We start from the raw sequence: 144179 nt of genomic DNA, 5'->3' as shown, positions 1-144179 counted from the left end.
GTCAGTGATGATCTTAAACTGTACTCTGTGATAATGTATGTGATATTAATCATATTACTACGATGGGCTCTAGATATGACCTAAACTCAACTTAATGAAGCCTTAACCCCAACATTTTGGAGTTAGCCAGATACTATGTAATGAATAAACTATAAAGTATCTCCCCCCCCCCAACATTTTGGAGCCAGCCAGATACTTCGTAATGAATAAAGTATCTTCCTTTTGTTTTTCCTTTGATTCCATGCATTACTGGTTACTTCATTTTTTCTAAAATTATATAATTGAAGAAAATGATGCTGTAGAAGTGCTGGTTTTCAGAATGATACCTAGTAGGCTCCCTGTATTCAATATGATTTTCTGCTCTGTGGTTTAGAGCAAATTTTAATCCTGACTAACTTCATATATATATTGTTGGCTGAAATGGTACTGTCATTGCTCAGAGTTATTAATTGCTTGAATTTTAGTAGTCAACACTAATTGTGGTACTCAACATTATCATCCTTGTTGGACATCAAATGCAGGCACTCTCTTCTTATGTATTTATAGCAGCTAATGTCATCCTCCATGCATCTGAAGCAGTTCAATATAGGCATTTGGATGAATTACTTCCTCCTATAGTTCCATTATTGACATCACATCACCACAGCTTACGTGGTTTCACCCAGGTCAGTTTTTGTGAAGCTGGTGAATCTTCTGTTATACAACTTTAGGAGGGTGGGGGGTGGAGTTCTTATTTATGATGAGTCTTTTTTGTTCTTGCAGTTACTAGTATACCAAGTTCTTTGCAAACTGTTTCCTACTTTGGGTTCTAGAGCCTCTCAAACAATGCCTTTAGAGAAAAGATGCTTTGAGGATTTGAAATTATACCTGGCAAATAACTCTGATTGCAGGCGGTATGATATTTACTGATAGTTTTTGGACCTTATGTTTCTGAAAAGAATATAATTTGTTAGACCATGAACTTTGTGTGTTAGCATGCGTTTGTTAAGTAACTTATGACAAAACAAAAATCTTTCATACTACATTTTTTGTATGATAGCATTTCATTTGATCAATTAACACCTACCTATTTTTGTCAACAGTCCAACACCTGCTTAATTTTTGTGTTTTTGTCTTTTTAAATCACTATCCTTGGCATGACAACTTTATTCATTTGTTGTACTTTGAATGACATTGGTTTCATGGGTTGTGCTAAGGATGGTGATTCAGATGTTGGACCTTTGGCAAGGAAGTATCATTGTCAGGTGAACTAAGATTTGGAAAACTATTCCCTTGTGTGTAACGTGGAAAATTTGGCATCAATGGACTAGCTAAACTTGGTTGGTGTTGAATGTCCTAATCATGTCATCAAACAATCAGTGTTGAGAAGTTTATATGACTGGATGGCTGCCGTGGGTGGGCAGAATGCATTCGAGTTCTTTAATTTAAATTTTTAGATTTATGGAATTTGAGATCCTAAGCTTTTAGGAGTGGTTTGATCTGTTTGTTGTATATTGACCTATCTCCTCTTCTAAATAACATTTTTTTTTTTAATCCTATTAACAAAAACCTCGATAGACACATGACAGAACCTCATGCCTAATAAAAAGCCCACTCAACCTGAGGTTTCTGTTATCATTTTATATAATTAGATTTCCATCATGGGAAATTTGAGTTATTACTTTTTATGTTAAAATTTTAGGTATGGTCATGATTCTGGTTTATATTGGGGGAAATGTGCATAGATATATAATTGTTAAGCAATATTAATTCAAAATATTTATTAACGAAATTATTGTTGAGAACTAGGGGTAATGCAATTGGGTGGGTGACCACATCTCATAAAGCGGATGTCACCAGTTTGAATCCCTCCCCTTTGTCCTCCCTTGGGGTTAAGACTTGATTATTAAAAATAAAATAAAAAATTATTGTTGAGCCTGGTTGGTGTTTTTGGTGGTAGTGGTTAGAAGTTGGCTGTGATTTTCCAAATGGTAGTATTGCTTAATAAGCAACAATCTGATAAATCCGATAAATCCGGATGATGCATATTTTGGAATCTAACAATTGTTTTAAACGTTTGATTCAATGGAGATGCTGCTTCTAGAACTACTTAATTCCCATTCTGATGTAGTAGAGCAGTCAGATAAAGTGACTAGGAATCCTGGAGCAAAATTTTTATATTATTCATGGAAATTCATGTGATATCATACCAATAATCCAGAAAACTTAAGCTCATAGGAAATTCACTTAATAACTATTCTAAGCTCCAACTTTTATATGGGCCCAAACTCCCCCTCAATAATGATCCCCAACACATGGAAATTTTTAATTTTTAGAAGAGTGGTTGGGTGGAGACAAGTTTTGAATAGAAGACCATGTGGCACCTACTCTGATAACATGATATAAAATATCACTAATCCCAAAAGTTAAAGTTGATTGAAAATTATGAATTTAATCACCTGACCATTGTTCTAAAAGTATAAATGGTTCCATATCAACAACAGAGAAAGGAGCCTAGTAGAATGACCCAAATTTGTATTTCAATATGTATTAGCTTGTTTTGTGTAGTTCCATTTTGGTATGTGATGTGGATTTGATGCAGTCTATTGAGGGTCAGTGAGAATGATGTCTGAAAGTTTGTAAATGGAAGTATAGCCATTACATATCCAGCAGAACTGCAGTTCAATTGTATGTGCTATGAATGCAACCTCAATTCCAAAGTCTTCATTTTTCTTTTTGGGAGGTCTTCTTGTTTTTCAAAATTATATATTTTCCTCTTTCATAACCCCAAGGGTTAGCACAATCGACTGGGCACCATGTCTCATGAAACTGGGGTCACAGGTTCCAATCTCCCCTTCCTCCTCCCTGGGGCCAAAACTTACTTATAAAGAAAAATACTTTTCTTTTTTGTTTTAAGTGCTATAGAATATAATGTCAGTTTATAAAACATGGTGTACCTATGTCGATTGCAATTTTTAAAACACCAGGGTATTCATATATTTTGAAGAACTCTGAGCAAGGCCATCTTTACTGTCAGGCATTAAATACATGGCAAAAACCAAGTGCCTTGTCCATTTTTTGTAGTTCCCAAATTATGATTCTTTTGCATTTTTCAATGTAGACTTTGACTTTGGTGGGTTCTTCAGATAGATTTCTAGGTAGTCACAGCCTATAAGAGAGATTTTGGTATTTGCTTGTCCCAAAAATATAGTTGAATTACCTAATGATGTTATTGGTTATATATACCAGAGTTATATTGGCACACTTTACTTATAGTTATGTTTAAACTGATTGGCTTCTTTAGTTTACTCTTAAAAAAATGGGAAGAGAACTAGTTGTTCTTCTATATCTGATAAATTGACAGAAAAACTGATGTGTAAGCACGTCTAGCAAACAGTGTGAACATGTTTGTAATTGCTAGTAGGAAGAAAAGCATAACTTGAGCCAATAAAAGCATAGCTGATAGGCTCTTTTGATTTCATGCCTCTAGTTATACATATGCTTTGTAGAAAGCTATTGACATAGTAGCTTTGTTTGATCCTATTTCAGCTTACGAGCATCAATGGAAGGATATCTTGACGCCTATGATCCCAAAATCTCCGTCACTCCAGCAGGAATTTTCATCAATCGGGTTGAGGTACGGGATTTCTTTGTTTAAGTTTGCAATTCTATCCTTTTATAAAAGAAGCATAAATAGGAGGTATGGGGAGATTATAAACCCTTTTATGATCCTGTAGGCCAATACTGTTAAAGAAAAAAAAAAAACCCTGTCAACACTGTAGGCAAACATGAAGCAAAAAGAAGTATAGCAAATAGTCTCTATGGTCGTAGTAATAGGAGAACTTAGAACACAGTTGCATGAGTTTGAATTACCATGCAAGCAGTAATGGAATATTCTTTCCTCCTTGTAATTAGTAATGATGGTTCTGGAACTTAAAACTATATCAGGTAAAATATCTGAACCCCTAAGGAAGATATATGCACCAAAATATGTTTTAAAAAATCCAATAAAGAAGGCTTCCATCCTAGATTTTAACTTTTGACATGTTTTTCACTTATATGATTTGTTTCATGAGGACATGGTACCCAATGATACAAATGTACTTTTCTGTTCTATTAATTTAAATATCTAAGGTACTTTAAATTTGAAGGATATTTTACCTTCAAAAAAGCAATAGATCTTTTTTTTGTCATTATTATTTCTTTTAGAACTGTAAAACTGCTGAGAGGGGCAGTTTTATTTTTTTCCTTGAAGTACAAATCTGGGTATATACTTTATTTTCATATTGCTGAACTATATGAATTTTTTTTTTCAGGGGTTTTCTATAATCAGTTCATGTCATACAAATTTATTGTTCTTTCAGAAAATTCAAGTTATAAGTTTAACGTTCAGAAAGAAACATTTGGTTAACCTGGTACATGTAGGGACATGGCATCATTTGTACAAACACTTCCATTTCCATGTTAATTTTTCAAGATTGTATGATGATGTCCTCTGATACCTAATTCCTAATTTTCTGAAGCCAGTCAGTAAAAATTGATTGAAATGTGTCAATATTAGGCATCTATCAAACATTGCAAGTGAGTTCAGCATTTTTTTCTCTACATTCTGTCTTGATAAATTCACTAAATGGAATCCATTATTTTTACTAGTGCTGCTTCATGGCTATTGAGATATTCTCTACATTTTGTAAATAATAATTTCCAGGACCCTACTAAGTGGGACCAGCATTTGATAATATCCCTTTTAATACTTTGTCTCTAAATTCTTTTTTTTTTTTTCCCTCTCTTTTGGGTCTGTGTTGAAGGAACTCGAGTTCGAATGCGTCCCAATATCCCTTTTGGAGCAAGTACTCACCTTCCTAAATGTAAGAGCTTGATCACTTTTTACTGCCATCTTTTATGGGGTTTGTATCTCATTTACAGTGTTGCAGGATGTCAGGGAAGATCTTAGATGTTCAATGGCAAGGGATGTGGTGACTATCAAGAATGAGAGCTTAGATCCTCACCGCATGGATCTATCATCTAATGCCAAAGGAGAAAATTTGCTTATCCAGCAGCCTAAAGATACTTGTTTGGATTTTCAAAAGAAGGTTACTCTCTCCAAACATGAGAAGAATGAAACCAGTGTTAGTTCCTTCTTCGGCAACAAAGAAATTTATGAACAACTTGTCGGTATGTATAATTTCATGTAGTTAATTAGAGGGATGAAGAGGACGCAGATAGTTGTACTATTCTATTGTTTGTTAATACTCAATTCATTCAAGCAGAAGCACATCACCTATCCTACTTCGTTATGGACATCACCCTGCATTAGATAATATTACTATACCATTCTAGCTGTCCTGAACTAAACTGCTTAATATATTTTCCTCAATAAGATCTAGATAAAGATCTTAATCATCAAAGGTGGGCCTTGTTATTGCTTAATCTTCATTATCTTCTGGTGTGCTAACTCTTTGCTTCCCTTTGTGGAGAAGAATGAAGAATTCTGGTGAAACCCAGCATGAAATGGGTACGAGTATCCTGCCTAGATATACTCCCACACGAGATACTGTTTCCCATTCCTTGTCATCCACTGTTTGTTCTGTGTTAGTGGAAGCTTTGAGACCAAATTGTTTTTAAAAAAACGCAAAACAATAAAATAACAAGCAACACTTGACAGAAAATTCAACATGGTTCGATAAACTCTATGCCTATATCCACGGGCAACGCCAACAAAAATCCACTATCAATAACTTAAGCTCTCATTAACCTCACAAACATAAACTAACTCAAATCCCCAATACACCCACAGGTTCTCTCACACTAACAAACTCTCTATTTATAGGGACTACCATGTTTCCCTACTTGTCATTTTAGGACTATCACTTTTAATAGGATCACTGCACCTCTTTATTATTCTTTTAGCCTACGTGGAATTCCAAAACCAATAATGAAATCTCTAGACTTCTGTCATTGGCTGGACTTGATGAATTTCCACCTCCATTCCTTGAGGTGTCTTCACTGGTACTGGCGCTCTCTTTGAACCCCTTTTGTGGGTAGAGGAGCTTGCCGTGCTTCACCATGTCCTCAACAAGAAATTCAACAAATCTTTTTGGCAGTCTAGAAGTTTTAAGTGTTGCATAGCTGTATTGCTAATGAAAATTGTTATCTTTCTCTTCTAACGAAGTTCACAACTGCACTATGTGAAGCAGAAATGGAAAAGGATGATCAGCTTCTAGATCAGCTGTTGCAGTCTAGAAGTCTGGCTATGGAAAGAGTAAAAGCTAGTCAGCAAACTTTTATCCTAGTAGCATCACTACTTGATCGTATACCTAACCTTGCTGGATTGGCACGAACATGTGAGGTATGTTATGGTGCTCATAATACTAGGTTTTTTTCTCTACCCCCAGCACCCCCTTTTTCTCCTCTCTTGAGTTGTTTTAGAATATTTCCTAACAGTTTAAGCTTTTGGGATAATCGGTAATTTAATATATAATTAAAACAGGTGATAATGAGTCCAAAACTTGCGTTCATTCTCCCTTCCTTTTTCAATGTCAAAAACCCATATCCTGGGCCCCACTTATTAAGGGGGAGTTTGGGCCCACATGTGAGGGGGATTGTTAGAATATTGGTTAAACGATTAAATTCGCTATTTCCTAATAGCTTAAGCTTTTGGGACAGTTGGTAGTTTATCAACGTATACTTCTGCCATTTCATGTTTTGGCAGTATTATTATCTCACTCTTCTTTTTTATGCCAATTGTTGTTCTTTGCAGGTATTTAAGGCATCAGGATTGGCCATTGCAGATGCAAATATATTAAGTGATAAACAGTTCCAACTCATCAGGTTTGATGATAATCCAATACCCTACATTTGAAGCTCTTTATATTCTATACCTACATTGGATCTTAGTTGGATCTGGAATATAATCTCTACATCATGTTTGATAAATGGCAACTCTCTCATAGAGAATCTTTCTCATTTCTTTCCTATAAAACTTATTTGAAATTTAAGGGTTGAGTACCTTTGGAATTTGAATTCATGTCAACTAGCATGGGGTTTATCATAATGAAGTGATTTAAACTTAATAAGGTATAATAAAGCAGCAGGATAGCAGTTTCAGATGTGGGAGAATCACTTAAGATTGAAGATTCATGTGATTTGGTCTGTTCTGTTGAATATTTATGTTTTTTTTAGGGATAGATACCTCTTCTGTTGAATATTTAAGTTATAAATCAGATACTTGCATCACCTCTCAGTAGTCTCAGGTACAAGCTAACTCGCTAGATATAGTCTTATTCTAATCTGCTATATTGTTCAAAAACCCATACAAAATCCACACATTTGGTGTGTTCTCCCCTCTCACATCAAGGTTTCTATATATTATTTCATATTCATAGCTTTTGAAGTAAATATTCTTACAATTTTTTGGCCAGTCATTTAAGCCCATTGTTTTGTTTTCTAGTGTGACAGCAGAGAAGTGGGTTCCTATCATAGAAGTCCCTGTGAATAGTGTGAAAGTTTTCTTGGAGAAAAAGAAACGAGAAGGCTTCTCTATATTGGGGTTAGAGCAAACTGCAAATAGTATACCTCTTGACCAGTATGTCTTTCCCACAAAGACAGTAAGTTGTTCTGCGAACTCAGACCTTCCAGTTCATTTAATATTGAAAAAGTCAGTGGAACTTGATGAAATACATTACGTACATCTCTATTCGTCTTACATTCTTATTGTAATGGTAGTAAAAGTAGGTTCACCTAATCTGTGCTCATAAAAGAGGGTAAAAAAAAAGCTTACTTGGGTTCTGTTGGTCAAGAGGACAAGGGAGTAAACTTTGCAAATTTCTTCTCTTCCCCTTTTCAATTTTCCAGTTTCAATTTTACATTGGTGGAAGTGCTTCCATTTAATTTGTTATAAAATTGAAAATTTCATTCAATTCTCTGTATATTTATTGTTCTGGTCATTTCATCATTTTGTCAGGTCCTTGTCCTTGGGCGTGAAAAGGAGGGTATACCTGTGGATATAATACATATTTTAGATGCTTGCATTGAGATTCCACAATTGGGAGTTGTTAGATCTCTCAATGTTCATGTCAGTGGTGCCATTGCTCTCTGGGAGTATACTCGGCAGCAAAGGTCCCAATAGATCTTCGTTAAACACAATGCTGTCTTTCAATTATAGTTAGGGATTTTCTGGATGTAATGTCTCAGCAGCAAATGATTTTACAAACCACATGCTTCCTTGTCTTTGTATCTGATTCATATATTGATCCATTTGTGAATATTTTTTAATGGCGCTGTTGTCATTGTTGGCCTTTTTGACAATAATATGTGGATTAAACAATGATAGAATGATGGAGATCTAACAATTAGATTCCATTCTTTGGCTTTGTTTAATAAAATTCCTGTTTACTCATCAAAATATATAATGCCAAAACCAATTCAGGTGACTAATTGGTGTCACATTTGTTTTGATATGATGTATTGATGTTGCTTCATGATATTATCAATAACATGGTCCAAATTATTATTGTTGTTGTTGGCCTTTTTGACAAATAATATGTGGATCAAACAATGGTAGAATGATGGAAATGTAACAATTAGATTCCATTCTTTGGCTTTGTTTAATAAAATTCCTGTTTACTCATCAAAATATATAATGCCGAAACCAATTCAAATGACCAATTGGTGTCACATTTGTTTTGATATGATGTTGCTTCATGATACTATCAATAATATGGTCCAAATTATTGGATAAATTTTATTTTTTAAAGGACAGAATTTTCCTTCAAACCAGTTTGGATTAAAGTTTCTTCTACTCATTACATGGCAATTGGAAAGACTATACTTTTAGTCAAATGACTGACTTAAAAGTCATGTGATTTGTTTAAATGATTTAATGAATCATAAGATTTGATACATGTAAATGGTCTTATAACCATCAAATAAAAAGCCTGTTTAGAAAGACCATCTAATTCTCGGGAAAGGATCAATTTAAACATAATGTTTTGGAGAAGATTCCACCAACATAATATAGAGAACAACTTTGTCCGTGTCCTCAGGTTTTCTGCTACAATATCCATCACAATGTCAGATACCTATGAACGCATGTTTGTTTGTTTTCATCAGCATATGTGAGAGTATAATTGCGATGGTCAGTGAATCCCTTCTCTGCGTTGATTTCTAAAAGTTTATTGCACTTCTGTGGGCACTGAAATTTTTGTACCTAACTTTCTTTAGCATGGAATAGAACAAAATTCATAAGACAAGGAAAAAAAAAAGAAAAAGAAGTGGTTTTATTGTATATTATGGATCACATAATCTATAAACATAATGAAAAATTCGATTCTGACAATTTTTTTTTTTACTTCCATTCTATTAGTTGCATAATACACCCTGTAGATTCGTATTCATATAAATGATGCTTCACCTATTCTTTTGTAATGTTGAAGACAGTTTTGAAATAAATCCCTGCTTCTTTTGCCCCTGAAAGAAAGAATTCATTTGTCAGACCAAAAGATTATGAGATTTACACTACATGAAATTCACTACTTATCTCACCGCTAAATCTTTCATGACATCTTTAAGCGTATTGGTTTTTGATCCACGGTGTTTCTTCTTCTTTCTTTCTTTCCTAGCTTTGGAACTTATCAAAGATCTGAAGAAGTTTGGAAGCAGGATTTTCCAAATGCCAAGGCAAGCTGGTGCTCTATCTTGTTTTCGCTTTCTCTGAAAAGCGACAATCTAACAAATCAAAATTGAAAATAAATACTCAATTACATCCAATGTTAGCATCTTCCTAAACAAGAAAGCTTATAGAAAGTAGAAACAAATAGATATTGAAGGGTATCAAAATGGTTAAGTTGACATTCTTCCTTCTCTGTATGAAATATTACAAAATTCTACATGCAAAATTGGCCTAAGGGCCTTATAATATAATTGGCACCTCCTAGTATTTCTAATTGACATGTTCAAGATTCAAATTCCCCCTTGGTGTCAAATGATTTATAAATAATAATAAAAAATAATAAAATAAAAACCTTGCCTTTCTGTAATGATGCATCAACCAAATATTTGTAATTAAAGGAAAATGGTAAATGATGCAATCAAGGATTTAAATGCAGCCTGGACCAAAGATTAGGTATTGTAAGCAATAATTATGATGCCAAAAGGCTTGTCCTAGCTATCACAATATATAGTAAATGATTTAGGATTTGTGGTGGGGGTTGAAAACTTTAAATTAGTTTAACGGATAAATTGTAACAGTACGTTGTGTGCACAAATAAAATTGACAAAAGAAAACACACACAAAAAGAAGCTTTGATAAGAACGCTAGGCTAAGTATATAGAATAAATATAAGATACAAGGTTGTACTTGGGTTGAAGGTTGCTGGTTGTGGTTGCTGGATGAAGTTGGCTTTAATGGTAAGGGTGTGATTGTTGCTGATCGAGAAGACTCCCGTAGATGTTTAGAGTACTGAAGCAGCTGGGCTCTCCTATCATAACCTTTACCAGGTCCAGGAGCACCATGGTTGACTTGGGTTACCTCTCTTTTGGTGGTGTGATGAAGATAATGATGATGGTGGTGATGGTGATGATGATGATGATTTGTTGGCACCTTCTTCTTTCTTGGACGCTCCACATACACTGTTACTAACACTGCCTTTTCTTTGCTACATGTTGCCTGAAATTTAATACCATGTCAAACATATGCTATTAGAGAGAGAGACAGAGAGAGATGATTTACCATTTTTGTTGGAATGTTGGAGAGGGTGAGAGAGGGCTTAATGGATTGAACAAGTATATTATATATATGTTTTGAGTGTGTTTGTATATAATGTATGCATATATGGATGTTTTAAAAAAATAAAAAAGGTATATATATGTGTGTGTGGATGTATAGTTGCATGTATTATAATGCAGGCAGGATTGCAGGTGCTTGGCTACCCGTATTCCCCAGAAGAGGTTTAGACATATCTATAGGGAGGCTAACAAGTGTGCTGACTGCTTGGCTAGTATAGGCTCTTTGCTTGATAGTGACTTTGCTGTATTTTCTAGTCCGCCTGTGGACTTACTTAGTTTTTTGGAGGCTGATGCCACTGGTCTGTTTGTTCATAGGCTTTGTACTGAATCTCTGTTGGTTGTTTAGTGTTTAATGTTAATTCCTTTTTACCAAAAAAAAAAAAAAAAAATGCAGGCACAGGAAATATTATATCCGGATTGAAATACTAGGCCAAACAGAGAAGGTCAACATGACACCATTGATCCAATCGAAACCAAACACATTACTAAATGTAAAGGAGATTTCAAATAGGCAATTCCACACTGATGCAATCTACATTCTTTTTATTTTTATTTTTTGGGGTTAGACTCTCTCTAGTCAAGAGCCAAAGAATCAAGGACACTACGAAACAAAACCTAAGAGGCCACTTTGCAATATGCCTTTTCGCTTTACATGGCAATCACGAATTAACAGCCACTGTTATACCCAATTCGAACGACAAATTAATCTATATATTAAAGCATAGAGCTCGTGTGAGAAAATATGAGTTTCTGTCGAGTGACAAGTTTCTTAAAACTCTCTCATTTAAGTTTCTACTACATCAAAATTTGTATTTATGTAAAAATTTTAGTTCATTGAATATGACAATGAAGTAAATACATATTAATTATCTATAGGTGTGCACTAATTATATATAAAAATATAAATAAGTATTTTATATGTTTTATTAAAAAAAAATTATATAAGAAAGCAAAAATCTCATGTGGGAAATTATGCAATTCTACCGTGTGGCACTTTGTAGTAATTTTTTATATAACTTTTCACCTCACATTCTTTACATATTACTATTTTCACTTAATGTTTAATCTATTATTATCATACTTCAATAACATAAATGTGACATCATAAATTTTCTATGACATTTTCATAAGTCAACTACACATCAACATGATATTACAAAAAAATCAATAACATAAACGTGACATCATAAATTTTCTATGATATTTTCGTAGGTCAACTAAACATCAACATGATATGACAAAAAATTTATGATATGACAAAAAATTTATACTAACTCCAATGCATTGAAGAAACAAAAATTATGATTAAACAAACAATTAACTTATTAGTTACATCACATCATAACTAATTTCTAATTTATATGACATTTACTCTATAGTCTAAATTCTTCATCTCCTTAATTTGTATTACATCAATAATTTAACAAAAACCTCTTCATATTATTGTAACACTATTTCATGTTATTACTTTAAAATATTTTGAATATTCTATATAATCCTTTCACATAGCAACTTACAGCATTATTCGCGTATTGCACGGACCCATTGCTAGTTTTATTAAGAACAAAATTTAGCTACAAAATTGGTTGTATTCTAAAGCTACAACCTTACTCAATATCTTTTTATTGGAGGTGAATTTTGACAAATCCACCATTGGATTACATTTTTTTCTTATATTCTTCATACTTGTAAAATTTCTAGAAAATTAAAGATTAATAGTTGTATCATCAATAAATTGTTTAAATTGCAAGTTCTTGTAGTTTAAAATTCTGCATAAAATATAATCTTATAGATTATGTAGTAAATAATATCTGATTGGCACAAAATTTGACATGTGTATTAAGAACGTAAAGAACAAGCAATCTAATGGTTAGATTTTTGAAATATGTAATAATGTTAATAATATTGAGTAAAGTTGTAACATTAGATTACAACAAATTTTGTAACTAAAATTTGTCATTTTTTTAATGAGTAGTGTTTATTACACACCACTTCTTCTTCTTTTTTTATGAAATTTTACACACCACTTAACGCATATAATTGTACACGTATTATTTTTCTTCTCACACTAAGAAAATACCTTTTTTATAATTTTTTTTTTTTTTTTTTTTTTGCTCGAAGCTTTCCTGGGAAACAAATCATATTGAAATTATATTTTTCAAAAGAAAATCATTATGGAATAGATGGAGAAAAAAAAAATACTTTGAAACAGATCTAAAATCCAAAACTAATTAATGTTAGAATAATTATAAAATTATATTTTTCAAAAGAAACAGATCTAAAAATTAATGTTAGAATAATTATATACTTTGAAACAGATCTAAAATCCAAAACAAATTAATGTTAGAATAATTATAAAATTATACCATCAATATTAGGCTTTATTATATAATTAATTATACAAAATTACCAAAAATTAAGGATAAAATTTTCTCCAAACTAATTAGGAGGAAAGTTCTTCAAACCCACTACATGGCAACTCAAAAGACTATTCATGTGTACTTTTAGTCAAATGATCTACTTAATAGTTATCTAGCTTGTTTAAATTATTCCATAAATCATGTGATATAACACATGTGACTAATCTTCTGACGTATCACAAAATGAGTTGGAAGGATCTTCTAACCCAATTTATAGTAAAACTTTGTCCAAAATATAATATCAATATATGTATAGTTTTAACTATGAAACTACATGTTTAATTATAATTGTGGGGATCGTTCGATTGATGGGCCCATAGGATTCAGAATGGGTTCAGGATTGTTGGGCCAGTGGCCCATCGGAGGCCATATACCCGTCCGAGGACACCATAGTCCTCGGCAGAACGCGTCCGGGGACGATCGCGTCCGAGGACGATCAGGACGTGGTCTCGTTGCGATCAAATCTCAGAATTCAGTCATCTCAAAGGGTAGAGTAGCCGACTAAAGATGAAAGAGATAAGGCAAACAAATATCTGAAGCTACAGCTACCTCCGCATTAATGACCTCTCAACCAACTCTCTGGCCGCATTAATGTGGAGGTGATACCTGAACAGTGGGGAAGCAGCCTTACAGCTGCCCAAAGGAAGTTCCAGGAGGTGCCAGACGGGACAGAAAGAAATCCTCCGAACCCAACCTACACGTGTGCGGCGAGGATGGAGCGCAAAGGGAGATATTTAAACTAAAGGAAGAACATGAAAAAGGGGGATCGACAAAAAAAGAGAAAGAGGAAGGAAAAAACGGAGAGAACGAGAGAGAAGAAAGTAAGAAGGAAGAGAGAGAGATTTGTACTAGTCACTAAAGAAAGACGTTCGTTTTACCAACTCTAAAACCTTCAACGGGCTTGAGGGTAAATCTGGGAGGGAGATACCACAGTTAACCTAGTTCTTTACACCCACGCTCTACAAATCATATTGTCTGGGCCTTTTACATACGAACCCAATACTGTTTAGGTTCGTCACTAAATCGTGTCCTTACAATTGGCGCCGTCTGTGGGAAGAGCTTGTGTTAGCTTGTACAACCTCTGATATAACGTTTTCGATGGAAGGAGTGGAACTACCTCATCCCGCAGCGGGGCTGCAACAGGGTGATGTCAACTTGCACCAGGCGGAATCAAGGGGCTCTCAGCATGGTGGTCCCCAAAGGAGTCCCGAACGGAGGTTAATCCGGGAAGGGAGCATACATACCACTCATACCACGAGGAGCCACACACGCGGGAAGAGTCACGTTTCCCACGCGAGGCATGATGGGGATCTGCAACGTGAGATTGCAGATTTGAAGAGGGAGTTGCGCCATGCACGACGGGAACGTTCCCCACCTCGCTCTGAACTATCATCCGGGGAGTCGGATGGAACTAGCTACAGGCGGAGGTCGAGAACTCCACAGAGCGAGACTTTCTCCTATGAGGAGGAGCGTCGCCATAGGCGTAGGCGTAAAAGTCCAACTAGCAGGGGCTTGGGAAACGATGCCATGAACAAAGCCTTAAGTCAAATTTCCAGGTCACCCTTCACGAGAGGCATAGATGATGCTACCCATCCTCGACGGTTCAATCAACCTACGTTCTCTCTGTATGATGGCCATTCGGATCCGGTGGAACATGTAAGTTATTACAGCCAGAAGATGGCTATTCATTCCAGGGATGATGCGCTGATGTGCAAGATTTTTCCGTCGAGTTTGGGTCCAACAGCGATGAGGTGGTTCAATGGCTTAAGGGCCAACTCTGTTGGATCTTTCAAAGCACTGACCCAAGCTTTTGGTGCTCGTTTTATTACATGCAGCAGGACTCCTTTGCCGCTGGGGTCATTGTTGACCTTGTCTATGCGAGAGGGCGAGACTCTCAAGAGCTATTCGGATAGGTACTGGGAGATGTTTAACGAAATAGGAGGGAAGAATGACGCTGTGGCCATAACTACTTTCAAAGCCGGCCTCCCGGCTGATCACGACTTGAGGAAATCCTTGACAGGTAAACCTGTTACCAGTGTGCGCCAACTGATGGACAGAATAGAGAAGTACAAAAGGATAGAGGAGGATCAGCTTCAGGGGAAAGGAAAGGCCAAGATGATCCCTCAGGAGAGGAGGGATTTCAGGTCAGATCGTTATAATAACAACCGACCAAGGAGGGACTTTGTTGGCCAGTCGACCTCGGCAGACGCCCAGGTCGTTAATGCGGTATTTCGGGAGCCTGTTCAGCAGGTTTTGGAGAAGATAAAGGACGAGCCATTTTTCAAATGGCCTAACAGGATGGCGGGAGAGCCTACAAAATGCAACCCGAGTTTGTATTGCCATTACCATCAGGACCATGGACACACGACAGACAATTGCAGGAATTTATGGGACCATTTGAAGCAGTTGGTCCGGGAAGGAAAATTAAGGCAGCTCTTGCATCACTCCAGTGGAAGGGCGAGCCAATCAGGTTTCGAGGTGCGTGGGGATGCTTCGTCAAGGCTACCTCGGGGTACAATCAACGTCATCTTTGCGGCCCCAGGGAGGACTGGATCTTGCCCCACCAGAGTGTTGTCGGTGTCCCGATCCCCGGCCGAGGATCGTTCTCAAGCATGGAAGAGAGCCAAGAAGCGTGTCCCCTTGGTTTTGGGTTTTTCAGACGAAGATTTGGAGGGAACCATACAATCCCATGAGGATGCCTTGGTGGTAACGCTGAGGATTAGTGGGTACGATGTCCGAAGGGTGATGGTTGATTAGGGAAGCGCAGCAGATGTGATGTATCCGGATTTGTACAAGGGGCTAGGTTTGAAGCAGCAGGACTTGACAACCTATAACTCCCCTCTGATCAGTTTTGAGGGAAGGTTAGTCATTCCTATGGGGCTAATCAGGCTGCCCGTGCAGTCAGGCACGGAGGTGGTGGAGGTGGATTTTATTGTCGTAGATGTTTTTTCTTCGTATACGGCTATTCTGGGCAGACCCTGGCTTCACACACTCAAAGCGGTTTCATCCACCCTGCATCAGAAGGTGAAGTACCCGTCCAGAGACCAAGTGCTGGAGATAGTAGGGAACCAAGCAGCTGCTCGGCAATGCCAAGTAGCGGCTATACGGCATCGGCCTGAGGCAGAAACCTCGGCTACAGCCGATAATGAATCATAGCAATTAAAGATCCCAGCATCAGGTTTAGACGTACCAACCAATGGGGTAGAGTGTGAAGATCTGGAAAAGGTGATTGTCGCTGATGATCCAGAAAAATTCTTCCGGGTGGGGGCAAAGCTGCCTCTGCCAGAGAAAGCGAGTTTGCTGGAGTTCCTCCGGGCCAATGTGGACGTCTTTGCATGGGACCCGTACGAAGCCCCAGGAGTAGACCCAAGTTTCATTTGCCATCGGCTCAACGTGAACCCTGCCATTCCCCCTAGGAGACAAATCCCTCGACGACCATCAAAAGAGCATGCCGAGGCAGTTAGAAGTGAAGTCGCCAAGCTGAAACAGGCTGGGGCTATTAAAGAAGTCTTTTATCCCCAATGGCTGGCCAATACGGTGGTAGTAAAGAAGAAAACAGGGAAGTGGCGAGTGTGCGTTGACTTCACCGATCTTAATAAGGCCTGTCCCAAAGACCCATTTCCTATGCCCAAGATTGACCAGTTGGTGGATGCAACCGTGGGCCACCCTAGGATGAGTTTCTTGGATGCCTTTCAAGGATATCACCAAATACCGCTGGCCGTTGATGATCAGGAAAAAACCGCTTTCGTGACCCCGATTGGGAACTACCATTACAAGGTGATGCCCTTCGGTCTCAAAAACGCTGGGTCTACCTACCAACGCATGATGACGAAAATGTTTGAGCCACAGCTGGGCAGAAGTATTGAAATTTATATTGATGACATGGTGGTGAAAAGTAAGGTAGTGACTGAACATGTGGAGGACCTCACTAGCGTCTTCGGGATATTAAGAGAGCATAAGTTGCGCCTGAATGCTTCGAAGTGTTCCTTTGGTGTAGGTTCCGGGAAATTCTTGGGGTACATGGTGACCCATAGGGGAATTGAGGTGAATCCAGATCAGATTAGGGCCATTAACGATTTGCAAGCGCCTCGAAATCCAAAGGAAGTCCAGAGGTTAACGGGGATGACTGCTGCGTTGAACCGGTTCATCTCCAGGTCGGCTGAAAGGTGTCGTCCTTTTTTCCGCCTGTTACATAAGTGGCAGGGATTCGAATGGACCGAGGAGTGTGCTGAGGCGTTCCAGCAGTTAAAAGACTATTTATCCAAACCGCCGATTATGTCTAGCCCTGAAGTGGATGAGGTGTTGTATGCCTATCTGGCGGTAGCTCCTCACGCAGTCAGTTTCGTCTTGATGCGGGAAGACAGTGGCGTCCAGAGGCCAGTTTACTATGTAAGTAAATCCCTCCATGAAGCCGAGGTGAGATATCTGTCGTTAGAGAAGGCCATACTGGCAGTCGTCCATGCAACACGCAAACTTCCGCACTATTTTCAAGCTCATACGGTAGTTGTCTTGACCCAATTGCCTCTCAAATCCATACTTAGAAGTGCTGACTATACCGGCAGAATCGCCAAATGGGGAACGATTCTTGGTGCTTTTGACATCAAATATATGCCCCGTACCTCTGTGAAGGGTCAAGTTCTCGCCGATCTGGTAGCTGAATTTGCTGAGTGCCCTGAGGAAGTTAGTAGGAATCAAGATCACATGGATGAAAGATCGGTTGGCGTAATATCCGCGCCAGGAGGGCCGGTATGGAAGGTATACGTGGATGGGGCCGCAAACCAACGGGGAGCTGGACTGGGATTGGTTCTGATATCCCCCGAAGAAGTCATCATCGAGAAGTCGCTCAGACTAGGGTTCTCAGCTACTAACAATGAATCAGAGTACGAAGCTCTGATAATGGGAATGAGCATGGTCCATAAAATGGGTGGAAAGGCGGTGAAACTGTTCTCGGACTCGAAGCTGGTCGTTGGCCAGGTGACCGGAGAGTTAGAGGCCAGAGACCCAAGGATGCAAGGGTATTTAAGCCGGGTTAGGCATATGCGAACAGAATTCGAATCTTTTGACGTATTACATATTCCACGAGGTGAAAATACCCACGCAGACTCCTTAGCGACCCTTGCCACCTCCTCAGTATGAAATTTCCCTCGGGTAATTATCGTGGAAGACTTGTGTACTCCCACTTCACCAGAAAAGGAGGTTTGCCAAGTTCGCCAAGCTAGTTTGACGCCATGCTGGATTGACCCTATATTAAAATTTCTCGACAGTGACGTATTGCCCGAAGATAAGGTGGAAGCTGAGAAAATACGAAGGAGAGCACCTCGGTACTGGTTATCCGAGGATAAAAAGCTATATAGACGGTCCTTCTCTGGGCCATACTTGCTCTGCGTGCCTCCTGAGACAGCGGAATTAATCCTGGAAGAGTTGCATGAGGGTATTTGTGGAAGCCACACAGGAGGGAGATCCCTGTCATGCCGAGCACTAACGCAAGGTTATTGGTGGCCGAATATGCAGAAAGAAGCACAGGAGTACGTTAGGAAGTGCGATCAATGTCAAAGATATGCTCCGAATATCCACCAACCCGGAGGAGTCCTTAACCCTCTCTCAAGCCCTTGGCCTTTTGCACAATGGGGGCTGGACATTGTCGGCCCTTTTCCTAAAGCTATAGGAAACAAGAAATACCTGCTGGTCGGCACAGACTACTTTACTAAATGGGTTGAAGCTGAGCCCTTGGCGAACATCCGGGACGTAGATGTGAAGAGGTTTGTCTGGAAGAACATTGTGACGCGATTTGGAATCCCACGAGCTCTTGTTTCGGACAACGGACTCCAGTTCGATAGCAATGCCTTTAGGAAATACTGTTCAGAACTGGGAATAAGAAACAGATATTCCACTCCAGCTTATCCGCAAGGCAATGGGCAGGCTGAAGCTGTTAACAAAGTCATTGTCTATGGGCTTAAAAAGAGACTAGACGACGCGAAAGGAAGATGGGTGGAGGAACTACCACATGTGCTTTGGACGTATCGGACAACACCCCGGCGTTCGACGGGAGAAACTCCTTTCTCTATGACCTATGGGGCCGAGGCCGTTATTCCGCTGGAAACTGGATTCCCGACGTTAAAGACCAGTGCATTCTCTTCGAGTAATAACGATGCGATGTTGGAAAAAAGTTTGGACCTGATTGAAGAACGAAGGGAGAGCGCGATGGTTCGGCTAGCTTACTACCAGCACAAACTCAAGCAATGCTACGATAGCAATGTGAGGACGAGGCCGTTAGCCATAGGCGATCTGGTGCTGAGAAAGGTCCTGGGGGCCACTAAGAATCCAAGTTGGGGAAAACTGGGACCCAATTGGGAGGGACCGTATCGAATTACTTCTGTAGCTGGAATAGGGGCTTACTATCTAGAGGACTTAGATGAAAAACCTGTACTCCATCCTTGGAATGTAAACAATCTCAAAAGGTATTATTATTAGTAAAGAAGCTTTAATTCAAATATTCTCTTTTAACTTACGTCAAATATGCATCCTATGAATCTCGCATCCTGTCATATCATACTGAATTGTTAAACAGAAACTGGGTTATGCCAGGTCCTCGGATCGCAAACTTAGTGGAAATTAACATCCTATCATACTGAATTGTTAAACAGAAACTGGGTTATGCCGGGTCCTCGGATCGCAAACTTAGTGGAAATTAACATCCTATCATACTGAATTGTTAAACAGAAACTGGGTTATGCCGGGTCCTCGGATCGCAAACTTAGTGGAAATTAACATCCTATCATAATGAATTGTTAAACAGAAACTGGGTTATGCCGGGTCCTCGGATCGCAAACTTAGTGGAAATTAACATCCTATCATACTGAATTGTTAAACAGAAACTAAGTTATGCCGGGTCCTCGGATCGCAAACTTAGTGAAAATTAACATCCTATCATACTGAGTTGTTAAACAGAAACTAAGTTATGCCAGGTCCTCGGATCGCAAACTTAGTAGAAATTAACATCCTATCATACTGAGTTGTTAAACAGAAACTAAGTTATGCCAGGTCCTCGGATCGCAAACTTAGTGAAAATTAACATCCTATCATTCATACGGAGGTGTTAAACAGAAACTAAGTTATGCCAGGTCCTCGGATCGCAAACTTAGTGAAAATTAACATCCTATCATTCATACTGATTGTTAAACAGAAACTAAGTTATGCCAGGTCCTCGGATCGCAAACTTAGTGGAAATTAACATCCTATCATAAATTAACTGATCGCAAACTTAGTGGATTACACAGAAACTGGGTATGCCGGGTCCTGATCGCAACACTTCATACTGAATTGTTAAACAGAAACTGGGTTATGCCAGGTCCTCGGATCGCAAACTTAGTGGAAATTAACATCCTATCATACTGAATTGTTAAACAGAAACTGGGTTATGCCGGGTCCTCGGATCGCAAACTTAGTGGAAATTAACATCCTATCATACTGAAGTGTTAAACAGAAACTGGGTTATGCCGGGTCCTCGGATCGCAAACTTAGTGGAAATTAACATCCTATCATAATGAATTGTTAAACAGAAACTGGGTTATGCCGGGTCCTCGGATCGCAAACTCAGTGGAAATTAACATCCTATCATTCATACTGAATTGTTAAACAGAAACTAAGTTATGCCAGGTCCTCGGATCGCAAACTTAGTGAAAATTAACATCCTATCATTCATACTGAGTTGTTAAACAGAAACTAAGTTATGCCAGGTCCTCGAATCGCAAACTTAGTAGAAATTAACATCCTATCATACTGAGTTGTTAAACAGAAACTAAGTTATGCCAGGTCCTCGGATCGCAAACTTAGTGAAAATTAACATCCTATCATTCATACGGAGGTGTTAAACAGAAACTAAGTTATGCCAGGTCCTCGGATCGCAAACTTAGTGAAAATTAACATCCTATCATTCATACTGAGTTGTTAAACAGAAACTAAGTTATGCCAGGTCCTCGGATCGCAAACTTAGTGAAAATTAACATCCTATCATTCATACGGAGGTGTTAAACAGAAACTATGTTATATCAAATCTTTAGACCACTAATTCGGTAGAATCTTACCTGCTAAGTTGGGTATTGAATTATTAAACGACAAAAAGAGTGGTGATGAGTTTTCTAAATCATAAACTTGGTGAAAGTAATGCCCTATGAACATTCGTCAAGGAGTCAGAAAGAAAGAGTTTCGAATGCAAGATTGGCATACAATGAAAGAGGCGTCTCAAATGAACTCATCCAAAATTACGACGACAAAGTAAGTAAGTGTAAAGATAACTTAGAACCACCAGAATGATAAGAAAGTAAGCGAGAAAGTCCTCTATTAAATGTCTAAGTTAAAATTACAAAATAGTTTCTATCTTTTTACTTTTAATTGATAATGCCCCCAGTTGATTGAACTGTGGAGTCCAATTCTTGTTGAAAACCCTGGGAGACCGTATTTGGCTTCGAAGCAGTGGTGGATTTGTTTGGAGAAGCTCCTGGAGGGGAATTGCGAGGTAAAACTTCCTCGCTAGGGTTAATAGCCGGGGCTGGAGTATCAGCCTGGTGTGGTTGAGGAGCTGAGGAGCGTATCGCCTCGGGGTAATACACGTTCTCTGGCTTACGTAGTTCAGATGAGGCTTCAACCCCAGCACGGTTAAGAGCCTCGCTCCAGATTCTCGCACAAAAGATGCGGCAAACCTCCGGAACTTCGGCTCTTAACGCCTTCTCAGTTTCAGCTATCCCAATCTCGTAGCCCCTCTGCTCGGCTTCGTCCATTGCCTTCTCAGACTCGATTTTTTCATTCTCGGCTTGTTCTTTAAGCTTTTCGGCTTTCTCCCTTAATTTCTGAGTCTCCTCTAGATGCTTTTTAAGAACAAGAACTTGCTCCTGAGTCTTCTTTAACTCGGCTTTCGCCTCGCGCAGAAGCTTGGCTTGTTCCTCGGCCTGCTTCTGGTAGCCTTCTGAGGTCGATTCGGCACTCTTGCGAGCTTCTTCCTCGGCCTGTAGCTTTTTCCTTGCGACGGCTAGATCCTGTTCAGATTTGGACAAGGTTTGTACAGCCGTTACCCTTCTTTTCCTTTCACCATCTAGCTGGTTGGAACAAGCATTGAGCATCTCATCTAGCTTGAAGGTATTTTGGATGATCTGTAAAAAAATAAAAGGGGAGGGGGGGTGAGTTAGTGTTATAGTTGATGAAAAGTGCGCATTAGTAAGTAACAGTCACAGAATAAAACAGTAGAAAAGACAGCTTCTCACCATGCCCAAATATCGTTTATTGTCAAGGATGAGTTGATTCTTCCTCACATTCTTTAGCTCAGCCATATCCTTTGGGAGCAATAGGGCCTCCTTTATGGCCGAGGCCACATGACACCCAATGCCGCCGTTATAGTCCCTTACAGAGGCATCGTCTCGCAGGGGCTCCCCACCGAGCATAGGAACTAGCAACCACGCTTGCGAATCGGGATGTGGGGAATCGGATTTCTCTTGGCCCCGCGTAGAGGGGTGCCTGGTTTTTTGCTGCTTTGCAGCTCGCTGGACATCCTCCTCTTGAGTGGGACGGGATTTGCTCGCAGCTGCTACCCCCTTACCCTTCTGTTCTCTACGCTTCTCTTGCTCGGCAGTACTGGGCGGTGCTGATTGCGGAGAGGATCGAGGAGGGTGGCGAGGGACTGGAGGAGGAGACCTGGCTGGAAGAGGTAAAACCTGGGATGATACTGTTTGGGCAGGTGCAGACTTTCCCTGTTGACCTCCTATCAGCTCCATCAAGCTTTTCTGGGGTTTCCTTTGTACCCCCATCTCGTCAGAGCTTTCCTCGGGGCTTAAGGGCTGATCGAAAATCTCAAAATCGTCCGTGGATGCAGATACTGATACAACGGTTTCCTTGCTTTTTCCCCTTTTCCTTCTCCTATTGGTCTCCTTTTTCTTGAGGGAAGGTGAGGGTGAAGAAGGCCCCGCTGAGACGCTGGCCACAAAAAGGGGCTCTGTGAGAGTTGTGTGTTCGGGAAGTGGAACACCCTCTGGAACGATGAACCCTTCGTAGGCAACACTGATACGGCGAAGCCGAGGATCGCGTGCCCTAATCACGCACTTCGGCGCCTGAAAGCCAAAAGAAAGGGGGGTATATCCAAGAATTAAATGCGCTGCTCGTAGCTGACCATCAGCCTCGTTCACATATATTTCAGCTCTTAATAATCTGTCCAGGCTCGCTTTATTGACCAATCTGAGATTGGGCTTCGTGTAGCGTCTGTCTACAAAACCGTTGATTTTTAAAGTTAAAAGTTGTAAGACGCGAAAGTAATAAAGGTAATTAAAATGTGATCATGAGCTAAGTAGCATAGGTCTATAACTCCGCACCCACCTGGTGTTCCCTCCACTGTCGGGCAAGATAGACCATCATGCCATTCCCCAGATAAAATGAGGAAATCTTCTTTTAGGTGCTTATTTGAAGTAGGGAGGCACTGAATTAACCTTACTTCAAGAAATCTCGACTTGAGATAGTAGTCCTGGTCAGCTAGGCGGTGGAGGCTGTACACCCAATTCACGTCGTGATGGGATAAATTTAAACCCATTCTCTGATTCAGAGCGTCTGTACTTCCCAGAACCCTAAACATATTGGGAGCACATTGGGTGGGGGATAGCCTAAAGAAATTAAGGTAACTCCTAGTGATACTACTCATGGGGATGGTCATCCCTCCTTCAATAAAGGCGATCATGGGGATAACCACTTCCCCGGTTTGCCTGGCGTCAACCCACTCCCCTTGGGCTGCATACCTCATCCCTACCGTTGGTGGGATATTGTACTTCAAGCGGAAGTTTCTAATACCCTCCTCGGAGTCGACGAGACACCGAAATGGATTCCTCTGTTTCCCCATTTTTCTAAAGAGACTAAGTAGAGAAAAAACTTTTTGGTGTAGAAAAAACAATGGCAAAAGCTTCAAGGGAACTTACAGGTTCAAAGGAAGGACCTCGGACAACGTATGATTATTTGTAGTCGCCAGGAGAACAGTGAAGACTGGAAGAAGGCAGGTTCAATGTATAAACTCTGGAACCACGTAACCATTAAGGACAAGGTGCAGGTTAGATTTGGGAGCGCCTTTATAGTCATGTGAAGGTTGTGAGCGGTAAAATTCCCTCTCACAAAACAAGAGAAGCCCCCTACCGTTAGATTTGGATCTCACCGTCGAACGTGGGAGACAAGAGAGTTGTCAGAATTTAATGCTACCAAAACCGGGGTGCTGAAGCGTCAGGGGCATGCCCTAAAACGCGCACAGGTGCAGGCTTATGACGTCAAAATCCACCTCTTCTCCTGAAGAGTCGAAAAGTAGGATTTTGAGGGGCTATTGTGGGGATCATTCGATTAATAGGCCTTTAGGATTCAGAATGGGTTCAAGATTGTTGGGCCAGTGGCCCATCGGAGGCCATATACCCGTCCGAGGACACCATCGTCCTCGGCAGAACGCGTCCGAGGACGATCGCGTCCGAGGACGATCAAGACGTGGTCTCGTTGCGATCAAATTTCAGAATTTAGTCATCTCAAAGGATAGAGTATCCGACTAAAGATGAAAGAGATAAGGCAAACAAATATCTGAGGCTACAGCTACCTCCGCATTAATGACCTCTCAACCAACTCTCTGGCCGCATTAATGTGGAAGTGATACCTGAACAGTGGGGAAGCAGCCTTACAGCTGCCTAGAGGAAGTTCCAGGAGGTGCCAGATGGGACAGAAAGAAATCCTCCGAACCCAACCTACACGTGTGTGGCGAGGATGGAGCGCCAAGGGAGATATATAAACTAAAAGAAGAACATGAAAAAGGGGGGATCGGGAAAAAGAGAAAGGAGAAGAAAAAGAAACGGAGAGAACGAGAGAGAAGAAAGTAAGAAGGGAAAGGGAGAGAGTTTTACTAGTCACTAAAGAAAGACGTTCGTTATACCAACTCTAAAACCTTAAACGGGCTTGAGGGTAAATCTTGGAGGTAGATACCACAGTTAACTTAGTTCTTTACGCCCACGCTCTACAAATCATATTGTCTGGGCTTTTTACGTACGAACCCAATACTGTTTAGGTTCGTCACTAAAATCGTGTCCTTACATTTAATATATTAAAATAATATAAATAATACAATAAAATAATATATTTAATATAATAAACAACAACCATAACCATCATCAGCACATTAAAATACAACTTTTTTTTTTAACAACCCACATTAATTTTTTATTTTATTTTGAGTTTAAGCTACAGTAAGCTGCTAGTTAACTTGTTTTTGCTGTAGCCACACAATTTTGGAGAATGGGTTGCTAAATTGACTTTTTTTTTGTCAATTTAGTAACCTCCTTGCCCTTGGGATGCTCTAGAGAGAGAGAGAGGGGACCACATTTGAATTGTTCATACAGGCCTAAGGTCTTATATTGTTGACTTTAGCTGTTAGGCAATCGCGGCGAAATGCCCAAATTAAATTGTGTATTTATTTATTTATTTATTTTTTTTTGGTGATAGAAAATTAAATGGTGTATTATTCATGAATTTCTAATTGCAGTGACAAGGATATCAATAATAATAATACTAATAAATCAATGATAACTCGGTGGAGACAAAATAACATTAATGCACACAAAGGAGCAAATAGTATGATTTAATTTCCTATAAAGGAAAAAAGTAGATTGAGTTTGGATTAGTTTTTTTTTACCCTCTAGTTTTTTCACTTGTTAATTTATGTGAAATAGTGCAGTTTTTTAAGGGCTTGTTCGGTAAGAGTATTTAAATATAATTTTTTGTTTTGCAATCCATAAAATAGTAGGTCTCACACTTGAATTTATTATTTGGCTAATATTTTCTAAATACAATTTTTAAAAAATTGTATCATATTTTCCTAGTTTTAAACAGGATTTTGAAAATGGCTAAGGGGGTGTTTTCAGGATACAGAAAATATTTTTAATGATATAGTTGTAAATAAATTGAAAACAATAGACCCCACATATTTGTCCAAAATTTTTTGTCTTTTAAATTAAGGAGTTTATCTTTATCGTAAAAAGAATTCTCGCACTTCAAATTTGAGACTTATCATTAAAAAAAAAATACTATATACATGATGAACTCTATTCTCTTATCATTATCCACAAAGAAAAGTAATCTACAGATTCTTCATCTTACTTTTTTGTAAATATATATTTTTTAAAATCTTAAAAATAAAAATGGTCTCCAAAAAAATTATTTTTTATTATTAGTATTTAAAATATTGTTCTTAAAAGTGGGAGCCAAACATGTATAATATAAAAATTATTATTTGAAAACTAATTTCAAGTTCATTTTTTTGAAAATTGTTTTTATACTTTTTTTGAAAAAAAAAAAAATCCTGTTACCAATTAAGTATAATTGTATTTTTATTAATTTTAACAAATAAACAAATAATCTTTGAATAGAAAGCTAAGCTAAACGTGCAATAAACGCTTGAGGGAAAGAAAGGAATGTTTAAGGTTATTTAAAATACTAATTCCATTCATAATATCAATATTTATTGCTAAGAATCTTACTTAAGTTGTTTTTTTTATTTATTTTTTATTGCAACTTAAGTTCAAATTGATGGGATGAGATTAGGGAAGATTTAAAATTTGAATACTACCAAACAAAACAAAGTTCCTTTATTTTTATTTATTTTTTTTTAGTTTGCTAAAATTGTAATTTGAGCCAAAAGCATATCTTTTTTTTTTTTTTTTCCCTCTAGTCCTAAGTCCTAACACACTTGTCAATATAAAAAAAATTAGCACCAATTAGGCAATTACAATTAGCCCAAAATGAACATTTAAATAATTATGTAATTACCCATTTTGACTTAAAAAAAAAAAAAAAAAACCATTTTGACTTCAGATTTTTTTTTTTTTTTTGGTTGCATTTGAAGCAAGCAAAATCATTGTTTATTGCTTGCAATCATTCTTGAGCTATGTATTTTAAGGCTTCAACTTTCATGATCTTCAGATCTGCATATTAGAAAATAGGTACACTCTGAAGTGAGATCCGGTTTGTATTTTATAGCTGTTTTTAAGTTTTTTCTGGTAAACAGCGTAAATTACTAAATCGTGAAACGAACTTGGTCTCACCGGGCCCACCCACTAAAATTTCAAGTTCGGTACCTCTTAAAAAAAAAAGAAAAAGAAAAGAAAAAAAGAGTTTCTTCCACGAACAAGTGCGTTTATTTTTTTCTTTTTTCAACTTCCATCCAATAAGCTTTGAAAAGAAATGCGAATTTTCCGATTCTAATGGCAGATGCATGTTTTAGCATTGCCTAGAAAGAAAAGGGAAAACTGAAACCAAAATGCACACACTCTCACGCACCTCAATTCACACACACAGAATTAGTTACGCAAACACATAGAATAAAAGAGAGTCTGTTTCAGATCTGAAAGAAAATTCCGATCCTCGGTCAAAGCACAAAAAAAAAGACAAAAAAAAATCAATTTCTGTTTGTTTCCCGGGAAAATTTAGAACTATGGAGAAGTTCATAGAGAACTTGCCCCCCATGGATCTGATGCGCTCCGAGAAGATGACCCTTGTCCAGCTCATCATCCCCGCCGAGTCCTCTCACCGAGCCGTCTCTTACCTCGGCGAACTCGGCCTCCTCCAATTCCGTGATGTAAGTTTTTTTCTTTTTGACTCAGATCCGACTCGGTCTCTTCACGAATTTGTGTTTTTGCATTGGCATTTTTTCGTTTTGGTTGCCGAGGGAATGAGAAATGGCAATGAAAGTCTAATTTTTTTGAGGATTTGGGTTTGGTAGATTTAGCACAATCGGAACTTTCAATTGCTTTGGTTTCCTTCATTTTCTTAGTAATCGAACAGAGGATTTTTGAATTTGGAGTTGAATTGTGTATTTGTTTAGGCATGTGTAGTGATTGAACTTGGATTTGTTGTCAACAAGTGGATGTCAGTAACATTGATTGTATTGGTTGGCAATTTTTGAAGGTAAAGTTAATTCTCTAGGAATTTCATAATATGTTGGATCTAGTTATGGTATCAGAGGCATGAATTCTTAGTATTAATTTCGGATTGCATGAAATGGGAATGTCCATGATTGAGTGAATTCAAGCTCAATCTTCGTGAAAGTACCTTTTGATTGGAATAAATGCTCGATCAGATATTCAGGTATGGAAGTTGAGAAGTTCTGTCCTTCATCATGGGAACATTAGTACAGAAGAGCAGATTCTAGAAGGAATAGAGAGAAAAGTGAGGATTCGAATTGAGCATAATGGAAAATTTTTGGATTCTGAGATCTCTGCAACAATTGGAGAATTGCCTCCTCTGTTTTGCAGTAGTAGTAGTTGTTAGATCTGAGGTTCTTGGTTGTTATGATTAGCTACTGATCTGTATGTACAATTGGCTTTGTATTTGTGTTTGGTTGGGATACTAGCTTTCCCTGATCCTGATGTGTCTTTAGGAGTTGTGTAGTGCTGGTTTACTGGCCGTGGATACGTTCTTGTAGTTTGCTTGCTGTTGAGTCTCCCAGCTTGTTTTAAACTTTTAATAAAAATTTCTTACTTACCAAAAAAAAAGGCTCTATGAGATATTAGAAAACAAAATGTTACAAGAAATTGGTTTTCTTCTTGTAACTTTTTGTTTCCTGCTGTATTTAGTTTTGCGGAATCAGTTTTGGGCCTTTTGAAGATCATTTGTGGTTGTATTGAATGGAGTTTATGCTCTATTCAGGTAATTGTTAATCACATGCACTAATGCTCATATTACTTTTCTTGGCAGTTAAATGCTGATAAAAGCCCTTTCCAACGAACATTTGCTAATCAGGTACCTACTTACCACTTGTTAAAGTTACTATTGCAGTTTGCATGTTTTAGACTGCAAAGTGTTTCTTATGGTTTATCTTGGTAACTCAAATGTGCGAAACATTAGTTGTCACATTAGTAGGTCTTCTAGAGATGTTTGCTGCAGGAGGTGGTATTATGTGTATCCGATGCATGAACCATCCCTGCTGCAGCCAGTTCTTATTGTAAGTGTGTTGTATGTACAGGTTGGTAGTTCCAGTAAATAGGTTAAGAAACATGCGCTAGTTTTTACATGCTTGTTGTGTTATAGTAGTGAATTGGTAAACATAAGCATTTTAACATCAAGCTTTGATTTTATGTCTTTTACTAACAATTTCCATAAGATAAAATCCTTAAAATTTGTATTTGAAAAGAAATTTTATTAGTATTGTTTTTTCTCTGGAACCTATACCTCCTAAACTTATGTCTGCAACTGAATGGTGATTTGTTGAAGTCATTGATCATCTAGGTATTATTTCTAGTTCTATTTTTTATAGTTTAGAATGGTCCTAACTTCAATTGAGAGCTTTTCACAGGTGAAGAGATGTGCAGAGATGTCAAGAAAGCTACGATTCATTAAAGATCAAATTAGTAAAGCCAATCTACTATCTTCTATGCGTCCTGTTATGCAACCCGATATTGAGCTGGAAGAATTAGAGGTTATTTTCACTAAAAACTGCTCTTATTAAACTGGGAGGGAGATTTATTTATTTATTTATAAAAGGCTTTGCCTTCAATTTTTTATGGTGTCAGTCAAAGCATGAAGCTTTTAACTTATTATAGGGAACACTCTTTGTTGGAATCTAATAATGTGTATTATATGTTTTTTTCATAATTCCAGATACAGCTTGCTGAGCATGAGCATGAGCTAATTGAAATGAACTCTAATAGTGAGAAACTTCGACAATCGTATAATGAGCTCCTGGAGTTCAAGATAGTATTGCAAAAGGTGATTTCTTGGCATATACATATACAAGTGCATGCACACAATCACACGTAGACACACGTAAATACTTAGTAATAGTTTTGTGCTAGGAGCATCTTATCCACTATGTTTCTTGCCTTTTTTATTTTTAGTTTCTTTTTATTTTATTTTATTTATTTTTAATTTGGGGGTGGGGTGGGCTTATGTTAGCTATAACGTGTCTATGACATTCTATCTCCAACCCCCATTTTTCTTACTTGACTGGTGAAAACCCAATCCTTTGACATCATCTATTGGGTGCAAAAATATTACTAGGCTACATGGCTGGTGGCTTATCCTGTTGCTTATTATCTTAAAAAAAATATTTTCCTTTTACAAAGGATATTTATAGTTGAGAGAAATACTGCCATTATTTATTGTCTTTTTTTGGTGCAATGGCTAATGTTTGGATTAGATCTTCACATGATGCACTAGTGCTAAGCATTCTTCTTAAGACGGGGTTGGTTTTGCATTCAATTTATTTTATTTTATTTATATATATATATATATATATTTTTTTTTTCTATTGGTTGTACTAGTGCCTATAATTTTGCATCTGCACTTTCTATATTCTGTCCAGTATTCTATATTGTTTACTGGTTTATGTAACTTTTCCCTTCAAGACTTCTATTTTGGGAGGGGGGGGGGGGGGGAGGGTATAATTTATAACTTTTGCATTTTTGAATTCTAATATTGAATGCTTTTTTTCCCACCCCTTTTCATAAATGGATTTTTGGGGGCAATTTTAGGCAGGAGACTTTCTTGTATCAAGTGGTAGTCATGCAGTTTCAGAAAGAGAATTAGATGAGAATGTATACTCAAACAATGACTATGTTGAGACATCGTCATTAATTGAACAGGTACTTATTCATTACACCTTATAATGTTTGCTCTGTTCTTTGGTGTACTTTTTTTTTTTTGGTGGGGGGGGGGGGGGGGGTGTTGCTGAAGAAGCTATTACTATGTTTGTGTATATCATAAATTCTTCATTTTACAGGAGATGAGACCTGGAAGACCAGACCAATCTGGTTTGAGATTTATTAGTGGGATTATATGTAAATCCAAAGCTCTTAGATTTGAAAGGATGTTGTTTCGTGCGACGAGGGGCAATATGCTTTTCAATCAGGCACCAGCAGATGAAGATATTGTGGATCCTGTATCACGTGAAACGGTTTTCTTCCATCTCATTACCATTGAGTTTTCTGATAATTTTTTTGTCGTGTTTTGAACTTTATTCCTTCTTAGCACTTGGCTTTCTCCATCCATGTCCCTTCTTGTACTGAACTTATTGTTCTTGTTTCTTTAAAAGAAACAAGTAATTGAATTATCTTGTTCAGTCTTACTTATTCCAGTGAGTTGGACCTTTGCAGGTTGAGAAAACAGTATTTGTAGTCTTTTTTTCAGGGGAGCAGGCAAGAACAAAGATTCTTAAAATTTGTGAAGCATTTGGGGCGAATTGTTATCCTGTTCCTGAAGATATTACTAAGCAGAGGCAAATAACTAGAGAAGTAAGTACTCAGATGGGGACTCTTTATCTTTCCATATATTGGAATAAAGTTAAAGCTCACAGTGACATTATGGTTTCTTCACTAGTAGTGACTTATCATTCTGCTGCAGTTTTGTTTTAGTATACACTACTGTTGTAAATGATTTGGTTTTTATACTTTCAGGATATCCAGAGTCATGAGTCTTTATTCAATAATAATAGTAATAATATTCTGGAGTGTTTAGAAGTTAATAACTTCAATTAATTTCAAGTTTGCCTTTCCCCAACTATCACCTAATTTTGCTTAGTTGGTAGTTATTGAATATAATAATAATGACCACTCTATTGTTTTGGATATAAGTTTGGGGTTTTGGTTGCAGGTTTCATTACGTCTTTCTGATTTGGAGACCACTTTGGATGCTGGGATCCGTCATCGAAATAAGGCCCTTACTTCCATAGGCATGCACCTGGTGAAATGGATGAACATGGTAAGATTCAGGTGTTTAGTGATTGTTTTTCTTCTTTACTGTCATTGGTGATTCTATGGACTTTCTGAACTTCATTGTAATGGTTGCTTGAGAGTAATTTAGCATTATCTTGATACTGATAACTACTTCATGCTTCCCATCCTTTCCCAGGTAAGAAGGGAGAAAGCTGTATATGATACATTGAATATGCTAAATTTTGATGTGACAAAAAAATGTCTTGTTGGAGAGGGCTGGTGTCCTATATTTGCAAAGGCTCAGGTAACTTGTTTTGCTTTCTCGTTAGTATTGATTTTGTTTTGTTTAAAAATATGCTCCACAGTTACGGCAAGTTTTTACTTGTAGAGGACCTTTGCAAATTAATAGGTTTATTTATTTTTTTAATGACTCAACAGATTCAGGCTGCACTGCAACGTGCAACATTTGATAGCAGTTCACAAGTGGGCATTATATTTCACACGATGGATGCTGTAGAATCACCTCCCACATATTTCAGAACTAACAAATTCACAAATGCATTTCAGGAAATTGTCGATGCATATGGGTGAGTCAAATATGCTACTCATCATGGGTAAAAAGGGTTGGATTGTGCCTCTATCATTTAATATTGGACAGGCCTTTTCCTTTTTGATCAGAGACCTAATAAAGCAATTTTTTGGCAGTGTCGCGGGATATCAAGAAGCAAATCCTACAGTTTACACTGTTATTACATTTCCATTTCTTTTTGCTGTGATGTTTGGGGATTGGGGTCATGGAATATGCTTGTTGCTGGGAGCATTAGTTCTCTTAGCTCGTGAAAGTAAGCTTAGTACACAGGTATGTTTTTTTTAGGAGTTTAAACAGGTGTTCTTTCAGAAGAAGCTACTGATGTGATTTAGGTTCCTACTTTAGTAAAAAGGAAAGTTAGTCATGATATCTTGTGTGTTATAAACTTATAATTTTTCCTTATCACAAATAATTGATTACTAGAGGCTGGTACAAAAATAATAGGCATTCTTTTTATAGGTAATGATTTTATTGAGTATATATGTCATTATTTGATTCAGAAGCATCATTAATAGTGCTAGAACCCCAACCATGACAGTCATAGCAACCACAAAACTATCATTATGACTGATCTCCACATCTTTGATGGCAGTCAATAGTATTGTTTCTACTACAATTAGTAGGAGGTTACGTAATAATAGCAATAACATGCATATGGGTATTAATAAGCAGCACAGAGATGATGGCTTTGATGTCTTTTGTTTGAGAGGAACACCAGAAAAAGAATATGCTGCTGAACCATTTTTTAAATGGATGACATTGATGATCACTACTTATGTGGTGATTTTTCTTACTTAAATACCTGAAGTCAATATGTTATCTAAAAGTATAGTCATTAATGTTTTATGCTTCTGGAATTGCATTTGAAAAAAGGGAATAATGTGTTAACCATGTTAATCTTATTACCTTTTTGATATATGCTTCCTGCAGAAACTTGGAAGCTTTATGGAGATGCTATTTGGTGGGCGTTATGTACTTCTTTTGATGTCACTATTTTCAATTTACTGTGGGTTGATTTACAATGAATTCTTCTCGGTTCCTTATCACATATTTGGTGGTTCTGCTTACAAATGCCGAGATACTACGTGCAAGTATGTTTTATCTATTTCTTTCTCAAATTTTTGCATAAACTAAAACTAATGGTGTTAGTTACAAACATTCTTGTTCTTCAACATATATTATCTAAAGTATATTTTTTTTATTTGCATCTTGTCTATGCCTTTGGATCGTTTTAGTGGAGATATATGTTGAATCACTCATATTTTGTAGCAATTCTCAGGCAGAACTCTTTAGTTTTTTTATTTTTTTATTTTTTTTTTATTTTTAATTATAATGTTGTTGCTATGCATCTCAATTTTGAAATAAACATGTGCCTGTAGGAATTTTTTTTCTTTGTTGATGTGCTTGTAGGTGTTAGTATTTACACCTCTAATCATTTATGGATAGAGTCAAATCAGTGATGTTGGGACTTGGGATGCTGTTGTCATAAATCCCATCCCAATAAAAGTCCACATAGGCATATATAAAGCAGTGGAGAACTTTCTAAGTTGCACATATATGCTTGATGAGTGGTTGTAATTAAATCATTGTAAGTTACATTATAGTCATTTTTCATTGTTGTTGAGAGACTCATGTTGAGTGCAAGTTTGAGCTTTCATTAGATAGCATGTTGGTTCTTTCCATGGTGAATTAGGGGTTTTGCTATTGCTGCAATACTAGGAATCTTAAACTGCACTGCTATTTAACCCTCAACAAGGCTCTTTTAAATATCATTAAGTTTGGCATTAAGTTATAACTTCTTTTAAGTTTGATAGTTTTTTCAGAATAATTTTCTTATTTATTTATCATCCAATTTTTTCATATTCTTTATCTATTCTGAAACTTTCTTATCAGTTTTTAGGCATATCCTGTTTTCTTTTGCATTGCCTTTTTCTCTTCAGTATCCACCCTTTGTATTTATATAGGCTCTTAGTTTTTTATGCTATTTATAATCTGTTGGGATATTTTTTCACTTAAGAGGAATTTAGCTGTGCAATTATCTGAATCTATGATCTACTTTTGTTTTTCTGGTCAGGGATGCGTACACTGTTGGCTTAGTCAAATACCAAGATGCATACCCATTTGGTGTGGATCCCAGTTGGCGTGGAAGCCGTTCGGAGCTGCCTTTCTTGAATTCTCTGAAAATGAAGATGTCTATTTTGTTGGGCGTGGTCCAGATGAACTTAGGAATTATATTAAGTTACTTCAATGCACGTTTTTTTAGCAGCTCACTGGACATAAGGTGTGTCTTCTCCTCCATCTTCCCTTTATTTCTCTCTTTCCTACGTCCTTGGAAAGTCAAGAGTCAAACTTATTCTGCATCTTGTTGGTAGGTACCAGTTTGTGCCTCAGGTGATCTTTCTTAACAGCCTTTTCGGGTATCTTTCACTTCTTATCATCATAAAGTGGTGCACTGGTTCTCAGGCAGACCTCTATCATGTAATGATATACATGTTTTTGAGTCCCACTGACAATCTTGGTGAGAATCAGTTATTTTGGGGCCAAAGACCGCTTCAGGTATAATCTGTGCTCTTTTGTTTCTCACTCTGTATACTTAATTATATTTACTAGTCTTCTAGACGATAACTAAAGCTCAACTCTTGCAGATTATTTTGTTGCTTTTAGCTCTTATTGCAGTTCCATGGATGCTTTTTCCAAAACCTTTTATTTTGAAGAGGCTTCACACGGAGGTACTGTCATTTATTTGCTTGCCTTATCTATTTTTCTGTTCAAAATGATAGCCTTATCCACAGGCCCCTTTTTATATTTTTTAAAATTATTTTTTATTTTTTTATTTTTATTCCTTTGGATATCTTGAACTTTATAATATTGAACAAAAAAATATATTATGGTTATCACAAGCATCTTTCTTCCTCAAAAGTGGACAGTTTTGACCTGATTTTTTTTGTTGTAATACCAGATCATTCCCACTGCTTAACTGAATACGTTTCTTTAAAATCTCTATTATCTGCAGTTGTTTAGCTCATTTTAAAATTATGCTTATAATTGTTCCTTAACACACTTGTTTAGTACTGGATTTTTTAGTTTACATGCTGGGCCATTAATTGAACATAATAGTAGTTTGTAAATGTGTGTGCCCTTGTATGACTCATTATAAGATTCCTCCGATGCAAAAGAAGACGTTCTTAATTCCTCAAAGTATTGGACCCACTTTTGGATTAGGTAGCTATGTCATACTCATCATGTGCACCTACTATTACATGGATGATGGATGGGATATCAATAGTCATTTGTCCATCAACTCATACATTATGAAAATTACAATGGAAATTTGATTTTAGAGCTCCTTTATGGATGGGCCAGTGATTCCTGCTTGATGATAATTGTCCATGATGATGATACCTCTTTTCCTCAGATTATCCGTAGTCAAGGTCTTTCCTAATGTCACACACCATGAGAAGAAAGACACCAAAGGAATACATATAGGGATTATGAACATGAGCAGGAAAAACTTTAGGCTTCACCACCTAGAGTTTACCTGGCATCAACCAAGCTATGGATAATTTCTGAAACATGTTCATTCATCAAAATCAACATATCAATAATGTTTTGACTGGGGCTTACATCAATCAAGGACGGAAGATCAAATCATAACTATCTCTTAAACCAGCAAAATAAAATAAACTTCAAATCATTTAAATCCCATATTCGGGACCAATGAAATCAGTCTGCTTTAATTTGGTGTTTGCACCGTTGTTTCATCATATGATTGATAGAGGCTAGTTTTCTCATGTTTTCGGACGCATCTGAAACTTCCTGTGGGAGAGTAAAAAATGTATGAATAAAGATTTGGTTTGAGCTTCTCCTTACATAACTTTAAACCTTTACATGCTCTTCTTAAGTGTCACTGGTATTTACAGAATTAGGAAAGAACTGAATTTATTCAAGAAATATGCTTTGCTTGTCACTTTTCTTCATGAATTGTTAATTTCAATCCCTATGATCCTCTATCGGTCTGTGGACCTTGAATCTCCACTCATCTAGTATTTTACTCATATGAGTCAAGGAGACAAAATTTAGGGGCTTGGGAAGATCTGAGACTGAAGCTGACTTTTCTTGATGATATTGCCAGAGATTCCAAGGCCGCGCCTACGGCATTCTTGGTACCTCTGAGATGGATCTTGATGTGGAACCTGACTCTGCAAGGCAACATCATGAGGAGTTTAATTTTAGTGAGGTCTTTGTGCACCAAATGATACACTCCATAGAGTTTGTTCTTGGTGCTGTTTCAAATACGGCATCATATCTTCGACTGTGGGCTTTAAGGTGCAGCCAGGATTTTACTCATCTTCATTAACTTCTTTCTTTGATATTTACTATAATTATCTAATTGGTGTCTGTTACTGCTATTACAGCTTAGCTCACTCAGAATTGTCGACTGTTTTCTATGAGAAAGTCCTCCTCCTTGCCTGGGGGTGAGTTTTTAGTTCTATAATGCTGCATAAGAAACTATCTTTTTTTGCGTCATTCTCCTCTCTTTTTATTTATATATTTATTTATTTTTTATGATAAGTAATAAGTTTTATTGGTATAAAAAAAGGAACACCCTGTGTAGTAATAAGTTTTATTGGTATAAAAAAAGGAACACCCTAGTACACAGGGAGTGTATAGGGGTCAACAAATCAAGTATAAAATTACAAGAATCAAGAAAATCGAGAAAAGAAGAGAATGATTGGTTTCACAAAGCAAGCAACCAATCCGATAAAGTTTTAAAGAAAAATAACTTGAGGTCTTGTATGGATCTCTCATTCTCTTCAAAACACCTACTATTTTCTTTCCCTCCAAAGACACCACATTAAACAATAGGGAACAATTATCCATATATGACCATTTTGATGACGACCAAGCCAGCCTTGCCAGCAAGCTAGGAGACCCATAATTGATTGCGGCATAACCCAATTTACTCCAAACAAACCCAAAATCATAGACCACAAATCCATAGCAACCGGACAATGAAGGAAGAGATGGTCAATTGATTCACCATTACACTTGCACATATAACACCAATCCAATATCCAAGCCTTCCTTTTTCATAAATTGCCAATTGTTAAGCATTTTCCCAAAGCAGCAGTTCAGAAAAAGAGCCACTCGAGAAGGGATCTTCTGCTTCCAAATGCTTTTCCAGGGAATACAATAATCATTAGAGCCCACTAGAAGACTATAATAATCATTAACCATGAACCCCTTATTTCTATCTGATTTCCAGCTCATTTTATCCTCCAAACCCCGTTACTAAGAGCCACATTTGGTATCCATGAAGCTCGACACAGCCTCCAATTCCCGAACATAAAAACCCCTATAAAGAAACTCACATCCCAAAAAAGGACCCCATTACATGCAGATTCTTCATTGGGCTCATGGCATATAAGACTGAAAACCCACCAAAGTTTTGGGGAGAGGAGAGAGAGAGAGAGGGGGGAGGGGGTTTAGGGAAGCTTTAGAACCTTCCTCCTTTAAATCCAAAAAAAAAAAAAAAAAAAAAAAGATACTCCCCACATTTTGTATGTTGCTCTGCATCCAATTTCACTCCTGTAGGGATTAACTATATACATTCTGCTATTGCATGATTTGGAGCAACTCATCCACACAGTTTGCACAGGCCATACGTAAAACATTGAAATGTGGTTTAGATATAGAGCGTTAGCGTGAATCCAGGTTTGATTTCCTTGTAGGACTGATTGAATCACTTTGATCAAGATCCTGTTTTGGTTTAAAATTGTTCATGAGATTAATATTGATTTTGGATTTGTTGATTTGTCAGTCTCTTCGTTGAAATTAATACAGTTCCAAAAAAGTCTGGTACAACTTACTACTTGGTATAGTTGATTGACAACATTTTCATGTCTCTGTTTTTTTAACCATTCTGTACGTAATTTGTATAGTACTCTATACTACACTTGCAATTAATGTTTCTTGTTCTTTCCTCGGTATTTGATATTATTAAGGATGGTTATGACAGGTATGACAACATTGTCATCCGGTTAGTGGGGCTAGCTGTTTTTGCCTTTGCGACTGCTTTTATTCTACTCATGATGGAGACTCTTAGTGCTTTTCTTCATGCCCTGCGTCTTCATTGGGTGGAATTTCAAAACAAGTTTTATCATGGTGATGGCTACAAGTTCAGACCTTTCTCTTTTGCCTCCTTAACTGAGGATGAGGATTAATTCACCCATCCATAAATCCTTTTGCTTTTAGTTCTGGAAAGAAATATAGTATAGAGAGGTGGGAGCATCTACGACAATAGAAGAAGCCTAATTGGACACTGGTCCTGTTTTGGCTGGCAAAGAATTGGCACTGCTTTGCTAACACTGCTTGATTTTGACTTAGTAAAATCGTGGCTCATATTCTTTGGATTTATTGCATAAAAAGGTTCTGCTTAACCTTCCTTTGAGAGATAATTCTCTTCTTTTTCAGATGAAAAGAAATATTTTTTTGGGGGTTGAAGGCTTAGATTCGCTTTTTGTAAAGATGAGTTGGAGATACATGCAGCATTCCTGGATTTTGGGTTTTTGGGGATATGCAGGTTTACAAAATTTTGTATACACACACAAAAGCTGGATTCTGTTAGGATTCTTTGTAATTTTTCAATGTATTGGTTAATCACAGTTCTACTAAGCCCCATTTTTGTAAGGATCTATTATTTAGATAATCCAAGTTAATTCTATCTGCCTACAACCAGCTTGAGATCCATTTATAATATATCATACCATCATTATAAAGGATAAATGATTTTTTTTTAATGATCCATAAATGATAAATGATGATGTCAAAAAAGAAATGAGATGACGAAAATTTTAGAGTGTCATGACTAGTTGAGTCTTGCTACGATATTGTGAAGCTTTGCAGACTGCCATGTAGCGTAGTCACTAGTTGTGGCATGCTTTTGTACGCGCCAATATGACATCACATAAGTAGGATATTTAATTTATGGGAGGTGTCTGTTAACAAACAATTTTTATGTCAGTAAAGTTAACTTTACTGACATAAAAATTGTCAGTCCTTTCATCAATTTATATTAATTTTTTATTTGATAGATTTCACAATATATCAATCTTAAAGTACAGTAGTGTCTGTTAACATTTCTCTTGTCTTATTTAATTTATTTGGCATAAAATTTAAGAATGACCACTAGATGTCGATGTGACATTTTATAATTGACTCAAGTTTTTTACCTCTTACAAATTTATTTTTTTTAAAACTTTTTTTGAGAAGAATTATATTTTAAAACTTAAATCTTAAGTTTTAAAATATTTCATTTAAACTTCAAAATTTTTGAAACATATCATTTAAACCTCCATAATTTTTCTAATACCATTACTAAAGCATCACAAGTTTAACTGTTAAAAATACTTAGTATTCTAAAAAAAAAAAAAATTTAGCTGTTTAATATGTGGTTCAAATGAAATTTTAATGAAAATTATCAAGAGTATAAGGTTTCATTAGACTGAATTTTTTTTTGTTCCAAAATACCCCTACAACATACATTTAAGTAGGGACAAAATTTGAGGATAACTTAGTAAAAATATATTTCTAACTCTTACCTAAAACATTTATTACAAAATAGAATCACTCTCCCACTAACTCATTTCTTCAAAGCAATTATACGTTTGTTGTTATTTTTTTTTTCCTTTAAAAAAAAAAAAAATCATCCTAACGTTATCTTCAAATCAAAATTTAAAAAAAAAAAAAAAATCCTCAATTTTATCCCAAAAAAAAAAAACCTAAATAGATATATATTAAAATTTATTTAAACTGTTTTTAACTTCTTTTTAAAAATTAAAAACAAAAAACCTAATGAAAAAAAAAAAAAAAAAAAAAAACCCCACGTTTCTATCAAAAACGTTTTTTGTCCCACCTCCACATTTTGCCTCTCACGTCAATAGTCAAGTACTGTTACAACTTTTTTTTAAAAAATAAAATAAAACTATTTTTTTCCCCACCTCTGCTTCGGCAGTTTACAACCCAAAAACTGCCTGATCTCTTATCCTTCATCAAATTGAAAAAAAAAACCGGATACAGTTTCAGTTTACATCCTCCTCTTGCTTCTTCTATTTTTTTTCTTTCATCTTGAACAAAAAAAAATCTCCACTGCCTTTCAACAGACTCAAATTCACTATAGACTTTCAACGCACAATAGTCAATCCATTTCTATCCTCAAATCTCCTGAAAGTTACCAAAAAAAGGAAACTACACACACACACAAAGAGGCCAATCTTGCTATGTCACTCAAAGCAGTAACCATTTTCACATTTTGTTAAATAGTGGTGACTGGCGAGGAGGAGGGAACCACCAAAAACAGAGTTACAAGGTATTTTCTCAAATATTTCTTTCTATTAATGTCATTTTTTAATGAGATAATTAAAAATAAAAATGCTCATAGGACTTCAAATTTTTTACAGATTCTTTGTCGAAGGAGCATTATCACCACTTGAGTTTCAGTTCATCGAACTTTCATACATTACTTCTACCATTGGTGCCAAAGGATAGGCGGAGGCCAATGCTATTCCTCACAGTAATGATTAATGGGCAGTGGGAGGGGTAATGTGCAAAATAGCTGTGTAAAGGGGTTGTATATAGTTAGTTAGGCAACGTTTGAAATAAAAAAGGAAAGTAGCATCTTGAGTTTTAGAAACTCGAGATCCATATTAGAACTCGAGTCTAAGAGGCTAATGCCACATAGATCTCGAGTCTTTAAGACTTGAGTTTCATGCAAAAAAAATTTCACCTATAGTGGTGTTTTTAAGCCTTACAGTGACGTTTTAAATCCATATAGTGGCGTTTTCCTGCAAATTTTTTGAATACCAGGTTTAGGGAGCCCTATAGTGGCGTTTTTGGATCCCTATAATGACATTTTAAAGCCCTATAGCGGCGTTTTTTTACAATTTATGGAAATCGAGTATTTAAAACTTGATTTTCATGTCAATTTTTTCTCAGTTTAAACCTATCTTCTTACAAATCGAAACTTAAAAACTCGAGTTTTATCTTGGAACTCGAGTTTTAGACACTCGAGATGCTAGTTTTCAACATTGTTTTGAAACGTGACAACTAACTAAAATTATTAATATTTATTGTTATTTAGAAAAAAAATTTGGCAGTGGGAATGAGTGTATAAGTTTTGTGTCTGAGAGATGGGCGTGGGTTGATTGAGGAGTATATAAGTTTTGTTTTCTGAGAGATGGGCATGAAATTGAGGAATCGCAATTCAATGGCAATCACCAGTTTCATTCTTTGTTTCTATAGAGTTCTAGGACTACCTCTTATCCCATCGGCAAAGTGATCGGTTTATTTTTTTTTTCTTTGATTCTATTAATAATTTATGTCTCAAGATGGGTTTATTGATGTTGGGATTTTTTTAATTGCTGTGCATAAGATGTAATATGTAGGTTGTTTATTTACTTATCAAAATTGTTCGTATTTTGTCTTTATTAAAATTTGTTTTTATTTTTTCTGCTTACGCTGAGAAATACTGTTTACATTGAGAAATATGCAAGCTAAAAAATCCTACTATCACTTAGTTTACTTTCCACTCTCTTTTGAAAGCTTTCATTACTTTTCAAAAATCTTTTTTATTTCAATGCTTTGTTCTATTTATTTAGACAAAATTTTTAGTTACTTTGCTTCTAGAATTTTGTTTCCCCTTTATTCTGATACTTTGGATTGATTGATTCCTCAAAATCATTTCAATTTCTTAATTCAATGTTTAAGAAGTTGCTATCCTTTGAAGAAGGTAAAAATTGGGGAATCAATTTTGTCATTTTTTAATGCGTCTTCTGAATTTTTGATTTGGGGGATTGGAAGATTTAGGGGTCACTACGTTTTTAACAATGTCCTAATTTTCTATTTTGAAATACAAGAGAATGATTTTGAAGAAAATCTGTTGAGTCATGCTAAGAGTTTCACATATGAATTTCTAAAATTTGAAGCTGATGGGACTAACGAGATCAACTTCCCTGGACGAATCCATTAAGACTGACGAAGTCGCCTTGACAGACGAAACAACTAAGCATCCTCGATGATATAACCACACCACTAATGAAGGCAAAGAAGCCATTCAATGTCGCCAATAAATGATTCGGGCGGTTACAAGGCCAGCTGTGTTGACCGTTGGAAGCCCATTAAAGTCCACATTATTGGGGATGAGGCGTTACTCAAAGGAGCATTAAAACCACCATAATAGCCACAACAGTTAGAAGCTATGAGAATGTATATATAGCCCTCACACCTCCAACAGAAGGTGCATTTTTTACACCGAAAAAGCACCTCTTGTTATTCTTATGTTTTGTTATTTGCTATAATCTTCTTATACTGACTTTGTCATTAGAGGCGCTGTGGTAGGCACCACACTGGTGACCATCTTAAGGGATTGCTACTTTCAGTGTGACACAGACAAGTATCCGGCTTCGTCTGAGCGTATTCACTACAACTGGCGAATTCGCACTTCATCAGTTTGGCGTCGTCTGTGGGAAACGACATTTTTTCGTACTTAGATTCGAAAGCGTAGTTTCCTATCAACTTCTACACTCAGATGGATTCCAACCAGGATTTAGCAACCTTAGTCCAGCAAGTCCAGGCTCTTGCGGCCATTGTCGAGGAGCTCATCAGACAGAATGAGGAAATGAGGTTATGGCTTCAGTAGGAGGAGAATCGGTTCAGAGCCAACCAGGAGAATGAGGGGGATAGCCATAGAAGAAGTGACTGTCGAGGACCTACTACTCCAGATGAACAGAACTCGGATCTTCTCCAGGAGATGAGGAGAGTGATGGACGAGCTGAGGAATGCCATTAAGGAGAAAATGGACCAGAGCCTGGATAGAATGGTTAGGGCAATAGATTCGCCTTTCACAACGATGGTCCTGGAATGCCCAGTGCCGTCGAAATTTCGACTGCCTTAACTTGAGGTGTTTGATGAACTTAAGAACCCCCAGGGCCACCTCAACACCTTTAAGACGACGCTAGGCCTTCAACAGCCCCTTAACAAGATACTGTGTCGTTCCTTCCCCACCACTCTCAAAGGAGCTGCAAGGGAATGGTTCACGAAGTTACCAACGTCGTTCATCGATAGCTTTGAGCAGTTGAGAAACGCCTTCTTGCGTCACTTCGTTGGAGGACAACGCCCTAAGAGGCCAGCGGATCACTTGCTCACCATTAGACAAGGGGAGAAAGAAACCTTGAAGTTGTATGTGAAACGCTTCACTCGGGAGAGATAAGAAGAAATATATATGTTTCAACAATAAGCCAATACGCATCAGATTGCTTACATTGGTGACCATCTTAAGGGATTGCTACTTTCACTGTGACATAGACAAGTATCCAGCTCCGTCTGAGCATATTCACTACAACTGGCGAATTCGCAGTTCATCAGTTTGGTGCCGTCTGTGGGAAACAACATTTTTTCGTACTTAGGTTCAAAAGCGTAGTTTCCTATCAACTTCTACACTCAGATGGATTCCAACCAGGATTCAGCAACCTTAACCCAGCAAGTCCAATCTCTTACGGCCACTGTCGAAGAGCTCACCAGATAGAATTAGGAAATGAGGCTACGACTTCAGCAGGAGGAGAATCGGTTCAGAGCCAACAAGGAGAATAAGGGGATAGCCATAGAAGAAGTGACCGTCGAGGACCTACTACTCTAGATGAACAGAACTCGGATCTTCTCTGGGAGATGAGGAGAGAGATGGACGAGCTGAGGAACACCATTAAGGAGAAAACGGACCGGAGACTGGATAGAATGGTCAGGGCAACAGATTCGCCTTTCACTACGGCGGTCTTGGAATGCTTAGTGCCGTTGAAATTTTGACTGCCTCAACTTGAGCCGTTTGAGGACTTAAGGACCTCCAGGACCACCTCAACACCTTCAAGAGGACGTTAGGCCTTCAACAGCCCCCTGACGAGATACCGTGTCGTTCCTTCCCCGCCACTCTCAAAGGAGCTGCAAGGGAATGGTTCACGAAGTTACCAACATCGTCCATCGATAGCTTCGAACAGTTGAGCAAGGCCTTCTTGTGCCACTTCATCGGAGGACAATGCCTTAAAAGGCCAGTGGATCACTTGCTCACCATTAGACAAGGGGAGAAAGAAACCCTAAGGTCGTATGTGAAACGTTTCACTTGGGAGAGATAAGAAGAAATATATATGTTTCAACAATAAGCCAATACACATCAGGTTGCTTACTTTCATGGAGAGCAGTACTTAAGAATAAGTAGGTTTTGAGTCAAATTTATCATATGCATGGTTTGGGAATTGTTTGTGATGCCTTAAGCTTCGCAGTGTTGTAATATGCATTCAATAATTAAGCTGCAACTTTTTTTCTTTTTTGATAATGAAACCTGAAAACTATATAGTTTGATGTAATGTAATGTATGCAAAATAAATGAGTGACCGAAATATGTCTTTGCTGTTTTAATTTAAATGATATTCTTATTTAGCATTTTGAAGAGATCGAGTTAAAAGAATTATTTTGATGCTACAGTTATTGGGGAAATTAGACAAATAGTATTAAACAAATTTATATATATATATATATATATATATATATATATAAGGACTTTCGAGGTAAAGATCCATAATGTTAGACATGTTTTGGCTCAAGTTGCCCAAACCAATTGTAAGCTCATGTATCATATTAACCTTAAGTTAGTCTATAATTAGCCTAGAGTTAGTCAAATATTCTAGAGTATATAAAATTCTATATTATGTTCACTATAACACAAGTGCTTAATATAATATGTAATTATTAAGGGTTTTCTGATTGTGTGGACATAAACCTTTGTATGTGTGTACTCTCTCTTAACTTCAAGCTTCCACCTATCATTTAATCATCACATACACAATACCTTTTACATATAATAATGTTAATCTATGCCCACACCATTCCAATCATAAACCATCAATTAATATCTTCATAGCTAGTCTTACTGTTTTCCCTTTGTAACTTTTTGTGTACATCCCTTCCCCCCGATCCTTAACAAATTCTTGATCCACTAATTAATATTCATAAAATTTTCTTTTCTAGGATCTTAATGCCCCCAGCCCCCCATAGCTCCCTCACCAATAAAGACCTTATCTTCATTCTTATTTTAACCATTAATTACCTATGGCTTTGGCTTAGATTGTAGCCCTCCCTCTGAATACACAGGTCTCCCTCTAGTATGAGCTACTCCAGAATTTTTGCTACAGTTGTGGAAAGTTGAGCCATGCACATTTTTATTTTTAATGGGTGTGCAAATACACTCGTTAAAGAAGAATCAAACAAGTCCAACTACATTGAAAAATAGCAAAATCAAATAAACAAACTTTTGTTAACAAATTTCCTAAGATCGGTGGTTAAGATGCATTTAATGTTTTATTAATTAATTATGTTTTTATACATTTTTAAGAAAATAAAGTGAAATTGTACTCATATATCCAAAAAAAACACACTCAATCATGATGAATTTATCATATAAACCAATAAATAATTAACAAGTGCACTTTTTTTCATTGAAAAACATACATTACAATTTATAATTAAACATTTATTAATTTTTAATTTGTACACTTAAGGCGCTCGTTAACATTACCCGTAAACAAACAAGGAAAATGTTAACTTTAACTAAAATAAGGGAAATGTTAATTGATACCTTAAGAGCATTTTTTAATTAACCATTTTTAAAAACTTTTTACAGAAAAAGAAAAAAAAAAATTGACTTGTTTGACATCTGTCTATATTTCCCATAAAAATAGCATTAAAATTCAAAAAAAAATTCTAAAATTATTCATTAATCAATGTCCTAAACGCATTTGTTAATATGATCTCCTAATACTAAAGCATTTGTCTACTTAAAAAATAAAAATAATCAATGAACTCGCACTGTTCCATACTAAAGCTTTTTTTTTTTTAGTACCTAAACTCGCTGAATCCAGTAAAAAAAAAAAAAAAAAAAGTTAATAGTGGTCAAAAGTTGCAGCTGTGGGTCTCCTATGTGTATTTAATTACAATATTGTCATTGAGTTATGAGTTATGGAAACTGAAAACAGTCTTTGACTTTTTTCAGTTTCCATAAATCATAACTCAAAAATCAGAGAATTGAGTGATGGAAACAGAGTTTTGGAAACAGGGTTATCGTTTGTTAAACAACCTTTTTGTTATGGGTCCTATCATTTTTGAGTTATAAGTTATGAAAACTGAGAATTGAGTTATGAAAATTGCCAATCCAAACAGCCTCTATATCTTCATCTCTTGCAAAAAAAAAAAAAAAAAAGAAGAAGAAGAAGAAAAGAAACCGGTCTACTATTGATCCCCTGCCACATACTGAGCGGTTGAGAGCCGTTATAATATAATTTCAAACCGAACTAACCATGCAAACCCTGAAACCTCTCTTGTAGTCTGCAATGCCGATAATCCCACTCCTCATCCTGTTCTTGCTCTTTCCCACATCCCCGTCCTTGGAATCCCAGAGATACACTGGTAATCCCACTCCTCATCTCTCTCTCTCCCTCTCTCTCTGGAACTAAGTCTACACATTTTTAGAAGGACTCATTTGATCTTACTGGAGAAGCATAACGGGTTTTAATTTCCAATTCTTATAAGGAACTCATTTGATTTTTCTTGAAAAGAATAATGGGTTTTAATTTTCTGCCAAGTTTTTCAAGTTTTATGGGTGTACAACACTTGGTTGAGTTTTGGTAGTTTCTTTATGTTTCCCTTTTTTTTTTTTTTTTTTTTTTTTTTTTTTTTTTGTGTGTATATTTTCTTTCGGAAATTCTAAGATAATAATTTTCGTTTCAGGTCAAGAGCCATCTAGAAGTTCTGGACACAGGCTTTCAAAACCTCTGGTTGGTGAAGATGGGAGGATTTATGTTTGTTCTGAGAAAGATTTATTTGCATTTGAAAGTAATGGTACCATTGCATGGACCATACATTTAGACTATTCATGTAATGCTGCTATGGCTCCTGTTCAGGGTGGTCTAGGAAAGGTCAGCAAATTTTTTTTTTTTGGTTTTATGTGTTTAATATCAGATTCTATGTCACTGCGGCTACTAGTTTGCAACTTCCTTACTTCAATTGTAATGGCGTTGGATGAAAATTTTAAGTTTTGCTAGCTAAGAAGGGGAAAACGCCGATGTGAATTTATTGTCACTCTTTAATACCGAGCTTTTGATTGCTTAACATTTAAGTTCATTTGATGGGCGTTAATATATATATAGATATATATATATATATATATATATGTTTAACCCTCATCTTCTCTGAAATTACATAGTCAGCATGTCAATGACTATACCATATGCAAATTGACTCAAGCTAATCAATGATCATAACTTATGCATGTTCACTCAATTAAGTCAATAGTATGTATTTTTATAACTTCCACCCCCCTCTCATGCTGATTTAGAATGAAAAAAATTAGGCATGTCATGCTTTGAGATCAATGTTCTATTTGCTTTAAGTGGTAGAGCCTCTTGAATATGACATGTTAGGGAGATGCATCACTTGTCATTATTCCTTTCACTCTCACCTTTTGTTGACTTCTTTTTTTTCAAGTTTATTATGTACTGCAAAACTTGTTCCAGCTAGACACATGTTGCAAATATATGGTGGCCTTTCACTGAACCCTTGGAAATATTATCATTTTGTGCAACTTTTTATGTTCATAAATTCTTTCAATGTATTTCCAGATATATTTGGTTGCAGAAAACAGAGTACTGAAGATCAACTCTTTTAATATTGGCTCATCCAAACCTGCTGCAGAAGTTTTCTTTGGTCCAGTGCCAGGTCAAGAGGAACTAATTGAAATTATTGGGCTCTCAGTAAGCACACTTAGTTCATCTGTATTTATCAATATTAAGAATCGAGGACTCTTTGCATATACGACACGTGGACAACTGCTCTGGAGTGTTGGACCTGTGATTTACCGATTTGGCTACCAACTAGGTTGCAGGAAAAATGTCACAGATTGTTATTTTACTTCTGTTCCTGTGATTGATCAATGTGAAGCTAGTATATATGTAATGTCCACACATCCCTTGTTTCCTTCATTCTTCTCTGACGTTTGGCTATAACTGTTAGATACATGTTGAATTTTGATCAGTCCTCTTCTCATATGCAAAGTTGCGATGATTTAAATGAAATGATTTCTTTAAGGGGCATTTTTTGGAGCTTTAATTAAGTTTGAAATTGTCAATTCTTTCAGGACTAAACTCTCTTTCAATATATGCCTTCATGCTTATGGACTTGTATCTATGTTATGCATTGGCAGATCTCAAATACTGAAGGAGAATTATATAGTTTATCAGTTCGTAGCCCTTACTTCAAATGGATCCAGGATTTTAGTTCCCTCGACAAATATTACACCGTCACCCCTGGAAACAATGGTCGTTTGTATGTCACTGTACCAGCTAGGGCCCTTGTGCTGGCTCTAGATGTCTCTACGGGTACTGTTTTATGGCAGAGATCTATTGGGCCATTGAGTACTACGGAATGTGCACCTATTGTGGATTCTAATGGTAACTGTATGATCACAAATACTTGTAGTTGGTACATGTTGCTTTGCACCATAAATTTGTCATATCATATTGATTTAGATGTTCAAAGTTTAGGATAACAATATTTGAGAAGCATTTGAGGGGACAAAAGTAGTACCTGTCAATGTACAGAAGGGGTGCACACAGCATCTTGTTATTATGAAAATAATCAAATGGGAGCTTTTCTGCTCAAGAACACAGTAGAGGGTGTACTCAAGTGTGCAAAGCCCACCAAGTGCATGTTCAACTTGCTAATAAAAATAATTGCATTATTTAATAATTAATAATTATGTATGAACTGTTGAATTCACTTTAAATTGGGGATAAATGTGCTCAATTTAACTTTAAAAAGCCTTAGGTCCCAACTAAATGTCACTACACAACTTTTTTCTTTTGGGTTATCTGACTCTATATACAGTCATATTCTCTATGGCATAAATTAAAATGGCTCCCATTCTGCATATGTATCGGTCTTAGTTGCTCATGGTTCATTTGTCCTCAACCAAAGCCACCTCTAGTGTATCTTAATATGCCTTTCTCATTACATATTTTCTTATATTGCTATTATTCCATAGCAACATCCTCAATTTTATTTTTTACACTCATTATGGTAGTACACGATACAGCTGGTTTTATGATTGCCTTACATAATCAATTATTTAATTTGAAATACACTCCATTATCTCATGGTGCTCCAGGTTTTTCTTCTCGTAAATCTGTAGGTCTTCACCATTTTTTTTGTGCAGACTGTCAATACTAGAAAATGGTATTGTAAAACTTCTAGCACTTATTGGCCATCGATACACCTTAGACCTCTTTTTTTTTTTTTTTCACCTGGTTTTATTATGTTCTTAATGTTGTTTACCATGAGAATGAAATTTCTGTAACAATTTGGTTTTTTTTTTTGGGTCAAAATAACTAATTGAATCTTCTTTTTTTTTTTTTTTTTTTTTTTTTTTTTTTTTTTTTTAATCTTGTTGTGTGATTGCTAAGCTCCTTTAATCTTGTTACTTATTCATGTACCAGGTTGGTTATCTGTTGGTTCTTTGGATGGGTTCCTATACTCATTTTCACCAACTGGGATTCTTAAGAAATTTTCGAAGGCAGATACACTGAATTGTGTGATTCAAGTTGCTCCACTGCTTGATTGCTCAGGCTATGCAGTTTATTTTTCTCAGACAGAGATGGAGGGAAAGATTAGCCAAACAATTGATGAATATACTTATGTCTCAGCAATGAGACCAAAAACTGTAATCTTCACTTTGTTGGTTCCAGCAACTGGGTTCACCTATTGGTCTGAAAGATATCCTGGTAATTTCAGTTTTCAATAATCTTTCCTCAAAGTTGAGGCTACATTCTTTGAATTCGTCTCTTTCTAAGTACAATATATTTTAACTTTACACTCAAAATGATTTTAGTGGATTGTATCAGATCAATTCTCATCCTCCTTGTCCGAGAGTGATCTGCGCCAATTTGTACTGGATGAGGGGATCCTTCTTGCTTTTGTGGCTGCTTCAAGTGAGATTCTCTTAATAAAGCATGTGTGCTAATTGCAGAGTGTAAAGTGAAATACACATTCTGTGACTTCAAAAATAATTTAGGCTTATCTCTCTCTCTCTCTCTCTCTCTCTCTCTCTCTCATACCATAATTAAGGCTTAGTTGAATAGTAGAGAGTGTCTAGTGGAATCCACACATGCTGTAAGAGAGAGGGGTATGATATCATCTCATAAGATACTTGTTCATTGAGTAGAATAGAATTTATGTCTATTATATCAAAGGATAGGGCATTCTGGAATATTTGTCTATGTCACATTCGACAAAAATTAAACCATTCTGAAGAAAATCACAGAATGGATGGCTAAGAATCATCTAATCATTATTATCTGTTACTATAAGAAATTACATGGTTGCATTTTTTTTTCTTTAAGCCAGATGAATAAAAATTGGGATAAGGATTTCTACCAACCATCTCTCCTAGACCCCGCAAAAGCGGGAAGCCTTGTGCAATGGATATGATCTTTTTACATGGACAAAAGTAAAGTCCCTGAGAAGATGCATGCTCAAATGAGGCTTTTCCAAAACTGGACATATTTTGTATTTTGATAATACCATTATATACACATTCTAAACAAAAACAATTGAATCTTTTACTCCTTTCAAGAAACTAAATTCACATTTTGATTTGAACTTTGTTTCTGAGTTTTAATATAGTTTTACTCACATCTTGACAATTGTAATTGATGCAGAGACTGGCAACCCACTACAATGTCGTACCAAACGTAATCTTTGTTCTACTACCTTGTCCTTCACTTCATACTGTGCACTGTATCTAATTTGTGTTCATTAACAGGTCAGAAGTGTGCATCTAGCTGCTCACAAGCAAAGCCCAAGTATCTCAGCATCTACACAGGTACGTTGCAACCTTCTGCATATGTTAAAGAAGAACGTAGTGTTTATGAACTACCAATAATACTCTTTCTTTCAGGTAATGAAAGGGCAATAATACTCTTCCTGCTATTTGAATCTGCTGTGTTGGTCATGCTAGCTGGACTTGTACGGTTCTGTTGTATATTTTGGAGGAAAAAGAAGGTTCAAGGCCAAGACCTTGGAAGTTTCCTAGAAAAGCGAGTAAGCTTGAATCCTTATATTTTTGCTGAAATAACACTAGATAGTGGGGTAAGGGAGATGTCTATTGCTTCATTGGCAATTTACACTAGAGGGAGACATATCGTTCTCTTTACACTGGTAAAAGAAGCATACTTTCTCTTGGTTTCATCTAAATCAATTTCTTTATTTTTTTTTTTTATGATAATCAATTTCTTTATTTAAGAAAAGAAAGCTTAGAAGGCCATGCTACCTTCAATAACATGAGAATGTTTGTTGTCTTTTTGGCCTTTCAGCGCTCTCTCCAGCTCAAAAAGAAAGTATTTGATAGGACAATTACAGAGCTTGAGCAGAAAGCAGCAGAGCAGGCAGTAGCCAATGAAGTTTTTGAAAAATTGGGGGATATGGTACGAGAAAGGGAAGGAATAGAAAGGAAGTTGTCAACAACCTACAGTCTGGGCAGAGACAGGGCTGGCTCACAGTCTAAATCTATGCTTCCACTATATGATGGGAAAACAAGGAGCTATTCTTTCCTAGGTGCAAAGAAAGAAAGTGTAACAGTATTTCACACATTAAGTGATACGTCTTCTGAAGAAAGCGGGAGTGAGAAAGATACCCACTGGGGTTTTCATGAAGAGGAGTTAGCAGCCAAGGCAAAAGCAAAGGCAAAGGCACCCATTGAAGCTGAGAGTTCAAGTGATGATGGGATCTATGAAACAGACTATCAGAGTAGTCCATCGGAGACCACATCAAGTTCAAGAGGATTTATCAATCCATTAAATGGGGTGCAAGAGTCAGGGGAAGTGAAATTGCATGATAAAGAAGTGAAATCCATGCAAACTGGTAGCAGATTAAGTTTAAAAAGAAGAAGGGCCTTGTCATCAACTAATTAGAGACCTGATAGGTGATTCATATCTTGTAATGCTAACCATGCAGTTCTACAAATCTATTCACTTGATTGAAGTAGTCCAAAAATCTGTTTATTATCTTGGTTCATGGAGTTTGAAGAACAGCACCCACGGGTAACCACTAGAACGGGGGGGGAAAAAACCCCCCCCCCCCCCCCCCCTTAAAAGTAGCCTTTTAGCTTTGCCTCTCTAAGGTGGTGCTATGGTGGACTAATGACGAGAATAAAAGAAAAGATGAGAGAATTCCCAGAACGGTAAAATTCACTCTTTTAATTATGTCTGTTGATAAAATTTTGACGCAGATTAAGGATAAGCATTACCTCAAATGGCCAAGGCCATTACATTCATCCCCTAACATCCGTGACAAGAAGAAGTATTGTTGGGTTCACAAGAATCATGGCCACTACACAGAAGATTGCCGGGACCTAAAGGAGCAGATAAAGGAGTTGATACGGAAAGGAAAACTACAAAAGTATGTGAAGAAGGGGGAGTCTAGTAGGTTCAGAGACGGTAACAAAAACCAGTGCGAGTCCTTGCCCAGAGACGAGGATCACACATTCCAGCCTCCGCGGAATGTGATCAGAGAGATAAAGATGTTAGAGGTAGGTGAACAGCGTCTACATGATACCCACGTTTAAGCAGAGACAGATGGACCAAGACATGTCTTTCAACGAGGAAGATGCTAGGGGAGTGAAGCAGCCACATAACAATCCCCTAGTCATAATGCTCACGATAGAAGGATTTAATATCAAGAGGATCCTCGTGGACAATGGTAGCTTCGTAGACATCATCTACCTTCTCGCTTTTCAGCAGTTGAAGCTAGATCCAAAAAGACTGCGTCTGTTTGACTCTCCCCTCGTCAGTTTCAGTGGAGACAGAGTATATCCCAAGGACATAATGTTTGGAATGCACCAAGGCCGTGTGCAGAAGCTTGCTCTGGAGCGAGGAAGTCCACACATATTATATAGCTGTGGTGAAGACAGTTTTGTTCAACATGTGGGTTTAATTTATGATATGCTGGTTATTGATGCTCTTGTTTCTCCCTTCTATTTTGAGATTTAGTTATTTCCCTTTCCCTTTCAGTTTGATTTGCGAAGTAGTTCTGCTACAAAACTTTTCTGTTGCTCCTCATTGACAGAAAATAGTAAGTGGCCTCCAAAGAACATAAGGTTGAATGCCATTGTAATTGACCCAAGAAATCTGAATTACAATGCTGTCGGAGGATCTGATGAATATGCACGTGTTTATGACTTGAGAAAATGCCAATTGAATGCATCGAGTAATCTAGATAGACCTGTGAACACATTGCGACCAACATCTTTCACATCACAGGGTTGTCTTACTCTAATACAAGTGAACTTCTTGTCTTGTACAACGATGAACTCATTTATCTATTTCAAAAGTACACGGGGTTGGGCCCCCCATCATCATCTGCCCCAACTGAAGATCTTTTGAAAAATGAAGAGCCACACGTTTACTTGGGCCATAGAAATTCGAAGACAGTTAAAGTAGTGAGTTTCCTTGGCCCCAATGATGAATATGTCTTGAGTGGGTCTGTTTGTGGCCATATATTTATTTGGAAGAAGAAGGGAGCTAAATTAGTGCGTTTAATGGTAGGTGATCGCCATGTTATAAATCATCTTGCGCCCATCCCCATATTCCTATTCTTGCACTTGTGGGATAGAAAAGAATGAAAAGCTCTGGGCTCCTATGGCAAGTGATGCTCCTCCAATGCCTGCCAATGCTGAACAGCTACTATCTTTAGCCTCCTTCACCCACCCCCAGGTCTTCTCCTTCTATTGTTTTGGTAGGGACACAGACTTATTTATTGCAAGTAATTTTCTGATACTTAATATCTGTGAATAGATTATGGAGTCTAATAGACAAGGCAGGGAAGACCATGCAAGGGTACTCTTGCCCCTGATGTTATCATGCATATCCTGTGCCTGCAGAGGTGACAAACAATGGCATACACTGAAAGGAGATACAGCAGAGTTGATATTGAGAGTGATGAAGAAGATGGAGGATATGGATTGTCAGATGGTGATACATCTTTGCGGAGAAGGTTTTATAGGAAATTCCACTGAGTGCAACGTTGGCTAGAAGTTTGCCACTTATAAAGTAAGCCAATTTGGGTTCTATTTTCCTCCTATCCTTCCATTATGTTAATTGTTATATGCTGGATATTCGGCTAGTATTTATAATCTGTGATATGGGATGCCTATCTTTATTAGGTGAGGGTTTTAAACAAGGATTTGGATGATGTATTATCTTCTTCAGAGCTAATGGTAACACCCTTACTTTTGATTCTTGATGTCCAACTTAGTGACAGGAAGTCTAGTAGCATTGTCAGATGTACATGAAGTGCAAAAGCTGAACAGGTACTATCTTTGCAGGAGTTAAAGAGTTTTTTGTTTGGTTGGTAGACTTGAAAGGTTTCATGTGTATAAATAGGTGGGCGCAAACAAATGAAGGTAAAGCTTGCTTGCTAATTTTGGGGCTCTAGTTTGTTAGAGCATGGTAAACTCCTGATATTTTGTAGTAATAGGGGTTAGTTTGTATAAAGGGGTGTCACATTTTTTATTTTATTTATGTGATTATCCAATTATGAATCTAAAATTTTAGATTTATTTATTTTGGTTAAAAAATAATCGAATACTCAGTTTACAAGTCTACAAGTTTGTTTTGGTTGGTGTTAATATCGAGTTGAATTGGATATATGCTCTCAAATCCAGATTCTGCAACAATAAATACTGACCAAACTAGAAATATTACTTGTCACACGTACAATAACATAAGTACTAAAATGTGTTTGGATAAATTTTATGACCACTATGTTGTACCTCGATTATTGTTCGATCGTACACCATACCTAGCTGATTTGATCTTCAACTTTATTTCTTTTATTTGTTTCTACCTATATTCATGAATCATGATTATTTTGTTGTACACATGCGGTCAAAAGTTAAATCATCTTCAAGCTTCAATTATGTTTCAACTGAGGTTATGAATTGATTCTCAAAAAAAAAGAAAAAAGAAAAAGAAAAGAAGTTTCAATTGAGGTTATAGGTAATTTCAAATTTGAAATATATATCATGTTACGACCACCTCTACCACGACTTACACCACATCTATTGCAAGGAGCTATGGTGATTCTTTGTTGTAACAGACCTGATCAAGAGAATAAATATGGTTTTAATTCGAGGAAAAACCATACCTCCCAAGAGCAATTTCTGAATAATATTCTGATTGATTTTATTGATATAATGCAAAGCTATATAAATAGCTTTACAGACCAAGGTAACAATAAACAAATCCAACATCCCTAAACAACTCAACATCTAGAAAAGGATAAGCACGATTCCTAACCAAAGTCCCTAATACTCCAATCTAATAACAATTCAGATTGCTATCCCTAATACTCCAATCTGATAACAATTCAGATTGCTATTATTATCTTTCCTAAACAAATTCGAATAAAAAGATAAAGCAAGTTTGAAACAGAGGCACATCCACTCCAGTGTGTAACACAGCAACTCCCACTGCTTCAATTGCTGCCTTGCAGACATAACATAACATAACCCAATCAAACATATTATAACATAACCCAATCAATGTTTATCCCATTATAGCTTACAATAGGGCACGGAAGTGATTTTGATATGCCACAATCTTCTAAGTCAAAAACATAGAGAAATCGATCACGATACTTTGTAAAGTAGATTGAATTTTGCTTGACCCCCCTTTCTCTTGCAATACAAGACATACCCTTTTCGTTGGCAAGAAAAATGGTCCGCTCGCCTATGCTTTTCACTTGGATCCATTTCTTTTCCGCCTGATCCATTTGAAAAATTAAGAAACCATAAACTGTGTGAGCTGGAAAGTATATCATGTGAACATACAGTAGCTCACCACAAGATTCAATCAAATATGTCAAGAAACGTACTATCCTTGGAGGTATTAGCTTAGTTAACTCCATTCCTGACACCGTAAATCGAAGTTCTGACCCTACAAATTCAGCCGTAAATAATTCTTGGAGAGTCAAAATGTAAAGTTTTCCCCCATACATTGTTGCATCCAATATTCCTCTATCTTCAAATTCTTGTTGACCAAATTTGTTATCACCGGGCTGGCAAAAGTAAAATATGGATCTTTTACTATTGAAGAAGATTATGTGACAGTGATCATTTGGGTCACTTGGTGGGGAGGACAAAATGCAAATACGACAATCATCAATGGTTTCCAATCGCGGGAGCTGCACAACCTCCTTAGATATAGGATTCATAACACACAAATCTAAAGAGTCCACATCTTTCAACACTAACCAACCGTTAGTATTAGCGTATATCATTTTATTGCGCATCTCTGGGATTGACTTTGTGGAAAAACGATTTTCTGATATGCTAAAAAAAATTTGTCTCTCTAGATATTCTCCATCAGAAATTACAAACCAAGGATATGATTGAGGGATAGTAGGTGCAGAAAGCTTTTCCTCTTCCTTTTGAGTTGCTACTTGCATGAATTGTTCTGTTTCTTCCGACGCTTCCATCCTCTTAATAAACTGAAAGAATTTGGAACAAACAAAAGTGGAAAAAGAATGAGTACCATTATAATAAAGTAAAATTTAAGCTACTTCAAAATAATAAATAATGGAGTGAATGACCTATGTTTAGGGATTGAATCATAGTTATTAAACCTAGCCCGAATCTCATAGTTGTTCCATAGCATCTAGAAAGAGATTCTTTATCTCGGCTAGTTAAATTACAAAACTAGTTACCCAATACCTAGATTTATCCGGGTGTTTAAATGGACCGTTTGTGCAGAAGCCCTAATCAAACCTATAGGTGTGGCAACCTATGTAACTCGATTGGGCAGTTGGGTTTGTAAAATTTGTAAATTTACATTTATAGATCCATTTTATTGACTTATCTGCTATTTAATATGTTATAATATGGTAATTTAAAGAGGTGAGAACCTAAATTTTTTTATTAAAAAAAAATGCACTTCTTTATTTGTCTGCCTACTTCCAAGTAAGGTTTTCAGACCCGGACCGTTTATTGAACCGTAAAAGGAAGAGGTTCAAGGTTTTTGAGGTTGAATCGTGATGACGTCATAATTAATTTAATAATTATTTAAAATATAAATAAATATATTAAATTAGTAAAAATTGAAAAATTACATAAAAATTTATAGAAAAAAGTTGGGTCATTTATAAATACTATTTTGTCTTAATTAAATTGTATTAAATTAATAATATTTAATACAAAATAATTAAAATAAATGCTTAAAATTTTGTAATATTGACTAAATTAGTACTTATAGAGATTCAAATATATCTTAATTTACGATAAATATGATATTTGTTAGATTTTTTCTTGTTATTTAAAATATTTTAAAACATTATATCTAAAAAATACTAAATAAATATCAAAAAAAGTTTTAAAAAATATAACTAAAAAATAATAAACTTAAACCTTTAATAAGTTGGCTGTGCTGGATAAAAAGAGAAGAAAAAAAACTTATGACTCATGAGTAGGGCTGTCCATGGGTCGGGCGGGTCGAGTTTTTGCCCAACCCACAACTGACTCGTAACAGTTTGGGTGGGTGGCTTTTCAACCTGCAACCGACCCGTAGCATTAATGGATTCATCTGTTCGGGTTGCCGGAGGGTGGTGGTCTGTTTCGGGTGACATCCAGTCGGATCCGACGAGATTTCGGCCAAATCGTGATAAAAAATCACTAGTTCGGCTAAATCCGGTGTTTATTGTACTAGAAATCGTCGGATTTAAGTGAAAAAAGGGGTCGAAATCTGGAAAAAAGTGGCCGGAATCTGGAAAAAATGGCCGGATATTGCATGAACTTCGGTTCAGGTTTCACGGGTTTTGAACTAAAAAACCGATAACCGACCCATTGGGTGTTGGGTTAGCAAAGTCGGAAACCGCGTCCGACTGCTGGAGTCGGCGGGTCGAACGGGTTGGCCGGGTCGCCGGTTTGCCTGGACACCCCTACTCATGAGAATCTCATGAGAAACCCAACCCCTCTCACACATTTTCCCAAACATCATGATCAAAGTTATACGTTTCCTCAAGCCACACCACATAATCAGACTTCAAACCTTATGGACTTTTGTCTTCTATTCTTTTTGCTTTCCCAACAGCCTCTGCCTCTCTCTACCTCTGATATTTCTTCCACAGTTTTCAAACAAACAGCAGTCTCCTTCCACAATTTTTCAACAAATAAAGAAGAAGCAGAAGCAGATGCAGATGCAGATATAGATGTAGATGCATATGCAAAAGCCAGAAGCAGATTTGTAGCCTTTCTTCCATAGTTTTCTATTCTTTTTTTTTTCTTTTTTTACTTGTTTTCCTTTTTTTTCTTTTTCTGGGAAGATCTGATGTTGGAGATTATTTTGAGCAATGTTTGTTTTGTGATTTTTTGGGAACTGTCAAACCCGTCACAAGACTCTCATCTTATTAAAGACTATTCTATCACGTGAAACCTTGATTTTGAATGATAATGACTAGTTTAATTTAGGCATATGCCTTTTTTTTTTAATTTAAATATTTATGTTGTGATCTCTCAAACATATTTATATATATATATATATATATATATTAAAATTATTTGACCTTACAATTCGATCAATAACCCTTTGGTCAATGTCCAGACTTGGTTAATTGTAAAAAATTTATGAAATATCTATTTGTACAAATAAATCTTAATACTACCCAACCATGAACTCAATATCATCTAGACCATAGACCTATTAAAAGTTTTTATGTGATAGAATTTTAATCTATAGAGTCAATTGCATAATAATTGCTCTTTATCACGAGATCAACACACTAAGGTATTGGTGGGGTTTAAACTTTGAACCCTGACTTATTAAAAGTTAGAACCTAACGGTGATGAAAAACTTTATTTGATTAAAAGAACTATAAATAAAAAATTTCATGAAAGAAATTATCCCAACATCAATCAATTATATCAATGAAAGCACGCAACCCGCCCAAAATTTACCAGTAGCATAACTTAATTAAAATTCACCTAAATGTGTAAACCTAGATTCACACAGTTTCCTATCCAGGACATGCAATATAGTAATAATTTGATTCGATTCATCAACATATCAAAATTTACTTTAGTTCTTGGGAAAAATGCTTGGACCAAATTGGCACGCACAAATAAAAAAACAAACCCCCCCCCACCCCCCTTCCCAAAAAAAAAAAAAACTTGAATACACATAAATATTTTAAGCATTCAATTAAAAAGAAACCCCCCACCCAATTGGGACAAATCAGTCTTTGAAATTTATTTTCGCAGTTCAAGATTGGAGAAGCAAAAATTATATCAGTGAAAACAAAATTTACACACCTGTTCTTTCTCCAAAGCCGAAGGAGCATTGATGTTGGCAGCCATTAGACCTAGCGTGAAACAACTGAAGTTTAAAGATTCAAAGTGCTGTATGTATCTCTGTTTTTTTTTTTCTTTGTTGGTGTCTCTATATATATAATCCGTTATTACCATTCCCAAAAGGATTAGAAATCCAATGCCGACTAGAATTGGTAATTGTACATAATAAAAACTCTTCATATATTATTTATTTATAATAATTGGTCCGTAAATACTACTACTCCAACATTGTTTAGGATTACATCAAAATTCTGCTAGGGCTAGGAAATCTAAATTACTATTTAAGACTAAAATATCACATTATTTAGTCGCTCCCACAACCACAATCAACTGCGGCTACTTCTGGTTTCTCAAAAAAAAAAAAAAAAAAAAAAACTGCGGCTACTTCCCATACTGTATGTATCTGATTTTATTTATTTTAAATGTTTGTTGTGACTTGGATTTTTTTTATTTTTATATTTGTTTAGTTGTGACTTATGAGTGACTAACTAATCTATTGGGATTTATAACCGAGACTCAACCTTTCTTCTTCTTCTTGTTCTTGTTCTTATTAGTATTATTTTGATAATTTGATAGTTGAGAATGAAGGATTTGAAACCTGAATTTTGTTCTTGACTTTGTTGTTGTTGTTGTTGTTAAATTTGTTTAGTTTTGAGGTTTTTTAGGTGGGTTTAAATTTTATTAGTGATTTTTTATGTGGATTGCTGGGGATTGATGGATTGTGTTGGCTTAGCGAGGGAAAACAGTAATTTTTAATATATATATATATATATATATATATATATATGGTTTTGTTAGTGTCAATGTCTAGAGAATAAAGTACATGGTAAAAACCAATATCATATGGATTATTACAGTCTTTACTACAACTTTTTTTTTTTTCTTTTTGAAAATTTTCTAGTAAAATTTTGAAGAATACATGGTACTTTTTTTAACTTGAATGTATTAAATAAGGATTTATTGCGTGCACACACGACTGTGATAAATAAGGATTTAATGAAATTCTAATAATTAAGGATCGAATCAAATTGTATTCCTCTTCAAATGAGAAGATTATTACTTTCATCGGGTTCTAATATTGGTTCTATTGCACGTTTTGTGGTCTAATTAGTTTATGCAAAAATTTTCTTTTTCTTATTTTATGATTGTAAAACAAAAACCACAAATTCACCTTTTAAAGTGCCTTTGATATTAACTTTTTTCAGTAACATACCTCAACAAAAAGTGATAAAGGACTATATTTGGAGGCAGCTTCCGGAGAATATGGCCAAAGAAATTGTCCAAATTAATTCTGAGAAGGACCAAGAGAAGAAAAAACTAAATGAATCTTGGTCTCAACTTCCACCAGAACTTCTGCAATTAGTGTCAGCGCATCTTTTTTGCGGGGACTTCACTACTTTTCGTGCAATATGCAAATCATGGCGATCAAGCAGTCTTATTAGTCGGCCACTCCTGCCCTTATTGGATTCCCCACATTCTCAAACTCCATGTTTAATGTCCGTGGGCAACTATAAATGTCGTATTTTTCACCCAATATACAACAACGCTTATCATATGGACATTCCAGAATTGTTGAATGCAACCATCCACTATTCAGACTATGGTTGGCTGCTCTTATCTCGGGATGATTGCAGCGTCTTTTTCTTTCATCCTTTTAATAAGATTAAGATTGAACTTCCTAGTTGTCTTCCATTTGAAACAATGTGTTTTTCATCGCCACCAACTTCTACAAATTGTTTTGTTATTGGATTCACATTTGCAGCTATAGAAGTTGCCTTGATTAGGCGTGGTGAAGTGGATTGGACTATCAGAAGAGTTAAGGGGTTTTCTGTGCTATCCGGATGTAATCCTGTATTATACAAAGGGAAGTGTTATTGTTTGTTTATGTCAGGAGATGTGGGAGTATTTGATCTCAACGAGTACTTAAGAGAACCTAACCAACACTCATTACATTGGATTTTATTTTCTACTGGCCTTCCACAGCATTTACGTGATTCACATGAACGAAGTTACTTGATGAAAGGAAATGGAAAGCTTTTAGCAGTTTTTGAGGTCCATGATTGTCAGCAATGTGTTTTCGTTTTCTCATTGAACTTCTTCACAACGAGAACACGGATGATATGGCATAAAGTATGTAATTTGGGAAATAAAATACTCTATACTAGTCTCAAGGGTTCGTTCTCAGAATCAACTGTAGTGAAAGGAATGGATAACAAGATTTACTTGCCAAATGTTCTAGAGAATCAAGGCAATAGTAATGTATTCTATTCTCTCAAAACAAATAAGTACCACTCGTTTTTCAGTGATTATTCAACCAAAATTTCATCTCATGGAAAAGTACTAAACAACAGCGCTTGGATTATACCCATGTTGACAACAATGGATCGAGAGTTAAATTGGTGATATATACTGAATGGAAGGAAGAATTGCACATATTTGAAGTTTTGAGAGATAATTATAACATGTTGCTAACCCGTAGTTCGAACACTTTCCCCCTAAACCCCCAAACACTTTGTACATGGGGAGGTGCCAATTTTACTACAAGGCCTTTAGCCACATATTTGAAGTTTTAATTCAATTAAAATGTTATTTTTATTTTTAAGAGTTCTTTATTTATTATGGTTTAATTTTAGAGAGTAAGTTTTGCATTTTAGCCAAAAAAATTAAAATAAGACTAATAAAATAAACTTAAAGTTATGGACTATTTTTTTTAGAGAGTTTCAACTTATAGCGTCTGCTTCTGATTGTTGTTCTTTATCATCAGACCAAGACATCAATCAGTTTTTGGTGTAGGCGGGGATTGAACTTCTGATCTCTTATATAACCATCAGAGATTTTACCAGTTGAGCTAACTGGAACCCACAAAGTTATGGACTATTAATTGTAAGTAATTAAAACTCTTCATATAATATATATTTATTTATAATAATTGGTCCGTAAATACTACTACTCCTGCATTGTAATTGTTCCAACTATTAGCTGGCTTTTCTAGTTAGCAAGTAACGAGTCTAATAGTTAGTTTTACTTCTTCCTTCCTTTTTGTTTTTCTTTCTTCTTTAATTGGTGGTGGGTTGGATTGCCTTGGTTTTTCTTTGGGTTGTCACTAGAGTGTGGGACCTGTAATCCAATGAATTCTTTTATGGCTCAAAAGGCTTTTCGGCTGGAATTTTTGCTTCCGTTGCCCACTTTGTATAGATAACGGGCCTCGGGCCTAAAATAAAAAGGCTATGTTCCAATGCTTTAAGAGCATCCACAGTTGTGGAGCTAAATTTTTAGCAATTTAGCTCCACCAAAAGTTACTTTATCTATTTTAACTACACACATACTGCAGCAGTGGATCTATTTTAATTTTCAACACAATAAAATAATATATTCATCACAATAAAATAATATTTCTACTACAATAAAATAATAATATTTCTACTGTAATAAAATAATATTTCACCACCACCACACAGCACAAACATCCTCCACCACCACCACACAGCACAACACAAACATCCTCCACCACCACCACCATCACCGGTCCACAGCAGAGAAAAAAAAAAAAAAAACCCAAATCAAGGCTCAACCCAATCAAGGCTCAATCAAGGCTCAACCCAAAAAAAAAAAAAAAAAAAAAAAAAACCCAAATCAAGGTTTCGCTCTCCACCGCCACTCCAAGGATCGGCTGAGACATCGAGGCGATTCCGATGTCGGGGAGTGGATTAGTGTTCCTGCGGTGCCCTTTGGTGTCGTTCGCCGGAGGCGAGAACATGAACGAGAGGCCGGTGAAAGAGGACAAGCATTTCGTGAGGTTGAACAAAGGAAGAATGGTGGTAAGGAGCGACAGTGTGGGCTGGGACGGCCGGGACCGCGACGGCGTGGCTCGGCTGAGACGGCGACGACGTGGAGTGGGCTGGCAGATCAGAGCTTGAGGGAGAGAGAGCTTGAAAGAGATGAGAGCTTAAGGGAGAGAACTAAGTGTGCACAGTGACCGGTGAGAGAATAAAAGAATGAAAAAATAAATGAGTTATTATTATTTTAATCTGCAGTTGATTAAAAAAATTTTTTTTTTTTTTAGATGAGTGCTACAGTGCACATCTATCTATAGATGTGCACTGTAACAAATCAGCCAAATTTTATGGCTTTGGCTCCACTGCTGTGAGCTTATTTTGCTATATGAGTGGAGCTAAAATAGCATTACAGCTTTTTAGCTCCACTGCTGCAAATGCTCTAAGAAAGAGATCGTGAGCTTATAATAACCCCGTGATGACAACACTAGATCAGGAGTTAAATTGGTGATATATACTGAATGGTAAGAAGAACTTTACATATTTGAAGTTTAAATTCAATTAAAATTTTATTTTTATTTTAAGAGTTCTTATTCATTATGGTGACATTTAGATGTGAGTTTTGCATTTTAACCAAAAAAATTAAAATAAGACTAGTAAAATAAACTAATAGTTATGGTATGTCAAGTTGGGTTAGATGGATTGAAAAACTATCAACGCGAACTTGACTCAACCGAAGGCTCAAAATAAAAGTTCTACTCAATCCAACCCTTCAACCCAAAAAAAATCAACTCAAGATGTCAAGTTGGATGGAGTTAGTTTTGTTGGGTTAGTGGATTGGAAGCAAATCCCCATTAGAGACAATATGCATTAAAAATTTAAAATCAAAATGTTTTACAGATTGTAACTGCTTTAATAGAAATGAGAAATAAAATGAAAAATGAGAATCATCATAGTTGGATTTCAATTTTTTATTTAAAAAAAAAAAAAAAAGAGAGAAATGGAACATGCATTCTCAATAAAAATGCATTTCACAAATCCCAAATGGCTAACCAAACATGCAAATTTTATTTTTATTTATTTTAGGCAAAATACTTTTTTTTTTTTTTTGGTTTTCTACATTGTTTCCTCAAATCTTTCATTCAAAGATTATTCGCTGTTAGTGATGGGGGAGCTCATAGTGGGGTAAATCACTGACCTAGGAAATTTTTTCAAATAACACTTTCTTCCCATAACGAAGAAAAAAAAAAAAAAAAACAGAGATTCTGCTCTAGCTTAATCTAAGTATATATGTGTGTAAAACTCCCTCTTAAATTCTTGAATCCAACTCTTGCTTTTCACACTCCATAACCATATACAGGTGATTATTACATTAAGAGCGTGCGATATGCCGTGGTAAGACATGAGATAATTGGGTAAAAGGAAATAAATTGGAACAATAAAAACCTAAAAGTGAGAGAGAGAAAAATTGTATAGTGATGAACCGATCGGGATGGGTTAGGGAAAAAGTTGTATACTCTGTTGTGTCTTTACTCTCTTTCTGTTGATAGCAAAAAGAAGAAAAAGAAAAAGAAAAGATCAGAACGCTGTGCGAAAATGGAGATTCGTTATGGTGGAATTCAAGGTGGGTTTGCACAGATTTGCAGGAGAGAGATGGGCTTCACTAAGCCCAGATGCTTCGCTCGCAGATTCTCTGCTTCTGAGGTTTCCAATTCTTGCTCCTTTCCTCCTTTTCTTCATGATTTACCACGTTTCTTATCAAATGCCTTACATTTACTGCTTTTTATATATTAATGAAACCCAATTAGTCTACTTGACAACTCCATGCCCAACCTGATTTATTTGTATATAGATTGGTTACTGAGGCATTCGAGAAAAAAGAGTACAAATCCAAATTGTTTTGTTTTATATATTACCTTTATTGTTTTGTTTTAAATGTGGTTCCATAGCGAATACGATCTTTTTTTCTTTTTTTTTGATGAATCAAAGTTTTATTCAGTCCAAATGAAAAGTACAAATCTTATTTCTATACAAACAGAATGATAGTTCATAGTAGCATGGTTGTGTACAAATCACTCAATCATAATCTATCAACTCCTATCAATCATATAATGGAGCTGCCCAAGCTACTTTACAAATCATAGGTGTCATTGTTTTGCCTTTCAAGCTAATAACTACACAATTCAGCATTCCAGCCTTCAATTGGCCTTGTAATGAGACATTTGCTGAGGACAGTAAAAAACACATGATCTCTCAACTCCGCTGTTTTTTTCTATAAAAAACATGTAACATACCCCATCTGTAGACCGATTTGCAAGACTGTCTGTTGTTGATGACCTATTTTGTCACTGAGCCAACAAATAGAAGCATGCTTTTGGCACTGATTTAAAAAAAAAGGGCTTTCACCGATTAACGTTCTCTGGTTTGAAAGGCACTTCAGGTTTCAAAGTCAACAAATAAAAGTAACGTTTATTTTTCCTGTTAAACATTGTTTCTCGATTCAGTTAGATGGCATCTTCTTTATGGATCCTTCATCAAATACCTCTGTATAGAAAGATCTATATGAACTGATGAAGCATTGTAATGGTTGATTATGTGATTTCACATATCAGTGCAGGTCCTTGTAAAGCAAATAAATCTTTATGGCAAGTTAAATGGTCATGAAGGTTGTGTAAATGACGTGGATTTCAACTCTACTGGTGATCTCCTTGTATCAGGTTCTGATGACAAACAAGTTATATTTTGGAATTGGGAAACTAAAACTAAACAGCTCTCATATCCTTCCGGCCACTTGGATAACATATTCCAGACCAGAATTATACCATTCACTGATGATCGGAAAATAGTGACTTCTTCCTCTGATGGCCAGGTGAATTTATAACTAAATTCTTCTCTTCCCTTTTCATATTCATTTTGGTTTTTGGTGAAATGCACTTGGCAATGAACCGATTATCCATTTTGGCCTCTTTATTGAATTTTCTTTTTCATTGGAAAAACAATTTGACTGCTGACCTTTTTCATTATTTATAGTTTTGTATTTTGATGTGCTATAATCACTTTCTCCAGAGAAGCCTCAAATGTTATAGGCTGTAATTTGGAAAAAAAGATTTGGAAGAAACTAAACCATAAAATGTGGGAGTTGTTTGCCTGCAGAAGATTTTGTTCTTTCTGTCCATTTTGTCCACTGTGTGCTGCCTGAAAATTATAAGAATTTTAGTAATTTCCATCCTAACAGTCTGGGTAAACTGTTCTATCTTTACCCACTTGCTTAGATTTTGGCTTATTTTCTAACCATTCTAAACGTGTTTTTCCCCTTGCAGGTAAGGCTTGGCCAGGTCTTGGAGGATGGCCAAGTTGATACGAAAATGTTGGGCATGCACCAAGGCCGTGTGCACAAGCTTGCTCTGGAGCCAGGAAGTCCACACATATTATATAGCTGTGGTGAAGACAGTTTTGTTCAACATGTGGGTTTAATTTATGATATGCTGGTTATTGATGCTCTTATTTCTCCCTTCTATTTTGAGATTTAGTTATTTCCTTTTCCCTTTCAGTTTGATTTGCGAAGTAGTTCTGCTACAAAACTTTTCTGTTGCTCCTCATTGACAGAAAATAGAAAGCGGCCTCCAAAGAACATAAGGTTGAATGCCATTGTAATTGACTCAAGAAATTTGAATTACATTGCTGTTGGAGGATCTGATGAATATGCACGTGTTTATGACTTGAGAAAATGCCAATTGAATGCATCAAGTAATCTAGATAGACCTGTGAACACATTTTGCCCGCGTCACCTGATTGCGACCAACAACTTTCACATCACAGGGTTGTCTTACTCTAATACAAGTGAACTTCTTGTCTCGTACAATGATGAACTCATTTATCTATTTCAAAAGTACATGGGGTTGGGCGCCTCATCATCATCTGCCTCAGCTGAAGATCTATTGAAAAATGAAGAGCCGCAGGTTTACTTGGGCCATAGAAATTCGAAGACAGTTAAAGGAGTGAGTTTTTTTGGCCCAAATGATGAATATGTCTTGAGTGGGTCTGATTGTGGCCATATATTTATTTGGAAGAAGAAGGGAGCTAAATTAGTGCGTTTAATGGTAGGTGATCGCCATGTTGTAAATCATCTTGCCCCCCATCCCCATATTCCTATTCTTGCTACTTGTGGGATAGAAAATAATGTAAAGCTCTGGGCTCCTATGGCAAGCGATGCTCCTCCAATGCCTGCCAATGCTGAACAGGTACTATCTTTAGCCTCCTTTACCCTCCCCCAGGTCTTCTCCTTCTTTTGTTTTGGTGGGGAGGCAGTTCAAATAAGGCAATTGGACACAAAATATGACTTATTTATTGCATGTAATTTTCTGATACTTAATCTGTGAATAGATTATGGAGTCTAATAGACAAGGCAGGGAAGACCATGCAAGGGTAACTCTTACCCCTGATGTTATCATGCATGTCTTGCGGCTGCAGAGGCGACAGACGATGGCATACACTGAAAGGAGATACAGCAGAGCTGATATTGAGAGTGATGAAGAAGATGAAGGATATGGATTCTCAGATGGCGATACATCTACTGGAGAGGGTTCAATAGGAAATTCCACTGAGTGCAAGATTAGCTAGAAGTTTGTAACTTATAAAGTAAGCCAATTTGGGTTCTATTTTTCTCCTATCCTTCCATTATGTTAATTTTAATATGCTTGATATTCGTCTAGTATTTATAATCTGTGATATGGGATGCCTATCTTTATTTGGTGGGGCTGGGGGTGTTAAATAAGGATTTGGATTCCTCAGGGCAAATGGTGACGCCCTGACTTCCTATTCTTGATGTCCAACTTAGTGCTGACATTATGTGTTTTGGTTTTGTGACAGGAAGTGCAGTAGCATTGTCAGAAGTACATGAAGTGCAGAAGCTAAATTTTGCTAAATGGATGAGCTTAAACTTGTACATATTTCTTATGCCAACAATCGTTTTCTACTTTCAGAATGCCCAGTTTTGAAGCAAGAGCAGACCTTCTGGAGTGTGTGATGTAATATAATTTTTGGTCTAAATGTCCTGAATATGTACGCTAATTGTATTCTAGATAGAATAACATTCGGTCACGATAACTCACTGTGTTTGTGCAATGTAGTGCAAGTTTGTCAATATGGTAGTTGTCTATTTGATTATATATATATATATATATATACACTATTATTTAAGGGGTTTCTCTTGTTTGGATTCCTTATTTTTTAGTTCAAAAATGCCCCTACACCTCTATGTTTAAGTAGAGATAAAATTAAAGGATAGTCCGGTAAAAATGCAACTCTAACTCCCACTAAAATATTGCCTAAAAAATAGGACTACTCTTCTATTAATTTTTAAATTGATTTATTTACTTATAAATTAGATTTTCAAAATAAAAATTATATATATAAAATAAAATAAAGACACAGTTTTCTTTCTACAAAATAGGACTACTAAAAAAAAAGAAAAGTCTCATCGTGCGCGAAGCGCGTATGATGAGGTTAGTGTGTGTGTGTGTGTATATATATATATATATATATATATATATATATTTATATTTATATATTAAGAGTGAATGTAAAGAGAATTACGAATAATTTGGGGGGCAGCCTAAAGATTTCTATTGAATGATTGGACTGGAAGCAAATATCACTAATTTCTTCAATTGGGTGTAAAAGACTACTATTCCATTATTCAAACTGAAATTTGTGCTCCATTTTCATTAAAGGTTGCCATTTTGCATTCTAATTTGTGCACTGTTGTGATGCGATGCCCAACATGGTTTCATGATGGTTTCTTAGTTTTTACCATAAACTGATTAAAGTGGGACTAGAGTGAGAATTTATTTTTTCAAGTTCTTTAATTTGACTCATCTATGTTTTGTTGGGTTGGTTAAGAGTGCCGAAATGTGCATTAGTTATGGTTGAATTTTATTTATTTTATTTTTTATGAGAAATGTGAGGGATATTACAAGTTTACAACTATTACTATATTAAACTTACAAATTGATGTGCCACCAATCATTGAAACACATTTATTTGAAGCCTGTTAATCATATACATTGTTACATCAATTTGTAAGTTTTATTTATTTATTTTTTAATGTAGTAAAACTTATAATAACTTTAGCATTTTCAATTTTTTATATTGTGATTGACTAACTTTTTTTTTAGAAATTGAGCATATTTAAGTTAAATGTGTATTTATTAATTAACTTTTATTACTTAGTAGTCCGGTGTGATTCCTCCTTAATAAAATCCTATCATGTTTAATATAGATGTTGGTTTAATTCTAATAATAATATTTAAAGTGTTTTCACTAAAATTGTCTTCAATAATTTTATAGAGAGAAGTAGATGTATCTATACCATCTTCTAGCAGCAGGTCTTGGATGCAATAGCAATTCTTGAACCAACGGTCCAGATGGCTTACATATAGCTCCATACAACCCGTTGTATAGTTTGGGATGGGCCCGTAGTATTAGATTATATTTTCTCAGCCTGGCCCATGCTGCACCAAAAGCAATGAAGTCAAAGCCGAAAACTCAAAAGCATCGTATCGTTGACCATGACGTTGAGGACTGGTTCGTAAATATCAGACTATGACATGGCTACTCTCGTAACTAACTCAACACGTGGTCATTTTCATTCATCATTGACAAAATTAAACAATTCCCGCTTACCAATCCTTTCAAAAATTTACACACACACACGCACAACACTGGCACAAAAAAACCAAAACTCGTAGATCCAAACCAACCGTTTAAACTTCCTTCTTAAGCCCTCACTTTTCACTGATACTTTTTCATTATTCGATTCTTCTAGAGCACAAACTCAGAGAGAGAGAGAGAGAGAGAGAGAGAGAGAGATGGAGTCGGATCTCTCGCTCTTGGAGATCTCCGGCGAAGACGATTCTCTACTGCTAGAGTTACCAAACGACGACGCTTCGAAGCTTAACAGCAACAACTATTTCTTATGCTCGCCTCTCCAAATCCATGGATCTAAGCCTCCTCGTCCTCTTCGCTCCGCAATTGGTTAGGGCTTTCACTCTCTCTTCAAATTTGCTTCAGCCATTTAATATTTCGCTCTGAATTTTCTTTAAGTTTCATTTTGCATTTTCGCTTTCTAGGGTATTATTTCTGTTCGATTTGGATGTTTCTATTAATAATGTCGCTCACATTCTGCTCTATTGATAAAGCTTTTGTCTCTTCCTTTTACTTCAAAATCTGCTTAGCAATTAGCAATATTTTTTTTTTTTTTATAGTGCTCTAAATTCATCATATTTGAGAAAATTTGCTGGCTTTAATGGTGTAATCGCTGGGATGATCATGAAAGTAATTAATTTGTTGAACCACAGTGGTTGAGAATTTTTTTTTTACTGATTCATTTGATGGTATAGTTTGTAATAGGCGGCTTGTTTTACAGCAAAGGGTAAAGTAGGCAATGTAGATACCGAAAAACCAAGCCCTTCATTGCAAACAGATGGTATTAGCAAAGAGAACATTAACGCGAAAAAAGTAGAAATGCCGAAACTCAATATGGAGCCACAGCAAATGAAGAGGAAGAAAAAGGGTGGAGGATACAATTTGCGGAAAAGCTTAGCATGGGATCGGGCCTTTTTTACTGAAGAAGGTTTTCCTAATTTCTCTGTTCAGACATGTTGATTGTTAATTTTTTTTTTTACCTTATTTTCTTCGGGAGATTGGAGCTAGAATTCTAGTTGATGAACTTATTCGTTGCTCAATGTCCAGGTGTTTTGAATCCGTCAGAGCTATCTATGATTTGTGGAAGTTTTAGTAAGGTTGATGGGGGGATGTTGCCAATTATCCCCGAAGAAGGGAGAGAATCGTTGTCTGGTGCATCGGATGGCACCCATAATGCAGCAGATTTGCAATCACTGGAAGTAGATTTATTCAAGGAATTGCCAACTTCTGTGAAGAAAGACGGAAAGAGTGGTTCTCGCTTATTGCCGAAGCATGGTTCACCAGCTAGAGATAATGTGGCCCCAGCTTCTGCGGTTAGTTTTTCTCAATTTTGAACATATGCATTGTTTTTAACTTTTTATGCAAGTCTTGATTAATAGCGTAAGCTTTCCAATTTTGGTGACTTCACATATTCTATTGGATGAAACCTGGGTGGTATATAACTTACTGCAGTTATGTTAAATATGTGATCCTCAGGCCAAGAGAAAGGTTCTTGCAACCAACGATGTAAATAGAAGTGGGTCTAAACGTGGTGGATACCCACGACCAGTGGCTGCATCTTCATATCCTTGCTAATAGAAGATTTGATGGTTTTCAGTGGCTTAATTGAGTATATATGTGCATATCTATTTGCGTTTTTAGTACAGTTGCCCTTAACTTATTTGAACTCTGAAAAGGCCTGCAAATGTGCACACAACTACAGCCGAAACTAAGGCATCAAAGGTTTCTAAAATACCTGTTTCAAAGCTAGATTCCTCTGTGTTTTCTAGGACTACAAAGGGTGCTACCTCAGGTGCAAATGACTCAAGGCGCAACCAGATTGCTCAAACAGGTAGTTTTGTACATATGTGTTTTTATAATGATTATATGATTAAGTTTCTCATGCTTTTCAGATAAATTTGTTGTGTTCAAAATATTTATCGAACTAAATAAAATGGTTATGTTAAATGATTGTATTTTGTTTTCCCCAATCTTGCAGTTAATGTACAGAGGAAGACTAGACCAAAGGCCTCATCAGACAGTACCAAAATTGTACAAAATAATCCAAAATCTGGTCCTGCTACCAAATCTTTAACAGCTGGTACCTCTGTTAGACAAGCTAGACGAAAAGTGGTGAGAACCTGAAGCTGTTGAAAGCAGAAGGATTTGCTATTTAACATTGTAGAAACTTGTGTGACTAGGCTATTAATTTCTTGTACTTCATCAGCATCTCCTTATTAACTAGGAAGCATATGTCCCTTTTATTGATTTATTTAATTTAAATAAGTGCAGGTCATTTCATCATCAGAAAAACATTCATCAACCAATTTGCAGCATCCGCCTGTTACTGAGGCAAATAACAGCTCAGAGATCATACCAGATACATTGCTTCCCTCTACTAGTCATACACCAGACAGCCATGATGGCGGAAGCAACAAAGTTGCAGTTACTCTTCCTCAAAATGCTTGCATAACTGGTGGACAGATACAACATGCACAACTCCAAAAAGCAAAACCATCAGGTTTGCGGTTGCCATCACCATCGCTGGGATTTTTTGGTCAGGTGTGCCACTTGTATTTCCCATAATTGGTTAATTAGATGTGTATAAGCCTATAAGGGAATGACTTTTGAGTGTTTCATTCAAATTATCCTGTCATTTGTTTGATTGCTTTGCAGCCAAAGGCTTCTTTGCATAGCCCATTACAAAGAACTTCTAGACCATACAATCTGCCGGTGTCTAATACTTCTAATTTGAGAAAACCTGGTGCTACAAACCACATTCATGATCTGAGGCCCCCACTTCACCCAGGAAAAATTCCCAATGTGACAACAATTGGAAATACGAAGGTCTTAGGCTCGAGTTTGGGATGCTCAGTTCCATCTACCGTTAACCCTGCTTCACATAATATGCAAGATGAAAAGATGAAATCTGTCTCGCAGATGAATAATAGGCAGGTGGAAGTGAAGGTGCCATATGACAATAAGTGCTATGAAGCAATAAAGAATCAGAATCAGCTTGATAGCATTCTTGATGATGTTAACCAACAAGTTCTAGAAAGTGCAGAACCATTAAAAACTGAAGTGATTGCTCATAGAGAGGAGTCAGAACTACAGAGGGCATACTGTGGACAGTTGGAGAAGTCTGATGACAACAACAATGTCGCAGATGTTTGCCTGAGAAATAGAGATTTGAGTGGGACTGAATTGGAAAATCCTCCTTCAATTTCTTCTCTTAGTTGTGTGGTGCAAGATAATGGTGTTTCTGAGACCAAGGACTTGATTGATCACCAAAGTGTAGAAGACAAACCATATAGTTTGGCAACTAAGAATGATGGTGCCTTTCCAGGGTTTCACTCTGGAGATGTCAGTGGTAGTAGTACAACAAATATTTCAAAAGCAAACGATGACTGGTTAAGCAGTGCGCATGATGTCAGGGAACAATCTGAGCTGATGAAGCCTTCCGCCTGTGAAGATGGTAAAATTTCTAGTGAGAGCCAGAGGCTATGGGCAAAAAACGGTAGTTTCCTCAAGGATAATGGAGCTTCTAAAGAGTTTCTGAAATTCAATTGTTTGGCAGATGTCAGCCCAAAAATCCAAGGTTGTAGTGAGATTGCATTGCGAAGCTCTCATGGCCAATCTTGCTTTGTGTACATGGAGCAGGCAAAAGATGATGCTGGTAAAGATGATAAAATGAGTAGTAATTCACTTGTGGGAGATGCACAAGCACAGTCATTAGAGGGTGATACGTTAGATGCTACAGTAAAAAGTAGCCCGAGCACTTCAACAGTGGATAGTCAATATTTCATGGTCGTTGATGATGTAAATGAAAGAATTGGAGAACAACTGGAGCTCTGTCAGACTGTTGAGTCTGCTATACTGGAAGCAAATGGTGCTTGTGAATGTAAATCAAATAGTTCAAATACTCATTGTCTGGTATCATCTGCAATGCAAGACTGTAGCTGTGGGGTGGCTAAGACCATGGCGTGCCAACATGTCGAGGGTGCTCCATCAGGCTCTGTAAACAACAAGCCAGTGGTTGAAAATTACGACTCTTCTATTGATACACAGTTTAGACATAATGTGGAACTCCACGGTGAATTTAGGCCATCGGAAATGGAAATGGAAATGGACATGAGGGGTGAAGATCATATGACTGGTACTGGTTGTCCAAAAAGTGGAGATTTTATTTGGAATGAATTGGAAAACCCTCATCCAGAATGCCGTCTAAGCCCTACAGTGCAAGTTAATGGTGGTTCTGGGATAGATGATGTGATTCAGCTAGAATATGTGGAAGAGAAAAAATGCAATTTGTTAACAAAAATTTCCAGTGCTACCTGTGAGTCACAGCCTGGCGATGACATTGGTGATGGCCATTGCGATACTTCAATAGTGCCCATTGATCTTCTGAGTGATATGCACGTCGTCAATGAACACTTTGTGGAACAAACAAAACTGAGTATGCTTTGCCCTGTTGAAGCTGATTATGAGGAGAATCAGAGTCCGGAAACAAGTAGCCTTTTGTCTGCAAAGAGTCAGTCTTCTGAAGGGTCTATGAGATTCAATATCAGGACTGCTGCTGATAATTCGAAAGTCAAAATCTCTGGTGAAAGTGGATATGTGACTGGTACTGGTTGTCCAAAAAGTGGAGATTTTAGTTGGAATGAATTGGAAAACCCTCATCCAGAATGCCGTCTAAGCCCTACAGTGCAAGTTAATGATGGTTCTGGGAAAGATGATGTGATTCAGCAAGAAGGTGTGGAAGAGAAAAAATGCAATTTGTTAATAAAAATTCCCAGTGCCACCTCTGAGTCGCAGCCTGGCGATGACATTGGTGGTAGCCATTGCGATACTTCAATAGTGCCCATTGATCTGCTGAGTGATACGCACGTTGTCAATGAACACTCTGTGGAACAAACAAAACTGAGTATGCTTTGCCCTGTTGAAGCTGATTATGAGGAGAATCATAGTCTGGAAACATATCATAGCCTTTTGTCTGCAAAGAGTGAGTCTTCTGAAGGGTCCCTGAGATTCAATAGCAGGACTGCTGCTGATAATTCAAAAGTCAAAAGTTCTGGTGGAAGTGGATATATGACCGGTACTGGGTGTCCAAAAAGTGGAGATTTTAGTGGGAATGAATTGGAAAACCCTCATCCAGCATGCCATCTAAGCCCTTCAGTGCAAGTTAGTGGTGGTTTTGGAATAGATGATGTGACTCAGCAAGAAGATGTGGAAGAGAAAAAATGCAATTTGTTAATAAAAATTCCCAGTGCCACCTCTGAGTCACAGCCTGGCGATGACATTGGTGGTTGCCATTGCGATACTTCAATAGTACCCATTGATCTGTTGAGAGATATGCACGTGGTCAATGAACGCTCTTTGGAACAAACAAAACTGAGTATGCCTTGCTCTGTTGAAGCTGATTATGAGAAGAATCAGAGTCCAGAAACATATCATAGCCTTTTGTTTGCAAAGAGTCAGTCTTCTGAAGGGTCCGTGAGATTCAATAGCAGGACTGATGCTGATAGTTTAGAAGCCAAAGGCTCTGGTAGAAGTGGATTGGAAAGTCCTCATGTTGATCAACGAAGTAAAGAAGTTGATGGATTTAATGACATGTATAAGGAATCAAATTTGGTGCAATCCTCAAATGGTAAAATATTAGTTGGAAGTTTCAACAGTAATGTGAATATTTCGGCTGCGAGTAATCAGTATCTAATGGTGGTTGATGATTTAAATGACCAATCTGGACATCCTGAGCTTCAAAATTCTATCCTCATAGTAGAGCAAGTTTTGCTAGATAATAACCATGGGTTGTGTTTAAATGATGACTTCTTGCTTGCAAACACCACTTCCGAGGAACTTAAGAAGGAAAGTGCTATGGCAGGATGTGATGTTTATGGAAGTAAATCAGAAAGTTCCATGCTGTTTTCTGAGGCAACCCCTGCTTTGCAAGAGGATGGTGTTGATGCAGATCAAAGGGCTGAGCACTTGCACATGGAGGACGCAGTGACGGGTTCTGTTAACATTGTGCCATTGGCTGAAAATCTTGAATATTGTACTGATTCAAAGTTCAGGCATGACAATGGTCTCAGTGATCAAGCATCTCTGAAATTTGATTCTTCTGCAAAAATGAGCACAGATCAAATTTCAGGGGCAGTGAGGACTTATAATTCTAAGGGCTTTTGTTCCTTGAGTGAAGAATCAGGATTATCTATCTTAACTGATCAGTCATCAGAAAGTCACAATGTTTTGAAGAGTGGAAGTTTGTCAGGGGAAGCTGAAACTGAAATCTCTCAGATCTGTGAAATGCAGCAAGAGTCAGATGGGGTTGTGCATGCCACAGATGATAAGGATACTACAATGCAGCTGTAAGCCTGTTGTCTTGTGTTCTCTTTTCCTTGTTTCCTTTGACTCCGTCATTCCATATATAATAGTTTAAGATTGCACAGAAACTCAGAGAGAAGCTTAAACAGTTTAATCTGACAGTTCTGATGGCAGGAGGAACCCTGAGGGTGATAACCTTGAGAATGATAAGAAGCAAGATGCTCTTGTAATAAAACCTCCACCTCATGCTGCTCCGTTCTCTGATGAGTGGTTAGCTGCATTTGAATCTGCTGGGGAGGTATACTTGTTCTCTTCCACATACATGTATAGACAAACCATGTTTAGTGGGAACATAATTATTTTATTTTGAGTATGTTGTTAGCAGTTGTATCCTTGTATGGGTGCAATCTCTTATGTGCATATCTTGAAACTGATGAATATCTAGAGTTGAAAATGGGTTTGGTGGATCGGTTGGATGTAATGATAGGGAGATGCACTAGCATCAAAGTGATATTCCTTTATTAAATGGTATGGCATAAAGATTATCCTTAATCCTTAAACCCCATGAATGGACAGCCCTCAATCAAAATTGGACCAACATAGTTTGATTGTTTCCACTATTTTTCATGTTGATTCATAATTTGATCCAGCTGATGTGCCGACTCAAGAGTTCTCCCCAAATTGTGCCAATAAGTTCTAGAATCTAGCTCAAACATCTTCCATAAAAAGGGGTGGAGGTTCAGGTCATAGATTTTAAAATCCATTGTGTGCATTCCTAATAGTGGTTCATGCTTTGGAGTAGTATTAGTCAAGCTACCCTGTTAAAACCTTTGAAACCTTACATGCTTGAGCAATGGATGCAGTTGAAGAATTTCAATCCTCTGAAAATTTATAATAGGGGATATTACAGTTTATCCTATGGTTTGGCCCTATTACCATTTAGTTTACAAACTTTAAATTCCCATGCTGTATCTCCTAAAGTTTGCACTTAATTGAAATCGTTAGGGTTCCATCCAAAGACCCCTAGATGGTTTTATTTATTCCAAACTTCAGGGGTTGAAAATGTAGCAATTGAAAATTTTGTGAGACTACATCGTGATAGAGCCAGGCCATAAGGGGGTAAGTTGAAATTGAAAGTTTGTCCACGAAATGCAAATCTATTCATCCAAATGGAACCTTAACGATTTTATTTTAAATCCAAACTTTAAGAGGTCAATTATAATAATTAAAAGTTTGTAGACTAAATTGTGATAGGACCAAACCTCATGGGGTAAATTGTAATTTTCCCTACATAATATTCTCTGCTTTTGATTTTATCCATGATTTCATTATTGATGGTTGCTTAAATTCAGCATTGGTCATCTCCTGCAGAGAACTTCTAACCATGGAAATAGTTGAAGAATTTTAATAATCATATAATTTCTTGCTTCTGATCTTATTCATGACTCATCATTATCAGTTTAAATTCTGCTTTGGTTATCTCATACAGAATTATCTGCAGGAAATTCTGACCATGAAAAGTGGAGCTGTACAACATTCACCTCCTGATAAATCTCAACCTGAACCTGGTCCTTGGTCCCCGGTATGACCCAATTTCCTTGACACTAGTTTTTTCTGACATGGATTTAGTCAATGCATAACATGTGAATATATTGTTAAGTTGGAAAAATATAGAAAATCTTTTGATAACAGACTCAGATTACTTTCAAATATCATACAAAAAGAAAAAATTAATGTAGACATGATTTGAGTTGGAAATTATGGGAGTAGTTTTAGATACGAGAAATTACAAATGTCGTGATTGTGTACAGTGGTCACCATGCTTAACTGGCTGAATTACCTTGTATGCTATGTTGCATGGAGTGCAAAACAATGAGCTTCACATTACTCATGTTTTGATGTTTGCATGGTATCCAATGATTGACAATCACAGAACTAAGTCAGTTACCACTGGACCACTGGTATACCATATTACTGTTGTGATTAAAGCTACAATTGCTTTTGGACTCGGCACTATCTGAAGTGCATGTTTTCATAATACTTTTCCTTACTCAAAGAATTCTCCTTACATTTTTGTAGCATATTACAAAGATAGCAAGATGTTTAACTATATAAGAATTTTAACCTGATATATGCTTCTCAATTAAGCATTCCACGATCCTATTTATATTTTGATTAAGTCAAGAAAGCATTTTACCTTGCATTTTTGTATTGATTTACAAAGAAGAGGAAATCTATTTGCTATTGGAATTATTTGTTTAACGTATACTTGTTGGCTGTTTTCAGGTGAGAAGAAAAAATAATCAAGAGATCGGACCATTTGACTGTACTAAATATACCAACATCCCACCTTCCAGTTCCCAATAACCATACGAGTTGTTTGGTGGTTTACTAACACAACTTGATTGATTCAAAATCACGTCATATAATTTTGTGCAAATAATATTGCCTCCAGTTAACCACTTGCTCTGCAAAAATGCCTCATTTTTTTTTCTTTGATCTTTTTGCAACAATCAATGAACTGTAATATAGTAAGATTTTATCTGTAGCTCATTCTTCAATGGAATTAGTCTTGAAAATTTGATATATTGAATTCAATAGATGAGATATTAGTGTACACGATTTATATTTAGACTTTGGATAAATGGTACAAGGAATTTTCTTGGAAAAGGGTCTCTAATTCTCTCATTTTTAGTTGGATGTATGAGACATGGTATTTATTTGATTTTTAAATGTCACATATTTTAAATCTAAAGAAAAATGGGAGGGAATTGGTGGCTCTTGTTTTAGAGGTTTTAGTGCAGTTTCGATTCACAATCATAGTCAACTATGTCAACTTTGTAACTTGGTTAGACTTAAGTATCCTATTAACTATCACAAAAAAAAAAAAAAAAAAAAAAAAAAAAAAACTCTATTGTTTCTGATACTGGATTTGTAAGGGAAGAACCAAATTGATCTAATAAGGGGATGAAGGATGACTAGAATCAGGGGTGGAGTCAGGAATTTTTGTTTGAGGGGGTCAAGTTGCGATACTAATATATTTATCAAGATAACCTCCATACACACACATATACATGCGCGCTTTTTTATCATATATATAACACTTTTTTATTTGACAAGTTATATATACACACACACCCAACAAAAAAAAAAAAAAAAAACTTAGTATTTTCAATCAAAATTATTTTTGATGGCGATCATTCATAAAATAAAATTCATTTTTTTCCATTTTCATAGTATTTTTAAAAAGTTTCATTTTAAATACAAACTATCAAATTTTATGCTAAAGTAAGTAAAAAATATTTCAATTGAACTAATGAAATTTTCAAAAATATGAATGATCCAAAACTTGGACGAATAAGTTAGGCTCCAAACTTATTTAAAGCTACCTTGCTCTAACCCATTATATGGTAACGAAAGACACATTTCATGTATAGTTTTAGTGACAAATTTTTTTTAATGAGTCAATGACTTGTTAATTGCTGTTGAAGCTCATTTTTGACAAGCCCAGTAAGAGAAAAAGCCCAGCAACACGGGCAGACCAAAGTTAGCAAGCAAGAAAAAGCCATAGAGCCTAAGTGGCAGGAATGAACGGCTCATGGGCTCATAAAGTGGGTCCTGAGGAAGCAAACCGGCTTGAATGAGCCCGGAAAGAGAGAAGAAGCAAACTCATAGGCAGTATGTAGAAAAGCAAGAATGGGCCACAGCAGGCCCAAAGTAATGCAAGCAAAGAAAGTAAGGAACTAATGGAAGACCCATCAATCCCAAGGATGAGGTATAAAGTAATTGGGCCAGGGAAGCCCAAAGGAGTTAGTAAAGGTCCATGAGAAAGCAGGATTGGAAAAGGGCTGAGGAAGCCTAAGAAAAGCAAATGGGCCAAGGATGTCCAAGAGGGAAATGAGACACAGGAGCCCGCAAACAATGTAAGAAAAGGCCCAGTGAACACATTGAGTCACTGGGAGGGAGATAAACAGCAGGCCCAAAAAGGCCCAACAGGATTGAGTTAAACAACATTACAGCAGGAATAGTAGAGTGGTATAACAGGAAATGCTAACAAGGCCACGAAGTGAATACAGAGTAGGCTAGGGGAAGGAAGGCCCAACCCCCGAAAGAAGCAAGTTATAAAGAATGGTAGATTGGAAAACAACCCACGCCATAAGCAGCCAAAAGTGCACGACTGAACGTATAGACCAATCTCCAGATCACGGTAAATGCATGAGTAGCAGGCGAAGAAGGTGAATCATGCACGAGACCTAGATACCACCAGCCTGTACCCAGCCAATATAGGAAGTGGTGGGTCATGGGTTAGAGCTAAGAGAGGGCATGGTCTAGTGGTGGGAAGAGGGAAAAAACCTATTCTGGGGTTCTTGCTCAGGCATTTTTGGGGGAAATGTCCTGTTGGGATGACATGCCACCCAAAAGAAGTAAGGATGAGTTGGAACCACTAGGTGCATACCATGAGAGATAGAGAGAGAGAGAGAGAGCACACACACTGTAATAGGTAGAAAATCCATGTCAAGCAAATAAACAAAATAACTTTCTTTGTTTGGCAGAGGGGAGTGGCACAGTTAGCACAAGTAAGTGGTGGTGGCTGAACAACTGATGATCAGTAAGTAGTCGGCAAGGACACCCACACCAGACAAAGGCAGTTAAGGGCCAAAACAGTAAATACCAGTCATGATAGACTCTATATAAAGGACTCCTTGTTGTGCATTGAGGAAGGGGGAAAAATCGTAGTAATAGGAATTTTTAGGAAAAACCATAACCAAAAGTTAGCATTGGGAAGAAAAGGAAGTAAAACAAAAGAAAAGAAAAGAAAAGAAAGAAGTAATGAGAGGAAAAGAAAAACAAAGAGTTTAGAACGATAGACATGTACTAATAGGTTGATCTTCTCTCTCCCTCAATAGCCTTGCCCTCTATAAAAGGCAAAAGATCTATATTTGGGCATAGACCTTTTAGGCTTGTTCTCTCAAAACAATTAATTTCTTCTCTGAGATTACTCGTGTTGAGGGAACGGTTGTCCCTTTCTTGGTTTCGATCTCGCGTATTACTTGCATGGTAGACTAACACTTTGATTTTGCTAGCTCTGTTTATTTTTCACTTAGCTTATTCTGTGTACGGAAAGCCTTTTGTTGCTCACCTTTATTTATTGTGGCTAAAAGTAGTGACTATTTTTTCTTGTGTTATTCGTATTATATCTGCCTGTCATAACTTTTTTATAGTGGTTCTGCTCGCCATGGGCATGTAACCAAAGCCTGGTAGACGTGGTGTAGTTTGTGCACAAGTTGGACCAAGGTGGGTTTCAATTGGACTGGTCCCAACTCTCTTATCTAGAAAACTTGGTCCTAGTATAGTAGGAAGCAGCCCAGCATTACAAACAAGGCCCACCACCTTACAATCGCCACATAACGGGTTGAAAAAGATAGATTAAAAAATGTTTGATACCAAATTTTATTAAATTTTTAACAGATATAAGAGCACATTTTACAATAAAAAATAGAATTACAAAAAATAAAGTTATATCTCTATAACTATTAGACTAATTACTTTTTTTTAAGATCATTATTAAACTAATTCAAATATTTGGGGGGCCAATTCTTTTTGTAGACCAAACACTTTTAGATAGATAGTTCACCACTCTATGGAATATATAAACACTACCCAAAGAGTTACAGAATTAGAACTCGCTACCCAAGGAATCCACAAATGGGATAAGAGTTTAAAAGAAGAAATCCAACTTTTGAAGCACAACCCTTTTTTTAATTTGAAAATACACTCTAATCTTATTTAAGGAGAAATTATACTTTACCATTCTAAACTACACCTTAAATTATGCTTTGCACTCTAAACTTTTTGAATGCATATTTTGCACCATAAACTATTACTTTTCTTACACTTTGCACCACAACATTGATTAAGTGGCACAAAGTTAAAAGACCAAAAACCCCTCTTTCCGATTAATTAAAAACAAAAACTTATTTCTTTATTTATACTACTATTTAAGAGGCTTGCCCTGTTTGGACTAGATTTTTTTTTGTTCAAAAATACCCCTATGCACATAGAGACAAAACTAAAAGACAATCCGGTAAAAATACATTTTTAACTTTTACTAAAATATTGCCTACAAATAAAGACCATTCTCCTATTGGTTTTTTATTATTATTTATTATTTATTTATTTTATATGAAATCTCCTGTTGGTTTTCAAATTGCTTTATCCATTTATAAATTAGATTCTAAAAAAAGAGTTATATAAAAATTCAAATGGTTTATGTCTTTGTAAAAAAAAAAAAAAAAAAGCCTATTTCTTATCAAACAGGCCAATTTACAGCCCTCTATCTGTGTCTTTGTGCCTTAACTGTTGGAACCGTTACCTCTTTAAGAGTATGTTTTTGATATGCCTAGCGTGTCGGCTCCGACTCCCCTATCTACCTCTTTGACGTCCTTGAATACCTAACTGTTGAGGTTCGTTAAAATATAAATAGAAAGTTAGGGTTTTGTCCTATACTAGAGAAGGGGGCAAAAGTGTAACTAACAAAAAAATATAATATATATTTAAAATATATTCAAACATAGATGAGTCATGTTCGATTAAGTGGATTTATGAATTTACATACCCACTTCCAACCCAATTTGGAGCACACCAAAAAAAAAAAAAAAAAAACCATTGACTTTTAAAAACTAACCCAACCCATCTAATTGGGTTCGAATGAGTCCGTTTTGGTGGCGCACCCTAATTACATTGTTGCTTTTATTTCTAGTCTACTCTTTTCTTGTTTGACAAGTAGGCGGCGTATTTTTTCTCTTATATAAAGCGCAAGTGAAGGACCTTTTCCCTTATTTCATTAAGGTCACTCAAGCCACAAATCACTGTTCCGCTTTCCAAAGACCATATTTAAGTCCCAAAGAGTCAAACACCTTCGCCGCTACCAAAATCCCTCCACCTCCCCAAAGAAAACGTGAAGAACCTTCAGGGCACAATGCATTGGTGGTATACCCTTGACCAATTTAAAGCTTTCCACAATATTGATATCAAGATATATAAACGGTTAGTGATTGACCTGCGTTTAGACCCTAACCAATCCAAGAAAGTTGTAGCCTTTTGGAATTGTCTTGAAAGAATAGGCTATGCCAACTTTGTCAGTGTGATCCAACCTTTACCAGATGAATTGCTCCGCGAATTAGCCAACGAGACAATCACGTGCCTGATCTTGTTGGACCAAGGGTGTCAATTTTATGACGTCGATAAAGATTTGCCGTTAATGCTTAGTCTTACTAAGCCAGCTTTTTCTTTTTGGTTTTTCTATCAGAATAGGCAAAAGGTGATAAGCAAGATTAATGCATTCGTCACGAATGTGTGTGATGTAGCGTTTAGCGATATAGTTCCTCCGCAACCAGTACAATCTTTGCAGCTTCAAATTGGATTCATTCAACCCCACCAGTTCTCAAATAGGCATGAAGGTTTCCCTTCATATACGGTTCTTGAAGCCCCTTCAGTTTCAGTCCCACCAAATTCGACCAACTCGGTTCGACATTTGTTACCACCAGCTACTAGTAGTGCTAGACCGTCTCCTTTAGTGCCTAGTTTTCACGCTAAAGATAGAACTTTGTTCGTGACCTTCTCTAAGGGTCATCATGTTTCGAAAGGAGAACTTCAAGACTACATTACAAGGTACTAGAAAACACACAGACATGCAATAATAAGTACTACAAATTGCAACCTTTTGATTCCCTTTCTGTTTTCTTGAATGTAGGAGATATGGGGACTGTATAGAGTCCATCTACATGAAAGCTCAGCCAGAGATGGGGCCGCCACAGTTTGCAAATGTGTTCCTTCGCTCTTCTTCAGATATTGAGCGTATTCTTGGAGGTAAAGAAACAGTTGATTTCTTAGTTAATGGAAAACAAGTTCGGGGGAGACTCTCTGGCACGAAAAAACAGTAGTTAAGTTGTACTATAGGCAGAGCAGGTCTATTCATTAAAATTCCTCCAATTATAGAGATTCAAATATCATATACACAGGGTAGTTTTGTTTTTAGCTTTCTTGAACACAATTCAAATTCTTTTTTCTGCTGTATTGACGAAATAGAGGAGAAAAGAAGTTGACAGAGTGAATTTTACAATTTTCTTCCATTAATTCTCTTTGAGACAAGTACATTGAAAATCATGTCTAACAAGCAATTAATTAGTGCTTCGTTTGTTTGGTAGCATTAGAAAAAATGAGCCAAAGGAAATCCATTAGCCACTTATTGCACTCGCAGTTACCGTCACTTATGAGTAAGACCTATCACAGCATTGCTCATATAGCATGCAATTCCCATAATCGTTGCATACATTGCAAAGTTGATGTGCTTCGGAGTGATGTTGGAAATTCTTGGTAATAGAGTGTGACTTGTCCTGGATAATGGAATGCTTCTCTAATGCCTACGACAGCCATATGTAAGGAGGTTTGTTCTAGTTATTTTATGCCGTTTAGACTAAAGAGCGCTGCCACAATCATGCGTAAGGCATTGAACATGTGTTCAAGTGCTATCCGTTTGGGAGGCGTAGGAGACTGATGAGACAGCTTCTGCCAAATAGTATAGAGGATCCGGTTGATGAGAGTGAAAGTGATGGCTGTGGAGGCTAGTATAAAGACTATCATGGATCTTGCTGGGATTTTGAATTGTGGTCCAATGTGGCGCTCCATGGTTTAGCAATGGAGCCGTCTGAGTTGGCGTCTCCTTTGGTTTTCAATTCTGTGCGATTCAGGAACCTGCTTTGAGTAATGGCATTATCGAGTTTGCTTAGCTCATAATAATTAATCAAATTAAACTTTTCCAGTTTCTCTGAAAAAGCAAATAGTAAAATTATACTGGCGTATTTAGTTTTACTACATGATTTGTTTCTTTTTCTGTCGGTACATTCTTTTCTAATAAAGCTTAACTTTTCACCTTTTTAGTTACCAATCGCACTTGATCCTGTTTAAGGTTCAGAGTGGAATTATATATATATATATGCGTGTGTGTGTGTGTGTGTTGCCTGCCTTTTCTTTTTCTTTTTCGATTTCCAATTTTATTTGGATGTTCACTATTTGGAATGGCAAGCTAGAATTTAATAAAAAAAAAGATTTACTTGGCAAATGGGTTTTAGCATCATGCATATGTGTGTGTTTAGTGGGCGCCAGGCTAACTTTTCAGTTTCTGTTTTATTTGTGATCTCTTACAATAATTTCTAACTTTGAGAATTTATGTCATCAAAATTTTACCTGAAACTTTTAGTGGGCACTGCCACCACCTTCTCTATTTTCCCAACTTGCTCACTGTAGTAATCCTCACTTTTAGATGAAATTGAGATCATTCTCTTCCTAATGGCAGCAGTGATAACACGATATATGCTTGTAAAGGGGCTTCCTTGAGGCTTAATATGCCGATAGTAATGATTTCCCAGCAGAAAAATGGCTATGCCTATGAGAATAACTACAACACATATGCCGAACCCCACGGCCCAACTAAATCTGTCCTCAATGTAGACGATTACTGTTGCACCTACCATTACACCAGTTAAAGAAAATTGTTTGATCTTTTGCTTTGTCATTTGATTTGCTCGCATTGCAGCTATAGTAAAGCGTGTACCACCTAGCCAATTGATGCTAGAACTAGACCCATATATAGGACAGCAAATTGGATATTTGTTGGCATTGGGCACAAGCTTGAGCCATTTTCACATGTTTGTGGCCTCAACGATTTGAATCTGCTTTCAAGGCTAAAAGCCTAAAAGTAATATGCCCTGCAAGTGTCGGTAGTGTCAGCTTTAGTTACCTATAACTCCAGAACATACTTGGTTAAAAAGTAAATTATTTCAGAGTTAGGCTACCATGATGAGGTGGCTAGGATTATCTTTTTCCCATGTAAGCATAGATGCATTTTAACTATCCAATCTTCTAGTCAAAATATTGTAACTAAATTTTAGTAGTCTAGAAATGAATGATAACAAATCAAATAAAAGGTAGCCCTGGAATCATGAACAATCAAAAGGGAGTGTGTACGGAGTGTGCAATAGCGAGGGTAATAAGATTTTCTGATAGCAAAACAGATTAAGAACATAACCAGAAAAGAGAAAGAAGAAGAAATCCAGATGACAGAGTAACAGCCTAACAAGGAGTCTGCAATAATTGCTGCGAGGACTGGAAATAGACAGGTGGAACCATTAACAATGTTTCCTTTTTGAGTAGCAACGATGCTCTTGAAATGGAACATTTCAATCAGATATACAACCAAGTTCGTTCCCTATCCTTTAGCAGTAAGTGTCAAGCCAATTTCGTTTCCTTTTTGAGTAGCAACGATGCTCTTGAAAGGGATTTTATTTTATTTTATTTTTTTTTTTTGCAGTAAGTTGTGTTGGTACGTACCCCATGATTGTGATACCCCATGATTGTGAGTGTAAGAGTGTGAGATCATGGCGTATTTGGTTCTGTTCTCAAATGTTATATGAAATATACAAGACAAGAAAACGTTTGCCTCATATAAATTGAACTGAACATAGGAAAACAGATATCAGGAAGATTAACATTTTTCAAATGTTGTTTCTAATACATTTCCCAGCTATTTTCATGGCAAACATGCTACACATTTTTTAGCTATAAAGTTGTGAATGATAGACAGACCAATGATCCAGTGATAAAGGGGAAGGTGACCCAACCCCCACGTTTGCTGTGAATTTCTGACATTTGTGCTTTTTCATTGGAGGAGTGTCTCCCTTCTTTGGCGTCGCTGAACTCCTGGAATTCATTTGCTGCCATTGTGACACAAAGATTTTAACTAGTATTATATCCTGCTGTCTAAGTTCAGTAGGCATATGGTGATAACAGAACTTGATTGCTGCAATAATCCAAATCAATGGCAACGCAAAAAGGAGTTAAGGAGAGAATGATAATATCATGCAAATAGGGGGTTTTGCGGTGTAGTTCAGTGCAGTTTTGGGCACTGTACTTTAATAGGTCAATCATTGTATTGTGTGGTGTGGTGTGGTGTGGTCATAAAGTAGAACTCGTCCCAAGGTACTAGCAGCAAGAGAGAGGGTGCTCCATGGAGCATCGCCAGAGGCTCCATGCCTCACCACCTACCGGAGTGGCCTAGCCCTCCCCCCCCATAAGGGTTGGACCGCCAGACAGTGTGGCACATTCCAGGCCTGCCGGGAATCCGGACTTACAAACCAATTCGCACTGACATTGCCCTGCTCTAGCCGATAGATGAAGTACAACATGACAACTTGGCTATGATTCTGGTCGGTTTTCATATATATTAAATATATACTAAATATATTTAATATATGTTAAATATGTAGTAAATATATTTAATATATACTAAATATCAATTTATAATGTAGTTAAATGTTTATAAAATCAATATTAAATATAAAATAAAATATATATGTTAATAGGTCTAGTACGGCAATTTTAATATAAATATATGTGTGTATAGGGGGCAAAAATTACCGACAACAAGCCCGGCCCAATGATTTGAGGGCCTTGTTGGAAGAGTAAGCCCAATACAACTAATGTAAAAGAGGTGGATGATCAAGGTCAATAGCCCAAGCTTAAGTAGAGATATCTTAGCCAGACTAATGAGAAGATAAGTAAGACCTAGAATATATTTGAATAAAAAGCTAAGGAATGAATCTTTTATATTGAGAGATCTTCCTCGGTCAATTCGAGGAGCCCAAATTACAACACAAATATCCAATAATTACAGTACTCGTTGCTCTATCTCTTTCTAGGAACTTCCTCTTAAATGTTTTTCTCTCCCCCTCTTTCATGGGGACTTGCTTCTTTATATATAGTAGGAGGAAGTGCATCCTGGCCGTCCACTTGGAGGTCTCTCAAATTTGGCTTTGGATACTTGTCTCATCATTACCTTACTGGTAGTGATAGAGTAGGTTGTGAAAGCTGTGTAGGTCTGTTTAGGGGTCACTCTCCATATAATGCGGCATGGTGGTTTGGCAAGGAGCACTGAATGTGGAGGTGATGGGTGCTTTTCCAAGAAGGTATTTTTTGCTTTCACTTGCTTTGCCTTACTTCCTTCCTTGGCGATTGCCTTGGGGGCTCTGAAGTTGGACCCCGATCTCCTGATTAGGGTGTGCTCCTAGGGCTCCTTGGGTGAACCATTCCCTACTCGGTTCCTAGTTGCTGGCTATCTCACCTTGACTAGGCCCAAACCGAGGAATAGTAGGGCCCATTTGACTTCTCGGGCGGCCCATCCATTATGTCCTGTCTTCGGGTTACTTCCTCCCACAATATATATGTATGTATGTATGTATGTATTTAATTAGTTTGAAACGCATAGTTCATAAATATATGGAATGGGTGTGGTGTGGTGCAATTTTGTGCAATTTATTTTTATTTTTATTTTTATTTTTATTTTTATTTTTAATAATTCTGAACTACAAATTGCTCCACATTATGCAATTACTTCATTTTGTGGGCGGCTTAAGTGTAGTCGTGTGGTCCAAGTGGCTTTGTGAAACACCCCTACATATAACTTGTCAAAATCATATTGACTTGGTCTTTGCATAGATATATATATATATATATATATATAATTTTTTTTTTTGATATGATTTATTTTGACTAATGTATACTCCCTCCGTCCCACTTTGTTTGTCCTGTTTGAAAAGTCAAACTTTTTAAGGGAACATTATTTATTGTTTTGTCTACCTTTTAAAAATATGTAAGTTTCCAAAACTACCCTTACATAAATTTATCAAAAAGTTGAATTATTAATAGGAACATTAGTAAAGAAGGGTATAATAGGAATATTAGTAAATTAATAGCTTTTATTTTTAGAAACAGGACAATATTTTGGGACATCCAAAAATGGAATAGAGGACAAACAAAGTGGGACGGAGGGAGTAATAATTGTGAACAATGTTGAGTGCACATGAAAAATAGTGTTATTTTAATCATAATTAATTAATGAGTGGAAAAAGTTATCCTATAGCATTGTAATATTTTCATTTATCAATAATCACTAACTACATCAGAAATTTGTAAAGTAATTTGTAATTATAGAATTTTCCATTTGAAAATTCTAAGCTAGGTTGGAATTATTTATTTATTTATATAAAGTACTGAATTGAAATTGGAAAAATAATAAATAAATAAGGAGTTAGAGTTTTGTTTTATACTAAGGAGAGAGGCAAATTTAAGCCCCCAAAAAAAATATAAAATATATATTAAACATAGGTGGATTGAGTTGGATGATCTGAACGTGTGAATTTGTCAGCCCGAACCAACGCACAGCTAAATGAAAGAAATTAGCAATCCAAGTACCAAACCAGCCCACTGAATTGGGCCCCTAATTACACTATTGTTTTTAATTTCTTTTTTTCTTTTTGGTAAAAACTATTGTTTTTAATTTCTGGTCTTTATCTTTTCAAGTAGAAGTAGGCGACGTCTTTTCTCTCTCTTTCTAAGAGAGTATATAAAGCGCAAGAGAAGACCTTGTCCCTCACTCAGACCATTAGTCCATTATTCAAGTCCCCCAAGATTCAAGAATCAAACAAACTTCTTCCCCCCTCAAAAACCCTTCAATCACAATGGCTTCTCCCCGACCCCGCGGCTATACCCTTGAAGAATTTAAAGCTTTTCACAATATTGATCGCCAAATATATGCTCGGTTAGTGGCTTTCCTGCGTATAGACCGTGACACATCCAAGAAAATTGTGGCCTTTTGGAATTATCTTAAAGAAATAGGCTATGGAGACTTTATCAGCACGATGTTACCTTTATCAGATCAAATGCTCGCTGTATTAGCCATGGAGGCAATGACGTGCCTAATCTACTTGTTAGACGTAGAAGGTTGTCAACCACCTTCTCATGATGTTGATAAAGATTTGCCGTCGATGATTAGTCTTCTGAAGCCAAAATTTTCCTTTCAGCCTCTTTATACGGATAGGAAAAACGTGATGACCAAGGTTAAGGAATTCGTCAGGAATGTGTGTGATTTCGCGTTTAGTGTTACAGTTCCAACAACAATTCTATTTTTGAAGCCTCAAAGTGCATTCATTTAACCCCAGTACCACGAACAAGCATGAAGGTTCTTCTGCATGTCAGGTTCTTGAAGCTCCTCCTTCAGTTTCAGTCCCATCAAATTTCGCAAGCTCGGTTCAAGTTCAATCTTTGGTGCCACAAGCTACTAGTAGTACTAGTCTGTCTACTTTAGAGCCTAATTTTCACGCTAAAGATAGATCTTTGTTCACGAACATCTTTAAGAGTTATCATGTTACAACTTACAAGCGAAGAACTTCAAGAATACATTGCAAGGTACCAAAAAACACACAGACATGCAATAAATTGCAATCTTTTGTAACTTTTATTGATTCCCTTCCTGTTTTCTTGAATAATGTAGGAGATATGGGAACTGTATAGAGTCCATTTACATGAAAGCTGATCCAAGGATGTTTGCAATTGAGGTCTTTCACTCTTCTTCAGATATTGAGCGTACTCTTGGAGGTAAAGAAAAAGTGGAATTCTCAGTTAATGGAAAACAAGTTCGGGCGAGACGCTTGAATTGAAAAAACGTTAGTTAAGTTGTATCATAAGCAGGGCAGTTCTATTCATCAAAATTCTTCCTATTGTAATTGTAGAGATTCAAATACCATGTGCACACAGTAGTTTTGTTTTTAGCTTTCTTGAACACACAATTTAAATTCTTTTTTCTTGCTGTATTGAGGAAATAGTGGAGAAAAGAAGTGACCATATATTTCACATGTTGATATAAATAGTGAATTTTACAATTGTCTTCCATCAATTTTCTTTGAGACAAGCACATTGAAAATCATGTCTAACAGGCAATTAATTAAGTGTTAAGTCCTTTTTATGCCAGGGCAGTTCTGTCTCTGTTGTTTTACATTAATATTTGGGACTTACAACTTGCAAATGGCATTACAGATTCTTGTGGGAATTTATCCAGTGGGAATTGTAGTGTTGTCTTAAAAGTTATTTTTTTAATGCTTTGTTTTACCAGTTTGAATTTTTGTTGTTGTTGATAAATCTGGTTTCAAACTAAGCTGAATTTTCAGTAGGATATATGTCCTTGGTTGTAAATAATCCTATATATGGAGATTGAAGAGCAGATCAAATAGAGGTGTGACATAAATCATGTTCGTCTCTTACATGTCACTCTTCATTGAAATAACTAGCCGGGTACACACTGCAGCAGGTGTTGTGCGTGTCCAGTTATAATTATCTTAGCCATAAAGACATGAAGTTTATCTCTCTGCTGTTCTCTACAAAATAGAATTTGAGATCTAGGAAAGGAAAAATGTAAAATTGACAACCCAATTATTTGTTTTACAGAACAGGAATGTAAACTTTTACTAGAAACTCCATCATGGATCCAATAGAAATGCATAACAATTATGGCACGCTAGTTATTGCACTCATAGTTACCCTTACTTATCAATCGGAGATATAATTCTCATTCTCCTTTCCCATATTTTGATGCCTGTAAAACCTAGCACAGAATAGATAATAACCAAAGTTGACAATCCCTACCAGAAGTAACATCCAATGAAGTCTAGCCTTCTATTATTTATATTACGTAATAATCCTGTAGTCCTCTGAGTTAGACCTATCACAATATTGCTTATATCATATGCAATTCCCATAATCATTGCATACATTGCAGTTGATGTGCTTTGGGGTGATGTTGGAAATTCTTGGTAGTAGTTTGACTTGTCCTGGATAATGAAGCGCTTCTCCAATACCTACCACAGCCAACTGTCACACCAGCCACAATACTGACATGGGAATGGTGGAATTTGTTTCATCTGTAAGCTGGTGTGTTTTAGTTATTTTAAGCCGCTAGACTCAACGAGTCCTGCCACAACAATTCCTAAGGCATTGAACATGTGGCTAAGTGCTATTGTTGGAGAGGCCTAGGAGACCAATGAGACTGCTTCTGCCAAATAGGATAGTGGATCTGGTCAATGTGAGTGAGAGAGATGGCTGTGGAGACTAATATAAAGAATACCATGCATGGTCCAAGGTGGTGATCTATGGTTAGAGCTTGTAACCTTGTAGGACCGTCAAGCTCATTAGGACTCCCTATAGGGATGCTAAAGAAAATGCTACTTGACAGTATTGGGAATATTCTAATCAAAGATTTGAGGTCCTCAGGCTCAGCTTGTTGCGCTGAGCACAGCCTCCATGGTTTGAGAATTTATGTCACCAAAATTTTTACATGAAACTTAATTTTAGTAGGCACTGCAACTACCTTCTCCATTTTCCCGATGTGCTGACTGTAATATTCCTCACTTTTAGCTGATATTGGGATCTTTCTCTTCCTAATGGCAGACACGAGCTAAGCTTGTAAATTAAAGGGGCTTCCATGAGGCTTAATTAACATGCCGTTAGTAATGATTTCCAAATAGGAAAATGGCTAAGCCTATGGCTGAGAGTAACCACAACACATATGCTGAACCCCCGGGCCCAACTAAAACTGTCCTCAATATAGAAAGATTACTATTGCACCAACCAAACTGTCCTCAAACGGCGGAAATGTTCCTAAGAAAATACAAGACAATAAATTGGAGACATATTTTTCTCATATAAATTAACTGAACATGGGAAACAGATACCAGGATAATCAACATTTTGCCAATGTTGTTCCAAATACATTTCTCTGCTGTTTTCATGACAAACACGCAACACATATTTGAGCAACAGCGTTGTGCCTGTGATACAGACCAGTGATGAAGGGGTAAGGTGATCCAAATACCACGTTTTGCTGTATCTACACTTTGATATTTTTTTTTTTTTTTTTTTTTTATAATTAATTGAGTAATGTCATATCTACAATACTTTTTACAAAAAGTTTCACAACAAATCCTAGGTGGTAATCTATTATTGTTTCTAATTTGGGCACACAATTGATATCATTTTTTTTACTTATTAGTAATAGATAGTCATCAAGAATTTTTTGTGAAAATTATGTAGACATAGCATAACTCTAAACAATTTCTTTTGAGCAATGTTAGGGACACAAAAATTTCACAACATTTCTAAAGTAGCGTAGCAAAAAATAAAATAAATTAAAGACTATGGTGAGTGGTGAGTGGTGAGCCCACGCTCAGTTGGCATGTTAATTTGAGAATGTTGTGAAATTATTATAACATTTTGTTGTGTGTATTACATTACTAATTTTTTTTAATCTATTGACAAATATTTGGAGCCTAACTAATATTGTTATAGATATAGAAATATCTCTATTGATTAAAATTTAGGGGTTTTATTTCTCTTGGGGCCTTAGGAGGCTACTTATTGGCCTAATGGTAGGACGGGCCCTATTTCACTAAGCATATGGTAATAACAAAACTTAATTGTTGCAATAGTCCAAATCAATGGCAACACAAAAAGAAGAGAAAGGTAATATCATACAACTTGATATAGGTTATAATTTGTCAAAAAAAATGTATATATATATCTATCTATATATATATATATTTTTTTTTTTTGATTTTTTTTTTTTATATAGTTGTTGTAAGATATGTTTTGATTAATATATAATAATTGCGATGAATTTCGTGAAAACTAATATTATTCTAATCATAATTAATTAGTGAATGGAAAAGGTTAACCTATATAATTGCACTATTGTGCCCTTCAAAAACCCAAAAAGAGAAAAGAAAAGATATATTGCACTCAAAGGTTTGCAAAGGCCGAGTTGGGTTGAGAGGTTTTTTCAATCTAATCTACCATGGGCGAGTTGAAGAAATCTCAACCCAATCAATTACAGGGGTTCAACCCAACCTAATATAACCCATGTGGGTTGGGTTTGATTGTGTTAGAATTTTTTTTTTTTTTTTTAAACTTTTAACTTTGAGCATTAGAACAACGACAAACAACAGGATTACAAGTGTTTGCTTCTCCTATCACCTTCTAAAAATTCTAAGCATAACACCACAGACAAATTATTAAACCAACACAAATAATCATACAAAATAGTATTATCCCAACTCACTTAAGAAACAAAATATGAAAGCAACATTATTACAACTATTTGCTATCTTTTGCCATTTCAAAATTTTAATCAGTGAAGAGAATGAGTTGAAGCTTTTTAATTTTTTATATGAGAAATGATATGTCTACAACAATTTTACAACAAATCCTAAGTAGCAAGTTGTTATTATTAGGACAAAAAAGTAATTTTAGCGTTAGTTTGAAATTTGAACTAATAACAACTAACCACCTGTGATTTGTTGTAAAAATATTGTAGACGTAGTATTTCTCTTTTTATATAAGTATTGAGTTTTTTTTTTTTTGAGAAAAATATAAAGTTCTAAGTTGAAACCAAAAATAGAAAATATAAATAGGGACTTAGAGTTTTGTTTTATATTAGGGAGAGGAGCAAAAGAATAACTAACAAAAACGAAATATGTGGGCCGAGTTGAGTTAAATGAATTTATCAGTCTACTAACCTAAACCCAACCCAATTTGCAACACAAAAAATAAAAAATAAAAAACAATTTATTTACATTAATGTTTTTTTATTTATGGTCTTAACTTTTCTTCGTTTGACAAGTAGGCGGTGTCTTTTCTCGCTATTTCTAAGAGAAGTATATAAAGCCGCAAGAGAAGGCCTTCTTCCTCACTCAGACCATTATTTCATTTTCTAAAAGTCCGTATTCAAGTCCCCAAGAATCAAACACCCTTCTTGCCCCCCATGAAAAAGTGAGAAAACCCTTCAACCGCAATGTCTTCTCCCTGTAATACTGTTGAAGAATTTAAAGCCTTTCACGATATTGATCGCCGAATATATGCTCGTTTAGTGATCGACCTGCATTTAGAACCTAACAAATCCAAGAAAGTTGTGGCCTTTTGGATTCGTCTTGAAATAAGAGGCGTTAAAGACTTTGTCTTTATGATCCTACCTTTACCAGATCAAAAGCTCCGTGCATTAGTACACGAGACAATGATGTTCCTACTCTACTTATCTCAAGCACCTTCTTCTGATGTTGATAAAGATTTGCCGTTGATGCTTAGTCTTGTTGAGCCAAGATTTTCCTTTTGGGATTTTTATCCTGAGAGGGAAACATTGATACGCGAGATTGATGAAATCAGAACGTATGTGTGTGATTTAGTCTTTAGCGATATAGTTCCGACAATGGTACAACAGTCTTCGCGGCCTCAAAGTGGATTCATTCAACCCCAGTTCTCAAACAGGCGTAAAGGTTTCCCTTCATATCAGGTTCTTGAAGCCCCTTCAGTTTCAGTGGCACCAAATTTCGCAAACTCGGTTCAAGTTCAACCTTCGGTGCCTCAAGCTGCTACTAGTAGTACTAGTCTGTCTCCTTTAGTGCCTAGTTTTCACACTAAAGGTAGATTTTTGTTAATGAACTTCTCTATGGGTCATTATGTTACAAGTGAAGAACTTCAAGAATACATTACAAGGTACTAACAAACACACAGACATGCAATAATAAGTACTACTTATTGGAACCTTTTGTAACTTTTATTGATTCCCTTTCTGTTTTCTTGAATGTAGGAGATTTGGGAACTGTATAGAGTCCATCTTAATGAAACCTCAGCCAAATATGTATGCAAATGTGGTCGTTCGCTCTTCTTCAGATATTCAGCGTATTCTTGGAGGTAAAGAAACAGCGATATTCACAATTAATGGAAAACAAGTTTGGGCAAGAAGCTTGGATTGAAAAAACGATAGTTAAGTTATACGATAAGCAGAGCAGTTCTATTCATTAAAATTCTTCCTATTGTAGAGATTCAAACACCATATGCACACGGTAGTTTTGTTTTTAGCTTTCTTGAACACAATTCAAATTCTTTTTTTCTGCTGTATTGAGGAGATAGTGGAGAAAATAAGTGTCCATATATTTTACATGTTGATATAAATAATGAATTTTACGATTGTGTTCCTTTAATTTTCATTGAGACAAGTACATAAGTGGAAAGTCCTTTTTAGGCCGGGGGCAGTCCTGTCACTGTGGTTTTAGATTTGGGACTTAAAACTTGCAAATGGTATTACAGATTCTTGTGGGAGTTTATCCAGTGGGAATTGTAGTGTTGTCTTAACAAGTTCATTTTTAAGTCCTTTGTTTTACCAATTTGATTTTCTGGCTTCAAACTAACCTGAATTGTCAATAGGATATATGCCCTTAGTTGTAAATAATCCTATGGAGAAACAGATCAAATATATGTATGTGACATAAATCATGTTCCTCTCTTACAAGTCGGGTACACACGCTGCAGCAGGTGTTGTGTGTGTCCAGTTATAATTATCATAGCCAGAGGAATGAAGTTTTTACTCTGCTATTCTCTGTTACTGACAAAATAGAATTTGAGATCTAGTAAAGGGAAAATGTAAAAATGACAACCCAATTATTTGTTTTACAGAATTGTAATGTAGATTTTTACCTAAAAACCATCATGGATACAATAGAAATACATAATAATTAAGGCACGCTAGTTATTGCACTCACGGTTACCCTCACTTATCGATCGGAGATATAATTCTCATTCTCCTTTCCCACATTCCGATATCTGTAAAACCTAGCACATATTAGATAATAACCAAAGTTGATAACCCCAACCACAAGTAACATCCAATACACATTGTCTAGCCTTCCATTATTTATATTATCTGGTAACCATCCTGTAGCCCTCTGAGTTAGACCTATCACAGCATTACTCAAATAGTATGCAATTCCTATAATCATTGCACACATTGCAGTTGATGTACTTCGCAGTGATGTTGGAAATTCTTGGTAGTAGAGGGTGACCTGTCCTGGATAATGGAATGCTTCTCCTATGCCTACCACAGCCATCTGTGGCACCAGCCACAATACTGACATGGGAATGGTGGAATTTGTTTCATCTGTAAGGTGGTGTGTTTTAGTTATTTTAAGCCGCTTAGACTCAACAAGTGCTGCCACAATCATGCCTAAGGCATTGAACACGTGACCAAGTGCTATCCGTTGGAGAGGCGTAGGAGACTGATGCGACAACTTCTGCCAAATAGGATAGAGGATCCGGTCGATGAGAGTGAGAGAGATGGCTGTGGAGGCTAGTGTAAACACTACCACGGTTCCTGCTGGGATTTTGAAATGTGGTCCAAGGTGGCGATCCACAGTTAGAGCTTGTAGGACTGTCAAGCTCGTTAGGACCCCTATAGGGGTGCTCAAGAAAATGCCACTTGACAGTATTGGGCATATTCTAATCAAAGATTTGAGGTCCTCAACTTGTTGTACTGAGCACAGCCTCCATGGTTTTGCAATGGAGCTGTCTGAGTTGGTGTCTCCTTCGGTTTTCAATGCTGCGCGGTTTAGGAACCTGCTTTGAGCAATGGCATTATCAAGTTTTCTTAGCTCATAATAATTAATCAAAATAAAATTTTTCTTATAAAGCAATTAGTATGATTCTTGTATTGAAGTGTGTGTGTTTCAACTTTCAAACGCTAAACCTTTGCTTTGTATCCCACATTGGTTAGAGATAGTCTTCATATCTGTTTATAAACCATAGCACAACTTAAGTGGTAATTGGAAGATTATGAGTTAGGTGTTTGTGAGGGGCTTAAATTGGGTTGGGTTTAGACCTGTTTATATCTTTCTTGGGCCATATCATCTTGCCCAATTTCTGTTCAGCCCGTTGAGTTTGCCAAACAAACACTTAATGTGCTGTTGGGCATGCACAATGACTACTGGAGCAGCCTGTAGGCCTCTCCAACTTCAAGAAATTGCTATATTGCTATAGTTTAATTCAGTCTTTTTTTACTCTATTTATTTATTTTTTTCATTACTAATTTTTAGGGTTTATATTGTTAAATCAAAACTTGTTTTTCATAGGTATATTTTCCAACATCTTGTGACTTTTTTTTTTATTATATTTTTTATGGGGTTCTAAGTTTAAATTTTAGATAATGGTATTAAGTGGGCGCCAAGCTAATTTTTCTGTTTTTGTTTTATTTGTGATCTCTTACAACGGTTTTTAACTTAGGAAGTTTGAGATTTTATGCAATTACAATTTTTACCTGAAACTTTCGGTGGGCACTGCAACCACCTTCTCCACTTTCCCAAGTTGCTCACTGTAGTAATCCCCACTTTTTGATGAAATTGGGATCTTTCTTTTCCTAGTCGCAGCAACAATAACACGAGCTAAGCTTGTAAAGGGGCTTCCTTGAGGCTTAATATGTCGATAGTAACGATTTCCCAACAGGAAAATGGCTAAGCCTATGAGAGTAACCACAACACATATGCCGAACCCCAAGGCCCAACTAAAACTGTCCTCAATATAGACGATTACTGTTGAACCTAACACGGCAGAGGCATACAAAATGACCACATACCAGTTAAAGAAAATCGCTTGATCTTTTGCATTGTCAAATTGGTTTGCTCCCATTGCAGCTATAGTAAAGCGTGTACCACCTTGCCCAATTGATGCTAGAACTATACCCATATATAGGACAGCAAATTGGATTTTTGTAGGCATTGGGCACAAGCTTGGTCCATTTACACATGTTTGTGGCCTCAAGGATTTGAGCGCTGCTGTCAAGGCTAAAAGTTGTATGCCCTGCAAGTGTCGGTAGTGTCAACTTTAGTTAGGAATAATTTCGGAACATTCTTGGTTATTTGAGGGTAAGGCTAACATGATGAGGTGGCTAGAATTATTTGTTTCCCATGTAAGCATAGATGCATTTTAACTATCCAATCTTCTAGTCAAAATATTATAATTATATATTAGTAGTCTAGAAATGAATGATAACAAATCAAATAAAAGGTAGTGCTGGAATCATGAAAATTCAACAAATATTTTTTTGTGCACAAACACTGTTTACTAGGCTACTACAGTAGAGCTTGTTTCGTAATCCGTTTTTCAATTAAAATAAATTTCACTAGGCACCTAGTGAGTTTGTACTTTGGGTATAAGTAAACTGTTCAGTAGTATCTAATAGTTACACGCTCTTTGTTACACACTGCCACACAGTGAGTGTAATACGATTTTCCAATACCCTTAATAGCAAAACAGATTAAGAACATTACCAGGAAAGAGAGAGAAGAAGAAATCCAGATGACAGAGTAACAGCCTAACATGGAGTCTGCAATGATTGCTGCCAGGACTGGAAATAGACTGGTGGAGCCATTAACAATGTTTCCTATTTGAGTAGCGACGATGCTCTTGAAATGGAATTTTTCAATCAGATATACAACAAAGTTCGTTCCCCATCCTCCAGCAGCAAGTGTCAAGCCAATCAGTGTCCCTGGATTTTGGCATATTTGGTTCTGTTCTCAAATGTTCTAAGAAAAATACAAGACCAGAAATTGGAGACATGTTTGTCTCATATAAATTGAACTGAACATGGGATACAGATACCAGGAAAATCAAGGGGCCATTTGGTATGGTAGTTTAAACAACATTATATGTATTTCTACATATTTTTTCATTCACACGTATTTTTTAAAAATACAAACAATGTTACCAAACGGTCTAACTTTTTGCAAATGCTGTTCCAAAATACATTTCTCAGCTATTTTCATGACAAACATGCAAACATGTTTTGAGCAATAAAGTTGTGACTGAGAGACAAACCTGTGATGAAGGAGAAGGTGATCCAACCACCACGTTTGCTGTGAGTATCTGACATTTGTGCTTTTTCATTGGAGGAGTGTCTCCCTTCTATGGCGTAGCTGGACTCTTGGAATTCATTTGCTGCCATTGTGATTCTAAATGTTGCACATAACAACTTGTACAGAAGCTTAGATAAATAATGTCGAAAAGTAGGTCCATATGGGATCCCACCACTCAACATCTGTTGCTTGGTTTTGTTGATTAAGAAAAGACGTGACACAGAAATTTTGACAAGTATTGTACCCATTTGGATTCAACTGAGCGTGGTGTTCACGTTTTGCATTTTCAAACTTTTTTTTTTTTTTTTCTGTACATAAACAGTAATATCACATGATTTTACTGTATAGGAGACAAAAAATGCTGTTCATATACTATTATTAGTTGATAATTGAAGTAACCTTGAAATGGACAGCGATAATTGAAGTAAGACATGCGTTGATTGGTTTTAGGAGTTTTCACTAGAAAGTTTGGTTGTATAATATATGCTATCCATTCACCTGAATTCAATGGTGACGTGGAATGAAGGTTGATGAGTGCAGAATTGAGCTTAGTTTTTACTTTTTTATTGCATGATGATCAGCTGAATTCAGCTTTGTTTTTACCCATTCAAAAAAAAAAAAAAAAAAAAAAAAAAAAAAGGTGTTGCTTTTACCTTTTATTGCACCAGCTGCCAACAACCTGCGTTAAAATTGATACAACAACTACCACTTTAATTTCCCATCCTATAATTCACAAGTAATTATATACCTACAAAAAAGAAGTTCCCAACCTTTTTTTTACAATAGTCATCTTAGCAAGTTTTTATTTTGATTTATCATTTATATCACTTTTTTACTTGACACCTGTTATATGCCTATAAACATTTTTTTTTGGGGTCAAATTTGTTGTGTGTATAAAATTTCTCATAATTCACCCTAACAACATTGACAGTACAAGGGTAAATTATAAACTTTCTCATAATTCACCAGTGACTTAATTACTCCAATTTCATGCGAAGTTCAATTAAAATGTGATGGGAATAACCATACTGCAAAAACTAAGTGCAATGAAAATTAAATTTAACATAACGATATAGTTATAATGGGTCTTATTATCATTTTTTTTATAAAAAAAAAATTCAATGATATTTGTAAGGACACAATTCTTTTGCGGCCCAATAATGATGTTGGGCTCGCACATGAAAGATCCCTCACAATATGATTTGTAGAGAGTGGGCTTGAAAAACTAGCCGTTGGTCACGGGGCGATGCCCGGTCTTGGTTTTAGAGGAATTCATGTAGAAAAAGGAGTTGGGCTTGAACATTTAAGCCCTACGGCGTCGCACCCTATGGGATGGGACTCCTCGGACTTGGTCCGAGGGCCATTAAGGTCTTACCCCGGTTACCCAACGATGGGCTTTTTCGGTGAAGTCAGGTGTTGTTGAGGTGTTCTCACCCATGTAGTCTTTCTTTTTTGGAGGTGGGATGGGACTCCCTTACCAGATTCACTTACTTCTTCTTTTATACCAGCCTGCGTTCGCTGTCCCTCGTCCACGTGTAGGGTCAACCTTTACAAGACTGACATTTGTCCCATCAGTCCAATCCCAGAATTGTTGGGGATGGTTGATAAAGTTGAAGAATACGGCTCTGTCAGGTGCAGAGTCTTATCTGGGAAGGGTAGTAAGGATAACTTCCCCCAAGATATTTTAGATCGCCTTACAAATTTGTTCCTATATCTCTTTTTTACCCCTCTTCTCAAGGGAGCTTTGGGTCTGCCGAGGACTAGACTGTCCTCGGCTGCGTCTCCGGGCCATTTTTGCCTTATATTTTTGAGCTCGGGCCATCACCTTTTTCGGCTTGGGCCTTTGGACTCCCCATGAGCAAGTGGGCCTGACCCATAAATTATTGGGCCCCACAATAGCCCCTCAAAACCCTGCTATCCGACTTCTTGGTTGGAAGGGAGGGTTTTGGCAAACCCGGGCCTTTAGTATGGCTTATTTAATTCAGCCCTGCATTAATGTGGGCGGTTTTCCACCTGTCCAGGAAACTCACCGGTTTACAAGGTATTCCCTTTAATTTGCTCGTGACCCGCTCCTGCCGTTTGGCTGTCCAAGATGCGCCTTTAATGACTTCCCTTTACGAGGCTCATTTACGTCCGGCGGCTCATCTGATGAGGTGGGGAAGTGGAACGAACACATCTTTATTCTTCAGATTCTTTTGGAAACCTGAATGAATTTAATATCTTCCGTTTTTCCCTTCCTATAAGAAGGCAAGTAGGAAGCCATCACTTTCGTGCAGACACCCTTCCATCTTTCTGAGATCTGAAACCCTCAACCTCCCTTAGCGTTCACTTAACCCAATTGTTATTCCCCACATCAAAATACGTTTACCATAACGAGTGATGAAGGAACCATACCCCTCCTCAAAACATCATGTTCTAATAAAGCTCGAAATGGCTCGGTCAGGGCAAGGATGGCGGAGACTTAAGATTTGCCCCACCTCCCTTTCAGCCAAAATCCGAAGCAGGGGCTCGTCACGTCAAACTTTCGTCGTGACTGAGTCGAGAACACCCACTATCAGCACCACCCGGCTTCTCACGAGCATACCTAACATGGCACCAGTGTGTTAGGAGTCAGGACTGAGGTAGGGGCCAAGTGCCTCTGCTTCTTCCTCTCTTTGTTCACTGGTGCCCTCCTCCGCCTTCCTCTCTTAGTCTTCCCAGCACCAGCTCCGTCCTGGTGCTGTCCTTCTCCCTCTTTTGCTCCTCTCTCTTTCTTTTCATCTCTTCCCCTCTTCTTCTCCTCCTTCTCTTACTCATGTCCTCCATCTTCTTCATTCATCTCCTCCATCTTCTTCTTCCTTTTCCTTCAAATTCTTCTTCCTTCTCCTTCATCTTTTTCCAAAGAAGGTTCTTCTTTCAATATGAGCAATACTGAGGCAGAGATTGGAGAGATTTTGAAGACGAGTTTAAAAGACACCTGACTGTTTACTTATCTGGACTGCGAATGTTAGTGTTGCCTCGGCAGCTCACCTTTTGTATAGGCTTGTTTGAGCCCCTTTTTGTACGTTGTAATAATTTTTCATATTAATAAAAATTGTTATTATTTTACTTCGCATGTTTTGTCTCTATGTTTTTACAAACTTGCAAACGCTGCTCGGCACAATAATATAGCATTTGAATCGATGACAACTAAGGCCAAAATACTTGCTAATAAAAAGAAGTCACCACCACTTTAACAGAATTGCTTGACTTCGCAATGCGTACCTGTGAATAACGATACTTGCCCGAAACAATGCCGAGATTAGAACTGGATGATTTATGCGGTGTAGGAAGTAATCGTTCGAAGACATATCACCCGCAAAAATGAACAGCCCCCTTAGGCTACCGAATAGTGGAGTGCCCCACCATCATCCTAACACTTTTATTGGCCTTAACATTTCAGTATCTGAGCCGGGGACTTTTCCCATCCGAGCAGTTATAAAACTTGTAACTTTCCTCTCTTTCTTTCTTTTTTACTTGGTTTCCCCATAGGCTTGAGTCCGAGGACCATGCAAGGCCTTGGTTCTGTATAAGACTTGTAGGATTTCTTTATTGTACTCGGTTTCCCCATAGGCTTGAGTCCGAGGACCATGCAAGGCCTTGGTTCTGTATAAGACTTGTAGGATTTCTTTATTGTACTCGGTTTCCCCATAGGCTTGAGTCCGAGGACCATGCAAGGCCTTGGTTCTGTCCAAAACTTGTAGGATTTCTTTATTGTACTCGGTTTCCCCATAGGCTTGAGTCCGAGGACCATGCAAGGCCTTGGTTCTGTCCAAAACTTGTAATTTTCCTTTTTTGTACTTGGTTTCCCCATAGGCTTGAGTCCGAGGACCATGCAAGGCCTTGGTTCTGTCCAAAACTTGTAATTTTCCTTTTTTGTACTTGGTTTCTCCATAGGCTTGAGTCCGAGGACCATGCAAAGCCTCGGTTCTGTCCAAAACTTGTAAATTTTTTTTTTTTTTTTTTTTTTTTTTTTTTTTTTTTTTTGTACTTGGTTTCCCCAAGGCTTGAGTCCGAGGACCATGCAAGGCCTTGGTTCTGTCCAAAACTTGTAATTTTCCTTTTTTTGTACTGGTTTCCCCATAGGCTTGAGTCCAAGGACCATGCAAGGCCTTGGTTCTGTCCAAAACTTGTAATTTTCCTTTTTTGTACTTGGTTTCCCCATAGGCTTGAGTCCGAGGACCATGCAAGACCTTGGTTCTGTCCAAAACTTGTAATTTTCCTTTTTTGTACTTGGTTTCCCCATAGGCTTGAGTCCGAGGACCATGCAAGGCCTTGGTTCTGTCCAAAACTTGTAATTTTCTTTTTTTTTTTACTTGGTTTCCCCATAGGCTTGAGTCTGAGGACCATGCAAGGCCTTGGTTCTGTCCAAAACTTGTAATTTTCCTTTTTTGTACTTGGTTTCCCCATAGGCTTGAGTCCAAGGACCATGCAAGGCCTTGGTTCTGTCCAAAACTTGTAATTTTCTTTCTTTTTTTTTGTACTTGGTTTCCCCATAGGCTTGAGTCCGAGGACCATGCAAGGCCTTGGTTCTGTCCTTGGGCCCCTATGCTGAACGGGCCTGGGCCGCGAATTTACTGGGCCCATAAATTAGGAGGTATTTCCGTAGTCTTAGGTCACGCGGTACTTTTTGGCGTCCCAGTGTTCGAGGTGCGCCTTCACGAGGCTCCTTTAATCTCAGGGTTGCAGATGGCATTAGAAATCGAGCCGGAGACATTTTGTCTGTAGCGTTCCTTGGGACGCTGCGTGAATTAAATGCCACCACCTTATCTTTTAAATAAATAGGAGAGAAAGTTGCTTTACCTTCGCACAAATCCTTCAGTCTCCTCTCCCAGTACATCATGTTTGAGGCGAGGGTTGGGGCAAAGGAACTCTCTCCGCCACAAAGGCGTCGTGTCCTCCTGAAACTCCAGATAGTGAGGTACGGGCAAAGGAGGCATAAATTCAAGAGAATATTCCAGTTCGACAGAGGGGAAAGGGTGTTTCTCCCTCTTTTAGTCAAAATCCGAAGCAGGTTCTGTTCATGCCAGAATTTTGGTGTGTCAGAAGAAAGATTCTCCCCCTCCAGCGCCTCTGCCTTGTCGCAGGCAAATTTTTGGTGAAGGCTCCTCAGCTTCCGGCTCCCTGCATCTTTTCCTCAGCGGTGTGAGGCTTAAGTCGGGTTCTTTTGCTGCCTGAGTTATGGGCGTGCAAAAGCATTGAGGAGGAATAAGGTCTCGAGGCAGTAGCCAACCTCTCCTCTGTGCTACCTCTTCGGCTTTATCTTCACTCTCTTGTATCTTTCTTTACTTACGCAGTTAGCTTCAATGTAAGCTTGTTTCAGCTTTTCATTGTACACTGTACTGTTCCTTTGTCTTAATAAAAGATGTGTCTATTTCTTTATACATACTTTTCTTCTCCACAACAACTACTTTGCGCATGAATATTAAATGTAAGCTTGCCCTTAATGATATTCCGGGCATAAAAATGCCTTAACACAGATTCCTACTGGTTTAAACTCACAAATATTATCAAGTATAACAATGGTAATCCTCAATAAATTAAACTCTTGGAACTAACCGGGATAACCGCTGAGTGCTGCGCGATGCATGCTAGACCAATGTCCGAGAACGATAAACCCTAAATAATTCGTCCGAGAGGGTAGCCGAGTAGCGAGGGACTTTGATTGTGCTTTTGGGTAATATATTGCACCGTATCACATCAGTTCCTTTGGTGCTGCAGATCCGAAAGCAGACTTGAGAATCCTCGCTATTTAGGAACTAACCCAATTGTTAATGGAGAGTTTTCCTCGGATAAATCCTAAAGTGCATGTAATGTAGTTTTTCCTTACAAGTAGTTGGTTTCCCCAAAGGCTTGAGTCCGAGGACCATGCAAGGCCTTGGTTTTGTCCAAAACTTGTGATTTGATTGATTTTTTTTTTATGTACTTGGTTTCCCCATAGACTTGAGTTCGAGGACCATGCAAGGCCTTGGTTCTGTCCAAAACTTGTGCTTTTTTTTTTTTTTTTTTTTTTTTTTTATGTACTTGGTTTCCCCATAGGCTTGAGTCCGTGACCATGCAAGGCCTTGGTTCTGTCCAAAACTTGTGCTTTTTTTTATATGTACTTGGTTTCCCCATAGGCTTGAGTCCGAGGACCATGCAAGGCCTTGGTTCTGTCCAAAACTTGTGCTTTTGCCTTTTTTTTTTTTTTTTTTTTTTTTTTTACTTGGTTTATTTTTTTACCATAAGCCCCTATACCAGGGCGGGGAAAGTTGACTTGAGGCCGGAAGCCCCTAGAGATGCCCACGCCCTTGGCACTGCAAGGCGTAGCCCCTAGCAGAAGTTTATGCTGGAGCAGCAACTGTATGTCGCCGGAGACAGAGGAAACCCCAGGAATTTCTGCTTGCTAGAGAGTTGACTCCAACGCCACCCGCGCCAACGCGCAAGTTTCCCACAGACGGCGCCAATTGTAAGGACACAATTCTTTTGCGGCCCAATAATGATGTTGGGCTCGCACATGAAAGATCCCTCACAATATGATTTGTAGAGAGTGGGCTTGAAAAACTAGCCGTTGGTCACGGGGCGATGCCCGGTCTTGGTTTTAGAGGAATTCATGTAGAAAAAGGAGTTGGGCTTGAACATTTAAGCCCTACGGCGTCGCACCCTATGGGATGGGACTCCTCGGACTTGGTCCGAGGACCATTAAGGTCTTACCCCGGTTACCCAACGATGGGCTTTTTCGGTGAAGTCAAGTGTTGTTGAGGTGTTCTCACCCATGTAGTCTTTCTTTTTTGGAGGTGGGATGGGACTCCCTTACCAGATTCACTTACTTCTTCTTTTATACCAGCCTGCGTTCGCTATCCCTCGTCCATGTGTAGGGTCAACCTTTACAAGACTGACATTTGTCCCATCAGTCCAATCCCAGAATTGTTGGGGATGGTTGATAAAGCTGAAGAATACGGCTCTGTCAGGTGCAGAGTCTTATCTGGGAAGGGTAGTAAGGATAACTTCCCCCAAGATATTTTAGATCTCCTTACAAATTTGTTCCTATATCTCTTTTTTACCCCTCTTCTCAAGGGAGCTTTGGGTCTGCCGAGGATTAGACTGTCCTCGGCTGCGTCTCCGGGCCATTTTTGCCTTATATTTTTGAGCTCGGGCCATCACCTTTTTCGGCTTGGGCCTTTGGACTCCCCATGAGCAAGTGGGCCTGGCCCATAAATTATTGGGCCCCACAATATTATTTTTGGACAGTTTATAAGAATACAGCATAGGACAATTTGCATTATAATGCTCGAAGGGCCAAAATATCTATTGGCAAAGCGAACGACTATGCCTACTTAAAGAACTATCATCACGAGCAGATGCTATAAGTTGAAATTGTCTAAAAAAAAAAAAAAAAATCCACAAGGATAACTTTTGAAAAAAAATTATAGGATTACTTTTTTTTTTATTACAATTTTAACGTGGTAAGCCATGAATGATGGCTAAAAATTATGGTTAATGTGAAAGTAATAAATAATTAGTGACAATCAGACACATAAGATAGTTATGAATAATGGTGTGGTAAATGTATGGTCCTAAAATTACTAAATTTCTTTTTTTTTTTTTTTTTTTTTTTTTTTGAGAAACAAAACTGGAATTTCATTAAGAAAATCAACCAAGATCGGTTAATAATACATGATAGAGGTGTGGAGGAACATCCTCCATCCACACCTTTAAACCCGCAACATGTCGTGCATGTTTTGCAAGGTTGTGAGCAACAGAATTGCCAAGTCTACGAATATGGGAAAATGAAATACAACTGACATCTGTTGAGGTTTTGGCTGCAGCTAGGATGTGACCAAAGGGTGCAAGGGAGTCTTCCTCCTTCTTTAGTGCCTTAATAATCAATTCTGAGTCACCTTCCAACACGTAACTAGAGAAGCCAAGTTCTGCAGCAAAATAGATGGCTTTTGCCGCTGCCATCGCTTCAACCAGGTCCGATGAGTAAGGGAGTTGAATCTGCTCAGATAGGGAAGCCATTACCTGTCCAAAACCATCCCGAATAACGATTCCAAGACCAGCCTTATTGATGTCTTTGAAAGTTGCTCCGTCGAAGTTAATTTTCACGCATCCATCAGGTGGGGGATGCCAAGCAACTCTGGTTGGTGTTGGGGAGTTCATCTGAGTTCTTTGCACTCTGTTTTCCTTTGTGTAAGCCAGCAAACATTGTTGAGCAGTTTGAAGTACCTGGGATATGGGATAATCCTTGTTCAACCTCAGCTGGTTTCTACGATACCATATGTTCCACATGATGGCCACCAGTAAATCCACCTTGCTGCCCGCCTTTGAGACATAAAGAAGTAGGTCCTTTATATTTGCAAATGAGTGAGTTTGACGACATGCAGAGTCAGGTACAGCGTCCCAAATTGGAGATAGTTTTGAGCACTCCCAAACTGCGTGTAGTACTGATTCTTCAGCTTGTCCACATTGTTCGCAGATGTCATCATTCAAAATCTTTCTCTTCTTCAGGTTTTTCTTTACTGGGATTGCATCTCTGCTTGACCTCCACACAAAATTTTTAATTTTGTTTGGGACCTCAAGACTCCATATTAGCTTCCATAGTTCACTGTTGTGGTCTGAAGGGGTAGTTGATTGATTGTGGAGCTCACCTTTGGCTAAGAATTTATATCCAGATTTCACAGTGTAAGAACCCGAAGCATTGAAAGGCCATGTGATTGTATCCGTAACAGGGGTAGTGCATAAGGGAATACTCTTTATCAAGTTTACCTCCTGGTTGTTGAACAAACCTTGAATGAGATTATCATCCCAGCTGTGTGTCTCCGGCTCTATGAGGTCTTTTACCTTGATATCTTCAAATCCTTCAACAATGTGTGATTGTATTCGTGGGTGCTCCAATGATGGTAGCCATGCATCAAGCCACACACTAATGGACTCCCCACTTCCTACTCTCCATCTAGCACCTTTCAACAAAACATCCCGCCCTTTTAGGATACTTTGCCAAGCATAAGATCCTGAATGAGAATTTGAGGCCTCCAAAATCGAGCAATCCGGGAAGAATTTGGATTTGAATACCCTATAAAATAAGGAATTCTGATTGTGCAAAAGCCTCCATGCTTGTTTTGCAAGTAGTGCATCATTGAATAGGGCCAAGTCTTTGAATCCCATACCCCCTTCAGATTTTGGGAGGCACAGAGTTTCCCATTTGACCCAATGAATCTTCCTCCTGTCTCCTTTCTGACCCCACCAAAACTTTCTTATTAGGCTTTCAATTTCTGCACATAGACCCAGAGGGAGTTTAAAACAGTTCATGGTGTAGCTTGGAATTGCTTGAACCACGGCCTTAATTAGGATTTCCCTTCCTGCTTGTGATAAGAGCTTCTCTTTCCACCCTTGAATTTTCCTCCATACTCTTTCTTTAATGTAGTTGAAGCTGGCCTTTTTATTTTTCCCAACAAGAGATGGAAGACCAAGGTACTTCTCGTATTGTCTTATTTCCTCCACTCCCAATGCAAGCTTAATGTGGTTCCTTGTGTCCTCATCAGTGGATTTGCTGAAGAATATAGTAGTCTTATTCCTATTAATCTGTTGACCCGAACACCTGCCATAAGTATCAAGAATTTCAAGGATTTTTTGACATTCTTGAATTGTGGACCTGCAAAACAGGAGGCTATCATCTGCAAAAAAGAGATGGGTTAGGCGAGGACTATTTCTAGATAAAGAATAGCCTCTAATATCACCATGTGCAGCTGCTTGACTGAGTAGGCCATGAAACCCTTCTGTGCATAATAGGAATAGGAATGGGGAGATGGGATCTCCTTGTCTGATGCCTCTTGATGGATGGATTAAACCTTTGGGTTCCCCATTAACCAGAATGGAGTAGGATACAGTGGAAAGCAATGCCAAAAAACCCAATTGAAAAAGCTTGGCTATTAAAATGGGACCTCTCGTGTTTACCATGTTCAATTGAAAAAGCTTTACCTGTAGTTCTTCCCTCCACTTTCAACTTCTTTAGTCTAGATCACTCTCATTATTTTTTTTACGAAATTTGAGTCCTGATCTTTTAGTTTTAGATTTCAGGTGATAGTGCGTAAAATTATCAGAGGTGACCACATTAAAGGATAGTGGTACGTAATGATTGCGTGCACTTGTAGTGCTGTATGGGTAGTGCGAATTCACCGTATTTTCTTTTATCGTTAAATTTGGTCAAATCCAAAAATGTTTTTCATTGACCGAAAATCCAAAATTTTGGTCAGTTGATTATTTGTGCTTGAAATTTTTTTTATTACATCAAACAATTGAAAACTTAATACAATGAAACAACGTAGAGTAAGTTCAATCAACATTTTCAAAGCAAGAACTCATTTCATTGCTTCATGATGAAATTTTGTTGCCTTATTCAATGTTTAAACCATTCAATTTCATTGTGAAGGATGTTTAAACCATTCAATTTTGGTTGGTATGGTAGATGGTAGAAATATTTCATTTTCCAACTAGCATTATACTTTCAAGAATTTCTTCTGTCACTGCGACGCACAGCATCCACAATGGGATACTAATTGGGGTTGCTCTCAAGTGGGCGTGGCTTTGATTTGATTTTTTTTTTATTTTTTTGATGGTGGCGTAATTTTTTTTTTTTTTTTTGATGGTGACGTGGCTTTGATTGAACTAAAGTAATAGAAAATATTTTTTTTTTTTTTTTTTTTTGAGAGAGAGAGAGAGAGAAAGGTGAGTAAAGTTTTATTGATGAATGAAATCAAAATGGAATACATCCTCCAATTCATTAGTTAGCTCTTCTACTCAGATATCAGTATTAGCAGATGAAATTGCTCGTCTAGCAAGGGCATGAGCAAGCTTGTTGCCCCCTTTTTACATGCTAGAAACAAGAAAACAATAAACTGGATTGTAGACTTCAAATCTCATCAATGATATGGCCAAATAAAGTTAGGCTTGCAAACCCAAATAAAATAAATTTTAATGCTATGAAACTTAAACTTTAATTCCAAATTAACCAATGTCAATTTAGTAGTAAATCCGACCTTCCTATGGGTAGAGGCGCATCATGCATGGATTTACTATAAAACTTTATTCATAAAACTAGTAAATATAAACACTAAGAATCAAATTTTCCATACCTATGGGCCTAGGAAAAATCTCATCTTAATGCTACATTCACCATTTTATTCCAATTAAATTATAAAAATAATAACCTCCCTATAGGGCCAAGTCATTATCTTTATGAATTAATTGCCACTTAGATGCCTTTATCCTCATGAAGTCTTGTAAAAATTTCATGATGTGATTATCATCATGGCTTAGGATGCTATGGCCACTTCTAAGTCATTTTGATATTCACCACTTCAAATAGCATCATAAAGATCAACCAATCCTAATATTGATCATGACAGTATGCACTAAAAAATGACATGAAATAATATTCAATACATGATAAGTGTAAAGAAACCTAAAATGCACTTAAATTAAACAAATCCCTCACTTCAATGATCCAAATCTCATATGTAACAATAAACTTTATGAAATAATTGCAAACTTACATACAACACATTTATCCCCATAATTTATTGTAAAACGTTGTGGTTTCCTAAATATAAGGATCATTTATGTTATCATGCCAAATATATTGATCCACAAAAATAGTCTCTAAAGCAATTTACAATTGAAAATTGTACAAATTATTGAGGCATGTTTGTCATATAAGCCACCATACTGTCACAAATTATTTTCCAAATAATTTAGATTTTATATCCAGGAAACAAACTTAAATACTTGGATGAGCACTTGATGAATATCAAAATCAAAATCAAATTTATGAACACTTTAAGTGTCTTGGCATGTATTTTAGTTGAATTACCCATTGGTGCACATTAGTATTTTGTAATATACAATACGTGGACAATTTACGATTAGAGAAAACAATGTCCTTGAGTCGCAAATGTAATGAAAAAACAAATTGATATAACATATCTACCTTTGAACCTATGTAGTTCTATATAGTTAATAATCTTATGGATTTCAAATTGATTCTTCCAATCTCAAAACTCAATGGTAATTTGTTACAAAAATATCAATAAAGATGCAAAACAAAACTTGTTCTCTAGGATTTAAAGTATACATGCTCTATATTTGCATTCAACACAACTTAAATTTGATCCCAAAATTAAATTAGTGCATACAAACTTTTACCGTAGATGGTACAAAAATATACCATGATTGGAAATAATAGAAATTTCTCAAACTAAAATCACTAAACAACATAGCATGAAGGATGGCTCTGATACCAAATGTAAGATAAATTTAAAGTTGCGGAATAAAATACACATACCTCCAGCCATAGTTGTTTAAGTTTTTGAAGAAAATAAGACTCACTATATGATGATAGTGTATATAAAAGGGTCTTCTAGTTTATGGCCTTTAACTTACATATTTCCTTTTGATGGAGACAGGCTATATATAGAGGCTAGACTAGGGACCCTTTTAAATTAAGATTTGTTTCATAACCCTCCTTCCATCAAGGAGTTTAAAACTAGTAACTTCAAGGTGTTTATTAACCAAATGAGTTATACCAAATGAGAGTTACTTAGAAATTGTTATTCACCATAACGTCTTTCACAAATAAAATCTTTAAGACATGAATTTTCATTTATTATTTAAATGTGGCCCACATAAAGTTTTCTTAAAATCTTACATTCTCCCACTTGGCCCACTTGACATTACTTGATAAATGATATTAACTTTAACATGGCCATGATATTACTCATGTCAACTAATTGTGAAATGCTCCTACTCAAATAAAGAATCCAATACACAAATCATGGCTGTAATACCCTTAATTATAATGAGTATTTCCTTCCATGTATTATAATGTATGGTAATCCTTATGTGAGTACTTTATGAGCCATGAATTCTTTATGAATGGACTATCTATTAGCCATTCGAGTCCTCTTTTATACATCCCCACGGATATATCATCCTTATACATCTCTAGAGATATATCTAACTTAATACATATACTTTATGTGCACAAAATAAAAATCATATATTTTCTTCTCCAAAAATAACCAAATATGTGTCCAAAATATAGAATGATTAGAGAGAAATTAAACACCAAATGAGCTAACAAGTTCCATATGTCCAAAAGACTTTTATACTATTTTGCCGACAAACCTTTAGTTATGAAATTAACAAATATTAGCTCAATAATTTTAACACTATGAAAACTTTCAATTTCTTAAAATTCTCTCTTAGACTGAGTTACTTTATGTCGATATGTTTATTTCGGCTTTCACAATCATTGTCCTTAGAGAAGAAAATTATAGCCGAGTTATCTTTAAAATCTTTAAAGGTCTCATCATTAGATCGACAACCTTAAGACCTATCCATAATGCCTGTCTTATAGCTACATAGCATATAAGATATCTTACATGACAAAAATCAAATCACTACTTCCAAGTAGTATGCCATTCATATTTAGGCATAAAAACGATGCATTTACTCCCACTGATTTTAAGGTATATACATCGATTAACAATGTGCCCAGTAAAACCAAATGGCACAACAAAGTTGGTGAAAAGAAGACTCACTATAATAATAGTGTTTATAAAAGGCGTCTATATTATTTTGTTTCCGCTGCACTCTGAATTTTGTCTTACATTTGGTATCAATGTAAGACAAAATTCAGAGTGCAGCGGAATCAAAACAAACATAAACATACCTCCTGCTACATTTGCTTAAGTGTTTGGAGAAAAAGAAGACTCACTATATGATAATAGTGTTTATAAAAGGTGTCTTCTAGTCTATGACCTTTACTTTTCATATATCCTTTTGATGGAGACAGGCTATATACATAGGATAGACTAAGGACCCTTTTAAATGAAGATTTCCATAACTCTCCTTCCATCAAGGAGTTTAAAAGTTGTAACTTCATGGTGTTTATTAACCAAATGGGTTACACCATTTGAGAGTTACTAAAGGATGTTACATCTAACATGTAACTTTCACAAATAGGAAACTTAAGACATGACATAAGAAACTTAAGACATGAGTTTCATCTTCACTCAAATGTGGGCCACATAAAATTCTCTTTAAGGAGATATAATCCTACATTCTCCCACTTGACCCACATGAAATTTAAATAACTCAATAAGTGATTATCACTATGCTATAGCCATGATATCATCCATGTCACTAGTTGTGAAATGCTCCCACTCAAATAAAAAATCCAATACATGAATCATGGCGGTAATACCCTTAATTATAATGAGTACTTCCTTCCATGTATTATAATGTATGGTAATCCTTACATGAGTACTTTATGGGCCATTAATTCTTTATAATGGACTACCTATTAGCCATTCGGGTCCTCCTCTAAACATCCCTACGGATATATTGTTCTTTATTTATCCCCATGGATTAAATAAACTTTATATATATACTTTATGTGCACAAAATAAAAATCATATATTTTCTTCTCCAAAAATAACCAAATATGTGTCCAAAACATAGAATAATTAGAGAGAAATTAAACACTAAATGAGCTAACAGGCTCCATATGTCCAAAAGACTTTTATACTGCTTTGCCGGCAAACTTTTAGTTATGAAATTAACAAATATTAGCTCAATAATTTTAACACAATGGACACTTTCAATTTCTTAAAACTCTCTCTTAGACTAAGTTACTTTATGTCGATATTTTTATTTCGGCTTTCACAATCATTGTCCTTAGAGAAGAAAATTATAGCTGAGTTATCTTTAAAATCTTTAAAGGTCTCATCATAAGATCGACAACCTTAAGACCTATCCATAATGCCTGTCTTATAGCTACATAGCATATAAGATATCTTACATGACAAAAATCAAATCACTACTTCCAAGTAGTATGTCATTCATATTTAGGCATAAAAACGATGCATTTACTCACATTGATTTTAAGGTATATACATCGATTAACAATGTGCCCGGTACAACCAAATGACACAACAAAGTTGGTGAACCTTTATATACCATTAGTGGGATACCTATATGCCTAACTTTTGCAAAGTATAAATTTTATCGGGAGTCAAACCTTAATGGATCTTGTAAACTAACATTAATAGCTTTCACAAAACCTTTAACCTTATATAGGAATAAGTTTCCAAGTTCTTACTCTTGAGCAATCAAATCACTCCCACCCTCGTACTTAGTTTCTCATTTGACATATTTTATTCAATAAGATGTGTGATTCATCCACATGAGTACCAAAACATAGATCCACAAACCCAAATAAAATAAACTTTAATGCTATGAAACTTAAACTTTAATTCCAAATTAACCAATGTCAATTTAGTAGTAAATCCGACCTTCCTATGGGTAGAGGCGCATCGTGCATGGATTTACTATAAAACTTTATTCATAAAACTAGTAAATATAAACACTAAGAATCAAATTTTCCATACCTATGGGCCTAGGAAAAATCTCATCCTAATGCTACATTCACCATTTTATTCCAATTAAATCATAAAAATAATAACCTCCCTATGGGGCCAAGTCATTATCTTTATGAATTAATTGCCACTTAGATGCCTTTATCCTAATGAAGTCTTGTAAAAATTTCTTGATGTGATTATCATCATGGCTTAGGATGCTATGGCCACTCCCATGTCATTTTGATATTCATCACTTCAAATAGCATCATAAAGATCAACCAATCCTAATATTGATCATGACAGTATGCACTAAAAAATGACATGAAATAATTTCAATACATGATAAGTGCAAAGAAACCTAAAATGCACTTAAATTAAACAAATCCCTCACTTCAATGATCCAAATCTCATATGTAACAATAAACTTTATGAAATAATTGCAAACTTACATGCAACACATTTATCCCCATAATTTATTGTAAAATGTTGTGGTTTCCTAAATATAAGGATCATTTATGTTATCATGCCAAATATATGGATCCACAAAAATAGTCTCTAAAGCAATTTACAATTGAAAATTGTACAAATTATTGAGGCATGTTTGTCATATAAGCCACCATACTATCACAAATTATTTTCCAAATAATTAAGATTTTATATCCAGGAAACAAACTTAAATACTTGGATGAGCACTTGATGAATATCAAAATCAAAATCAAATTTATGAACACTTTAATATTAACAATTCCAAATAGTTGAATTACCCACTGGTGCACATTAGCATTTTGTAATATACAATACGTGGACAATTTTAGAGAAAACAATGTCCTTGAGTCGCAAATGTAATGAAAAAACAAATTGATATAACATATCTACTTTTGAACCTATGTAGTTCTATATAGTTAATAATCTTATGGATTTCAAATTGATTCTTCCAATCTCAAAACTCAATGGTAATTCATTACGAAAATACCAATAAAGATGCAAAACAAAACTTGTTCTCTAGGATTTAAAGTATACATGCTTTATATTTGCATCCAGCACAACTTAAATTTCATCCCAAAATTAAATTAGTGCATACAAACTTTAACCGTAGATGGTACAAAAATATACCATGATTGGAAATAATAGAAATTTCTCAAACTAAAATCACTAAACAACATAGCATGAAGGATGACTCTGATACCAAATGTAAGACAAAATTCAGAGTGCAACGGAAACAAAATAATATAGACATATTTTATTCAATAAGATGGGTGATTCATCCACATGAGTACCAAAACATAGATCCACAAACCCAAATAAAATAAATTTTAATGCTATGAAACTTAAACTTTAATTCCAAATTAACCAATGTCAATTTAGTAGTAAATCCGACCTTCCTATAGGTAGAGGCGCATCATGCATGGATTTACTATAAAAATTTATTCATAAAACTAGTAAATATAAACACTAAGAATCAAATTTTCCATACCTATGGGCCTAGGAAAAATCTCATCTTAATGCTACCTATGGGCCCTAAAGTGGACAATATCTACACTGGTGGGGCAGGGTCGTTGCAGATCTGTAATGACCCTACCCCACCTGTGTAGATATTGTCCGCTTTAGGGTCTCATACCCCTCACGGTTTTGTTCTTCCCCAGGTTGTGCTGGGGAAAAGGCCTCTACACATTAAAGGGAGGTCATTCCTTATAAACACATTCACATGTGCTTCCCTAGGTGATGTGGGATTCCATGGAATGCAAGACCCCCTTTTTGGGTCACTACAATCCACCCCCAAAGCGGACAATATCTACACAGGTGGGGTGAGATTGTTACAGTTAAAGCTTGGAGTATTGTCAAACTAGTTAAGACTCCTATGGGGTACCTAAGAATATATTTCATGACCATAATGGGAAAATCCTAATAAGGGTTTTGAGATCTTCTACTTGTTGTACGTTGTACAGTGCATATCCTCCAAGGTTTTGCGATCAAACCATCAAATCCAACATCTCCTTATGTTTTAAGTGCAGCACGATCAGTGGCGGCTGTAGGAATTTTGTTCAGGTGTTCATAAATTACACAATCTTATTTCTTTTTAGCCTTTAGGTAATTAGGTTTGATTCAATATTATTAATTCCATTCTATTTTGGCCGTAATGGCTGGAAAATATCGTGCCGGTAAACAAACTGGAACAGTAATCCACTCTATTCCACTTCGGAAAAAATTTCAGGTCATTCTGCTCTATTTCTGGTGTTTTGGTAAATACCGACCAAAATTCAAGATTCGGTCGGCATGAAGTTTGTGCTTAAAAAAAAAAAAAAAATATTCTTAAAACCAAAACAAATTTGCATTCTATAAACCAAAAAACCTCAAAAGGAAAAAAAAAATGAACATAAAAGAAATGAACAAAGGTACCTGTACAACTAAAAAAAAAATCGTATTGAGAAATTTGAGACTCAAAACTTGAGAAGAGGCACTACCGCACTAGTACTAGTAGAAGACACAGAAATTACGAACAAGGAGGAAGACAAAACATAGATGTAAAAGTGTAGATGAAGATGTGATAAAATTTAAAAGTATGAAGTGTAGAAATCGAGGAGACAGAAGACGTGTGTGGTTAAGAATAAACAAGAAAAAATAATTAAAAATGAGAAGTAATATATGTTTAGTGAGGAAAAATAATACTGTAATAAAAAATAATAAAATGTTGAAAATTGTGTTGTATTTAGTTTTTCCTTTTTGCTTAAAAGACCCCAATATATTGTTAAGTTGCTCAAATTATGGACCAAAATTTAATTTTATTGGCATAAAAAAAATTCAGGGTGGTCCCAATTTTTTTTTAAAAGTAAATAAATATAAAATTTTAAATTATTATATAAAATTTTTTAAGGTGGCGCCGCCACCGAGCTCGATTGAGGAACCTACATTGAGAGTGTGTTTGAGTAGTGAAGTTAGTCAAATAAAGTTTTGGCTTAGAAAATGTCTGTCATACTATTATTATGTCAAATCAATTATGAAACTTGAGAATTCAAATGATCTCCATATGCTTACAATTGTATGTTTCAAACTATTAATGGTCATCATCTATTTCAAGATATTAATGATTATCGTAAAAAAAAAAAAAAAAAAAAAAAAAAAAAAAAAAAAAAAAAGGAGAGAGAGAGAGAGAGATCATTAAAAACAGAACACTAAATGGACAAAGTGTTCAATACTAAGAACACTAAATTTCATTCAAAATTCCCATGTTGCAATAATTATGTCTTATGTATTCAATAGATGCATCTTCCATTTCATAGTATATAAATTCTATAATCATGTGAGATTCACAAACTATTAGAAATGGATATATATTAGATGCATGAAATACATTCTCCTAAGATGGCACGTGTCAAGTATTTGTGGTATTCTCCTAAGATGGCACGTGTCAAGTATTTGTGGTTGTTTTATGTAATATTGATAATAGTAAAGTGACCAAGTTTACAAATGTTAATAACTCTATTTCAATTAATCCCAGAAAACAAAGAAAGACTCAACTTCCTACCTAAAACTCTTTTTAGGTGTTGCAGCTGCAGCTATTTCTGAGATTCCGTCATGTCTGTAGTAGTAATCTTCGATTTTGGATGAGTGGGGCACCTTCCATTTCTGAATTGTGGCAACAATGACATGAACTATACTTGTGAATGGGCTCTCTTTTGGCTTATCATGAAGGTAGAAACGGTTTCCCAATAAGAGAAAGGTCAAGCCAATGAAGTTACCAATCGCACATAGGCCAAATCCCAATTTCCAACTTACGTTACCCTGAATGTAGATAATGGCCATGGTGCTTACCACAGCGGCAATATGAAAGTGAAGAAAAACCATTTAAAGAAAATCCCTTGATCCTTGGGATTATTAAATTGATTTGCTCCCATAGTTGCTATGGTAAATCGTGTACCTCCGAATCCAATACATGCCAGGGCTAAACTTGTGTATAGGATCGCATATTGGAGTTTTAAGGGTGGTGTGCACAAGCTTGATCCATTATCACATGGTTGAGGTCTCAAATGATCAAGTGTTGCAGTCAAGGTTAAGAGAATTATGCCCTACAAAGGAAAATGGTTTGGATGTTACAGATGTAGGTTCCTTTGGACATAGGTTTTTTTTGCTTAAACTTATTTGTTTATTTGTTGAAAATGGATTAAAAATAGTTTATTTATATTTATATAAAATGAGCAATTAAAAAGCTTATCATAAATAAATTAGGTAAACATCTAAAAGAAAATTTTATTGCCAAAGAAAACACTCCAAGTTACAAATTGAGTAGTTAAGTACTAGCAAAGTAAAGAGTATTACCAGCAAAGAGATACAGGCAGAAATTGCAGCAACAGAGAAAAAATCCTAAAAAAGAGTCCGCAACAATTGCTCCAATGACCGGAAGCAAATTGGTGCAACCATTCGTTATGTTTGAAATCTGAGCAGCATTTATGTTTTTCACATTGAACACCTGAATTAGATATACGATCAGGTTTGATATCCATCCCCCGTCGGCCTGCTTCCAAGTGTGAAGCCTGCCACCACCCTTGCTTGATATATATAGAAATAAGAAACATATTGATCCAACAATTTCTGTGTGTTTGAGAGAGAGAGAGAGAGAGAGACCTATGGTGAAGGGGAAGGTGATCCAACCACTGCATTTGGTACCGGAGCTCGATAATTGGGTTTCTCTATCATCCATATTGCTGATTATCTTTTGGTTCCAAGTGATGGTCGATTTATGCTACTTGTGAATTGTTAACGTGTATAGTGTTGTGGGCTTTAGGCCCAACTAGATTACTTGTATAGCACACATTCTTGTACTACACTCTTTCTTGTATTGCACTCATATGCCTCCTATATAAAGGCACTCATGTATATTCTTACATTTGAGAAATACAATACATTTATTCAGTATTTCTAATATGATATCAGAGCCACAGCTCTAATTTTCTTATGTCTTGCAATCTTGTTTAGTCGGTATTTTCCGCTGCCTCAACTTCTGTGTTCAGTAAATCCTTTCAATGCCCTCACCCGACTGCTTCGCTGCCGTCAGAGGTCCTCAGGGTCGAATCTCCACCGTCAAAAGCACTTCCTCCGCCGCCAAAACAACTGCCATCATCGGATTTGTCACCTCTAACTTCCGATTAGGACATAAGACATATCACCGTGTAGATTTTCAATCGCTCTACACATCACCGCCACAAACATCCACATCTGACCATCCACGCGCCGCCACGCGCTGGTCAACGTTTCGGCAAATAATTCCACGTGCTTCACACACCACCAGGGTAGCTCCAATCTTGTTGCCGCCGATGCCATCAAAATTGTCCTTCTCCAATCTGCATCATCAGAAAAGAATCGGTTTCATCGGATAGTCCACGCGCCCTCACACGCTGCCCTAAGCTACGACGAAGTTGATCCACGCGCCTCATGCGCCCCACGCGTTGCTGGGTTACCTACTGACGGCATCACTGCCATGTCAGCCCTAGGTGACATCACCTGCTTACGTCAGCGCCACATCATCTGCTGATGTCATCTCCAGTTAGCCTGCTGATGTCATCCATTGACTTCTCTCTTTTGACGGTTGACTTTGACCAAGTTTAACCGTTCACTTTTGGCCAGAGTTGACTTTTTGTAGTCCAGGTGCTCCTTATCCAGTTTTTTGTGTAGATTTCATTTTTGTAGTCCATTTTCGCATATCTTGCTTCTAAATGAAGAATAAGGACAAGTCTTCTTCTTCTTGCGATAATCATCACTGACAATCCAGCAAATGTTTTAGCCACAATATTGAGACTTGCTATTATCACAACAAATCAGTTGTTTCAATTTCTGCTGCTACTGTTGCTAATATTGAGTGTCCAACCAATGGCTCCTGTCTCTACACAGTCTAAGTCTTCAGAACGTATTTTCACCATGTCCACAGATGACCTTAAAAATATCATTGCCAATGTCATTCGTATGGTTGGTAATGCATCTTATTCCTCTTCTTTCTCAGTTTTATTTGGTATGTCTCCTTCCTCCTGGCTTATAGATTCTGCTTGTTGCAATCACATGACACCTCACTCGTCCTTATTTTCTGAACTTAAACCTACACCACACCCTCTTAGTATTCGCACAGCAAATGGTTCCACAATGTCTAGTCATAATATAGGTTCTGTTTTGACCTCCAACCTCTTAGTTCCTGGGGTCTTTAATGTTCCTGACCTTTCTTACAATTTATTTTCTATGGGACAATTAGCTGAGTTAGGTTATTGCATTATATTTGATTATTCTGGGTGTAGTGTGCAGGATCCGAGGATGGGACAAGAGCTTGGGACCGGTCCTAGAGTTGGGCGTATGTTTCCCGTGGACAACTTTCATCTTTTACTTGTTGCTCATGTTTCTGTTGCTGCAGCTACTATAGTTTCTTCAATTCCTTCCCTTGCACTTTGGCATGCTTGACTTGGTTACCCATCTTCCTCTCGGGTACAACAATTGGCTTCTAGAGGTTTGTTAGGTTCAGTGTCTACAGAAAATTTTGATTGTGTTTCTTGTCAGTTAGGAAAACAACCAGCTTTGCCTTTCAATACTAGTAAATCAATATCCATTGATATCTTTGACCTTATTATTCTGATATTTGGGGGCCTTCCTCTGTCTCTAGTATTGATGGGTCTCGATATTTTGTTGTCTTTGTTGATAATTACTCTCGCTATAGCTGAATTTTTAATATGAAACATCGTTCTGAATTGTTGTAAGTATATTCTAATTTTGCAAAAATGGTTGAAACTTAGTTTTCCAAATGCATCAAAATTTTTGATCTGATAATGCTCTTGAATACACTCAATATGCCTTCCGAGCTGTTTTGCATTCCTATGGCACTGTTCATCAACTAACTTGTCCAGGTACCTCTTAGCAAAATGGTAGAGCCGAACGAAAACTTCGTCATATTCTTGACATTGTTCATGCTCTCCTTCTCTCTGCCAAAGTTCCTACTCCTTTTTGGGGTGAAGCTGCTCTTCATGCTGTTCGTACTATTAATTGCATTCCAAGTCCTGTTATCCAAAATCAAACTCCATATGAGCACCTTTTTGGGTCACCTCCAGACTATCACCACATTCACTCCTTCAGATCTGCTTGTTTTGTTCTTCTTCAGCCACATAAGCGTAACAAACTTGAGCCTTGGTCAAGGTTTTATTGTTTTCTTGGCTATGAAAAAACTTAAAAGGGGTATCGATGTTATGATTTTGTCTCTCATCGTCTTCGTATCTCCCGCAATGTTGTCTTTTGGGAACATCGCCTCTTTGTCGAGCTCTCTCACTTCCGTGCCTCCCTATCTTTCTCCTCTGTCTTAGATCTTTTTCCAGATGAGGCATATGATCGTCCTGTAGTTGCTCCTGATTCTCCTGTAGACTTCTCTGTCCAACCACCAAATATCATTGATCCCTTTCCTAGTTTACCATTTAATGAACAAGTGGAAGATGAACAGGTCGAAGACGAGCTACCTAACCCCAACCCTGAGCTTGGGTCCCATGCTCCTACTTCGCCTAAAGATCTTGCACAAGACATTCCACCTCGTCACTCAACTCGGGTAAGATCCATTCCTGCATATTTACTTCACTATCATTGTTACACTGCCCTTGCTACACTACACGAGCCTCACACCTATCATAAGGCTTCCACTGACCTTTTATGGCAGATTGCAATGAAAGAGGAACTTGATGCATTATCTAAAAACTATACTTGGGATTTGGTGACACTCCCTCCTGGAAATCTGTGGTTGGTTGTAAGTGGATTTACAAGATTAAGACTCGCTATGATGGGTCCATTGAGTGCTACAAATCTCGTCTCGTTGTAAAAGGTTTTACACAAGAGTATGGGATTGATTATGAAGAGATCTTTGCTCCGGTTGCTTGTATCTCATCGATTCATGCCCTCTTAGCTGTTGCTACTGCTAGTAAATGAGACATTTTTCAGATGGATGTCAAAAATGCATTCCTTAATGAGGATTTAAATGAAGAAGTTTATATGTAACCTCCTCCTGATCTCTCTGTTGACTCCAACAAGGTTTGTCACCTTCGACGTGCACTTTGTGGCCTTAAACAAGCTCCACGAGCTTGGTTTGTCAAATTCAGCTCTACCATCTCTCGCTTGGGTTATATGGTCAGTTATTATGATTCTGCCTTATTTCTTTGTCGTACTGATAAAGGCACTATTTTACTTGTCCTGTATGTGGATGATATGATCATAACTGGTGATGACTTCAGTGGCATTCAAGAACTCAAGGATTTTCTCAGTCAGCAGTTTGAAATGAAAGATCTTGGACATCTCAGCTACTTCTTGGGTCTTTAAATCACTCATTTTATAGATGGACTTTATATTACTTAAGCCAAATATGCCTCTGAACTCTTGTCTCGAGCTGTACTCACTAATAGCAAAACTGTTGACACTCCAATTAAGTTTAATGCGCATCTGACTCACTCAGGGGGAAACCATTGTCTAATCCCTATTTTTACAGATGCTTGGTTGATAGCCTAGTTTATCTCACTATCACTCATTCAGACATTTCTTATACTGTTCACCAGGTGAGCTAGTATCTGTCTGCTCCACGATTGACTTACTATGCTGCTGTTCTGCGCATTCTTTGATACCTAAAAGGCACTCTCTTCCATGATCTTTTCTACTTTACTCAGTCTCCTCTTATTCTCCGTGCATTTTCTGATGCTGATTGGGCAGGAGATCTCATTGATCGCAGGTTTACCATTGGTTATTGCTTTCTTCTTGGTTCTTCTCTGATTTCTTGGCGAAATAAGAAACAAATTCATGTAGCCCGCTCCAGTACTGTAGCAGAATATCGTGCCTTTGTTGATACCACATCTGAGTTCCTTTGGCTACGATGGCTTCTCAAAGACTTAGGTGTGTCTACATCCTCTACTACTTCTCTTTATTGTGACAATCAGAGTGTCATTCATATTACTCACAATGATGTCTTTCATGAACGGACTAAATACATCAAGATCGATTGTCATTTTATCAGTTATCATCTTGTCCATGGTGTTCTCAAGCTGATCTCAGTTTTCTTTAAAAATCAACTTGCAGATATCTTCACCAAGTCACATCTTAAAAGGCGCCTTCGTACTTTGGTTGACAACCTCAAATTTGTCTCACATCCATCTTAAGTTTGAGGGGGGCTGTTAACGTGTATAATGTTGTGGGCTTTAGGCCTAACTAGATTACTTGTATAGTATACATTCTTGTACTACACTCTTACTTATACTGCACTCATATGCCTCATATATAAAGGCACTCATGTATTTTCTTTTATTTGAGAAATACAATACACTTATTCAGTATTTCTAATATGAATGTTATATGCTAATTAACAAAACCGTGTGAATAATTTCCAGATTCCTCTAGGACTAACTTTCCGTGGATTTTTTAGACTTTGAAAGTCTAGAGTGATTATCAGTGTCTTGGAATTTAGTATTCCAGTGTACCTACTAGCCATATATTCTTGCCACTCAACTTCAAATGAATTGAAAGGCACTTATAGTTAATCGGTGCAAATGAAGCACGCTTGCCCTTAATAGAATTTGATTTGGCCACAATATTGTTAACTATACTCTCTCACCCAAAAAAGAAACAAACTATAATTACTCAGTTTATCGAATATTAACAAAATGAGAGTGTAACCAATAATTACAACTTACTCTGCTAGCGCTATTTATATCTAGAACAGAGCATAACCGCCTAATCTAGCAAAAACAGAATTTTAACTTGACCAATTATATACATACACGTGGAGAAAGTTTGTTACAAGATAAAATAAAAATATCGCGTGCAATTTATGTGCTTCAAAAAGAACCAAACGACAACGTTTTGTCATCAACACGTGCATCACTTAAATTCTTTTAAGCTTGACGACGTCGTGTCATGTAGCTATGGATCCTTATCATAGAACGACATCGTTTTTGTATCATTTTTCTTCTTTCCTTTGAACTACAAGCCCGATATCTGCACTGTTCATGTTATGTTTCAACAAAATTCAAACGCAGAGACAGAGAGATGCCAAGTATCCTCCAAGGTTTTCCAATTGAACCATCCAATCCAAGATCTCCTTTTATTTTAAGTGCGGCGTGATTGAAGAACCTGCATCAATTGATTATGTTTGTGTAGCTTCTGTTAATTGAATAACATTTTGGCATATAAAATGTCTATCATGCTATTATTGAGCACGTTTAGTTGGGCATTTAAGCTGGGCAAATGCATATTTTTAGACCAAATTAAAATGTGAAAAAACAAATCTTTGGCAGGACATTTTTAAGAAGTTGGGTTTTAAAAATCAAGCAAAATTAGTTTTAAAATTGAAAGAAATACCTATTTTTCTTGAACACTATTTTTAGACAATGAAACACAATTTCTGTTTTCTCAACACATTTTATTGAATGCAGATTTTTGCAACAACCTATTCAAATGGGTTCATTGCATCAAATGAATTATGTAACTGTCAATTCAAATGATCTTCCTAAGTTTCGGATTTCATATTTCAAAATATTAATTGTCATCTTATTAAAAAATAAGACAGAAAGTTCATTAAAAAAATAAAACACTAAATGGACATAGTTATGGCCCATTTAATGTTCTAATTCTAAGAACAAGAAATTTGGTTCAAAATTCTCATGATGCAACAATTATATATTTTATGTATTCAATATATGCATTTTCTATTTTATCAGTGATACTCGATTTATGGAACTTGTTAATGATATATGCCCACAAAACCACATGAATAATTTTCAGACTCTTATAGTACTTAACCTTCACTCCTCAAAGAAAATCAATTAAGAAAATCCAGACATGGCTTAGTGTGACTTTCTAAAACTAGGAAAATTGATTATCAGTATCTTGTAATTTACAGTTAGCTCAATTGGTAAAGTCTCTAATGGTTGAATAAGAGATTTGGAGGTTCAATCTCTATTTACATCAAAAATCGATTGATATCTTGATCTGATAATAAAGAATTATTATTAGAAACACACTACAGTTTATCCGAGCAAGTGAAGCACGCTTGCCGTAACCGAATTTGATGAGGACACGGTATTGTTAAATGAATATAACTTATAATTATGAATATATTGTATAATTATGAAGGGGGTAGAATGATAATTTAATATGGCATAGTCACCAAATCCAAAAAGGGCGAGACAGAGAGATACTTTGTAGTTTGCAGTCAAGGACTCAAGGTAATATATATATATATATATATATATATATATTTTTTTTTTTTTTTTTTTTGAGAAGCTGTCATGGTATTATTGATTGTAACTTATCCATTCATCAAAGAAAGCAATTGAACAGATTTTTTATTTTTTTTTTTTTTGAGAATCAGTGTAGTGCCTTTTATTTAAAGAAGAACCAGCAAACATCAGAATAGTCAATTGGATCCAATTGACGTTGATTAAATTCATTGGACCTTCTCTAAGTAGCCATCTTATATAGCACAAGCTTTTACATTATCCCATAAAATAAGTTTTGAAATGTGTTTTTTCATTTTTTTTTTATTAGAGGGGTAAGTAGATGAATAGTGCTGAAAGTAATTTGCTGGTTTAAAATCCTCCGTTCAATCAAGAATTCATTTGTTTAGATAATGGGATGGTTTGGACAATACTTAGGAGTTTTGTTTTCTAATTACTTTTGGGTCGGGTTAGGGCATACATTAACAATCTATTTTAGAAAAAATTTTATCGAAAATTGATAGCTTTTTCGATTCCGATAAAAAATTTCCTAAAATGGTTTACTAACATTTGCCTTAAGGGCATACGTTAGTGAAACCTATTACTTTTTTCATTTATTAAGTTGCAAACATTTTTCCCGAAGAAAAAAATAAGTAGAATGCAAACATCAATACAGTCTTTTTTTATTATAATAAAACTGGACATACAGCTATCATAAAACGAGAATAATGATAGAAATATAACATTTTTCACAATTGTTGACACAATCTGTTATAATTGAAACAACATCACTTTTATCTTGGTTCATCATTGATCTCACTTTTATTATGCATCTATCCAAATAGTCAATGTCAACAATTGTGAAAAATACTATACCCTAGGCCTATTATTATAGAAATACATGTGAGCTTTTATCATTGTTCACTATGAGAATCACTTATTAGTGCCAGAATTGCTCTCTTCTCCCTTTTCAACATTTTGATACTTGTATAAGGAAGCACACCAAGTAATAACCAAAGTTGAGCACTCCCCCCACAACTAACAACCAATACATATTATCTAGCCTCCCATTATTTATATTATTTGGTAACCATCTAGTGATCCTTTGGACAAGATCAATCAAAACTGTGTTCATATAAAAAGAAATCCCCACAATCATTGCAATCATCGCAGTTGATGTACTTTTAGGCGAAGTAGGAAATTCTTGATAATATAATGCAACTTGTCCTGGGAAATGAAATGCTTCTCCAATGCCAACCAAAACTAGTTGTAGAATTAGCCACAAGGCCAACATGGGCACTATGGCCCCAGGCTGGCCTTGGAGATGGTGGGCTCGGGCTACTTTGAGCCGCTTCTATTCCACTAGTGCTGAAGAAGTCATACTTAGAATGTTTAGCACATGGCCTAGTCCTATATGTTGGAGGGGTGTGGGAGATCTATGAGTTAGCTTTTGCCACATTGGAGATAAAAATCGATCAATAATTGTAAGAAAAATGGCCGTGGAGATTAGGCTTATGACTAGTATAGACCCAGCAGGAATTTGGAAATGAGGCCCAAGGTGTCGGTCCATTGTTAAAGCTTGGATTACTGTCAAACTGGCTTGGACTCCTATTGGGGTACCTAAAAATATACTTGATGACCATAATGGGAAAATACTAAAAAGGGTTTTGAGATCTTCTACTTGTTGTACTGTGCATATTTTCCAAGGGTTTGCTATTAAACCATCCGATCCAATATCTCCATCTGTTTTAAGTGCGGCACGATTATGGAATCTGCATCAAGAGTGTGTTTAAGTAGTTTTGTTAGTTGAATAAAGTTTTGGCTTATAAAATGTCTGTCAGATTATCATTATCTGAAATTAATTATCAAACGTGAGAATTCAATGATCTTCATATGCTTACAAATTTATATTTCAAAATACTAGTTGTCATCATAGGAAGAAGAAGAAAAAAAAAGGGTTCATTAATATGGTGTTCAATACTAAGAATACTAAATTTCATTCAAAATTCTCATGTTGCAATAATTATATGTCTTATGCATTCAATTCAATAGATGCATCTTCCATTCCACAGTATATGAACTCTATAATCATGTGAGATCCACGAACTATTAGAAATGGATGTATACATATATGCATAAGATACTTTCCCCTTATTCTAATGTCAAGTATTAGAGGTAGTTATATGTAATATCAATGATTGTAAAGTGACAAATTTTTCAAATAACAATAAGTAAATTTCAATTCATCCTACCTGTAGCTCTTTTTGGGTGTTGCAGTTGCAGTTATTTCTGTGATTCCATCATGTCCGTAGTAGTAATCTTCGATTTTGGATGAGTGCTGCACCTTCCATTTTTGAATACTGGCAACAATAACACGAACTATATCTGTGAATGGGCTCCCTTGTGGCTTATCATGAAAGTAGAAACGGTTTCCCAATAAGAGAAAGGCCAAGCCAATGAAGTTAATAATCGCACATAGGCCAAATCCCCATTTCCAACTTACGTTACCTTGAATGTAGACAATGGCCATGTCGCTTACCACTGCGGCAATATAGAAAGTGAAGAAAAACCAGTTTAAAAAAATTCCTTGATCCTTGGGATTATTAAATTGATTTGCTCCCATAGTTGCTATGGTAAACCGTGTACCTCCAGATCCAATACATGCTAGGGCTAAACTTATGTATTGGATTGCATATTGGAGTTTTGAGGGTGGTGTGCATAAGCTTGATCCATTATCACATGGCTGAGGTCTCAAAGAATCTAGTGCTGAAGTCAAGGTTAAGAGAATTATATCCTGCATATGTAAATGGTTTAGATGTTAAGGATGCAGGTTCCTTTGGATGTAGGTTTTTTTTTTTTTTTTTTTTCTTATTATTATTTGAAAATTGATTAAAAATAATTTATTTATATATAGATAAAATTGATTAACCACTCAAATTTACAAATTGAGTAGTTAATCGTAAATGGAAAAGGAAAGTAAAGGCTTTTACAACAACTACTCCAATCCTATCACATGGCTGAGGTCTCAAAGAATAGTGCTGAAGTCAAATTTAAGAGAATTATACCGTGCAAAGGTAAATGGTTTAGATATTAAGGATGTAGGTTCCTTTGGATGTTTTTTTTTTTTTTTTTGAAAATTGATTAAAAATAATTTATTTACATATAGACAAAATTGATTAACTACTCAAATTGGCTTTTACAACAACCACTCCAATCCTATCACATGGCTGAGGTCTCAAAGAATCTAGTGCTGAAGTCAAGGTTAAGAGAATTATATCTTGCAATGGTAAATGGTTTAGATGTTAAGGATGCAGGTTCCTTTGGACGTAGTGTTTCTATACAATTATTTAAGGGGCTTCCACTGTTTGGATTCCTCATTTTTAAGTTCAAAAATGTCTTTACACCTCTATTTTTAAGTAGAGACAAAACTAAAAGACAATTTGGTAAAAATGCAATTCTAACTCCCACTAAATCCTTGTCTAAAAAATAGGACCACTCTTCTATTAATTTTCAAATTTATTTATTTACTTATAAATTAGATTTTTAAAATAAAAATTACATATATATATAATAAAATAAAAAAAAACACAGTTTTTTTTTCTACAAAATAGGACCACTAAAAAAAAAAAAAAGTCTCATCGCACACGCGAAGCGCGTGTGATGAGGCTAGTTTTTTATAATAAATTTTTGAAAATTGATCAAAAATAATTTATTTATATATATAAAATTGATTAACTACTCAAATTTATAAATTGAGTAGTTAATCGTAAATGGAAAGGAAAGTAAAGGCTTTTACATCAACCACTCCAATCCTATTAATTATTACTAGCCTTTGAACTCATGCTCACGCGCGTGCTTAGAGGCTCTTCTATTATTTTAGGAAATAATTAATAATTTGCATATATTATAAATTAGAATTACTATATTTTCCAATCACAAAAATACTTAGGGGTGTGATGAGTGTGTTGAGGTTTATGCCCTAAAATTCAATTTATTGGCATGTCATAAATAATTAAATTGTTTAATTATATGAGACTATTTATTAATGAACTAATGGGACATTATCTTAGTCCATGAGATGCATAGTATGTGATTTAGTTACAGAAGATATAAATCACAAGTTCTTTGTAAACTCAGAATTTTAGTTCGTAGTTGAAAGTTCAAATAGTGTGTAAAACACCCTTGAATGTTTAGACCCCCAATTACAAAATAACCTATTCAAACTTTATATCAAACAATTAATGTGCGGAACATGAACAAAAGCATAATACAAAATTGGTAAACAATCTAAGCCAATTAAAATCACATCTACAGCAGAAAATAAAAGGCAAAGATAAAGGGAAGAGAGATGCAAACACAAGGATAACACACGATGTGTTATCGAAGAGGAAACCGAAGCCCTCGGCGTAAAACCTCTCCGCCGCCCTCCAAGCGGTAAGTAATCCACTAGAAAATGTAGTTGGGATACATGAACATCAATAGACCCTCCAAGCCTAATCTACCCGATGTACCTAAACCCTCCAAGCTTCTTGCTCCAATGAGGTTGCGCCGAACCTTTTTCTTTTCTAGCTTACCGGATTCCACTATAATCCATAGCATCCGCCATCCTTGGCATCTTCCAATGCTTCCCAAAGCTCCAAAAACACTGAACACTCTAAATTGGTGTGGGTAGTATTTGGATAGAAATCTCATCTCAATAGGTATGACAATGAGAGAGGGAATGAGAAGAGACTTCAAAAATTTCTCTCTAAGAATAAGTAGCTCTCTCTAATTGGGTGGTTGTTTTTAAGAAACCTCTCTTAGGGTTTTTCTTTCTGAATGGTCACAGATATTTTGTGGGAATGAGGGATGTTTATATTGGTGTGAGAATGGAATGCGAAGAGTCAGTTTTTCCAAAATAGGATTGGCTAGCGACTTGACCTCGCGACTTGACTGAGTCGCGAGTTCAAGCCGCAAGCTAACTGAATGGCCAGTCTGGATTTTTTGTCCTATAGTGCTCCAGCTGGCATGACTGTTCAGCTCCCCTACATGCTCTGCACGTGTGCAACTTTTGGCGGCTTGCAAGCCGCAAGCCTCCCGCGAGATCCAGCCGCGAGTCCCTGCTTCATTGCATAGTCTTGAGTATTTCTTCACACTCTTTCACACACTACCCTTACATGATTCCCACCTAAATACAGGGTTTCTAAGTGTTGTATTACAAGCAAATTTGTCATGGAATAAAGCCAACACATGGTTGATTAAATTCAACCTTACAGTAGTCGGTGATGAAATTGAACGTTTCATCTGCGAAAACTAAAACATATCAACTAAGATGATTTGTCTTGATCATGGAAGTGAAGACTTCCAGTTGATATGTTTTAAGAGTTAAGACATATTGAACTAGACCACTGTGAGATTTATTATTCTCCTAACAACTGTCAAATGAATAATAAATCTCACGACTTCTATTTACATCAACTCTAAATCCTAAGAGAATAATGGACCTGATCATGAGGTGTAGGTTGCTTTGATATATCAGGAGTGAGATCTATAAGTCACGATTAAAACCTTAGTATGTTGGGCAGCCGCATTTAATGTTGATGAAACATATATTCTTAAGATGAAATTCATAATCTCTTAACGGAGATATAAAATATTCTCTTGAGATAAGTTTAATAGGTTTGGTTATTCAGAGTGTTAGGCCCAACTACTTTAGTAAGAAGTTACTAAAGTATATATTTATAAAATTGGATTTCATAAATATATGATGAATAACATAAAGGATTAAACCGAGTACTTAAGGATTAAGATATAGTAATATTCAAAGTGACAGTCTATATTCATAACTTTGTATTACTACGAATATTTTAATGAAGGGGTTGCATGTATAAAAAAGTTTTAGGATATAATTTATTAATAAAGCCTAGAGTGAAATTATATTCTTAAAGTGGTATTTAATATAATTAATGGTAACATTGGACTTGTTAAGAGTTGACAGAAAAGCTCAAGGCCCATTGGAGCTAGAGTCTTATTTGTTCCCTTTGGTCCCATCTCAAGCCATAAACTAAAACTCAATTGAGTAGACCCAAAAGGCTAACCCAATTAGATAATCAGTTTTTATTTAATAAGAGTTATTAAATAAGGTAACTACTAAAGGTAGTTAGAATGTACGTATGACTAAAAAAGAAAGAAAATAGTTTTTCTCTACAAGGAGAAGAAGAAGGATTTTTCTTTGAGAATCAATGTACAAAAGGACTGATTGAGAGACCACACTTCTTGGGCACCATGTGAAATTGAGATGAAAATTAAAGGTATTCTTAAGTCTTGGTTTTGAATTTCATTGCATCAAGGTACGTATTCTATTATTTGTTCTAGAATTCAAGGTTACATGTTATCTTTCATGAATGAAGTAGATCCGTGTTTGTTGCTTTCGCTGTGTGTTTTGTATGAGATACAAAACTAGATTTTCCAACAGAATGTTATGTGTTTATACCAAATATTAAATTATTAACCTTTCTCCACATCAAAATTTTTTTTAAGGGGTTTCTCCTGTTTGGACCAGATTTTTTTTTTTTTTTTTTTTTTTCAAAATACCCTCAATACTCTTAAGTTTAAGTAGAAACAAAACTAAAGAATAATCCGGTAAAAATACATGTCTAACTTGCACTAAAATATTACCTACAAAATAGTATTTCATACCCAAAAACTACTTTGAATAACTCCACTCTTCACGTCTTTTGCAACTTCAGAAACTACCCACTGCCATTACTCGCGGGAAACTACAGAACTTGCAAACTGTTACTATCTCACACATTCAATTTCTCTTCCTTATCCATTGGTTATAATATTTTGATTATTTTCCCTCCTCATCCTAGGCATGAAATACTCATCCACAATTCTCATCTACTACTGCAATTAATTTTTTTCAATGCCTTTTATTAACTTTTTCCACTTTATTGTGTTATAGGTTATGTGCCTTTGTCACATTTAAAGTTTTTTTTTTTTTGGCTACTCACGTTTAAAGTTATAATTTGTTCTTTGTGTTGCTTTTATTCTTCTTATAAAATAATTAATAAAATCTTTTATTATCATCTCTTTTTGGATTTGCAGAGACATAGATAGAAGAGTGCATAAAGTGTTGTCTACGATGGGTGAAATAAAGGTTCATTAAACAAACACCTCGAGTTGAGGAAGTCTAGTAGGATTACGAAGGAACAGATGAATGGTTGGAGAAAGTCGAATGGTGAGGTTGAGATCCTTCTTTACCGAGACAATGTTTGTTTCAGAAGTACTTCCTTCACTCATGTAGTGGAAGAGATTCTAGAGAATGCATCAACTTTTTTAATTTTTTTTTTAAAAATAATCTTGGATTTTGACAAGTTGATAATTTATATTTTGTGTAAATGGATTTTGACAGGTTGATAGTTGTCGGGGGTGGTTTTTGCACGTAGCCACGTGTTTTCTGCTGGAGATGTGACTTTGCTAGACCTGGATTTGTTTTGGGGAGTCCAATCTGGAACTCGACATTGGGCCGCATAGACCAATGGTTACCTGGTGCATTTTTAAGCTTACAAAATAGATAAAGCCCAAAGTCTTAGAATCATGATAATAGTTGAAATAAATAAATAGTAGATTTAATTTAATAGCTTTGATTAAATGATTAGTTGAACATCATTATTATGTTTATTAAGTGATATCCAATTAAGTGTCATAGGTCCAGTAATGGGATGAGTTCAATACACTACAAGAAAAACGGGCTATTGCGGCGGGCCAAAACCGCCGCTAAAGCCCAAAAAAGCGCCGCTAAAGGTACATTCGACCTATAGCGGCGGGTGCTATTGCGGCGGGCCGTCCCGTCAGTGTTGCAGTGCCGCTATAGGTCAATTGCGGCGATCGCGAAAAGCGCCGCTATAGATGCACCTTTTAGTGGCGGGTGAAGGTTTATTGCGGCGGGCATAAAACCGCCGTCATACGTGTTCAGAATCCGTGACATTGACTTTTAGCGGCGGGATAATGCCCGCCGCTATTGGTGTCTACCTTTAGCGGCGGTCAAACAGCGCCGCTATAGACAACCAATCAAAACAGCTAATTGTACTTTTAGCGGCGGGGTCGTGCCCGCCGCTATATGTTTCAGCCTTTAGCGGCAGGCGATAAGCGCCGCTATAGGTATTCATTTAAAACATAAAATGTGCACCTTTAGCGGCGCTTTTAGACCGCCGCTATAGGTTTTTTTTTTTTTTTTTTCCAATGGGTTTTAAAACCGCTGTTTGCTAATAAATAAATGATTCACAAACCTATTACAAAGAACCTGTAATAGTTTTAACTCTACTAACACAATACCATAAATGTAACTAATAACACACCACAAATGTCTTGAAACTAACGTGATATTAACATAGAAATATATTATCAAATTCATAACATTGTCTATAACCATCAATCATAAAATTAACAAAAAAAAGATGTGATCCTTTGAATAAAAGGACTGCTTAAATTAAGCTAATACTATAATCAAAGTTTCAAAGTGTTTAAAAATATCCTCCAACAATGGCAAAAAATGCGGTTGTTCAAATGTATTTCTTTGTACACAAAAAATCCTCAAACACCAATAACTTAAAAAAGCTCATAATAAGACCTTGTGGATGACTCCAGCCTATTTCAGTAATCTACAAAAGAAGCCATTCACTCATAAATTTAACTAAACCAGCAGCTTTCTAATGTAAAGAAACATAAAAGGCCATCTGATGTTCTTCTTGCACCTTTATATGTGAGATGACTACGTTGAAAGTGAATGGGTGATTTAGGATCAGAGCTCCTCCTAAAAGTAATTCATACCAATGATGCTCTCCAGAGATCCTCAAAAGAAATAATACACCCATATAATATTGTCTCAAACTTGCTTGCTAACAATAATATTGGCTCAACCTTAGGAAAAAAGAATGACAGGCTAACCTTCATTTGCTTAGAAAAAATATTTGAATGGAAGCAAATGTGTCACGCAGAGACATACATACGGCCATGATACAAGAATGACCTCTCAGGTGCACAAGAATAACTGTGTTGAACAACCTGAAACAGGTACTCTATTAATTAGGCCCACAACTGGAATTACCAGAGGGAGAACATAAAGAATCATATATACTTATAGTTATATATATGCAATTTGAAACTTCAGGAGATTAAAATTACCATTAGAGCAAAGTTTATGCAACTCACCTCTTGTTTATCTAAAGAAATCCTTCTTCAAGCATTAGCTTCAGCATAGCCATTCACATCCCTAATGGTAAATTATTCGTCATTACAACAGAACATTTAAATTTATTAGAAATGAAATGATAATACTAACAATAACACAACAATATTTGAATTAAGGTTCCATCCTAGTAATAAAGAATGACACAGATCTAAAAGGAAAATAAACTGGACCAGCACATGCGTATTTGTTTCATGAAAAGGAAAATAATGTCTACAAGAAGATTAAATTGTGTCAGACAAAAGCCAAATTCTGAGCCCCTATCATGTGCCATCATCAAATTCATATACCTTTTTCCTATTATTATCTTGATTATTCTATCAAAATAAGAGGGCTCCACTGCCATGTGGACCCACGATGTAGACCTTTTCAACATATATAAATATATATATATATATATTATAAGCTTAAACAGTGACTATATTTAAAAATTGCTTCAGCCCAGCTAAGCCAAAGAATGTGAACTAAGTTTGTACACCACGTGACAAAGTTACATCATCCAGACAAAAAAAGGAAATGGCAGCAGTCTGTATTTTCCCAGCATAATCAAAGAATTATTTAGAAAAATATTTCAAAATCATTACGAGAGAGAGAGAGAGAGTCCCACTAGCAATAAACTCTAAACCCTCTCCCTCACACACACACACATTCATTCTGTTGTGACTCTTTGCTTCACACACACACATGCATTCTGTTGTGACTCTTTGCTACACACACACACGCATACACACTGGTTTTTGTCTACAATACTTTAATCTACACACTTTTCAAACACCAAGCACACACACACAAACACGGACCTAGCACTTACTCCCACATGTGCATTAACAGTTGCAACATGCTGATACTGAGGTGATGATCAAAATCATGTTGGACCTTAAGAGCATTCTGGATCATTGAAGGTTCACACCTAAGCACTGCAAAAAGGTAAAGTCATCCATAATGTAATTTTTATTAAGGTTGCACTTTGGTTGCTGCAAGGTTTAGATTTAAATGGTTGAAGATTAGAACAAGTATTAACTGGACATTCAGCCACAATTATGCAATTTATAGTCTTTGACATGAGTTGAATTTTGTATAAAGATTATTACCTAGTGTTGGTCCTGTAAGATCAGGGGACTTAGGAGGGGTGATGTGGATACAATAAATACTCAAGCTGCTCAATTGAACAGGTTGCTTGCTCAATAAAATCTCTAGCAAATCCATTCCCTGCTTTATGCATGATGCCAAATAAATTGGAGCTATCTGAAGACATGGGAGCATCAAACTTTATGAGGATTACTTGAGATGAGCACATACACTAGTTCAAATAAAAAAAGAAAAAAAGAAAAAAAAGCACCTAAGAAGAGATATTGATAGACATGTTGATTAATAGCAAACCACAGGTCAACTTTTACAGTTGATACACACACATGCGTGCAAAAATTAAAATGATATGATATTTTACAAGGTGCAATCTAGAATATGTTAGTGAGGATTACTTGATATAAGCATATAGGAGCACGAAACTTTATGAGCATTACTAATTTACTTGAGATGAGAAAAACACACATTAGTTCAAATATCAAAAAGTTCCTAAGTAGAGAAACTGATAGACCTGTTGATTAATAGCTAGGCACACGTCAACTTCCAACAGTTCATTTGCACAAAGAAAGAAAAAGAACTTCATATTTTACAAGGCATAGTCTAGAATAAGAAAGTGACCCTTAGAGATGGCACTAAAAATCTATTCAAACTACTGAACACTGGGTAGCACAAAGGCAATGATGGTTACAAATTATGTTATGATACAATTCAACAAGCAAACTAAGCAATAATATGGTTGAAGTCCATGGGATATATAGAACAGAGATTTAAATATCTAGTGTGTGCCATTTAGTAGCATTCAGTTCCATCACTTTGAGCAACTGGATCAAAAAATAATAAATTATAGATACTAAGCATGTATTCAGATGCATTTGCTCTTGGCAATGGATGAAGCATGATAACACTATTCACAAATCTTAATCCCAAGTCAGCCTCAGGAACCCTCCACTTATAGACCCTGTTTGTTTCAGCATAAACCTTTTGCACAAAATGTTCCACTTTCATGCGTTTGGGGTGCTTGACAGTATTAGTCACCTTGAAAACATTTTGGTTGACCACGGAAAAGCAATCAAAGAGTCAAGATAAGTCATCCAAGGAGGGGGGGAAAAAGTCCCTCAAAGATGGTCTTGTGTACTACTCCTCCCCACCCCCCAATCTCCATTTTTGCCTAACCCCCCTCTCTATGCCGCCTCACAATTTTTCCCAGATATCTCTGTCATTTTTTCTTTGGGTTTCTCTTCATATTTTTATTTTGCTATACATTTCTTGATTATCTTTCTTTCTTAAGTAACCAAGATATATTGAGATCTACAAATTCCTTGGTTATGCCCTATGTATGTATCTCTTCTTAAAAATAATTTTTAAGTTGATTTTTTACTTCTTTCATATTGATATTTAAGTACTGAATAAAAGTTGTTATAATTATATTATCAAATCAATAAAAAAAAAGATTTTCCATATGAAGAAAATGCCGGAAAATGTTTCCAAAGTATTACCAAACTCTAGTAGAAAAGAAAAAGGCTCTTAATAATTTTTTTGATTATACATAATTATATAATTGCCAATACAAATTTAGCTATAACAAAAATTGAAAAAATATTTCCTTTTAATTGGAGACTATAAAAAAAAATCAGAAAATGTACAAAATTTATATTAACTGCATTTAGTATTTCTTAGAGTTGCCACCAAATAGCAGAAAATAAGCAATTCCAAAAGAGCTCATTAAGGTCAATTTTCAATAATAAACATCTGTAAAGGAAAAAAAAAAAAAAAAAACACATTGGTATTTTTAACCAAAGTGACACTATCGACACCAAATCATATTGAAACCCTTAACAAGACAATCATGAATTAAACATCATGCGTTTGTCCAACAAGAGAGGATGACAATGCCAAATGACATTGCATGTAGTTCTTTTTGAAAACAACCACAATAGGCAAAGAAGAAATCCAGTAATGGAATAGAGTGACATTAAAACAAGTGAACTTTAATAAATGGGGCTGTCAAAAAAATTTTGATTACACGATTAATACAATCATATGCCCATAACACTATTTAAAGCACTGTTTATGGCCTAAAGTAATGTGAAAATGAGAATTACAAAAGACAAGTCCACTTATATGCAAAGAGAAAATTAACCATATTCGCATGAGATATCACATCAATTCATGCGTCACTATATTCCCTGATCAAACTCAAAGTAAAGCTTAATAAAAAAACTCCATTAACATTTCAAAAAAAAAAAAAACTCAATATATATATATATATATATTGGGTTTTGGCTAAGCTACACTGATCAAAGCCAGTCAAGTCTCAAAGACCCTAAAACTAAATCTCACTGATACCCACTTAGTAAAAAAAAAGGCATTAGATGCTCAACGTCCCAAATTTTGATTAAAAAGGCAAAACCCAAATTTTGAACAGAAATGAAACAAAATTACGCATATTTATACTAAAAAAAGTTAATTAAAACATACCCAAAAAGGCAAAATGATGAAGACGAAGACTTCACCGGAGCACCGAAATTGCGAAACATATCGAAATTGAAGGAGGAAGAAGTCGTGGTGGTGGTGGCGTCCGACGATGATCCTTGAAGGAATTGAAGGAGGAGTGAGGACGCGTTGACGATCTTCCGACGGTGGAGGTGGATTTGGAACCGGCCATCGGAGCCGATTTGCCTTGGGGTTTGAAGCCGAAATCGGAGGCTAATAGTTCGTTCATTTCGGCCGGAATTTCAGAGGGCAAAATCAGAAAAAGGAAACGAAAATTTTCAGATCTGAGGGATAGGAGAGAAATAAAGAGATCTAAATTTGATTTTGATATTGACAAGGTCCAAGCATGCGGTGAAGAGATATAGAGAGAACAAAAAATTATAGAGAGGATTGGAGTTGTGTTTTTGAGTTTTTGACTGTTAGAGAGAAAGAGGGAAAATTGGGGATGGAGGCGGCTAAAGAAAAGAGGAGAGAAGATAAAATGTGGTATTTATATCATGTTACTAGGGTTTTAAAAAATTAAATAGCGAAAAATCCTAAAGAAGGCTCGAACTTGCGATCAGTTAACCAAAGCACAAGGCGCATACCACTAAGACACTGATTAGTTACGTCTTAAAGTTACATAAATATATATATGTTCAGTTCTGTCCATGAAACTTTTGTACAGGAAATGAAAGATGTAAGTGGGAAAAATATTTTGGGGAAATTTTTTTGCGGGAAGGGAAAAGACAACTGGGGAAAGATAATTTAAGGCTTCAAAAAAATAAATAAATATAATTTAAAATATATAATTATTATTATATAAACTATATATTTTTTTAATTTATATAAAATATAATAATAAATTATTATATTAAATAAATTACTATTTTTGACTTGCAATTACCATTTTTTCATGCATTCCAATTTTCTAATAAGTTGAATTACCATAATAAGTTACACTAGATATAACTCTAAAAAATTTGACACCAACCAATAACTTATTGTTCAATTTATATTTTGAAAATCCAACCGTTGGATCATATTTTCTATATGTTCTTAACACGCATTTCAATTTTCATGCTAATCGGGTGTAATTTACCATTTGATCTTTAAACTCATCTTTTATGCGTTATTTTAAATTCCAAAAACTTGAATTTAAACAATTAATTGATGACATGATTATTAATCATTGATCACCTTTAAATTTTTTATGCTTGAAAATATATGAAGACAATGTAATCTAACGGTAGATTTGTCAAAATTCACATCAAATTAAGAAATATAAGGTTGGGTTCAAGTTACGCTTGATGTAACTCAAAAAAATGTCACACGAACCAATAACATATTGTTGAATTCATATTTTGAAAATCCAACCGTTGGATCACATTTTCTATTTGCTCTTAACATGCATGCCAATTTTCATGTTAATCAGGTGTAATTTACCATTTGATCATTAAACTCATCTTTTATGCGTTATTTTAAAATACAAAAACTTGAATTAAAACAATTGATTGATAACATGGCTACAAATCTCTGATCACCTTGAAATTTTGTAAGCATGAAAAATATATGAAGATAATGTAATCTAACGGTAGATTTGTCAAAATTCACATCGAATTAAGAAATATAGGGTTGGGTTCAAGTTACACTTGATGTAATTCTAAAAAATGTCACACGAACCAATAACTTATTGTTGAATTCGTATTTTGAAAATCCAACCGTTGGATCACATTTTCTATATGTTTTTAACATGCATGCCAATTTTCTTGCCAATCGGATGTAATTTACCCTTTGATCTCTAAACTCATCTTTTATGCGTTATTTAAAACTACGAAAACTTGAATTTAAACAATTGATTGATGACATGGCTATTAATCTTTGATCACCTTAAAATTTTTTAAGTATGAAAAATATATGAAGACAATGTAATCTAACAGTAGATTTGTTAAAATTCACATTAAATTAAGAAATATAAGGTTAGGTTCAAGTTACACTTGATGTAACTCTAAAAAATGTCACACGAACCAATAACTTATTGTTGAATTCATATTTTGAAAATCCAACCGTTGGATCACATTTTCTATTTGCACTTAACATGCATGTCACTTTTCATGTCAAACGAGTATAATTTACCAATTGATCTTTAAACTCATATTTTATGCGTTATTTTAAACTACAAAAACTTGAATTTAAACAATTGATTGATGACATAGTTATAAATCTCTGATCACATTGAAATTTTGTAAGCATGAAAAATATATGAAGATAATGTAATCTAACAGTAGATTTGTCAAAATTCACATCAAATTAAGAAATATAAGGTTGGGTTCAAGTTACGCTTGATGTAACTTTAAAAAATGTCACACGAACCAATAACATATTGTTGAATTCATATTTTAAAAATCCAACCGTTGGATCACATTTTCTATTTGCTCTTAACATGCATGCCAATTTTCATGTTAATCGGGTGTAATTTACCATTTGATCTTTAAACTCATATTTTATGCGTTATTTTAAAATACAAAAACTTGAATTTAAACAATTGATTGATAACATGGCTACAAATCTCTGATCACCTTGAAATTTTGTAAGTATGAAAAATATATGAAGATAATGTAATCTAACGGTAGATTTGTCAAAATTTACATCGAATTAAGAAATATAGGGTTGGATTCAAGTTACACTTGATGTAATTCTAAAAAATGTCACATGAATCAATAACTTATTGTTGAATTAATATTTTGAAAATTCAACCGATTGTTCACATTTTCTATATGTTTTTAACATGCATGCCAATTTTCTTGCCAATCGGATGTAATTTACCCTTTGATTTTCAATCTCATCTTTCATGCGTTATTTTAAACTACGTAAACTTGAATTTAAACAATTGATTGATGACATGGCTACAAATCTCTGATCACCTTGAAATTTTGTAAGTATGAAAAATATATGAAGATAATGTAATCTAACGGTAGATTTGTCAAAATTCACATCGAATTAAGAAATATAGGGTTGAGTTCAAGTTACACTTGATGTAATTCTAAAAAATGTCACACGAACCAATAACATATTGTTGAATTCGTATTTTGAAAATCCAACCGTTGGATCATATTTTCTATATGTTTTTAACATGCATGCCAATTTTCTTGCCAATCGGATGTAATTTACCCTTTGATCTTTAAACTCATCTTTTATACGTTATTTTAAACTACGAAAACTTGAATTTAAACAATTGATTGATGACATGGCTATTAATCTTTGATCACCTTAAAATTTTTTAAGCATGAAAAATATATGAAGATAATGTAATCTAACGGTAGATTTGTCAAAATTCACATCAAATTAAGAAATATAAGGTTGGGTTTTAGTTACATTTGATGTAACACTAAAAAATGTTACACCAACCAATAACTTATTTTTGAATTCACATTTTGAAAATCTAACCGTCAGATCACATTTTTTATTTGTTCTTAATATGCATGCCAATTTTCATGCCAATCGGGTGTAATTTACCATTTGATCTTTAAACTCATCATTTTTGCGTTATTTTAAATTACAAAAACTTGAATTTAAATAATTGATTGATGACATGACTATTAATCTTTGATCATCTTGAAATTTTTTATGCTTGAAAAATATATGAAGATAATGTAATCTAACGGTAGATTTGTCAAAATTCACATTGAATTAAGAAATATATGGTTGGGTTCAAGTTACACTTGATGTAACTCTAAAAAATATTACACCAACCAATAACTTATTATTGAATTCATATTTTGAAAATCCAACCATTGGATCACATTTTATATTTGTTCTTAACATGCATGCCAATTTTCATGCCAATCGGGTGTAATTTACCATTTGATCTTTAAACTCATCTTTTTTGCGTTATTTTAAATTACAAAAACTTGAATTTAAACAATTGATTGATGACATAACTATTAATCTTTGATCACCTTGAAATTTTGCATGCGTAAAAAATATATGAAGATATTGTAATCTAACGGTAGATTTGTCAAAATTCACATCAAATTAAGAAATATAGCGTTAGGTTCAAGTTACCCTTGATGTAACTCTAAAAAATGTTATACCAACCAATAACTTATTTTTGAATTCAAATTTTGAAAATCCAACAGTTGGATCTCATTTTCTATATGTTCTTAACATGCATGCCAATTTTCATGCCAATCGGGTGTAATTTACCATTTGATCTTTAAACTCATCTTTTATGCGTTATTTTAAATTACAAAAACTTAAATTTAAACAATTGATTGTTGACATGACTATTAATTTTTGATCACCTTGAAATTTTGTATTCTTGAAAAATATATGAAGATAATGTAATCTAACGATAGATTTGTCAAAATTCACATCGAATTAAGAAATATAGCGTTGGGTTCAAG

At 36.1% G+C, this 144179-nt stretch overlaps 8 protein-coding genes, 1 long non-coding RNA gene and 4 pseudogenes across 16 annotated transcripts in view; 8 read left to right on the top strand and 5 right to left on the bottom strand.

The window, feature by feature from the left end:
* LOC115988906 overlaps positions 1–8415 on the top strand; it is a 29811-nt gene extending 21396 nt beyond the window's left edge. Inside the window, exons 7-15 of the mRNA XM_031112546.1 lie at positions 522–665; positions 763–893; positions 3529–3616; positions 4788–4847; positions 4914–5154; positions 6177–6328; positions 6740–6810; positions 7430–7586; positions 7943–8415. Of these exons, the coding sequence (XP_030968406.1) occupies positions 522–665; positions 763–893; positions 3529–3616; positions 4788–4847; positions 4914–5154; positions 6177–6328; positions 6740–6810; positions 7430–7586; positions 7943–8107 (1209 nt within the window). The 3' untranslated portion in view covers positions 8108–8415. The remainder of the gene's footprint in view (positions 1–521; positions 666–762; positions 894–3528; positions 3617–4787; positions 4848–4913; positions 5155–6176; positions 6329–6739; positions 6811–7429; positions 7587–7942) is intronic.
* An 18919-nt stretch (positions 8416–27334) lies between these two features.
* Positions 27335–39212, top strand: LOC115988892 (V-type proton ATPase subunit a1). Of its 2 annotated transcripts, XM_031112529.1 has the most exons (18): positions 27337–27813; positions 28932–28976; positions 29530–29652; positions 29835–29942; positions 30707–30817; positions 30955–31128; positions 31328–31465; positions 31824–31931; positions 32082–32189; positions 32324–32472; positions 32591–32744; positions 33405–33565; positions 34549–34755; positions 34847–35030; positions 35120–35203; positions 36607–36800; positions 36890–36949; positions 38494–39212. In XM_031112529.1, the coding sequence occupies exons 1-18, from the start codon at positions 27670–27672 to the stop codon at positions 38696–38698; spliced, it is 2457 nt and encodes an 818-aa protein (XP_030968389.1). In that variant the 5' UTR covers positions 27337–27669; the 3' UTR covers positions 38699–39212. The 2 variants fall into 2 exon arrangements, with proteins under 2 accessions (XP_030968396.1, XP_030968389.1); XM_031112536.1 differs by lacking the exons at positions 36890–36949; positions 38494–39212 and having other exon boundaries at positions 27335–27813; positions 36541–36627.
* Positions 39213–46890: 7678 nt separating this feature from the next.
* LOC115952159 (protein GAMETE EXPRESSED 3) lies at positions 46891–52612 on the top strand. The gene is made up of 10 exons (XM_031069264.1): positions 46891–46979; positions 47301–47488; positions 48191–48520; positions 48772–49018; positions 50063–50347; positions 50468–50554; positions 51284–51316; positions 51388–51447; positions 51523–51665; positions 51938–52612. The coding sequence occupies exons 1-10, from the start codon at positions 46904–46906 to the stop codon at positions 52532–52534; spliced, it is 2046 nt and encodes a 681-aa protein (XP_030925124.1). The 5' UTR covers positions 46891–46903; the 3' UTR covers positions 52535–52612.
* Positions 52613–53197: 585 nt separating this feature from the next.
* Positions 53198–55114, top strand: LOC115953242 (annotated as a pseudogene). Its single transcript, XR_004083665.1, has 4 exons — positions 53198–53545; positions 53633–54313; positions 54416–54670; positions 54876–55114. The product of XR_004083665.1 is annotated as a DDB1- and CUL4-associated factor 8-like (transcript).
* Positions 55115–65000: 9886 nt separating this feature from the next.
* On the top strand, positions 65001–68873 carry LOC115988889 (DDB1- and CUL4-associated factor 8-like). Its single transcript, XM_031112522.1, has 6 exons — positions 65001–65438; positions 66352–66603; positions 67055–67198; positions 67286–67975; positions 68118–68372; positions 68604–68873. Exons 1-5 carry the CDS (start codon positions 65331–65333, stop codon positions 68352–68354), a joined length of 1431 nt encoding a protein of 476 aa, XP_030968382.1. The 5' UTR covers positions 65001–65330; the 3' UTR covers positions 68355–68372; positions 68604–68873.
* Positions 68874–70433: 1560 nt separating this feature from the next.
* LOC115988861 lies at positions 70434–79356 on the top strand. 4 transcript variants are annotated; one of them, XM_031112511.1, is made up of 12 exons: positions 70434–70769; positions 71161–71367; positions 71487–71752; positions 71916–72001; positions 72107–72270; positions 72418–72551; positions 72711–72980; positions 73095–74574; positions 75043–76783; positions 76902–77037; positions 78241–78321; positions 79026–79356. In XM_031112511.1, exons 1-12 carry the CDS (start codon positions 70604–70606, stop codon positions 79104–79106), a joined length of 4812 nt encoding a protein of 1603 aa, XP_030968371.1. In that variant the 5' UTR covers positions 70434–70603; the 3' UTR covers positions 79107–79356. The 4 variants fall into 4 exon arrangements, with proteins under 4 accessions (XP_030968371.1, XP_030968357.1, XP_030968349.1 ...); XM_031112497.1 differs by having other exon boundaries at positions 73095–76783; positions 76914–77037; XM_031112489.1 differs by having other exon boundaries at positions 73095–76783.
* Positions 79357–83645: 4289 nt separating this feature from the next.
* LOC115988842 lies at positions 83646–84842 on the top strand. Its single transcript, XM_031112472.1, has 2 exons — positions 83646–84410; positions 84493–84842. Exons 1-2 carry the CDS (start codon positions 83719–83721, stop codon positions 84680–84682), a joined length of 882 nt encoding a protein of 293 aa, XP_030968332.1. The 5' UTR covers positions 83646–83718; the 3' UTR covers positions 84683–84842.
* Positions 84843–85005: 163 nt separating this feature from the next.
* On the bottom strand, positions 85006–87518 carry LOC115953240 (annotated as a pseudogene).
* A 7835-nt stretch (positions 87519–95353) lies between these two features.
* LOC115988850 lies at positions 95354–96658 on the top strand. Its single transcript, XM_031112478.1, has 2 exons — positions 95354–96170; positions 96265–96658. Exons 1-2 carry the CDS (start codon positions 95473–95475, stop codon positions 96428–96430), a joined length of 864 nt encoding a protein of 287 aa, XP_030968338.1. The 5' UTR covers positions 95354–95472; the 3' UTR covers positions 96431–96658.
* A 438-nt stretch (positions 96659–97096) lies between these two features.
* On the bottom strand, positions 97097–100492 carry LOC115952079 (protein NRT1/ PTR FAMILY 2.7-like). The gene is made up of 4 exons (XM_031069187.1): positions 100320–100492; positions 99773–99990; positions 98764–99302; positions 97097–98066 (listed from the first exon to the last, which is right to left on the bottom strand). The coding sequence occupies exons 1-4, from the start codon at positions 100444–100446 to the stop codon at positions 97229–97231; spliced, it is 1722 nt and encodes a 573-aa protein (XP_030925047.1). The 5' UTR covers positions 100447–100492; the 3' UTR covers positions 97097–97228.
* A 16436-nt stretch (positions 100493–116928) lies between these two features.
* Positions 116929–121309, bottom strand: LOC115953224 (annotated as a pseudogene).
* Positions 121310–127916: 6607 nt separating this feature from the next.
* Positions 127917–129783, bottom strand: LOC115953216 (annotated as a pseudogene).
* A 5704-nt stretch (positions 129784–135487) lies between these two features.
* Positions 135488–140264, bottom strand: LOC115988834. Of its 3 annotated transcripts, none has more exons than XR_004091678.1 (5): positions 139780–140260; positions 137307–137460; positions 137016–137132; positions 136179–136239; positions 135488–136031 (listed from the first exon to the last, which is right to left on the bottom strand). It is a non-coding gene; the product is annotated as an uncharacterized LOC115988834 (long non-coding RNA). The 3 variants fall into 3 exon arrangements; XR_004091679.1 differs by having other exon boundaries at positions 137027–137132; XR_004091677.1 differs by having other exon boundaries at positions 136179–137132; positions 139780–140264.
* Positions 140265–144179: the final 3915 nt, after the last annotated feature.

Source organism: Quercus lobata, chromosome 1 (genome assembly GCF_001633185.2).
Source record: "Quercus lobata isolate SW786 chromosome 1, ValleyOak3.0 Primary Assembly, whole genome shotgun sequence".
In the NCBI taxonomy this organism is placed as follows: Eukaryota; Viridiplantae; Streptophyta; class Magnoliopsida; order Fagales; family Fagaceae; genus Quercus; species Quercus lobata.
Note: the sequence above shows the minus strand (reverse complement) of the source record. Positions and strands in the feature narration are given on the sequence as shown.

What these genes read in the sequence shown, in the direction of transcription:
- LOC115952079 (XM_031069187.1), bottom strand. Translation starts at nt 100,446, where the DNA reads ATGGCAGCAAATGAATTCCAAGAGTCCAGCTACGCCATAGAAGGGAGA. An exon ending in CACCTTCTCCTTCATCACAG is followed by an intron (nt 99,991 to 100,319) that starts GTTTGTCTCTCA and finishes GCCAAAATCCAG; the next exon opens with GGACACTGATTGGCTTGACA. An exon ending in CTTCTTCTCTCTCTTTCCTG is followed by an intron (nt 99,303 to 99,772) that starts GTAATGTTCTTA and finishes CGACACTTGCAG; the next exon opens with GGCATACAACTTTTAGCCTT.
- LOC115988861 (XM_031112489.1), top strand. Translation starts at nt 70,604, where the DNA reads ATGGAGTCGGATCTCTCGCTCTTGGAGATCTCCGGCGAAGACGATTCT. An exon ending in GACAAGCTAGACGAAAAGTG is followed by an intron (nt 72,552 to 72,710) that starts GTGAGAACCTGA and finishes AAATAAGTGCAG; the next exon opens with GTCATTTCATCATCAGAAAA. An exon ending in CGCTGGGATTTTTTGGTCAG is followed by an intron (nt 72,981 to 73,094) that starts GTGTGCCACTTG and finishes ATTGCTTTGCAG; the next exon opens with CCAAAGGCTTCTTTGCATAG.
- LOC115952159 (XM_031069264.1), top strand. Translation starts at nt 46,904, where the DNA reads ATGCCGATAATCCCACTCCTCATCCTGTTCTTGCTCTTTCCCACATCC. An exon ending in AATGTGAAGCTAGTATATAT is followed by an intron (nt 48,521 to 48,771) that starts GTAATGTCCACA and finishes ATGCATTGGCAG; the next exon opens with ATCTCAAATACTGAAGGAGA. An exon ending in ACCTATTGTGGATTCTAATG is followed by an intron (nt 49,019 to 50,062) that starts GTAACTGTATGA and finishes TTCATGTACCAG; the next exon opens with GTTGGTTATCTGTTGGTTCT.
- LOC115988892 (XM_031112529.1), top strand. Translation starts at nt 27,670, where the DNA reads ATGGAGAAGTTCATAGAGAACTTGCCCCCCATGGATCTGATGCGCTCC. An exon ending in AACGAACATTTGCTAATCAG is followed by an intron (nt 28,977 to 29,529) that starts GTACCTACTTAC and finishes AGCTTTTCACAG; the next exon opens with GTGAAGAGATGTGCAGAGAT. An exon ending in ATCCTGTATCACGTGAAACG is followed by an intron (nt 31,129 to 31,327) that starts GTTTTCTTCCAT and finishes GGACCTTTGCAG; the next exon opens with GTTGAGAAAACAGTATTTGT.
- LOC115988889 (XM_031112522.1), top strand. Translation starts at nt 65,331, where the DNA reads ATGGAGATTCGTTATGGTGGAATTCAAGGTGGGTTTGCACAGATTTGC. An exon ending in GCAGATTCTCTGCTTCTGAG is followed by an intron (nt 65,439 to 66,351) that starts GTTTCCAATTCT and finishes ATATCAGTGCAG; the next exon opens with GTCCTTGTAAAGCAAATAAA. An exon ending in CTTCTTCCTCTGATGGCCAG is followed by an intron (nt 66,604 to 67,054) that starts GTGAATTTATAA and finishes TTCCCCTTGCAG; the next exon opens with GTAAGGCTTGGCCAGGTCTT.
- LOC115988842 (XM_031112472.1), top strand. Translation starts at nt 83,719, where the DNA reads ATGCATTGGTGGTATACCCTTGACCAATTTAAAGCTTTCCACAATATT. An exon ending in CTTCAAGACTACATTACAAG is followed by an intron (nt 84,411 to 84,492) that starts GTACTAGAAAAC and finishes TCTTGAATGTAG; the next exon opens with GAGATATGGGGACTGTATAG.
- LOC115988850 (XM_031112478.1), top strand. Translation starts at nt 95,473, where the DNA reads ATGTCTTCTCCCTGTAATACTGTTGAAGAATTTAAAGCCTTTCACGAT. An exon ending in CTTCAAGAATACATTACAAG is followed by an intron (nt 96,171 to 96,264) that starts GTACTAACAAAC and finishes TCTTGAATGTAG; the next exon opens with GAGATTTGGGAACTGTATAG.